Source organism: Dasypus novemcinctus, chromosome Y, assembly GCF_030445035.2.
Source record: "Dasypus novemcinctus isolate mDasNov1 chromosome Y, mDasNov1.1.hap2, whole genome shotgun sequence".
In the NCBI taxonomy this organism is placed as follows: Eukaryota; Metazoa; Chordata; class Mammalia; order Cingulata; family Dasypodidae; genus Dasypus; species Dasypus novemcinctus.
In genome coordinates this window covers 9,788,925-9,933,103 of record NC_092216.1, presented here as the reverse complement: position 1 = coordinate 9,933,103, position 144,179 = coordinate 9,788,925, and the positions used below count along the sequence as shown (strand labels likewise).

Genomic DNA, 144,179 nt, shown 5'->3' with positions numbered 1-144,179 from the left:
CCCCCACCCCCTTCACCCCATTCCTCCCCCCATAACAACAACTTCCTCCATTATCATGAAGGAGAAGAGAAGGGAAAGGGGACAGAAGGGGTGTTGGAGGAAATAATTGCTTTTGTGCTAGAGTAATTTTAGCACAATAGAATGAGTTAGGTCATGTTCCTTCTGTTTCAATTTTTGGAAGAGTTTCAGCAAGATTGGCATTAGTTCTTTTCAGACTTTTTTGTAGAATTCACCTGTGAAGCCATCTGGCCCTGAGCTTTTCTTAGTTGGGAGGTTTTTAATGACTGATTCTATCTCTGTAACAATGATTGGTTTGTTGAGATCATCAATTTCTTCTTTCATCAATATAGGCTGCTTATGTGTTTCTAGGAATTTGTCCATTTCTTCTGAATTATCATTTTTGTTGGAATATAGTTTTTCAAAGTATCCTCTTATGATAGTCTTTATTTCTGTGGGGTCAATGATGATATCTCCTTTCTCATTACTTATTTTGTGTATTTGCATCTTCTCTCTTTCTTTCTTAGTATAGCTAAGAGTTTGTCAATTTTATTGATCTTCTCAAAGAACCAGCTCTTGGTTTTGTTTATCTTTTCAAGTGCTTTCTTGTTTTCTATTTCATTTAGTTCTGCTCTGACCTTCTTTCTTTCTTTCTTTCTTTCTTTCTTTCTTTCTTTCTTTCTTTCTTTCTTTCTTTCTTTCTTTCTTTCTTTCTTTCTTTCTTTCTTTCTTTCTTCTTCCTGTGGGGTTACTTTGTTGTTGTTTTTTCACTAATTCCTCCAAATGTGCAGTTAGTTCTTCAATTTTTGCTCTTTCTTCCTTTTTGATGTATGAATTTATGGCCATAAATTTCCCTCTCTGTACTGCTTTTGCTGCATCCCATAAGTTTATGTATATTGTGCTATCATTATCATTAGTTTCAATGTAGTTATTAATTTCTTTTGAGATTTCCTCTTTGATCCATGGTTTTCTAAGAGTGTGCTGTTTAATTTCCATATCTTGGTGTGAAATCTGGCCTGTGGCCAGCTTCACTCCATTGTGGTCAGAGATATTATCTTGTATAATTTCTATCTTTTTGAATTCATTGAGCCTTTCTTTGTGGCCTAGCATATGGTCTATCTTGGAGAATGATCCATGTGCACTTGAGAAAAATGTATATCCTGCTGTATTCGAGTGTAATGATCTGTATGTGTTTATTAGGTCCACCTCCTCTAATATACTGTTCAGAGTCTTTGTTTCTTTATTGACTCTCTTTTGAGATGTTCTGTCCATAGTTGAGAGTGGTGCATTAAAGTCCCCCACTATAATTGTAGAGGCATCTATTCTTTCACTTAGTTTTTCCAGTGTTTTCCTCATGTTTTAGGAGGCACCCTTGTTAGGAGCATAAATATTTATGATTGTTCATTCTTCTTGAAAGGTTATCCCTTTCACTAATATGTAGTATCCATCTTTGTCTCTCACAATTGTTTTGCATTTAAAGTCGATTTCCCTGATATTAATATAGCTACTCCTGCCTTTTTTTCCCTTTTTTTCCTGTATTGTTTGCTTGTAAGATTGTTTTCCAGCCATTCACTTTCAATCTTCTTGAATCCCTGGGTCTGAGATATGTTTCTTGTAGACAGCATATAGATGGGTCATATTTCCTTATCCAATCTTCCAATCTGAATCTTTTGACAGGTGAGTTTAATCCATCAATGTTCAGTGTTATTACTTTCAAGGAATTATTTATGTTAGCCATATTTAGTTTGGACTTGTGTTTGTCATATTTTGTTTGTTTGTTTCCTTCTCTTTTTGTCTTTATATTTGCTCTTACATTCTCCTCCAACTCTGCCTCTCCTCTTTGTTTGTTTGTTTCCTTCTCTTTTTGTCTTTATATTTGCTCTTACATTCTCCTCCAACTCTGCCTCTCCTCTTTTTTTCTTTCTTCCTGCAGAACTCTCTTTAGTATTTCTTGAAGGGCAGGGTTCTTGTTGGCATACTCTTTTAATTTCTGTTTATCTGTGAATATTTTGAACTCTCCATCATTTACCTATCTCTCTCTCTCTCTCTCTCTCTCTCTCTCTCTCTCTCTCTCTCTCTCTCTCTCTCTTTCTCTCTCTCTCTCTCTCTCTCCTCCCCCCACTCCCCGGTTGTCTGTTCTCTGTGTCTATTTGCTGCATCTTCTTTGTCCTCTTCTGTTATTGTCAGCAGCATGGGAATCTGTGTTTCTTTTTGTTGCATCATCTTGTTGTGTCAGCTCTCTGTGTGTGCAGCACCATTCCTGGGCTGGCTGCACTTTTTTTCATGCAGGGCGGCTCTCCTTATGGGGCACAGTTCTTCGTGTGGGACCCCCCTACATGGGGACACCCCTGCGTGGCACGGCAGTCCTTGCATGCATTAGCACTGCGCATGGGCCGGCTCCACATGGGCCAAGGAGGCCCAGAGTTTGAACCATAGACCTCCCTGTGGTAGACAGATGCCCTAACCACTGGGCCAAGTCCACCGCCTCTCCATCATTTTTGAATGCTAGCTTAGCTGGGTAGAGTACTCTTGGTTGGAAATTTTTTTCTTTTGGTACCTTGACTATATCAAACCACTACCTTCTTGCCTCCATGGTTTCAGATGAAAAATCAGCACTTAATTTTATGGAGCCTCCCTTTTATGTGATGGTTCTCTTTTCTCTTGCTGCTTTTAGAATTTTCTCTTTGTCTTGAGCATTGAATAATTTGACAAGTATATGTCTTGGGGTGGGCCTGTTGGGATTTATGATGTTAGGGGTGTGTTGTGCTTCCTAGACATGTACATCCATCTCTCTCAGCAGATTTGGGAAGTTTTCAGCCATTATTTCCTCCAACACCCCTTCTATCCCCTTTCCCTTCTCTTCTCCTTCTGGGATGCCTATAATACGTATGTTTGTGCATTTTGCATTGTCATTCAGGTCCCTAAGTCCCAACTGGATTTTTCTATCTTTTTATCGATCAATTCTATCTGTTTGATTTCAGATGTATTGTCTTCCACATTGCTAATTCTCTCCTCTACCTCTTCTAATCTGCTGCTATTTGCTGAGAGTGTGTTTTTCATTTCTTGAACTGTGGTGTTCATCACCATCATATCTGTTATCTTTTTGCTTATGTCTGCAATTTTCTCTCCAACTGTTTTCTTCATATTGTTAATCTCTTCCTTTACTTCCTTATGTTGGTCTCTAATATATGTTTTGAAATCTTTAATTACTTGTCTGATGTTCTGCACATCTTCATGGTTTTTACTTTGTTCATTGGATTGGTTTGTAGTTTTTTGTTGCTGTCTGGTCATCATTTTATCTTGAGTTTAATCAGTTCCTTAGCTTCTTTGTCTAGTCTTGGGGATTAATTAATTGTTCATGCATAAGTGTTATGTCTTCTCTTTGTCACTTTGTTCTTCTTACTGTATTTTCTTGTTGCTGGCTAATTTCACTTTGAAGGAAAATATTAGGGCCAGGGAAAACAAAATGAGTAAGAAAAGAAAATGTATAAAGTAGTATTGGTAATAACTGTTAACAGAGCAACAATGTGAGATCTAGGAGAGTGGATATTAGACTCGTAAATTGTGTAGCATTATAGCAGTAAGTAGAGTCCCCAACTGAATATGGGAAGGAATATAATATGAATTAAAAGGCCACTGCTATCATGAGAGAGGGAAAGAGAAAAGAAAGACAGTAATATCAAGAGTGAATGAAAGACAGAAAACAGAACAAAGGTATTAGAAATAAAAGTCAGACAATTTGGGGGCTAAAGAAAGGGAGGTGGAATGTAAGAGAAACAGTAGATGATGGAGGGTAGAAAGATTTAGGGGAAAGGGGATAGTGTAGGTGGCCAAAATCAATACACACAGAAAAGAGGAAATGGAGGATGAGGAAACACAGCAAATGTGAAATGCTCCCTGCAGCACCTATTATATAAAGAAAATAAAATAAAAAAGGAGAAAAAGAGAGAAAAGAAAAAAGAGAAGAGAAAAAGGGGAGGGCAAAGAAAAGGGGCAGAAACAAGCTAGAAAAAGAAAAAGAAAAGAAAACCGTCAATAAAAGAAAAAGGAACTTGGGGGATAAAACAGGAGAAAAGACCAGGAGACAATGCAATATTAGCAACTATGACAAAAACAAAAAACAAAAACAGAACAAACCAGCGTTTCAAACTAGGAATCCTCCTTGCAGTTAAATAATACACTTAGGGATCTGACCTTCCCCCTTTCTCCCTTCCTCACTTCTCTGTCTCCCAGGGCAGCAGGAAAGCTGCCTGAGAGGTCCTGTAGGAGATTCAAGTAGGTCCTTGTTGAACCAACTCAACACAGATGACTGTGACTATTTCCAGCGTGAGAGCACCTATACCTCACCAGAAACCCCAAATATGCTATTGGAAGCTTGGATAGCACTTCCTACAGTCCCTCCCCCTTAGGTGTGCTAGGGGAGGTCTAATTGATTTTCTGACTCCATCTTCTCCCAGACCAAGTTTCCTATCCCAGGACATTTAGGTAAATTGGGTTTTCTCAGCAGATTCGCCTCTTCTTTCTTCCCAGACTCTTCCCAAGTCAGCTGGTACACTCCTCCAAGCTCAAGGAGAGAGGAAAAAAAAGCAACAACAAAAAATGCGGAGGATAGGGTAATCAAGGACCTCAGATAGACCTCAGGGCCGGGTGGATCGGGGATGAGAAGTCCATGATATTGCAGACTCAAAGTGTGTGAGTCTCTGGAGCATGGGCCACCAGGGTTTAGGGGACACAGACCTGGGAACCATGCATCTGGTTAATATGGGACCTGGGAACACCGCAGCACAACAAAGCCTTTAGGGATCCCTGCAACCAGGTCGTCAGCCCTAAGGGAAGAGGTCCTGCCCACAACTTTTGACCTCCATGTCAGAAACCCAAAATTCCACCTCTCACAAGAATCTCTTCTGTCACTGTCTCACCCAATTGACATCCAGACACCTCCTGCCCTGCAAGCTCCTGGAACAGTCTGCTCAGTGTTTGAGAACACCCCCACACAACAAAGCCTTCAGGAATTGCTGCAGCTGAGCCGCCAGCCTCAGAGGGAAGGGTCCCACCCACAACCTCCGTCCTCTGTGCAAGAGACCCAAAATTCTACCTCTTTCAAGAATCTCCTCTGTCACCATTCCACCAAATTGATGTCCAGAACTCCTGCCCTGCAAACACCTGAAACAGCCTGGTCCAGGAGGACTCTGACACTGCTCGCCTGCTTCTTTGCAGGAGAGATTATGAGGTACACTCACTCAGATGCCATCTTGCCCTGCCTCCCCAAATGAGTTTGATCATTGGCTTTTCTATTTTCACAGAAGGCCATTGGACTTTTGATTGAAATCACTTTGACTCTGTACATCATTTTGAATATAATTAACATCTTGACAATATTTAGTTTTAAAATTCATGAATGTTAAATGTCCTTCCATTTATTTAGATCTTCTTTTATTTCTTTTAGCAAAGGATCATGATTTTCCATATATAACATTTTTATATCCTGGTAAGTTTGTTCCTAGATATTTGATTCTTTTATTTACCAATGTAAATGGAATTTATTTTGTTTTTTAATTACTAGTTGTATAGAAACTGTACTGATTGTTGCATGCTGGTCTTGTACTACAAGTTTTCTGAATTAATTTATTAGGTTTACTATGTTTTTGAAGATTTGGGGGGATTTTCTATATACAGGATTATGTCATTAGCAAATGGTGCAAGTTTTACTTTTTTCCTTTTCAATTTATATGCTTGTTATTTCTTTTTCTTGCCTAATCATTCTGCCTAGAATCTTCAGTACAGTGTTGAATACAATGTTGACAGAGGGTATCTTTGTCAGGCTCCAGATCTTAGATGGAAAGCTGGAAAGCTTTCAGTTTTCACCATTAAGAATGATGTCAGAAGTAGTTTTTCATATATGTCCCTTTTCATATGGACACGTTTTCCTTCTTTCCCTATTTCTTCAAGTGGTTTTAATCAAGAAAGAATGCTGGATTTTGTCAAATGCCTTTTCTGCATCAAAAGAGAGGACAACATGTTTTATTTTTCATTTGTTTTGTTAATGTGGTATCTTAAGTCAGTTGGTTTTCTTGTGTTGAACCACCTTGCATACCTGGGATAAAACCTACTTGATCATGGTTTTCAATTCTTTAATGTGCTATTAAATTCAATTTGCCTGTATTTTATTGAGGAATTTTGCACCAACATCCAAAGAAAGAAATTGGTGTATAATTTTTTCTATAATGTTTTACCTGACTTTGATATGAGGGTGATATGGCCCCATATGGTGTTAGGTAGTGTCCCCTCCTTCTCAAATTTTTGGAAGACTATGAGATGAATAGGTGATAATTCTGGTAATGTTTAGTTTAATCCATCTGTGAAAACATCTGGTTCTGGTCTTTTCCTTGTTGAGAGGTTTTTGATGACTGTTTCAAACAACTTAGTTGTAACTTGTCAGTTAAGATCTCTTTTTTCCTATTTCTTTCAGAGTCAGTGTAGGTTGCCCATGTGTTTCTAGGAATTTGTTTATTTCATCTAGGTTGTCTAATTTATTGGCATACATTTGTTCACTATACCCTCTTATGACCCTTTGCTTTTGCGTGGGTCAGTAATAATGACTGCTCTCATTTTTTGTTTTCTTTCTTCAACTCTTCCTGCTTTTTTTTTCTGTCACTCTAGCTAAGGCTTGTCCATTTTTTTAATCTTTTAAGAGAAACTACTTTTGTTTTCTTATTCCTATTAGTTTTTTATTCTCTATTTCATTTATTTCTGCTTTAATCTTTCTTAATTCTTTTCTTCTGCTTGCTTTGGGTTAGTTTGCTGCTATTTTTCTAGTTCTTCCATATGTGTTTTTAGTTTTTATCTTTTAATTCTGTTTTAATGTAAGCAATTAGATCTATAAATTTCCCTCTCAGCTCTGCCTTTGAGCATCCCATAAGTTTTGATATATTGTTATTGTTTTCAATTCTTCCAAAATATTTAATTGTATTCTTTATAACTTCTTCTTTATCCCCTTTATTGTTTGAGTGTTTCACTTAAGTTCTACTTTGCAGATTTTCCCAGCACTTTTCCTCGTATTGATTCCAGCTCATTGCAGAGTGGACAGAGGAGAAACTTCACATGATTTCAATTTTTAAAATTTATTGAGACTTGTTTATTAACAACATGTGCTCTATCCTGGAGAATGATCTATGTGCACTTGAGAAGAATGTGTAAACTGCTGTTTGGAGATGCAATGTTCTGTATATATTATCATATTCTTCAGTTTCTCTTTTTACTTTTTGATCTTCTGTCTATGTCCTGGTTTGAGTTTTTGCAGACCACAGAAAATCCTCTTCTTAAAGAAATTCACTCTTATGCCTGTTAACCCATTATGGCATTTTATTAGATTCAGTTAAGAGATCTTTGATTAGATCATTTTTTATTAGCTCACTTCAATTTAGGGCCTTTCTTAGATTATTGGCTCCAGGGCCAGTCTTAATCTTGTACTGAATTCCTACATAAGCTGAGAGAGGTAGATGAAAAGTGTTATCTTACCCTGTCATGTTAGGGAGGACTTCAGTATTATCTGAAGGTCAGAGTCTGAGAGAGAGCATCCTGAAAGACAAGGACAAGCTATGTGCTTTATTACCCATAGGTGAGTTCAGGGAGAAAGTGGTTCCAGGGGAGAAGGCAGAGACTGGCTACTATTTTGCTCTGTAAGTGAGTTTGTTCTGGCAATTAAAGAGGATGAAATTTCTGTACTATTGTTTAAGGAGATGTTACTACCCTAAGTTTTAGAGAAGGTGGGGCACATTTCTGGGGATTGGGGACTTAGGACACCATTTCACTTTTCTGAAGGGTTGGGATCTATGCTACAAATAATTGAGGAGAATGTGGCCATCACCCTAGTGGTTTTGGAGGTTGAGGCCTAGAGCTCAGCCACCACCCACATGCTTGATGAGCCAAAAAAAATGACTACTGGGTAAGCCCTTGGAATGGGTGAGCCCCCATATAGCCCAAAGAGAAGAATCCATCATTATAGATAGTGAAATCTAATGGAGTATGTCTTACAGGTTTTTGTAACAGCTTGGGACCTATAATTTCTGTTTTCTTTCCAGTTTCTCCCTATGGCAATAATAATATTTACCCTGTGATGTCTCTTCTTTGTATATTGAAAGCAGATAACTTGTTTTCCAAGTTTCACAGGTCTACAACCAGTGGGATATTTTATCTCATTAGACTGCCTGCTTATAAATAATTTTTATGAGATTTTGTTCTTAGCATTGTTACTGAAATGATTTAAGGCTTTTGAAATATTGTAATAGAATGAATATATTTTGCATATGGAAGGAACATATGTTTTTGTAGTTTAGAGGTATAAATTTGCTGGTTTGAGTGTTTGTGGACCACTTAAATTGGTCCATTCCTGTGAGTGTAGAAACCATTGATTGGATTGAAATTTAGTTGGGGGTCTTTGATTGGAGTATTTCAGTGAGGTGTGACCCAAGGTGGATCTCAGCCTTCTTGCTGGAATCTTTTATGAATAAGAAAACCATGCAGAGACCACAGAGAATGAAAGCTGCCATTTTTACCCAGCCATATGAGAGAGGAGTCCAGGATTGTTAGAGGCTCAGAGAGAGAGTATCCCAAAGGCTGAGAGATGAGCCATATGCCTTATGGTCCACAGCTGAGCTCAGGGAGAAAGTGCATATGGAGGACAAGGCAGAGAACAGTTGCCGTTTTTCCTTGCCATGTGGCAGAAGTCCAGGACAACCAAGAGCTGATCTTTGATGAGAAAGCATTTCTTGATGATGCGTTGATTTGGACATTTTCCCAACCTTGGTACTGTAAGATTTTATCCTAATAAATTCCCAATATAAAACTAACCCAAGTAGTATATTAGGTATCCAGCTATTATTGCAGATTCATCTCTCTCTCCCTTTTACCGTGTTTGCTTCATGTACTCTGAGGCACCATCATTAGGTGCACACATATTCATGACTGACTGTTCAAATCTGCTGTCATATGCCACTAGTATATTTTAATCTCCATTTATTATTCCTTTTATTCCTATAATTTCTGTTTCTTTTAAAAATATTCTTTTTTATGCTCTTACATTATCTTCTTAATATCCTTACGCTCTATATCCACCATTTGTTTATTTTTATCTATATTTTCCTTTATCTCCTTGATATTGTTTAGGATATTTGTTTGAACATCTTTTATTAGTTGTTCCAAATTTGGTGTCTCCTATTAAGTTGTAATTTATTCCCTATGAGCCATATTTTCTTCTTTCTAAATACAGATATAATATTTTGCTGTCTGTGCATCTGATTATTCTGTATTATCTCTGAAGGTCAATTTATCCCTCTTTGTTTTGTTGTTGTTGTTGTTTGCCTTTGTGTTAATGCTCTTATGTGATGCTTGTTGCTGCTTATTCTGAACTTTTAGAGTATTCCTTGCTTAAATGTTTAGATTATATCAGTTCTACTGATTCTTGTGTATGTGACACAATTTTTAAGATTGCCTTTTTGTGTGCAATTGTTTTACCTCCAAGAATAAGCTTCCTTTCTTCTATTCCTTCTTCAGGAATATTGATCTTTCATGTTTTGTTTTCCCCCAGCTCCCATTAGTTTTTAAATTCTCTCCCCGACTCAGTGTCTAATTTTTATTATACTTTTCAGTACCTAGCTCCTTCTGCCTTACAACAGTACAGTTATCCTTTTATTTTCTGTGAAACTTTTCTGCCTCTGTTGTCTTCCCTCAAAGTGTATACCTCCTTGGGAAGACAAATGGAGTCAATCTAGAAAGGTCCATTTTGCCTTATGTGTTCCAGCAAACAGAGAACTGATTAGTTAATGCATTTCTTGTCAGTAGTTCTGCTACAGTCTCTTTCCCTAGGGTCACTTTTGTATGTGGTACTCTTCAGTAATTTGAGTTCAGCCCTGGGTCTGTGGGTCTCTGTTCTGGATATCATGGGATTCTAACTTGCTGCTGTGAGTGGCTCTGTGGTATGCATCTATGGCAGGAGGAACCTGGGCTTTGTTGTCTCTGTGTGGCTCTCAAGCTGCATGAGACTAAGTGTCTGGACTGATAGGGGTAGGATGCAAATTTTTTTTTTTTTTTTTTTTTTTTTGCGTTTGTGTGAATCTTTTTTTTAATTGTATTTTTTTGAAGATACATAGATCACAAAAATGTTACATTAAACAATATAAGATGTTCCCATATCCTCCACCCCCTACCCCCCCACTCCTCCCACATCAACCTCTTTCATCAGTGTGGCCCATTCATTGCATTTGGTGAATACATTTTGGAGCACTGCTGTACCACATGGGTAATGGTTTACATTGTAGTTTACACTGTCCCTCAGTCCACCCAGTGGGCCATGGAAGGACATACAATGTCCAGCATCTGTCCCTGCAGTATCATTTAGTACAACTCCAAGTCCCAAAGATGCTCCCACATTAATCTGTTCTTCCCTCTCCCTGTCCTCAGCAACTACCATGGCCACTTTATCCACATCAATGATACAATTACTTCCACTACTACTGGTCACAACAGTTCTATAGTAGAATGCCAGTAAATTCACCCTAATTCCTATTTTATTCCTCCATCCTGTGGACCCTAGGATGGTGATGTCCACTCCACCTCTATGTCAAGACTGATCGACCAGAGGGGTCTTAGAGCCCTCTCTGGTTCATTGGACTTATCCAGGTCAGCTAACAGGGAGGAGAGGATGGTCAACCAGCACATCAGGAAACCAAGAGTGCCTACAGCTGCAAGCAGGACAATTGCATTCATCAACCCCATGAAATCTATCTGTTTTTGATGTTTTATTTCTTATTCCTTGATTCAGTATTTGTGTAGTCATTCTTTACTCTCTGTTGTACCCAGACATCCAACTAGATGAGAGTTGTCATTTTATTATTTATTTCTGAGGGGAGACTTTCCAAGGGATGTCTCAATCATCATGTTGATGATGTCACTCCTAATACTCTGGTTCTTACTTGTGAATTATGTGAGGGATAGGATTTATTTTCAGTAGAGCCCTTAAAAATGTTGGCTGCCTTATAATTATGCATTATTTCTACTGCATATACTCAGTATAGAAATACTCAGTATAGACAGTTAGAAGGGCACCAATTTTTAGAGCCTTCAGGAGAAAACCCCACATTATGATAATGCCCAAATCTATTTACATAAGAAGAACCTAGTATTGCTGGTTTCCAGACCCAGAATGCTTGTCTTTAGGGAAAGAGCTTCACCCTGATGATGTCTCAATTGGACTTTTGTTAGCCTTAAAACAATAAGCTAGTAAATTCCCATTGTTTCAGCCAAAGCATTTCATGGTATTTGCTTGAGCAGCTTAGGAAACTAAAGTGGTGTCCCACAGGTCCTTTAGCTGACTTTCACCATTTCTAATTCTTTTTTTCTTCTCCTCAGTTTGACTCATTCACTAATTCTTCTGCCAGTTCCAGTCTGTTATTGAAATCCTTTTCATTAATTTCCATTTATTGTAGTCTTCAATTTCAATAGTTCTTGCTTTGCTTCCTTTAAAATTGTCTCTTTTCTTAAGTTATTGTATCTTTCTTTTGTTTTTCCCTGATAACCTTTAGTTCTTTCTCTGTAAGTCCCTCCATACTCTTTAACCAGCAATACTTGGTTCCTCTGTCATATGGCCAGGTATAAAGCAGTATCTCCTGGTCTCACCCTACTTCTATGGGTTCCATTGATGTCAAGCCTCTTGCTTCCTGTGGCTTTCTCCTCTTGTCTGTATGAATTTCACTCTGACTATAATGGATTCCAGAAATAAGACTGAAACCCATCCTGATTGAAGTAAACAAGGATTTTGTGGATGATCTTTATGTAAATCTACAGCCTAAAATTTTTTTAACAAAAACATAATCTTTCCCTAAAAAAATATTGAGGGTGAGATTAAGTCATTCTAATAAACAAAAGCAGAGCAAATTCATTAGCCACTAAACCTGTCCTAGAAGTAAGGATAAGGGAAATCTTCAAACTGAAAGGAAAGCATAAAAAAATGTAAAGATTTCTGATAAAGGAAACCATATGGATAATTTTAAGTGTCAATATTACCATATTATATTTTATATGTCCAGTTTTTTAAAATACTTTTAAAATTTTCTTTAAAAAGTGCTTTCAATTACATAAATGTTACATAAAATATATATGGAATTCCCATATACCCCACTTCCTACCCCACACACTTTCCCACATTCACAACTTCCTTCATTAGTGTGGTACATTTGTTACAATTGATAAACACATATTGGAGCATTGCCACTAACTGTGGATTATATTTTACATACAGTTTACACTCTGTCCTACACAATTTTGTAAATTATGACAAAATATATAGTAGCCTGTATCCATCATTGCAACATCATTCAGGACAAATCCAATGACCCCAACGTGCACCACTATTACCCTTGTTTTTCTCTCTCCCTCCCCTCAGAATCTCTGGCGGCCACGCATCCAGACCAGTGATAAATTCTTTTCCATTGCTAGAATCACAATACGTCTCTAGTAGAATGACAATGTCTACTGTAGTACATTATTCATTCCCCAATCCTGAAGATTCTGGCATGGTGATACCTACTCTATCTCTAAGTGAGAGAGGGCTTAGATCCAGTGGGGCAGATGGATGGGACTATCTTACTTGCCGTTACAGACTCTCCCTGTTCCTTGGGATGGTCATTGTCCATCATCACTTCCTTGTTAGTTGTCCTTGATGAGTCCAATGAACTGGAGAATAGGTGTTGCAAGTCTGTTGAGATTTAGGGACCAACTAGCACATTGACAGCTCAAGGATTTAAGTCTCTTGGGCATACACCTATCAAGTCTAGTACTAACTATAGATTCAAACAGAAGGGGCAGAAGAGTCATGTATAGGGAAACCAAAAATGAGTACAAATCTGGCACATTGGGGAACGTAAATTCCAAAGCAGGACCCACTGGCAGAGCTTCAAAGTCCTGAACGGTCTGCTCTGCCTTTAATGTCTGGATGTCTCCAGAGCCCTCAGGAGCCCTGCCACTTGAGGCACTGTTTACCCTGGCAGTCTATGAGATCCTACTGAGACATGCATACATGTAATCTCTAGAATGACCTCCCAACTTGTTTTGAAATCTCTTAGCCATATAAACTCATTCATCTTTACTTTCCCCCCTTTAGCCAAAGTCTTTTTCCAGGTGCATTGCTAGTTGGCACTTGGTAACAATCCCTTGGTGCCAGGGAATATTCTCCAGTTTTAATTTCTTACAAGTTCTAAAATGCAAAGAAAGTGATAAAAAATGCTTTAGGACATTGAGGCATAAATATATAACTTTTAACAACAAAAAGATTAGGAATGGAGGGTATAGGAACAGTGTATTGAATGAAATTGCCAGGTCATATGGTAACTACATGTTTAATGATTCAAGGAAGTTTTTCCCACAGTAGCTATATGATTTTATATTCTCACCAGTAATGTTCACGGGCTCCAGTTTCCTCACATCTGTCCAACACTTGATATTTTTCCATTAAAAATAATCAGTGATCCTAATGAGTATGCAGTGGTAGTTCTGTTTAGGATTTGATTTGCATTTCCCAATAGTTAATGATATTGAACTTTTTCTTTTCATGTACATGTTGACTCTTTGCACATCTTCTACTGAGATAAGTCTATTCAACTCTTTTGCCCTCTTTAAATTCGGTCCTTTACCATTTTGTTCTTGTGTTTAAGAATTCTTTATATATTCTGGAAACTGAATTGTTAACATATAAATAATATGCAACTATTTTCTCCCATTCCTTAGGTTATCTTTGAATTCTCTTAACAATGTCCTTCGAAGCACCAATTTTTAAAAAATCATTATAAACTTTATTTTTAGAATTTTTGATTACAGAAAAGTTATATCAAAAGTGTAGGGGAGGGAAGCAGACTTGGCCCAGTGGGTAGGGCATCTGTCTACTACATGCAAAGTTTGTGGTTCAAACACCAGGCCCCCTTGACCCTTGTGGAGCTGGCCCACATGCAATGCTGATGCGCATAAGGAGTGCCATGCCATGCAGGGTGTCCACCATGTAGGGGAGCCCCACGTGCAAGGAGTGCACCCTGTAAGGAGAGCTGCCCAGCATGAAAGAAAGTGCAGCCTGCCCAGTAATGGCACACATGGAAAGCTGACTCAACAAGATGATGCAACAAAAAGTACAGATTCCCATGCTGCTGACAACAACGGAAGTGGACAAAGAAGAACACTCAGCAAATGGACACAGAGAACAGACAACTGGGGAAGGGAGGGGGTGGAAAGGGGAGAAGGGGAGAGAAATAAATAAAATAAAATAAAAAGTGTAGGGGAGATCATGCAATGATGGATATAGAACATGTTAAATTACACCAAAAATGTATAAAAGTCTATAGGCTAAAATGTAAATCATAATGTAAAACATAAGATAACTAAAAATTTAGAAAATTGTATAATCTAAAATATAAACCATAACATAAACCCAAATGAACTATGTTTGAAAGCTATTGTTTCAATATCTGTACATCAGCTACAGTAAACATAATATGATTATGTAAACAGATCACTGCTGGGGAAGGGACAAATTGTTCACTGTTGGATATGTGGAAGTACTGTATATTGTATATGGGAATTATTGTGATCTTAAACTTTAGTGAAGACAAACTTAATAATTAGGGAAAAAAAAGGGGAAGCAGACTTGCCTCATGGATAGAGTGCCTGCCTACCACATGGGAGGTCCACAGTTCAAACCCAGGATTTCCTTGACCCTTGTGGAGCTGGCCCATGTGCAGTGCTGATGTGAGCAAGAAGTGCTGTGCCACACGTGTCCCCCATGTAGGGAAGCCTCATGTGCAAGGAGTGCACCCCATCAGGAGAGCTGCCCAACACAAAAGAAAGTTCAGCCTGCCCAGGAGTGGCAGCCACACACATGGAGAGTTGACACAGCAAGATGACACAACAAAAAGAGACAGAGATTCCCAGTGCCACTGACAAGAAGAGAAGTGGACACAGAAAAACACACAGCAAATGGACACAGAGAAAAGACCACTGGGTCAGGGAGGTGGGAAGGGGAGAGAAATAAATAAAAATAAATCATAGAGAAAAAGAAAAAAAATAGAAAGGATGAAGACACTGAAGAAGAAATGGAAGAAATTGCCTTGCCACTGTACATACAGAACAATACCTATAGCAGTGATGAAAGACAAAATGGCAAAAAATAAAAGCTTTTTCATTGTTTTATTTTTTGATACCCCAATTTATTTTTCCTTTAATTTTTCTAAATTAGTATGTATTCTATATCTAACCTTTAAACCCATCACTATATTCCATTTTACTGTTAATGGAACCTAGCAATATATTAGGCTACATTTTTTTTTTAAGATTTATTATTTATTTCTCTCTCCCCTACCCAGTTGTCTCCTCTCAGTCTGTTCTTCTATGACTCCTTCTGTCTTTATCAGTGGCACTGGGGTGTTCCTTTTTGTTGTGTCATCTTGTTGTGCCAGCTCTCCACGTGTGTGGTGCCATTCTTGGGCAGGCTGCACTTTCTTTCACACTGGGTGACTCCTTATGGGGTGCACTCCTTGCACATGGGGCTCCTCTATGTGGGGGACACCCCTGCGTGGCACGGCATTCCTTGCATGCATCAGTACTGTGCTTGGGCCAGCTCCATACGGGTCAAGTAGCCCGGGGTTTGAATCACAGACCTCCTATGTGGTAGGTGGATGCCCTATCCATTGGGCTAAGTTAGCTTCCCTAGGCTTCATTTTTGAAGAATTTTTAGACCAACGAGAGGTTCAACTATGGCAACAGAGGAAAACTGGTGTGGGGTGTTATTGATAGGGAACACATGGTTGGGAGGGATTTCTCCAGGGCATGAATATAGGGTACATAAAAGTGTTTGAATATTTACATAGTGGTTACAGTTAAAATGACAAGTGAGGGAGTGTTGAGTTCTTAGCCAGGGAGCTCTATCACATTCCCCAGTGGAACAGGAACAATCCCCCAAGTGCAATGGCAAAGACCAATAAAGATGGATGGTCCAACAATAAACCCTTGATACTGATGGCTCTGAATATGAGCCTGTGTGTCTGAAATATGAACTAGGCCTAGAGCTGAAGGGTGCCTAAGAGTAACCTCCTGAGAGCCTCCGTGTTGCTCAAATGTGGCCAGTCTCAAAGCCAAACTCAGCATGTAAATGTGTTGCCTTCCCCCCAGCATGGGACATCACTCCCAGGGATTAGCCTTCCTGGCACTGAGGGATTACTACCAAGCACCAGCTGATAATCAACTAGAAAAAGTCCTTGAATAAAACAGTCAATTTACACCAGCAGAATATCTCAGCCTACTTGTAATATCAGGTGATAAAAATTGATTTTTGTCCTTGAATAAAAGGGGAAAATGGAAAGGACAAATGAGTTCATAAGGCTATGAGTTTCCAAAAAAGAGTCAAGAAGTCAACAGAGGGGTCACATTTACACATGCTTCAGCAGGGTCCCAGAGACAGTCAAAGTAAATACAACCCCAGGTACTGGATCTCCTGAGGGCTACAGAGACCCATAGGTTCTATGGTCATGGCAGATGATTCTGGAGTTCAGTGCCATGTCAGTTGACCCTATGTTGGAGTTTGTGTTCCTGAGTGTGATGGATTGGACTCAGATGTGACCTTTGTACACATGCTTCTTCTGTCACTTCTACTAGACCTGTGGTTGGTGCTGGGGTTGGTGTAAACTCAGGAGAGCTGAATCTATGGACAATCCAGGTGATAGCCAGGGCCTGAGCCTCAACAGACTTGCAACTCCTACCCTCTGGTTAATTGGACTTACCCCAATCAGTTAACAGAGAGGTGAAGAAGGTCAACCACCATACCAGGGAGCCAAGAGTGTCTAAAACTGCAAGCAGGAGAATTGCATCCATCATCTATGTGGAATCTAAGCACCCTCCTGATGTAGAGGGGGACTGGAAATAACTTTCTCAGGGTCCAGAGGATAGAGTATGGATGAGAGTGGACCTACTGATATTCTGTAATGGAACTATTGTGATTAGTAATAGAAGAAATTGTAGCACTGATGTGGAGAAACTGTCCATGGTAGCTGTTGAGAGTAGGGAAAGGGAAGAAGAGATATGATGTGGGGGCATTTTCAGGACTTGGAGTTGTCCTGGGTGGTACTGCAGGGACAGATGCTGGACTTTGTATATCCTGCCATTTCCCACTGGGTGAACTGGCAGAAAGTGTAAACTACAATGTAAACTATTATAGCCATGTGGTGCAGCAGTGCTTTAAAATGTATTCACCAAATGCATTGAATGCATGATTTTGAAAGAGGTTGTTGATGTGGGAGGAGGCGGGTAAGGGAGGTGAGGGGTATATGGGGACCTCATGTATTTTGAATGTAACATTAACCAAAAAAAAAGAGAGAGAGAAAATAATGAGGTTTAAAAAAATATGTGTAGGAGAATAGGGTGGGTTGGGGTGAAAATAAACCAAATATAAGATAAGTACTATAGAGGCAGGGCAAGATGGTGCCTGAGTGAGTGCACCTCACAGTCTCTCCTGCAAAAAAGTGGCCAAGTGGGGTTGGAGTCTTGCCAGAGTGGGCTGTTTTGGGGATTTGCAAGGCAGGAGGTGTATGGACATCAATTTGGAGAGACAATGACAGAAGTAGTGCTTGCTAAAGGTAGAAGTGTGGGTTACAAGTACAGAGGTCAGAAGATGTGGGAGGTGGGAACCTTACCCCTAGGGCTGGAAGCTGCTGTGTTCCCTGAGAACTGTCGGTTGGGTCCCTGGGCCTGGTGATACCCAGGTGTGTGGTCCTCATGTCCATGTCCCCTAAGCCCCAGTAGCCTGCATTCCATAGACATACATACCCTGAGTTTGCAGTCTCCCATGAGTGCCTGAGTCCGGCACTCCATGAGGTCTGGGATTGCCCTAGCCCTCCAGTTTTGGACTGACTCTGTGAGTGGGAGGGATTTGGTGGGAGGTGCACCAGAGGGGTCAGGCTAGTGTGGGTACAATTTTCTGTTCTCCTCCCCCCCATTTTTTTTTTTTTTGCTCTTGAGCATATGAGCTAGCTTGAGGAGAGCCTGGGAAGAAAGGAGTGGCAAATCTGCTGAGAAAGCCCAATTCACCTAAATACCCTGGGATAGGAACCTTGGTCTGGGAGAAGGTAGAGATAGAAAATCAACTAGCCCTCCTGTAGCTTACCTAAGGAAGAGGGACTGTAGAAGGTGCTTTCCAAGCTTCCAATAGCACACTTGGGGTTCCTGGTGAGGTGTGGGTGCTCTTCCTCTGGAAATTGAGTTACTATTTCCTGTGCAGAGCTGGTTCAACAAGGACCCACCTCAATCTCCTACTGGACTTCTCAGGCAGCTTTCCTGCTGTGCTGGGAGAGAGGGAAGTGAGGAAGGGAGAAAGGAGAATGTCAGATCCCTAAGCATTTTATTTAACTGCAAAGAGGATTCCTTGCTTGAAATTTTGTCTGGTATTTTGTTGGTTAGTCTTCTTGTTTTCCCTTCCTCTTTACCCTCCCCCCCCCCCAAGGCCCCTTTACCTTTCTTTTTTCTTTTTTTCTCTTTTTCTTTTTTTTGCTTGCTTCCCCCCTCCATTTTATCATTTCTCCCCCTTTTCTTGCTTTCTTTCTCTTCTGTTTTGTTCTTTTCATATTAGGTGCTGCAGGGAGCACTTCACATTTGCTGTATTTCTTCATCCTCCATTTCCTCTTTTCTGTGTGTATTGATTTTGGCCACCAACACTATCCCCTTTCCTCTACATCTTTCTATCCTCCATTACTTATTGTTTCACTTACATTACAACTCTCTTTGTTTGGCCCCCAATTTTTCTGACTTTTTATTTCTAATACCTTTGTTCTCTTTTCTGTCTTATATTCACTCCTTTTTTTAAAAGATTTATTTATTTGTATTTATTTCTTCCCCCTTCCCCCTCCCCAGTTGTCTGCTCTCTGTGTCTATTCACTGTGTGTTCTTCTATGACCGCTTCTATCCTTATCAGTGGCACCAGGAATCTATGTTTCTTTTGTTGTTGTTGTTGCATCATCTTGTTGTGTCAGCTCTCTATGTGTGCAGTGCCATTCTTGGGCAGGTTGCACTTTCTTTTGCACTGGGCAGCTCTCTTTATGGGGTGCACTCCTTGTGTGGGGATGTACCTTACATGGGGGACATCCCTGCATGGCAGGACACTCCTTGTGTACATCAGCACTGCACATGGGCCAGGTGCACATAGATCAAGGAAGCCCAGGATTTGAACTGCAGACCTCCCATGTTGTAGGTGGACACACTATCCATTGGGCCAAGTCCACTTCCCTATTCACTCTTAATATTATTGTCCTTTCTTTTCTCTTTCCCTCTCTCCTGGACATACAGGCCTTTAGTTCACACTATATTCCTCCCCATATTCAGTTTATTGTTTCATTATAGATACTCTACTTTCCTTACTGTTACAACTCTACAGAGCTTATATGAGTCTAATATCCATTCTCCTAGATTTCACATAGTTCCTCTGTTAATATTTACTATCAATACTACTATTATTCATTTTCTTTTCTTACTCCTTTTGCTTTCTCTGGCCCTAATATTTTCTTTCAAGTGAACTTAGGCAACAACAAGGAACTAGATTAAGAAGAACAAAGTGACAAAGAGAAGACTTAACATGCATGCAAAAACAACAACTAATTACACCCCAAACTAGACAAAGAAGCTAAGCAACTGATTACCCATCAAGATAAAATGACCAGACAGCAACAAAAAACCAAACCAAGAATCAGGGAAACATACCCCAACCCAATGAACAAATTAAAAACTAGGAAGAAAAGCAGAACATTGGACTAGTAATTAAAGCTCTCAACGCATATATTAAGGACCAATTTGATGAAGTGAAGGAAGAGATTAAGAATATGAAGAAAAGATTTGGAGAGAATACAGAAGAAATTGCAATCATACACAGAAAGACAATGGATATGATGGTGATGAACAGCACAATTCAAGAAATAAAAAATACACTCTCAGCAAATAGCAGATAGAAGAGGCAGAGGAGAGAATTAGTGACATGGAAGACAGTACATCTGAAATCAAACAGATAGAACTGATTGACAAAAAGATACAAAAGATTCCAGCATGGGCTTAGTGACCTGAATGACAATGAACAATGCACAAACATATGCATTATAGGCATCCCAGAAGGAGAAGAGAAAGGAAAGAGAACAAAAGTGGTATTGGAGGAAATAATGACTGAAAACTTCCCAAACCTTTTGAAGGAGATGGATGTTCATGTCCAGGGAGCTCAGTGCACCCAAACAGCATAAATCCCAACAGGCCTACCCCAAGACATATACTTGGCAAATTATCCAATGCTCAAGACAAAGAGAAAATACTAAAAGCAGCAAGAGAAAAGAGAACCATCACATACAAAGAAGGCTCCATAAGATTAAGTGCTGATTTCTCATCTGAAACTATGGAGGAAAGAAGGCAGTGGTATGACTAAAAGAAAAAAAATTCCAACCAAGAATACTCTATCTAGCAAAGTTAGCAATCAAAAATGATGGAGAGCTCAAAATATTCCCAGATAAACAGAAACTAAGAGAGTGTGCCAATAAGAATTCTGCCCTTCAAGAAATAATAGAGGGAGTTCTTCAGGAAGAAAGAAAAAAAAAAAAAACAAGAGAGACACAGTTGGAGTAGAGTATAAGAACAACTATAAAGACAAAAACAGAAAAAGAAAATCAAACAAAATATGACAAACATAAATCCAAAGAAAATATAGCTAATGTAAATAATTCCTTGAAAGTGAGAACACTGAATATCGATGGATTAAACTTACTTATCAAGAGACTCAGACTGGAAGATTGGATAAGGAAATATGACCCATCTATATGCTGTCTACAAGAAACATATCTCAGACCCAGGGATTCAAGAAGATTGAAAGTGAATGGCTGGAAAACAATCTTACAAGCAAGCAATAACAAAAGAAAAAAAAAAAAGGCAGGAGTAGCTATATTAATATCAGGGAAATCGACTTTAAATGCAAAACAATTGTGAGAGACAAAGATGAATACTACATATTAGTGAAAGGGATAATCTTTCAAGAAGAATGAACAATCATAAATATTTATGCTCCTAACAAGGGCGCCTCCAAATACGTGAGGCAAACACTGGAAAAACTAAGTGAAAGAATAGATGCCTCTACAATTATAGTGGGGGACTTTAATGCAACACTCTCAACTTTGGACAGAACATCTCAAAAGAGAATCAATAAAGAAACAAAGACTTTGAATAGTATATTAGAGGAGGTGGACCTAATAACATATATAGAATACATCTGAATACAGCAGGATATACTTTCTTCTCAAGTGCACATGGTCCATTCTCCAAGATAGACTGTTGGAAACTGAGGCACAGTGACCTCTCAAGGAGAGATGTGCTGTCTCCATGCTAGTGCTGTCGCCATGACTACGCTTGCAATCTAAGGAATGCAGTGATTGGAAGTTCCTGGCAAATGGGCTGAAGCTGTTAAAGGCTGAAAGAAAAGATGAGCTCATACCTTTTGTACTGAATGGAACACTTAGACTTTGTACCTTGAGATAAGATTTTTTTCTAAAATACCTTAGACTATAAGTAATGCTGATAGGTAATATGTGTTGCTCCTTAATGTCACATACACTATGTTTGTGCTAGGTCTGTGCTTATTGGCACGTAGGCTATAGTGGTCCTGCTTGTAGACACATACACTGTGGTATATAAAGAGCCCCTTGTAATCAATAAAGTCATCTGATGAGCTTGAGGCTTCAATGCTCTTGGAACCCCTGATCCCAATCTCTCTTTGTTTTTCATTCCCGATACCCTTCAGGTCTGTCAACTCCAACAACTGGAGCCCAACGTGGGGCCCAAAGTAGTCACTGTAGCAGAGATTCTTCCATGGTCATATCAGGAACATGGGAAACAGGAAACCTTCCTGAAAGGTTGAGATGTCCAACGTAGAGTGATCCAGGTTAGAAAATACAGTTAAGAATTTTAATCAATTTTGTTTCTGGTAGCATCAGCATATGGGAAATCAACCGGGACATCTGGAAGAATATTCACAGGTACTGAAAAGTCTTTTAAAAACTATCAGAGTCGCAGAGAAAACTGCAGATTTAATTGAACTTTTTGCTCTAGTACAAAAACACTGTTACTGGTTTCAGCCAGAAGGAAAGAATCTTTTAAATCTTAAACAGTGGAAACAGGTAATGAAGGCATTACGTAGAGCATACCAAAAAGGAGAGAATATACCATGGTCGGAGTGGGCTTTAGGGCAACAGATTGCAGTTGCATTACATCCACTGCAATTGGAGGAAGAGAAGGAAGAAATTACCATCTTTTCCAGGGAGTCCCAATTGGGTCGGGAAACCGTTTTGTGGGCTTAGCTCAGTGCCCTCAGACAAACAACATGAGCCTGGCCAATCAATATCTGGTCAGCAATGGTCAACAACATGCACTCCAGTTTCAGAATTAAGAGCTGCTATAAGAGGCAGTGCTACAGTAGATCTTTCTTCTACTGAAACTAAATTAATAACACCTAGCATGGGTATTTAAACTATATCTACTGGAGTAAAAGGGCCTTTGCCTAATGCCGCCATTGGTCTTATTACAGGAAGAAGTAGTTTGACTATGAAAGGATTACTGGTAAAATTGGAATTATTGATAGTGACTTTAAGGAAGAAATAAAAGTAATGGTGCAAGCTGTCAGTCAAATGTAGATCACTGCCAGACAAAGGATTGCTCAATTATTATTGCTTCCATATCACAAACCTGCATCCCTTCCTTTTCAAAGGAAGGGAGGATTTGGTTCTACAGGAGAAAGAATTTATTTGCAAACTTTTGTAGGTGATGAAAAGCCAGAAATTACAATTACTATAAATGGAAAAGTGTTTTTTGTTTGGTAGATACTGGTGCTGATGTGTCTATTATTGCTAAATGATATTGGCCTCAATCTTGGACATTACAAAAGGTGCCCACTGTATTTACAGGGATTGGCACAATGACAGATGTTTATCAGAGTACTGCTATATTTGATGTTTTGAGGCCAGATGGACAAAAGTCTACCTTACAACCTTATGTGGCAGATGTAGGAATTAACTTATGGGGATGTGATTTACTTGGTCAGTGGGGAGCTTTTATCCATATCCCTACTTTATCTGAACAAGCAAAGTCTCTATATATGGATATGCAATATAATACTAGAAAAAAGGGAGACCACAGAGGACTTGGATATAACTCAGGTCTACAGGATTCTGATCTGCAGGAAAATTTACCATAGAGGCCATTGAATGGAAGGGCAACCCAATGCCTATAACATGGTTAACTGATACCCCAGTTTGGCTGATCAGTGTCCCCTCACAATTGAAAAACTTAATGCCCTTCATATTCTTGTAAAGGAAAAATTAGCTCAAGAACATATTGAGCCTTCTAAAAGTCCTTGGAATTCTCCTATCTTTGTAATTCGGAAAAAATCAGGAAAGTGGAGACTATTAACTGATTTAAGAGCTATAAATAAGGTTATGAGCTCTATGGGTGCATTACAACCTGGGGCACCACAGCCTTCTATGATTCCCAGAGATTGGCCTTTAATTAATATAGACTTAAAGGATTTTTTTTTAACATTCCATTACATCCTTCTGACAAGGAAAAGTTTGCATTTTCAGTACCCTCTATAAATAATCAAGCACCTATGCAAAGATATCAATGGTGTGTGTTGTCTCAAGGTATGATGAACAGTCCCACTATATGTCAATTATTTGTACATCAACCCTTAGAACAATTGAGAGTAAAATTTCCAAAAGCAATGATTATTCATTATATGGATGATATATTGTTTGCTCATGCTTCTAATGACAAACAACAACAGTTATTTCAGTATGCTGAACAAATTTTTCCTGAGTATGGCTTGCAAATTGCCCCTGAAAAAATTCAAAGTAATGCACCATATTGTTATTTGGGCATGAAATTGACTATTGGACGTATTACACCACAAAAGGTGCAAATATGCTGAGACAAGTTAAATACTTTAAATGATTTCCAAAAATTGTTAGGAGATATCAATTGGATTTGGCCAACATTAGGAATCCCTAACTGTATATTAACTCATTTATTTTAAACACTCACAGGAGATTCAGATTTGTCTAGTCCTTGAACATTGTCAGCAGAAGCAGAAAAGGAATTGGCATTGATAGAGGATCAGATTTCTTGAGGACAATTAATACAAATAGACCGTGACAGATCTGTTGATTTAATTATTTTCTCAACCCCTCAATCTCCTATGGCTCTATTTTGACAAAAAGGTATATTGGAATGGATTTTTTTTTTACCTAATAATAAACAAGAGATTGCAAACATATCTTCAAAAAATTATTTTTATTTTCGCAAAAGGACATGTGAGATTATTGCAATTAAAAGGTCTGACCCAGATAGAATTATTTGTGATTTATCTCAACAAGAGATTCAACATTTATATATAACCAATCCTCAATGGGAAATTGCTATCAGTGCTTTTCAGGGCATTATTGATAATTATTATCCAACATCTAAATTACTAACCTTCTTATGGAGAACTGCTTGGATTTTACCAAAAATAGTGAAAACTATTCCTATTGAAAATGCACACACGGTGTTTACTGATGGTAGCATTAATGGGAAAGCAGCATATGTTACATCTTAGGAAGTACAGGTTTGGCAGACTCCATATTCGTCTGTTCAATGCACAGAACTCTCAGCTATTATTAAGGTTTTACAAATGTTTCAGGAGCCCTTAAATATTGTCTCTGATTCTGAATATGTGTGTTTAACTGTGGCTCATATTGAAACAGCTCATATTTTTTTCTGATGAATTATCTCAACTTTTTGCCGGTCTTCAAACTCTCATTAGGCAAAGACGTCAGCCTATATATATTACCCATATTCAGTCTCATTCCTCACTCCTGGTCCTTTGGCTACACAAAATGCTCAAGCTGATCAGTTAGTGGGATGTTTGCAGGATGCAAGTAAATATCATACATTAACTCATATCAATACCAAGGGACTTAGACATAAATTTTCTCAATTAACAAAACATCAAGCTCAAGAAATTATTTGTACCTGTCTCACCTGTGGACCCTTAACTACAGTGCATTTTCAGGCTGGGACTAATCCCAGAGGCTTAGCCCCTAATCAACTGTGGCAGATGGATGTTACTCACATACCATGATTTGGTAAATTACAATATGTTCATGTCTGTATTGATACTTATTCTCATTTTATGTGGGCTACTGCACAAAGTGGTGAATGTTTTCATCATGTTCGTTCCCATTTGTGGTCTGCTTTTGCTGTGATGGGATGCCGCTCAAAAATTAAAACTGACAATGGTCCTTCTTATACCAGTAAGTCTTTCCTTGCATTTTGTACTACATATGGTATTGAACATACTATGGGTATTCCTTACAAACATACAGGACAAGCCATAGTTGAATGCAGCCATTATACCCTAAAAAATATGTTTTGAAAACAAAAAGGGGGAGATGATGGTATTATAACACCAAAAGATCAATTGGCAAAATCTTTATTTACTTTAGATTATCTTAATGTTTATAATTCATTAACACCTGCGGAATGTCACTTTGGAAAATGTAAAACATCTATAGTGAATGCAGGAAATGAAGATCAGCCAATATTCTGGAAAGATATTTTAAGCAATGAATGGAAAAAAGGCAGGATCAAAGTATGAGGGCGAGGTTATGCTCTTGTCATTTCAGAAAATGGAGAACAAATTTGGTTACCTGCAGAGGATTAAACCCCGGAATGAAGAGATGTGGTCTCCTACAAATTCTGATGATGGTGACTGTAAGTAATAAGGAAGCTACAGGTAATTATACCTACTGGGTTTATATACCTAACCCCCCACTGCTAAGAGTATTAACCTGGAAAGATCCATTGTTTCCTATTTGTCTGAATAAGACTAATATATTTACTGGGCCAATTGATGATAGGTTACCAATTAAGCCCCAGGAGGAAGGACAAAAAAATCTACAATCTCATATTGCCTTTTGACTATTGGCCTCTATGCATTGGTAACCAACCTTCTTGCATGTATGTTCAGAATTGGACTGTGATCATTTTTACAAATAACCATACTAAGTCATTAGTAACACTATTTCCTTCTTATAATTATGTAACAGTTAAAAGCTCCAATTATAACTGTTTGCAAAGAGAGACTGAAAGTAAAGTAGGATGGCAGAAATGTCATATGGGAAGAGGATCTGTTGTTTTTAATGATTCCTATGGAATAGTGTGGGAGAGTGCCCCAATGGGGAGTCCCTCTCCATATAATCGCAGATTCATTTGGTATGGTTTGAATAGTAAAGGACAGCAAATTAGTAATATGCAATATCCATTTCATGAATCCTTAAATCATGATGAAAAGATGATCTTTACTAAAAATAATAGTGATTGGACGTATATAGGAAAATGGATACCTACTCCATGGTGTAATGTTACATCTCTACATATTCAAAGGAACTTATGGAAAGTTTTTCTAGGAATAGCTATAGAATGGATTGGGAATAATAGTAAGTATGGTCAGTATCTGCATTTAGATCAAATTCATCATTTTCAATCATGTGTAAGAGACCCTTATATGTTTGTGTGTTTGTGGGTTAACTATAACCGAGAATGCTCTATTTTATAAAAGTGGAGCCTTGCATATCTGTCTGTCTGAGAACATTTTACAGAGTGGAGATCTCATTACATTGGCTCAGAGGCAGTGGGGAGTGTGGATTCCAGAGCGACTGAACCGAATTTGGCAATCATCACCTGAGAGTCAACTGCTGTTCCATATGGCTCAAGAAATCCTGAAGCGCTCGAAGCAATTTGTGGGACTGCTGATACTGGCATATTAGGACTGATTGGTGTCATTACAGCTGCTGCTACAGCCACTGTGGCATTGCATAAGACTGTGCAAACTCAACAATACATGCATGATTGGCATAAGAATGCTAGTGACTTATGACATAGTCAAGAACATATTGATGAAGAACTAAACAGTAGAGTTAGTGACCTTGAATCGGCAGTTTCACATCTTGGAGATCAAGTATATAACTTAAATCTACTTAGAGGATTGAGATGTGATTGGAATGAAAGTAACTTTTGTATTACTCCACTTGCTTACAATAATTCTATGTCTGACTGGGAAAAAATTAAAAATCATTTGATAGGTCATAAAGATAATATATCAATAGAAATAGAAGAATTACAGAAAAAGATATTAGAAATGTCTCTTAATCAGATTAATGTAGCTGATGGTGAGGATATCTTTAATGATTTGATTTCTCATTTCAATAAGTTTAATCCATTAAATCGGTGGAAATTACAGCATTTCCTGTCAGCTTTAGGAATAGGGTTAATCATATTCTGTTGCTCATGTTTCTCACCTGTGCTGGACAGTGCTTTCAAAGAAAATTGCAAAGCGTAACAGCCATGGGACATGTGAATAGTCTGGTGCTAGGAAAAGCACTTCAATAATTTCCCCAGTCAGAGAGCTTGGCCGGTAGTCTCTCAGAGGAGGTAAGGCTCTCAGAGGAGGGCAACCTAAGATAGCACAGTCACCTCGACTAAAACAAAAAGGGGGAAATATTGGAAACTGAGGCACAATGGCCTCTCAAGGAGAGATGTGCTGTCTCCATGCTAGTGCTGTCTTCATGACTACGCTTGGAACCTAAGGAATGCAGTGATTGGGAGTTCCCAGCAAATGGGCTAAAGCTGTTAAAGCCTGAAAGAAAAGATGAGCTCATACCTTTTGTAATGAATAGAACACTTAGACTTTGCACCTTGAGATAAGTTTTTTTTCTAAAATACCTTAGATACTTTAGACTATAGGTAATGCTGATGGTTAATACGAGTTGCTCCTTAATGTCACATACACTATGTTTGTGCTAGGTCTGTGCTTATTGGCACGTAGGCTATAGTGGTCCTGCTTGTAGACACATACACTGTGGTATATAAAGAGCCCCTTGTAATCAATAAAGTCATCTGATGAGCTTGAGGCTTCAATGCTCTTGGAACCCCTGATCCCAATCTCTGTTTTTCATTCCCAATACCCTTCGGGTCCATCGATTCCAATAATAGACCATATTCTGGGCCACAAAGAAAGGTTCAATGAATTCAGAAAGATCAAAATCATACAAAATAATTTTCTGGCTACAGTGGAATGAAGCTGGAAATCTGCAAGTGCCAGATGCCAAGATTTGACACCAAGATTTGGAAGGGGAACAATACACTCTTAGAAAACAGTGGGTCAAGGAGGAAATCGCAAAAGAAATTAATAACTACCTCGAAACTAATGAAAATGATAACACAACATACCAAAACTTGTGGGATGCAGCAAAAGCAGTAGTGACAGGGAAATTTATAGCCATAAATTCATACATCAAAAAAGAAGAAAGAGCTAAAATTGAAGAATTAACTGCACATTTGGAGGAATTAGTAAAAAAAACAACAAGCTAACCCCAAAGGAAGAAGGAAGAAAAATAAAGATCAGAGCAGAACTTAATAGAAAACAAGAAAGCACTTGAAAAGATAAACAAAACCAAGAGCTGGTTCTTTGAGAAGATCAATGAAATTGACAAACACTTAGCTCTACTAAGAAGGAAAAAAGAGAAGATACAAATACACAAAATAAGTAATGAGAAAGGAGATATCATCACTGACCCCACAGAAATAAAGACTATCATAAGAGGATACTTTGAAAGACTATATTCCAACAAAAATGACAATTCAGAGGAAATGGACAAATTCCTAGAAACACATAAGCAGCCTATATTGATGAAAGAAGAAATTGATGATCTCAACAAACCAATCACAGGTAAAGAGATAGAATCAGATACTAAAAAACAGCCCAGTTATTAAAAACCTGGCCCAGGGCCAGACAGCTTCACAGGTGAATTCTACCAAACATTTCAGAAATAACTAACACCAATCTTGCAGAAACTCTTCCAAAAAATTGAAACAGAAGGAACATTGCCTAACTCATTCTATTATGCCAAAATTACTCTAACACAAAGCCAAACAAAGACATCACAAGAAAGGATAATTATAGACCCATCTCTCTAATGAACCTAGATGTGAAAATCCTCCACAAAATACTTGCTAATCCTATTTAACAACACACTAAACACATTATACACCATGACCAAGTGGGATTCATTCCTGGTATGCAAGGATGGTTCAATATAAGAAAATTAATGTAATACACCATATAAACAGGTGTAAGTAAAAAAAAAATCACATGACCATATCTATAGATGCAACAAAAGCATTTGACAAAATACAGTACCCTTTCTTGATAAAAACTCTGCAAAGACAGGAATAGAAGGAAACTTTTTGAACATGATAAAGAGTATATATGAAAAACCCACAGCTAACATCATTTACAATGGTGAAATCCTAAAATCTTTCCCTCTCTGATCAGGAAGAAGACAAGGATGATGCCCACTATCACCACTCCTATTTAACACAGTCTTAGAAGTACTTGCTTGAGCACTGAGACAAGAACCAGATATAAAAGGCATCCAAATAGGAAAGGAAGAAGTCAAAATTTCACTATTTGCATATGATATGATACTACACATAGAAAACCCTGAGAAGTCTACAAGAAAGCTTCTAGAATTCATAAATGAGTTCTGTAAGGTCACAGTTATCAGATCAATGCACAAAATTCAGTAGCATTTCTATACACCAATAATGAGCAATCTCAGGAGGAAATCAGGAATCAAATACCATTCACAATAGTAAATAAAAAATCAAATACCTTGGAATAAATTTAAATAAAGATGTAAAAGACTTATGCACAGAAAACTACACAACACTGTTCAAGGAAATCAAAGAAGACCTAAATAAATGGAAGAATATTTCCTATTCATGGATAGGAAGACTAAATATTATTAAGATGTCATCCTACCAAAACTGATCTACACATTCAATGCAATCCCAATAAAAATCTACACAGCCATCTTTAAGGAACTAGAAAAATAACTATGAAATTTATTTGGAAAGGAAAGAGGCCCCGAATAGCCAAAGACATATTGAAAGGGAAAAAGGAAATTGGAGGAATCACACTACCTGACTTCAAAACATACTACAAAGCTACAATAGTGAAAACAGCATGTTATTGGTTCACAGCTAGATACACTGACTAATGGAACCAAATTGAGAGTTCTGATATAGATCCTCATATAAACAGCCATATGGTATTTGACAAGGCCACCAAACCCTCTCAACTAGGAGAGAATGGCCTCTTCAACAAATGGTGCCTGGAGAACTGGATATCCATATGTAAAAGAATGAAAGAGGATTACCAACTCACATCTTATACAAATATCAACTCAAGATGGATCAAAGACCTAAATATAAGAGCCAGAAGCATAAAGACCTTGGAAAGCAATGTAGGGAAGCAGCTACAGGACCTTGTAATAGGAAAAGGTTTCATGAACTTCAAACTAAAAGCACTAGGTGCAAAAGAACAAATAGATAAATGGACTTCCTCAAAATTAAAACCTTCTGAACCATGAAGGAGTTTGTCAAGAAAGTGAAAAGAGAACCTATACAATGGGAGAAAACATTTGGTAACCATATATCTGATAGGAGACTTATATCTTGCATATATAAAGAATTCCTATATCTGAAAAATAGAAAGACAAACATCCCATTTAAAAAATGGGAAAAAGATTTGAACAGACACTTCTCCAAAGAAGATATACAAAAGACTAAAAAACACGTGAAAAAATGCTCAAAATCCTTAGCTATTAGGGAAATGCAAATCAAAACAACAATGAAATATCACTTACTCCCATAAGACCGGCAGCTATTGAAAAATCAGAAGATTACAATTGCTGGGGGGAGGGGGGGCGGGGGGTTGTGGAGGAATGGGTACACTTATCCACTGCTGGTGGGAATGCAGAAAGATCCAGCCATTCTGGAAGACAGTTTGGCAGTTTCTCAAAAAACTAGGTATAGATTTGCCATATAACCCAGAAATTCCACTGCTGGGTATATATCCAGTAGAACTGAAAACAAGGACACAAACCAATATATGCACACCAATGTTCATAGCAGCACTATTCACTATTGCCAAAAGTTGGAATTAACCCAAATGCCCATCAACAGGTGAATGGATAAATAAAATGTGGTATATACATACAATGGAATACTACTCAGCTTTAAGAATGAATACAGTACGAACACACGTGATAACATGGATGAATCTTGGAGAACCTTATGTTGAGTGAAGCAACCCAGACATGGAAAGATATATACTACCTGACCTCTCTGATGGGAAATAAGTAAATCAAGCTGTCTCAGAGAGCTAGAGGTTGGATGATAAACTTCAAGGAAGTTGGGGTTAAAGGAAGGTTGCGAGCGGACACCTACATGGGTGAAATCTGTGATAAGCTGGAGATAAATATTTGTACAGGGAAGGGATAAAATGCGGACATAGCGATATATTTGGTTGGGGCTTTTGGGGCTTGTGGGGCTAGGCAAGGGAGGATGGCTGAAATGGCCCTACAAATTGGGCGGGAGCAAGGGGGAAACATTTGAACATAGGAGATTGTGCGGTGCGTGGTTGAAATTATAATGTAGAGAAAATTCTCTAGAAAATATAATATGGAAGGTTACCTGTGTAAGATGTTTAAGGGCACATCTGACACAGGGCAAGTTTCTAGCGAGGGTGTGAGTGCTCATTTTATCATAGTGGGTTATATCATTGCATGGAGACCCACACAACCTGGGGAGGACCAATGTTCTCAGAGGGAATTGTATCTCTCGAGAGGATTGTTGGCTCCCAAAGGGTTAGGACAGTTGAGCATGTCAAGCCCTCAACATTGTTGCAAGTGTCTCTGAATATGATTCAAGTAATGAAGATTGATTGTCACTGTGGGCCCTGAGGGGAGGGGGAAACAAATGTTGAATAGATGGAATCAGTGTAACTGTGGGGCAATGGAACTATTCCACGAATCATACAATGATGGATATAAGACATTTTAAATTATATAAAAATATATATAAAAGTCTGTAGGCTAAAATGTAAATCATAACGTAAAACATTAGATAACTAAAAATTAAGAAAATTGTATGGTCTAAAATATAAACCATAACGTAAACCCAAATGGAACCATGTTTGAAAGCTATTGTTTCAAGATCTGTACATCAGGTGCAGTAAATATAATATGAACATGTGAAAAGATCATTGCTGGGGAAGGGACAAAGGATTTGATGTTGGATATATAGGAAAACCAAATATTGTATATGTGAATTACTGTGATTTAAACTTATGTGAAGACAAACTTAATAATTAGAAAAAATAAGAAAGGATGTAGACACTGAGAAAGAAATAGAAGAAATTACCTTGCCACTGTACATACAGGGCAACACCTATAGTAGTGATGAAAGGTAAAATGTCAGAAACAAAGCTTTCTAATTTTTTCATTTTTTGATATCCCAATTTATTTTTTCTTTATTTAATTTTTCTAAATTATTATGTATTCTATATCTAACTTTTAAACCTATCACTATATTCCATTTTACCATTAATGGAACCTGTTAATACATTAGGCTTCCTTTTTAAAGAGTTTTGGACTACAGAGAGGTTCAACTATGGCATGGAGGAACATTGGAGTGGGGTTTTATTGATAGGGGACACATATTGAGAGGGAGTTCTCAAGGGCATGTATACAGGGTACATAATAATGTTTGGATATTTTCATAGTGGTTTCAGTTAAAAATGACAACTGAGAGAGTGCTGAGTTCCTAACCAGGGGTTCTCTATCACATTCCCCAATGGAACAGCAACAACCTCCCAAGTGCAATGGCAAAGACCAATAAAGATGGATGGTCCAACAATGAATCCTTGATACTGATAGTTATGAATATGAGCCTGTGTGCCTGAAATATGAACTAGATGAACTGAAGGGTGCCTAAGAGTTACCTCCTGAGAGCCTCCGTGTTGCTCAAATGCAGCCACTCTCTAAGCCAAACTCAGCATATAAATGCATTATCTTCCTCCCAGCATGGGACATCACTCCCAGGGATGAGCCTCCCTGGCACTGAGAGATTACTACCAAGCACCAGCTGATGATGTAACTAGACCCACAGGTTGTATGGTCATGGCAGATGGCTCTGAAGTTCAGTGCCATGTCAGCTGGCCCTACTTTGGAGTTTATGTTTCTGTGTGATGGAGCTGGACTTGGAGTTGTTGGTGGTGCTTCAGGGACACATGCTTGACACTGTGTGTCCTGCCATGACCCACTGGGTGGGCTGGGGGAGAGTGTAGATTACAATGTAGACCACTGTCCATGTGGTGCAGCAGTGCTCCAAAATGTATTCACCAGATGCCGTGCCAAGATGAGGGAAAAGGTTGTTGATGTGGGAGAAGTGGGGTAGGAGGATTGGGGGTTGTTGGAGATTTGGACCCAAAGGGTATTGGCAATGAAAGAAAGATAAAAAGGAGAATGAAAGAAAGAGAAAGAAAAAGAAAGAAAGAGAGAAAGAGTGAAAAAGAAAAAAGAAAGAAAAAAAGGAAGAAAGAAAAAAGAAACGAAGAAAGAGAAAGGAAGAACAAGAGAGCTGGGATCAGGGGGTCTGTGAGTAGAGACGCAGCAGACAACTTTATTGTTTACAAGGGCCTCTCTATATACCCCAGTCTATGTGACCACGAGCAGTAGCATTACTAAGGAACCAAAAAAATCTTATCTCAAAGTACAAAGTCTAAGTGTTCTAGTTACTACAAAAGGTATGTGCTCATCTTTTCTTTCAGTCTTTAACAGCTTCATCCCATTTGCCAGGAACTCTTAATTACTGCATTCCTTAGGTCGCCAGCATAGCCATGGAGACAGCACGGGCTCTCTCCTTGTGAGACCACTGTGCCTCAGTTTCCAAAAGGGGGGTATAAGGGAATCCCATATTTTTTGAACGTAACATTTAAAAGAAAATTTTAAAAAAAGATGAGTATAATTAGTAGTAAAATTTTGACAATATTCTTAATCTGTCACAAATGTCTCATGACTATTCAAGGTTTTAGCTGAGGTTTGATGTATGGGACCCCTGTATAATGTTATGCTAGTTTGCTTTGTAAGCCCACAGTTTTTACTGTACACTTATTCTTTATGTATGTTCATATATAAATGATATAAAATAATAATAGGGTGCATTGGGAAAAATACTTTGTTTAGTAGTAATATTTTTACAATGCTGTTTAATCATCAGCTTAAAATGTTTAACAATAATGCAAGGTATTGGTGGTAGGGTGAGTTATGACGGTCCTGTATGACTATATGTGGATGTTTTGTAAGTTCACAATAGTAAGTTCATAACTATTACTATACACTTATTTTTTATATATGTTTATGTGTGAATGTATACTTCAAAAATTTTTAAAAAATGAAAAAAAGAAGTGAGAACATAAGGAATATTAGAGATAACTTCTACTAACAGTTTAATAAATACTCCTCCAGATTAAAAAAAAAATAGTGTAGGTGATTTGTATATTATCCCCACTGATCTACATTCATATTTCCCCCTTTTATTAACATCTTTCATTAGAATGGTTCATTCGGTACATTTGGTAAACCAAATTGAAGCACTGCTACAAATCGAGTTCTATAGTTTATGGTGTACAGTTTTATAGGCTTTGACAAATGTATAAATGTTGTATATCTATCATTGCATTATCATACAGCACAATTCCAAAGCCCTAAAAATGTCTTCTGCTCCACCTATTCATCCCTGCCCTTTCCCTCTGAACCTCTAGTAATCACTCTCTTTATATCAATGTTACAAGTTCTTCCATTACCATAGGATGATATCTACAATAATAATAAATCTACATTGGTCCATGGTTATACCCTTATGTTTTTTCACTACTCAGTCATGACGAAAATTTGGAATAATGTCTCTCATGACTACTTTGGATACAGAGTGGGCTTAGATATTGTGGGGCAGATGGAACAAACTGTTTTGCTTTCAGTTGTAGATTCTCCCTGTTTTTTGGAGATGGGGTTTATATATCATCATTTTGTTAGTTGTCCTGGGCAAGTCTGAAGAACTGGAGAGTAGTTGTTGGCCACAAATTTCTGAGTTTCAGGGCTCAACTGGTGTATGAACAGCCCAAAGATTTAAGTCTCTGAAACATATATTTGACAGGTACAGTGATAATTATAGGTTCAAATAAAAGGTAGAAGAATCTTGAGTAAGGAATTTCTAAATTAGTATTTCTCTGTGATAATGGGGAAATTATTTTATATCCCAAATAGGGACTGCTGAAGGGATATTGGTTTCATGCAGCTATGTGGCTTGCCTGCATGTTCACATGTCCCTAGCACCTTTAGGAGTATTTTTGTTTGAGACTAGTGAGGTTAGTGAAATCTTCCTGAGACTTGTATAATTGCAACCTCTGGAATGACTTTCTAGCTAACTTTGAAATCTCTTAGCCATAAAAAAAAAAATCCCCTTTATTTAATGCTTCTGCCTTTTGGTCAAGGTTTATTTCCAAATGCATTGCTGGTTGGTACTTGGTAATAATCCCTTCGTGCCATTGAATTTTGTCACATGTTGGGGAGAAGGTATTGAGAAACTTCATTATTTTGCAGGGTGTATTCAGTTGTCCTAGTATTAGTTGTTGAAGAGATTATTCTCTACTGCAATTAAGGTACTTAGTCTCCTTGTCAAAAATCAATTGGTTATAGATGTATGGATTCATTTCTTGTCTCTCAATTTTGTCATTGGTTTATAGGGCCATGCTATGTCAGTATTACACTGTTTTGAGTACTGTAGTTTTTCAGTAAAATTGACCTCAGGAATTGTGAGTGCTCCAAATTTATTCTTTTCAAGATTATTTTGATTATTCAGGGTCACTTGCAATTGTTTATGAATTTTAGGGTTTCCATTTTTTTCAAAAAAGGGCCATTAGGATTTTTTGTTTAGTAATAATAAAGTTTTTAAATAGAAGTTTTAGTTTTACAGAAAAATTACACCAAAATAGAAGAGAATTCCCATATAACTCCCAAACGCACACACAGTTTTCCATATTATTATATCTTAGCTTATTGTGGTACATTTTTTACAATCGAGGAACAAATACTGAAGCATTTTCACTAACCAAATCTATAGTTTGTGTTACATATTACACTTCGTGCTGTACAGTTTTAGGTTTTGGCAAATATATAATGACAACCATCATTACAGTAAAATACAGAACAATTTCAATGCCTTAAAAATGCCATGTATTCCAACTATTCATCCCTTTCTCTTCCTTCTGAACCCCTGGCAACCACTATCTTTGCATCAATGTAACAAGTTCTTCCGTTAACATAACATAATAAGTACGATAGCAAATATTTCTCCCTTACCTTTGTTTATTCTTCCATCTTGAGGTTTTAGGGGTGATGTCCACTTCAGACTGAGAGAGACTTAGATAATTGGGGCAGAAGGAAGGAATTGTTTTGTTTGCAGTTTAGATACTCCTGTCTTTGTGATGGGACTTGTCCATCATCAAAATTTTGTCTGTTTTCCAGGAAAAGCATGAAGAACTGAAGAGTAGAAGTTGGTCACAAGTCCTCTGGCATTCAGGGTTCAACCAGCATATGAGCAATCCAAAAATTTTAGTTTCTGAGAGCTATCTAATGGATATATTGAAAACCATAAGGGCCATTATTATTTTAATAGGTTTAGCATTGAATATGGGCATCACTTTGGGGATTATTGTCATTTTAGCAGTGTAAATCTTTTAATCGATGAACACAGGATGTATTCCCATAAATTTATGTCTTTATTTCATCATTGTTCTGTAATTTTCAGTGTATATGTCTTAGTTACATTTTCCTAAGTATTTTATTTTTTGAAGCTATCAAATTTTTTTTTGTAATTCCTTTTCTGGATTGTTTCTTACAAATGCCTTTTAAATTGTTATCTTTTACTTTGCTTCTTTACTGAATTTTTATGGATAACAGGATTTTCTTATGTAAGATCATTTCGTATGTAAATAGATATGGTTTTACATCTTCTTGTCCAATTTGGGTTCATTTTATATCTTTTACATGCAATTCCTCTGACTAGAACTTCCTGTCCAATGCTGAATAAATTGGTAAGAGCCTGAAACATTGCCTTTTCCCTGATAATGAATGGGGGCAAATTTCAGTTTCACTACTGAGAATTATGTTACCTCTGGGTTTCAAAAAAATATCCTAAATCTGGTTGAGGAAATTCCTTTCTATTTTCTGGATTGTTGTGTGTTTTTATCATGAGAATCATGAAAAGATGTTAGATTTTGCCAAATGCTTTTATCTTCCTTGCATTTGTGTAAATAACATTTGATCATATTGCATGATACTTTTAATTTGCTACTAGATACAGCTGAGGATTTTTCATATATAATAATAGGCTTATTTTCTGTAGAATTACTGATTTTTCCAAAGAACCTACTTTCAGTTTCACAAATTTTCTGTATTGTTTTCCTAGTCTCTATTTCACTTACCTTCTATTCAATTTTTAAAATATCCTTTCTTCTCCTAGCATTCAGTTTAATTTATTTCTCTTTTTCTAGACTAAAGTCTAGGCATAAAGTTAGGTTGTTGATTTCAGATCTCTTAAAAAATACGGACATTTACAACTATAAATTTCCCTCTGAACAGTGGTTTTGCTGGGTCTAAAATTTGGTGTCCTGAGTTTTCATTTTATTAATCTCAAAATATTTTCTAAATTCCCATGTAGTTTCTTCTTTGACACACAGGCTATTTAAAAGTGTGTGGTTTAATTTCCACATTCTTGTGAATGTTCCAGTTTTCCTCATTTTATTGATTTCTAGTTTTATTCCATTGTTGTTAAAGAAGATACTGTGTTCAATTTCAACATTTTAAAATCTGTTGACTCTTGTTGGATGACCTAATTTGTGTCCTATCCTGGATACTTTTCCAGGAATTGATGAATTTCTAGAAAAATTTCTTCTGTTCCTGGGTGGAGTATCCTAGATGTCTTTACATCTAGTTCTCTTATGGCATTGTTAAAAGCCTCTATTTCCCATTCAACTTCTGTCTAGATGTTCTTTCTCTTACTGCACATGAGTCCTGAAGTTTTCAACTCATATCGTAGAACTATTTTTCCTTTCAGCCTCACAACTTCATTTCATATATTTGGATTATTTTAGGTGCATGTATGTTTACAGTGATCATATATCCTTATGGATTGATTTTATTATGAAGATATAATGTCTCCTTTGTCTGTTGTGAGCAAAATGTTTTAAATTATTTATTTTGTCCAATATTAGTATAGCCAATTTAGCTTGCCTTTTCATTTACTGTCTCAATGGAGTGTCTTTTTTCATCCTTTCTCTTTTAAATTGTAGTGTCTTTGGATCTAATACAATTTATTAGTAACCCTATGTAGTTGGATCATGGTTTTTTAAATCCAGTTTGCTAATCTTTGCCTTTTAATATGAGATTTTAGTCAATTTACACATTGATATTTGTTTTACCTATGGTTTATTTATTTTTGTTCCTTCCCTCCTCCAGTACTATCTTTCTTTGTTTTAATTGATTTTATAGTGTACAATTTTATTCTTTCTTTATATTTCTATATTTTTAGTTATGTTAATAGTAGTATACTAGAAAATATAGCTAACATCTCAAACATATACAATTTTAATATCAAATTAATATTACTAAAGATTCAATGGTATACAAAAATCTTCTGAGTGGCATTTTATTTTCCCACTGATATTGTTATTGTCACAGATTATATCTTTATACATTTTGTGTCCATTAATATAGATTCATAATTAATGTTCTTTGATCTTTTAAATCATAAAGGAAAAAGAAAGATTATAAACCTTTCATTATTTTTCCAAATGATCATAATACTGGTTTTTATAATTATCTATTCAGTTGCTTATCAGTGTTCTTTATTTCTTAAGATGACTGTGAAATAAAGTGTACTTTCATATCATCCCAAAGGATTCAAATTAGTATTTCTGAAAAGCATTCCTACTAGTGGCAAACTACCTTCGCTTTTATTTACTTAAGAAAGTTTTTGTCTCCATTTTTTTCTTGATTTATTGAGAAAAATAATTGCTTTGATAAAAAAAAGTAGCACATATTCTTTATATAATACGAAACAGCCTTAAGAGGAAAGCAAAAATCACTGCCTATTCTGTTAATCATTTCAATTATTTTAGTGTTCTGTTTTCTAGTTTGTCTTCTGTGCATTTCCACTTGTTTACATGCCACAGTTTTATAATATTGTTTCCTTATGATTGTTTCCAAATGATTAAAACTGAAAATCTTAGCACCTCATAAGAAGTTTCTTGAAACTTCAGCAAAAGTCATAGGACTGTTTTCCATAACTTAGACAATTTTTGGTATTTCCATTTGACCTGCTCAGTGTTCTGAACTTTGATATATTTTCTTTTTTCAACAAATTAGTTCATATTGGTTGAGACTGCCTGCATTTCCTCCTGTGATGATTATTTCTCTTTCTTTGGCTTTTATTAATTTTTTTTTTTTTTTGTTAGAAATGTTGTAGGTTTACAGAAATACCATGCATAAAAATTAAAGTACAGTGTTCCCACATACCACCCAATTATGGACATTTTGCATTAGTTTGGCACCTTTGTTATAATTAATGAAAGAGTATTTTAATAATTGTACTAGTAACTTATTATTAATTGTAACTGTTAATTGAATTAACTACTAATTTTCCATCATTTACAATTCACTGTGTGTACAATCTTGTTTTTCTTTTAGTTTTTATTCTAGTAACATGCATATAATCTAGAATTACCCCCCTTTAACCATGTTCACTTATATAATTCAGTGGTGTTAATTACATTCATAATGTTTGGTTACCATCACCACCATTACCAAAACTTTACAATCAACCCAAATAGAAATTCTGTAAAATTTAAGCATTAACTACCCATCTCCTGAATTTTTTAGTTAAATTATATCATTCTTACAGGAATACACATAAACAATAAGTGTATAGTAAAGATTGCTAACTTACAAAATAAACATACATAACATCACACAGGGGTCTCATACATCACACCTCCACCAACTCTGCATTGGTGTGAAACATTTGTTACAAACCAAGCAAGAGCATCATCAAAATATTACTACCAACTGTATTCCTTATCTTACATTTGGTGTATTTTTCCCCCAACCCATACTATTTTTTTTTAAATGTATTTTTGTTATAGTTATTGTGAACTTGCAAAACAATCATACAGGATGTGTGGATTTCTCATACAACTCCACACCCTGGTGGAACACTTGTTACAGATTATGAAATAATATCATCCAACTATTACCATCAGTCATGGTCCATAGCATACATACATTTGGCATACTTTTTCCATACATCTCCATTATCAACACAGTACAGCTTGGTATTGATGCAAGAATATTATATTATTGCTATTAACCACAGTCTAAAGGTCACACCAATTGTATTCTTCCCATGTTTCTCCATTACCTATCACCCTGCAATAGTGATGTACATCTGCTCTAGCTCACAGAAGGACTCTCTTGTGGTTAAGGTACACCCTTAACCCACAATTCTCAACTGTCTCTGGGTTCACTGTGTTATTCAATCTCTAGATTATTCTTTAGCTTCCCCATAGTACCTATTTTTACTTCCCCAGAGTACCTTTTTCAGTCACAATCCCATTTATAAACCAGTTGTTACTCATTATAATGTGTTACTATCAACTCTATCCATCTCCACACTTTTACAGTCATGTTAATTAAAACTTCTATGCACATTAAGCATCCATAGTTCTTCTCAACCCTCCTCTTATCTCCTTATAACCTATACTTCAGGCTTTAATTCCATGTGTTTATCATTTGTATTTAGTTCATATTAATGAGACCATGAAATATTTGTCCTTTTGTGTCTGGCTTCACTGAGTATAATGTCTTCAAGACATTTCTTTTCTTCTTATTGATTTCTTTTCTTCTTATGGCAGCATAGTATCCCATCATACATAAATACCACATTCTGTTTATCCATTCATTGGTGAATGGACACCTGGGTTGTTTCCATCTTTTGCCAACTGTGGACAATGCCACTATGAGCATTGGTGTGCAGATGTTTGTTTGTGTCATAGTTTTTAGTTCGTCAGGATATATTCCTAGTAGAGGAATTCCTGAATCATATGGCAGTTGTATATTCAGCTTTCTGAAGAACCACCAAACTGTATTCCACAGGGGCTGCACCATTTTACATTTCCACCAACAGTGAAGAAGTGTTCCAATTTTTCCACATCTCTCCAGCACTTATTGTTGTCAGTTTTTAAAATAATGGCCATTCTATGTGGTGTTAGATGATATTTTATTGTTGTTTTCATTTGCATTTCCCTAATAGCTAGTGATATGGAACATTTTTTCATGTGCTCTTGGCTATTTGTATTTCGTCTTTGGAGAAACATCTATTTAAATCTTTTTCCCATTTTTAAATTGGATTGCTTGCTCTTTTATTGTTGAGTTATATGATCTCTTTATATAGAATGGAAATCAAACCCTTATTGGATAAGTGTTTTCCAAATATTTTCTCCCATTAACTGGGCTGCCTTTTAACCTTCTTGATGAAGTCCTTTGAATCACAGAAATGTTTAAATTTGAGGAGGTCCCATTTACTCATGTTTTCTTTTTTGCTTGTGCTTTTGGTGTAAGGTTTAAGAATCCACCACTTACCACCAGGTCTTGAAGATGTTTCCCTTCATTTTCTTTTAGGAAATTTATTGTGTTTCCTTTTATATTTAAGTCTTTGATCCATTTTGTGTTAATTTTTGTATAAAGTGTGAGTCTTCTTTTGGCTATGCATATACAGTTCTCCCGACACCATTTGTTGAATAAACTCTTCTGCCCCAACTGGGAGGGTTTGACAGGCTTGTCAAAAATCACTTGGCCATAGATGTGAGGGTCTGCCTCTGAACCATCAATTTGGTTCCATTGGTCTATGTGTCTACCTTTATGTCAATACCATGCTGTTTTTAACACTGTGGCTAGGTAATATGAATTAAAGTCTGGAAGTGAGAGTCCTCCAACTTCACTTTTCCTTTTTAAGATGTTTCTCGCTATTATTGGCCTCTTACCATTTCAGATAAATTTGATAATTGTGTTTTCCATTTGCTTAAAAAATGCTGGTGGAATTTTTATTGGGATTGCAATAATTTCAATAGAATTGGCATCTTAATGATATTGAGTCTTCCAATCCATGAACATGGAATGTTCTTCCAATTATTTAGATCTTTTTAAATTTCTTTTAGCAATGCATTATAGTTTTCTGAATACAAGTGCTTTGATTCCTTGGTTAAGTTTATTCCTAAATATATGATTCTTTTAGTTGCTATTGTAAATGGAATTTTTTTTCCATCACTTCCTCCTCAGATTGTGCATTATTACTGTGTAGAAACACCACTGATTTTTGCATATTGATCTTGTATCCTGACACTCTACTGAAATCATTTATTAGCTCTAGCAGCTTTGTTGTAGGTTTTTTGGGATTTTCCAGATATACAATCATATTATCTATGAATAGTGAAAGTTTTAATTCTTCCTTTCCAATTTGGATGCCTTTTGTTTCTTTCTCTTGCCTGATTGCTCTAGCTAGAACCTCTAGCACTATATTGAACAACAGTGGTGATAGAGGGCATCCTTGTCTTGACCCTGATCTCAAAGAGAAAGATTTTACGTTTTCACCACTGAATAAAATGTTAGCTGTGGGTTTTTCATATACGGCCTTTATCATGTTGAGAAAATTTCCTTCAATTCCTATTTTTTGTAGTATTTTTATCAAGAAAGGATGCTGTATTTTGTCAAAAGCCTTTTCTGCATCAATTGATAAAATCACGTGGTTTTTCTTCTTTGGTTTATTAATGTGGTGTATTATGCTGATTGATTTTCTTGAGTTGAACCAGTCTTGCATGCCTGGTATAAAACCCACTTGACAATGATGGATAATTCTTTTAATGTGTTGTTGGATTCGATTAGCAAGTATTTTATTGAGGATTTTTGCATCTGTATTAATTAGAGAAATGGGTCTGTAATTTTCTTTTTTTGTAATATCTTTATCTGGCTTTGGTAGTCAGGTGATATTGGCTTCATAGAATGTGTTTGGAAGCATTCCTTCTTGTTGAATTTTTTGGAAGAGCTTGAGTAAGATTGGTATTAAATCTTTGAATGCTTGGTAGAACTCACCTGTGAAACCATCTGGTCCTGGGCTTTTCATTTTGGGGAGCTGTTTGATGACTGTTTCAATCTCTTTCCTTGTGATCAGTTTCGTGAGCACTTCTATTTCTTCTAGTGTCAGTATAGGTTGTTTGTACATTCCTAGGAATTTTTCCATTTCATCTACATTGTCTAGTTTTTTGAAGCATAAAGTTGTTCATGGTATCTCTTATAAACTCCCTATTTCTATGGGGTCAGTAGTAAGGTTACCCTTTTTATCTTTTACTTCATTTATTTGCATCTTCTCTCTTTTTCTCTTAGTCATTCTAGCTAAGGGTTTGTCAATTTTGTTAGTCTTCTCAATGAACCAACTTTTGGTTTTGTTCATTTTCTCTATTTTTTTTCTCAATTTCATTTATTTCTGCTCTGATCTTTGCTGTTTCATTCCTTCTACTTGCTTTAGGATTAGTTTGCTGTTCTTTTTCTAGTTCCTCCAGCTGTGTAGTTAGGTCATTGATTTTAGCTCTTTCATCTTTTTTAATGTAAGCATGGAGGGCTATAAATTTTCCTCTCAGCAGTGCCTTCACAGCATTTCATAGGTTCTGATATGTTGTATTCTCATTGTCATTCATCTTGAGATATTTATTGACTTCTCTTAAAATTTCTTCTTTGACCCACTTATTATTTAATAATGTGTTGTTTAATCTCCACATATATGTGGATTTTCCCTTTATTTGCCACTTGTTGATTTCCAGCTTTGCTCCATTATGATCAGAGGAAGTGATTTGTATAATTCCAATTTTGTTGAGCTTATTGAGATCTGCTTTCTGTCCCAACATATAGTCTATCTTGGAGAAAGATCCATGAGTACTTGAAAAGAATGTATACCCTGCTTTTTTGGGGTGCAATATTCTGTATATGTCTATGAGGTTTCATCCATTTATCATATTATTCAAGCTGTTCCTTTATTGATCTTCTGTCCAGAAGTTCTATCCAATGCTGAGAGTGGTGTATTGAAGTCTCCAACTATTATTGTGGAGATGTCTATTTCTCCCTTCAGTTTTGCCAGTGTTTACCTCATGTATCTTGGGGTATCCTGGTTAGGTGCATATATATTTATGATTGTTATTTTCCTGGCGAATCATCACTTTTATTATAATGTAATGTCCTTCATTTCTGTAATAACAGTTTTGCTTTTAAAGTCTGTATCATCTGATATAAGTATAGCTACACCAGTTTGTTTATTTTTTTTTTATTTTTATTTTTTATTTTGCTACTGCATGCTTGGAATATCTTTCCAATGTTTCACTTTCAATTTATTGGTATACTTGGGTCTAAGGTGAGTCATGAGGGGTAGGGACAAAGCTGTAGCCATGTATAATAATTCCAGCTGGTGACAAGACTGTTTGTAGCCCCCCAGAGACACTGATGAAGATTCACACCCCTTCCTCCCCTATGTTAGGCAGGGATGGAGCTACCTTTGGTCAGCAATCTTTGCTGTGTGGGTCTAAAATGACCATAGTTGTTCAGGTAAACTGATGTATTACCAGACCCTCTCCCATTGGAGTGGGAATGACCCTCTTGAGTGCCCAGCAGTCTAATCTGTGTGGGCCATATATGCCTGCAGTTGCCCTGAGAGGCTTAGGGAGTATTGTCCCTTCTGCCCTTTAAGAGATAGGAACAGAACCACAAATGCTCAACTGTTCAGTCCTGTAGGCTGAAATTACCTACTGTTGCCCAGAGAGGCTGAGGAAGCACCAGCTCCCTCCTATCTTACTGGGTGGTAGGGGTGGTTCTATGGGTGCCCAACAGTTCATTCCCTTTAGAATGAGAATACCTGCCATTGCCTGGAGAGATTGAGGAAACATCAGCCCTCTTCTATCCTCTTAAGACATGGAGTTGGATCCACAGGTACCTGACAGTTCAGTCCCTGTTGGCTGAAATACCCACCGTTGTCCAGAGAGGCTGTGGAGACACCAAACCCCTCCTATCCTATTGGGGATGGGGGTGGATTCATAGGCATCCAATAGACCGGTCCATGCAGGTTGAAGTTCTGCTGTAGCCCAAAAAGGCTGTGGAAAGACCATCCCCCTTCTTTCTTATTGGGGAGTGAGGGTATGTCCACAAGTACCCACCAGACCAGGCTGTGTGAGCCAAAATCACCTGTAGTTACCCAAACAGGCTGGGCACAGACAGTCCATCTCTTGTCCTGTTGAGAATGGAGGTGGAGCTACAGGTGCCCAACAGTCAGGCTTGCACAGCCTGAAACTGTTGCCCTGAGAGTTTGAGGCAACACCAGCCCCCTCCTATCCTGTGGGGGAACAGAGGTGGAGATTGGCTCAAAGGCACTCAACAAATCTGTTTGGCCTTAAAACTCCTGCCATTGCCTGGAGAGGCCGAGGATACCCAGCTCCTCTCCTATTCTCTTGGGTTGCAAGGATGCGGACTCAGGTGTCTGACTATTGAGCCTCTTCCAGCAGAGAGCACTTGCAATTGCCTGGAGAGGTTGGTACAGGTCCTGCCAGCTACCTCTCTGCTGGAGATGGGGCTGGAGCCTAGGCTAGGGCTGCAGTCTGATCTTAATGCCCATCCCTAACTTCACTAAATTTCAGTCAGCCAAGCTCTCCTTCATGTCGGGGGTGGAGTCAAGATGGCAGCTACAGGATTCTTTACCACTTGGACAGACTCAGACCCTAGCTGGCCCTAGGATTATACTTTAGCCAGCCAAGTCCACTAATCAGTAGCTGAGGTCAGTGGACATTTTCTCTTCCTCCACCATTTATGGGAAATGGAGGTTTTAACTCCAGCCACAGAATAGCTCCTGAGGCAGCTTGTACCCCTGGAGTAAGATGGGCACTGGCCTCTGTGGAGTGGCTTGTAGCTTCCCAGAGAGGTCATGCAGGTCCCCCCATCTTCCTCCCTGCTGGAGGTGGGACTGGGCTTTAGTCTAGACCTGCAACCCAACCTGGGTGGAAAGAAGCCGGTCCCTTTAAGCCCTATGAGCTTCAGTCAGTGTTGCTTCCCCTCATGCCTGGGGCAGACTCAGGATGGCAGCCTCCAGCTTTGCTCTGATCTGGACAGGCTCAAAGTTTAGTTGTTCCTAGGATTCTACTTCAGCCTGCTGAATCCACTAATCAGTAGCTGGAGTTGGTGCCACACCATGTATTCCTCCCATTTTTGTTGGGGGAAATGGAACTTCCAACCCCAACCATGCAATAGCTCCCAAAGCAGCTTGCACACCACAGACACAGATTTCCCTGGTGTGGAGTGCTCTACTCACAATTCCTCTGTGAAGGTGGGTATTCTCCTCCTTTCACACTCTCAAGGATGTTTTGCAGGATACTCCTATGTTCTCCTGGATCCTCCAAAGGTGCTTTAGGTAGCTCTGGGTGACCACCAACCACCTTCTCATGAGCTAACTACAGGAGCTCCTTTCTCTGATGCCACCTTGGCTTCACCCCCCATCTCCTTCATTTTTTTTTTTTTTTAAGATTTATTTATTTAATTTCCCCCCTCCCCTGGTTGTCTGTTCTTGGTGTCTATTTGCTGCGTCTTGTTTCTTGTCCTTTGCTGCGTCTTGTTTCTTTGTCCGCTTCTGTTGTTGTCAGCGGCACGGGAAGTGTGAGTGGCGCCATTCCTGGGCAGGCTGCTCTTTCTTTTCACGCTGGGCAGCTTTCCTCATGGGTGCACTCCTTGCGCGTGGGGCTCCCCCACACAGGGGACACCCTTGCGTGGCACGGCACTCCTTGCGCGCATCAGTGCTGCGCATGGCCAGCTCCACACGGGTCAAGGAGGCCCGGGGTTTGAACCGCGGACCTCCCATATGGTAGACGGATGCCCTAACCACTGGGCCAAAGTCCGTTTCCCCTCCTTCATTTTTAAAGCACAGTTATGCTGATTATAGAATTTAACATCATTTTAGGTTGTTAAATATATATAGCACTATCTTTAGGTATCCATGGTTTCTGATGAGATGTTGGCTGTTATTGGAGAGTTTGTATGTTTTCAGTTGCTTCAGTCTTGCTAATTCTTATCTTCGAGTTTTAACAAATTTTCTGCTATCCATTTCAGAGTAAATCTTGTGTTTATTTGATATGAAGTTATTTTGAGCTCCTTGAATCTGTAAACTGTCTTCCATCAAATCTGAGAATTTTCTAGTCATTATTTCTTCATATTTTCTTTCTGTAGGTTTGTGTATATAGTAGTTTAGAATTATGCACCTAGGAAAACAAGTTCTTAAATTTAATCTGTTCCTGTTGTTGTTAACTCTTATTATAGGATCTTTTGATGAGGTTATTTTAGGTCACATTGGGCCTAACTCAATCAGGATAGTTCTTTTTTTCTTCTTCAAAGTAGAGGCAACTGACATGGCCCTGAATTCCAGAGCCATCTGCTATGATGACATAAGCTGTGGGTCTTGGCAGCTCTCAGGAGAACCAGCACCTTGGTTTCCATCTACCTTGGCTATCTCTGGTAATCTTCTTAGGCATGCATAAGCATCACCCCTCTGATGACCTCCCAAATCTTTTTTGGAGACTCATAGCCATATGAACTCATTTGTCCTTTACATTTCCCCTTTCATCTGAAGTCAAAGAGCAATTTTTAACACCTGATATTATGAGTAAGCTGAGATATTATTCTGGTCTGAGTTGACCCTTTTTTTTTTTTTTAATTAATTAATTTATTTATTTTTATTGACTTTGTAATAATATTACATTAAAAATATATATGTGAGGTCCCATTCAACCCCACCCCCCCCACCCCCCTCTCCCCCCCCAACAACACTCGTTCCCATCATCATGACACATCCATTGGATTTGGTAAGTACATCTTTGGGCACCTCTGCACCTCATAGACAATGGTTCACATCATGGCCCATACTCTCCTCCATTCCATCCAGTGGGCCCTGTGAGGATTTACAATGTCCGGTGATTACCTCTGAAGCACCATCCAGGGCAGCTCCATGTCCCAAAGACGCCTCCACCTCTCATCTCTTCCTGCCTTTCCCCATACCCATCGTCCACCATGTCCACTTTTCCCAATCCAATGCCACCTCTTCTATGTGGACATTGGATTGGTTGTGTCCATTGCACCTCTATGTCAAGAGGAGGCTCAGATTCCACATGGATGCTGGATGCAATCCTCCCATTTTCAGTTGTAATCACTCTAGGCTCCATGGTGTGGTGGTTGTCCTTCTTCAACTCCATCTTAGCTGAGTGTGGTAAGTCCAATAGATCAGATTGTAGGTGCTGGAGTCTGTTGAGGCTCAGGACCTGGCTATCACATTGTCAGTCCAGAGATTCAAATCCCCTAAATATATCTTAAACCCCAACATTAACTGCACTTCCAGCACATTAGCGTGAAAGTCTTATGAAGGGAGATCCCATCTGAGTCCAGATTCATCACACATAAACACCATTTCCAAAGAGGGGCCATCTGACCTGGTAGTTAACCCCATCGGCCATGACCATATGAGTTGACCCTTTTAATCAAGGTCTTTTTCTAGTTACATCATCAGCTGGTGCTGATCTTTGCTATTTCTTTCTTCTTTGCTATTTCTTTCTTTCTTCTTTCTTTGGGGTTACTGTGCTGTTGTTTTTTTCCTATTTCCTCTAAGTGTGAAATTATGTCTTCAATTTTAGCTCTTTCTTCTATGATGTATGAACTTATAGCTATAAATTTCCCTGTCAGTACTGCTTTTGCTGCATCCCATAAGTTTTGATATGTTGTGTTATCATTTTCATTAGTTTCAAGGCAGTTATTAATTTCTTTTGAGATTTCCTCCTTGACCCAGTGGTTTTCTAAGAGTGTGTTGTTTAACTTCGAAATCTTGGTGACAAATCTGGGTCTCTGGTCCTTGCAGATTTCCAGCTTCATTTCACTGTGGTCAGAGAAATTATTTTGTATGATGTCAGTCTTTCTGAATTCATTGAGACTTTTTCTGTGGCCTAGCATGTGGTCTATCTTGGAGAATGATCCATGTGCACTTGAAAAGAATGTACATCCTGCTGTATTTGGGTGTAATGTTCTGTATATGTCTATTAGGTCCAGCTCCTCTAATATATTGTTCAAATTCTTTGTTTCTTTATTAATCCTCTTTTGAGATGTTCTGTCCAAAGTTGATAGTGGTGTATTAAACTCCCCCACTGTAATTTTAGAGACATCTATTCCTTCACTCAGTTTTTCCAGTGTTTGCCTCATATTTGGAGGCACCCTTGTTAGGAGCATGAATGTTCATGATTGTTCTTTCTTCTTGAAAGATTATCCCTTTCTGTAATATGTAGTGTCTATTTTTGTCTCTCTCAGTTGTTTTGCATTTAAAGTCTATTTTGTCTGATATTAACATAGCTACTCCTGCCCTTTTTTTGATTATTGTTTGCTTGTAAGATTGTTTTCCAGTCATTTACTTTCAGTCTCCTTGAATCCCTGGGTCTAAGATTTGTTTCTTATAGACAGCATATAAATGGGTCATATTTCCTTATCCAGTCTTCCAATCTGAATCTCTTGACATGTGAGTTCAATTCATTGACATTCAGTGTTATTACTTTCAAGGAATTACTTATATTAGCCATATTTTCTTTGGATTTGTGTTTGTCATATTTTGTTTGATTTGGTATCTCTAGTTTTGTCTTTTTTAATTGTTCTTACACTCTCCTCCCACTGAGCCTCTCTTGTTGTTGTTGTTGTTGTTGTTGTTTTTCTTCCTGCAGAACTCCCTTTAGTATTTCTTGAAGGGCAGGATTCTGTTAGTTTCTGTTTATTTGTGAATATTTTGAACTCTCCATCATTTTTGAATCCTAACTTTGTTGCATAGAATATTCTTGGTTGGAAAATTTTTTCTTTAATATCTTGAGTACATCATACCACTGTCTTCTTTCCTCCAGGGCTTCAGATGCAAAATTAGCACCTACTTTTATGTGGCCCCCTTTGTATGTGATGGTTCTCTTTTCGCTTGCTGCTTTTATTTTATTTTCTCTTTGTCTTGAGCATTGAATAATTTGACAAGTATATATCTTGGGGTAGACCTGTTGGGATTTATGCTATTTAGGGTGTGTTGTGCTTCCTGTACATGTATATCTGTCTCTCTCTATACATGTGGGCAGTTTTCAGCCATTATTTCCTCCAGCACCCCTTCTGTCCCCTTTCTCTTTTCTTCTCCCTCTGGGATGCCTATAATGCTTATGTTTGCATGTTTTGCATTGTCATTCATGTCTGTAACTCCCAGCGGGAGGAAACATATTACCGGATAATTTATTTTAAGGAGACTGAATTACTTTTTCATCATGAAAAGTGATAGGGCGGATGTAGGACCCTGCTACAGATAACCACGAACCCACACTCCAGTTACAAGTCAGCTTCCCACCCAGTCCAGTTACCATAACCTGGAATACTGGGTGCATTCTTGTTGAAGTTCTGATAACGTGTTCGCCTTAATCGTTGTTTAGTTGCTACATCACTTATTCTCACGAAGAATGGTACCTTGCACAGCATTTAATTGGGGGAATGTCGATGTCTCCGAATAAAATTTGTATGCTTCGTGCCACTAAACCATTTTAGGTGACATGCAACTGGTTTGGATCTTTAAAGACAACTTTAAATATATCAAAAGTAAGTTCCCATATTGTGAATTGCCACATATCTTGTTACCTTTTTGGATTATTACAAGAATGACAATTTCTTAGCAACGTCACAAATTTAGGGCACATTCTATGCTGCTTATGGAATGTCCTCTTCCCCATGTTCCAATTCAAGATGGTGTTGAGATTATTAGTACCGGATTTGAATTTTACTTGAAATGACACCAAAAACGCTTAAAATAGTTAAAAACAAACAAACAAACAAAACTACTACCTAGGTTTTACTTGCATTTCCTTTATAGAAACAGTATCCTTTTTGCTGTTGAGATGACCATTTGAATTACAAGAAGCATTCCTTAACAATTAAACATATAAACTAACCACATATTGATTTACATATTCTAAATAAATGTGGTGTAAACAATATAAAGTACAGAATACTTAAGAATTCAGCACTCTAGCTGTACATGCTGCTTCTTGCTGTTTTAAAAAGACTCCCTGAATATGTCTCTTAATTCTTTCATATTCTTTTTCATAATATTCTTTCATAATATTACATTATTTCAGTTCTTTATTTTGTGACTTTTATGAAATTATGAGAGATGATGCTTAATAATATGTCTTTATTAGGAAATACATGTATTTATTGGATCTTTTCTGGTTATTGTTTTAATTTTTTTATTTTGTTTAAAATATGCTAGCATTAGCTGAAAACTAAAGCAGCCTTACTATGAAAAATGGCAAGTCTCCTCTTTAACTCAAATGTAACTAAAGCAATTGATGACTAGTCTGTTTTTCTTGCATATAGACAGTGTGGAATATATAGCAGGAGTACAAAATAGTTAGCTTGCAAGAGTTTCATTATTTTTTCTTCAAAATTTGGATTCCCAGTTACTTTTTTTTTTCTGCCTATAAACTTTCCAAACTAAAGTGAAGCAGAATGGGGAAAGAGGTTTGCTTATTGTCAGAAGATTTTTGTAGGAGAATTTCTTGCTATTTTTATCGACTTGGAAATACAAATGGCTACTAATGGCCATTAGTATTTTTCCCACCCGCAGAAATCATTTCTATTAAAAATGTAATCTTAACTTTAACTATTGAAACAAAGTTTTGCATGTAATCTTGTTTTTTTAATCATGGAATCTTTTTTTAAAAATTTTATCTTAACAGATGCGGTTCATGTTGCCTTTTAGTCATCAGGGAAAGCTTCATCTGCAGAAATGGTATGTCCCTCTATCAGACAGAGAGAAGAAAAAGATTATAAGAGAACTTGCTCAGGCTATTTTAGCACATAAACCTAAGATGTGCAGCTTTCTTGAGTGGTGAGATCTGACGATTGTTTACAAAAGGTATAATTTTTATTTATTGGAAAATTAAAATAGAATAAAAATAAAGAAATGGATTCAGGTGAAGCTTTTTCTGTTTAAAGTAGTTGCTCTTTTGGACTGATTGGTTATACAGGCTGAAATGGTAAAAGAAGGCAAGAAGTTTTAAACTCAACAATTAATCATGCTTAATCATCTTTTTGGAAAAACTCAATGAAACAACTTCTTTGCCATAGTAAATAGGATGTTTTAAATTATCCTTCACTAATTTGTAATGTAATGACCGATATTTGACATGCCTTTTATCTGATTTTAGAATCTGATTCTCTTATGAACACACCTTGGTTGCTGAGACTTTTTCAGTCTTAAGAGTTCTTTAAACACCCTTATGTACACACATATTTTAGAAGTTCCAGACCACTGCAATAAAGCAAGTCACACAATTTTTTTAGTCCCCAGTGTGTATAAAAGTTATGTTTATATTATACTGTAGTCCATTAAATGTTTGGTGGCATTATATCTAAAAAGACAATGTACAAACAATTAAAATGTGACAGAGAAGAAGGTATGCAATAGCTTCAGTGATTCAGTTATGTTTCTTTTTTTTTTTTTTTTTAGAAATTTTTTTTTTTTTTAAAGATTTATTTATTTGTTTAATTCCCCCCCTCCCCTGGTTGTTCTTGGTGTCTATTTGCTGCGTCTTGTTTCTTTGTCAGCTTCTATTGTCGTCAGCGGCACGGGAAGTGTGGGCGGCGCCATTCCTCGGCAGGCTGCTCTTTCTTTTCACGCTGGGCGGCTCTCCTCACGGGCGCACTCCTTGCACGTGGGGCTCCCCCACGCGGGGGACACCCTTGCCTGGCACGGCACTCCTTGCGCGCATCAGCACTGCGCATGGCCAGCTCCACACGGGTCAAGGAGGCCCGGGGTTTGAACCGCGGACCTCCCATATGGTAGACGGACGCCCTAACCACTGGGCCAAAGTCCGTTTCCCCAGTTATGTTTCTTGATCTGGTTGCTAATGCATAGATGGGTTTCTTAGAAAATTCATCAAAATGTACACATTATCAGTGTACATTTATGACTTTGTACATTTATGACTTTGTACATTAAAACACATTGACCACAGGCTGATGGTGTCTTCTAAAATCTTAAATTGGGGTGTTCATTTTCTTCTTTGTTTAACTGTGGTTGGAATTAATCACACAGTATATTTTGTTTTAACTAAGTAAACTTGAGAAGAACCTGGGTCATTTCTATTTTAAAATATCCATAGAAAGGAATCTGAAAAAAAGAATAGCAAAGTATAAGTAACTGTTGTTAAGTGGTTTGATTGAGTGATTTCTTTTTCTTTGTGCTTGCCTGTATTTTTCAAAATTTCTCTTATGTGCCTTTATTGCAATTGTACTCTAGGAAAAAATAATCTGCACTTTTTTAAAAGAAGTAAACTTCTGCATGCATGGGATCTTTCACAAAACTAAATGAAAATACATTTAGAAAACAAGTATAAGGAACTTTGTTTTCCATATTTTTGTTTTGTAACAGGTATGCTAGTCTTTATTTTTGCTTTGACGTTGGGGACCTGGACAGTGAACTGATTACCCTGGAAATAATTCATTGTTATGTGGAATTACTTGACAAATATTTTAGTAGTGTGAGTAGTATTTTGTTTTAAGAAATTGAATTCCATAGTTTATTTTTAAGATCTTTTCTATGAAAAATTTATTATTGGTGATTTGGGGGGATTAGAACTATTTACAAGGTACTTTGTGAAAACAAAGGAATGAATGTCTTTCTTGTCTTTGTGCCTATTCAGTTAACTGCCAGAATTTCTTGGCCCTATAGATTTACTCTGTAGTTAAGGTGTTGAGGGTAAGGTGTAAAAGAATGCTAAAAAGGAGTTTGATTGCAAATATTATTATCCTGGAAGTGCTTATTTAGAATTTAAATTTCTTTAATAGTTATAATCACATGTTTAGAGAGCAGTCTTTTTTGGAAGAAAATTGTCTATATTGAGTGCCTTGCATTGTCATGAGATGTTTGTTACAAATTATTAAAGATTATTGACAAAATCTTACACTAATCGTAGTCCTTATCTTATATTTGGTGTGTTTCCCCCCCAACCCACCTATTATTATTTTTTAAATATAAATTTTTTATGAGAGATGTTGTAAACTTATAAAACAATCATGCACATGTGTGGGATTCCCAAACAATACCCCTCCATCAGCAAAGCACAATGTGGTGTGTCATTTGCTACAGATAAAATAATATCATCTGATTTTTACAATGTCCATAGCATACATTTGGCTCACATTTTCCATACTGCCTCAGTATCAACACAGTACATATTTCACATAGATGCAAGAATATTATATTATTACTACTAACCACAGTTCATAGGTTACTCCAGCTGTAGTTTTCCCATGCTTCTCCACATTCCCAACACCCAGCAGTAATGATATACATTTGCTCTAGCTCACAAAGGACAATATCTATCTGTACCATCAACCACAATTCTCACCTACCTCGTTTTATTGTGCTATCCAGTTCCTAGATTATTCTCAAGCATTCTGTTAATTGGCATTTATATAACTAGACTACCATTTTAGTCACATCCCCATTTATAAACTAGTTACTCACTGTGTCTTACCATCTACTCTATACATTTCCACACTTTTACAGTTCTACATACATTAAACATCAGTAGTCCCCGCAGTCTTCTTATCTCCTTTAAGAATCCACAACCTACTACCTAGTCTTGAAGATATTTTCCAATAATTTCTTTTAAAAGTTTTATGGTTCTTGCTTTTATTTTTATTTTTTGATCCATTTTGAATTAATTTTTGGATATGGTGTGAGATAGTGGTCCTCTTTCCTTCTTTCAGCTATGGATGTCCAATTCTTTCAGCACCATTTGTTGAATGGATTGTTCTGCCCAAGCTCTGTGAGTTTGACAGTCTAGTCAAAAATCACTTGACCATACCTGTGAAGGCCTGTTTCTGAAGCATCACTTTGGCTCCATTGGTCTATTGTGTCTGGCTTTAGGTCAGTACCATGCTGTTTTCACCACTATATGTAAGTGTTATGATTTAAAGTCTGGAGATGGGGGTTCGCTTCTCCTTTTTATGATATTTCTGCTATTCAGGACTCCTTACCATTCCAAATAAATTTAATGATCGTGTTTTCAAGTTTTTCTTCAATGCTGGTGAATTTTTATTGGACTTGCATTAAATCTGTATATCAATGTCAATATAATTGACATCTTAATGATATTTAGTCTTCCAATCCATGAGCATGGAATGTTCTTCCAGTTATTTAAGACTCTGTTGATTTATTTTAACATTGAGTTGCAGTTTTCTGAATACAAGTGCTTTACACATTGATTTAGTTTATCCTTGACTATTTGAGTTTTATCTGTCATATTTTATTTTCAACAATCTTTTGACACTTTTAGTTACTTTTATTGATATAACCTGTATTTCTAGACCCTCTTCTAGGCCCCTCTCTCCTGTCTTTTCTTTTCAGGCTTTAGTATTTTCTGAATACTATTTTGAGTACACCCTTTAGTCTTTTCTGAAAATCTGGTCTCTTGCTTAGAAATTCTTTCATTTTCTGTTTACCTGTTAATATTCTAACTTTGCCCTCATTTTTGAGGTATAAGATTCTTGGCTGGAAGTTCTCTTGTATATCTTAACTATATCAGACCGACAGTCTTCTTGCCTCCATGGTTTCTGGTGAGAAGTCAGCACTTAATCTTTTTGGATATCCCTTATATGTTATACTTTGCTTTTCTCTGGCTGCTCTCAGAATTCTCTTTATCTTGTCTTTGGCATTTGACATTCTGATGAATATGTGATTTGGAGTTGGTCTGTTTGGATTTTTTTGGATGGGAGTACATTGTGCTTCTTGGAGGGATATCTATGTCCTTCAGTAGGGTTGGGATATTTTCTACCATCATTTTCAAATATTCCTTCTGCCTCTTTTCCTTTCTCTTCTCATCCTGGGACAACCATGACATGTATGTTTGCATGCCTTTTACTGTAATTTAGTTCCCTGAGACCTTGTTCAATTTTTTCCATTGTTTTCTTCATCTGTTCTTTTGTATGTTCACTCTCAGAGGCCATTTCTCCAAGCTTACCAATCCTTTCTTCTGCCTCCTCAAATCTGCTATTCTATGATTCCAGAGTTTTTTAAAAGTTTCATTTATTGCACCTTTCATTCCCATAAGTTTCTATTTTTCTATGTATGCTTTCAGATTATTTGTGCTCATCCAATGTCTTCTTAAGAGCCTTGCTTTCTTTAGCCACCATTGAATTTATTGAGATTTGTTTGAACGTCTATAGTTAGTTGTCTCAACTCTTTGATGTAATCTGGAGGCTTATCTTATTCCTTTAACTGGGCCATAGCTTCCTGTTTCTTGGTGTGGATTGTAATATTTTGTTGGTGTCTTCACATCTGGCTTACTATTTTTTCTCTGGATGTAGTTTTTCTCTTTAGTTTAGGGCTTCCTATCCTTTCTCCCTTGCTGGTTTGTTTTTATTTTTATATTTTTAAGATTTATTCTTATTTATTTCTCTTCCCTTCCTCCCCATCCCAGTTGTCTGTTCTCTGTGTCTATTTGCTGCGTGCTCTTTTTGTCCGCTTCTGTTGTTGTCAGCGGCATGGGAATCTGTGTCTCTCTTTTTTTTTAAAGATTTTTTAAAATTTATTTCTGTCCCCTCCCCCTCCCTCACTCCCCCTCCTCCCCCGTTGTCTGTTCTGTGTCTATTTGCTGCATCTTCTTTGTCCGCTTCTGTTGTTGTGAGTGGCACAGGAGTCTGTGTTTCTTTTTATTGCGTCATCTTGTTGTGTCAGCTCTCGGTGTGTGTGACACCATTCCTGGGCAGGCTGCACTTTCTTTCGTGCTGGGCAGCTCTCCTTATAGGGCGCACTCCTTGTGCATGGGGCTCCCCTATGTGGGGAACCCCTGTGTGGCAGGGCACTCATTGCGTGCATCAGCACTGTGATGGACCAGCTCCACACGGGTCAAGGAGGCCCCAGGGTTTGAACCGCGGACCTCCCATGTGGTAGACGGATGCCCTATCCACTGGACCAGTCCGCTTCCCTCCCTTGCTGGTTTGTGCAGTAGGAGGCAAGCATGTAGTTGGTGCTGTAAGCTGTGGAGGCTCAAGCTGTCCTCATTGCTCCAGGGACCAATGAAGCTTCTTCCAACTTTCTCCTTTACCATGGTTAGGGACAGAGTCACAGCCGTGTGGAATAATCCAAGTGCAGGCCTAGACAGTAGTTGCCCAGAGAGACTGATGAAGCTTCACATCCCTTTCTCACCTGCCTGGGTGGGGATGGAGCTGCAGGTGTGAGCAGCAGTGTATGCAGTGCAGGTCCAAGAAACTGGTTCCTGCTGACACTGAGTTTCAGTCAGCTCCGCTTCCCCTCAGGTTGGGGGTGGTCAAAATGGCAGCTACTGGGCTGTTTCTGACTTGTGCTGGTTCACACCCCAGCTGTTCCCAGGGTTATATCTTAGCTAGCCAAATCTGCCAATCAGTAGCCAAAATCAACAGCCAACCATCTCCTCCTCCCATTTCTGAGAAATGGAACTTCCAATTCCAGCCACAGAATAGCTTCTGGGGCAGCTTGTGTGGCCAGAGTAGGATAATCACTTGCCTCCACAGCTTGGTTGGTAATTTCCTGGAGAGGCTGGTGCAGGTCCCTGCAGCTTCCTCCTGCTGGAGATGGCACTAGGGCCTAGGCTAGAGCTGCAATATGATCTAGATGGAAAGAAGCTGGTTCCCACCAGCACTGTGATTTTCAGTCTGCCCTGCTTCCCCTGGTGCCAGGTGCGGGGTTAAGATGGCAGCTTCTGGGAAAATGACTTGGCCCAGTGGTTAGGGCGTCCGTCTACCACATGGGAGGTCCACGGTTCAAATCCTGGGCCTCCTTGACCCGTGTGGAGCTGGCCCATGCGCAGTACTGATGCACGCAAGGAGTGCCGCGCCACGCAGGGGTGTCCCCGCGTAGGGGAGCCCCATGCGCAAGGAGTGCACCCGTGAGGAGAGCCGCCCAGTGTGAAAGAAAGTGCAGCCTGCCCAGGGATGGCGCTGCCCACACTTCCCATGCCGCTGACGACAATAGAAGCGGACAATAGAAGTGGACAAAGAAACAAGACGCAGCAGACAGACACAGCAGACGACCAGGGGAGGGGGGGAATTAAATAAATCTTTAAAAAAAAAAAAGATGGCAGCTTCTGACCTCTTTCTGATGTGGACAGTCTCAAACTTTAGCTGTTCTCAGGATTATACTATAGCCCACTGAATGTACTCATCAGTAGCTGTAATTGGTGCCCAACTGTCTCTTCCTCCCTGGTTTTGAGGAAGTGAAGCTTTCAATTTTAGCCACGGAACAGGTCCCCAGGCAGTTTGTGCCTCCGGTGGAGGATGGGCACTGGCCTCTGGGGCATGGAGTACTCTTTTTATGAATCTTCTTTCCAGTGGGCAGTCTCCTCTTCCTATTCCTTCAAAGATGTTGCAGGATGCTCTTCTGGTCTCCTGAAGCCCACAAACAGGTGCTTGAGCTAGCTCCAGAGAGCTCTGGGTGTTTACTAACACAGTGTTTACAGTCAGCAGGAGCTGACTCTAGGAGCTCCTTACTCTCTTGCCATCTTGCTCTAATAATGTATTTTTTAAAATCTGGAGAGTAATGTTCAGAGTATTGCTATCTTCTTGTGCCTGAATTTTTTAAAAATGCTACTGGAATTCCTATTGATTTTATAATATAAATATACTGTTTACAGCATATTATTTAAGCACCTAGGGCATAAAAAGTTATTCCAGATTCATATTTATGGGTGTAAATGTATCTCCCTATTAAAGTATTTTAAAAACATTGTCTCTTTTTGTGAAGTAATATTTTTAAAACATTTTGTTGGGAAAAAGGCATAGGGTGACTTGATGATTGTCCCATATAAAATTTCCCTTATAGCCTCTCCCCACCCTTGTTTTAATCTTAATTTTTTTATCTTATTAATTACATTTTCTTGCCTTTAGAAGAGAGCTTTGAACATATTTGTTATCTGTAGCTTCTTTTACAATGTTTTGTTCACAAGCCAAAGTATAGCCTTTCTGAGTATATTAAGAGAGTTTATATATAGTGAACTAGGTGAACCATATTTCATAATTTATACATTCTGGTTTTGAGGAGGCCAAAGGTTGTAGGTTCATTCTGACTACCTTATATCCTCATGGGCCACACTTTGTATTTCAGCTTCGGGAGTTTGTTGTGATTTTAGTCTAGAAATAGGTTTTGAAGACAAGAGAGGTGGTGGGGGTGGGTAAGGAGGATTAGAAAAACCTTGCAAGCTGCTGATCTCAGGGCATTCCCTTGCATTTTCTTCTGGCGAGATAGAATTACTCTCTTCAGGCAGGGTTTGGAACACAGTTTCCTCAGGGCAGACTGGAGGCTCAGCAGTGCATGCTGTAGTTTGACTGGTACATGCCTCAGGACTGGGAGGAGGTCCAGACTCCCTGGGGCAGGCCAGAGGCTGGGCAGGAAGGCTTCAATTTGGCTGGTACCCACCTCAGGGTTGGAAGCTGTTTCAGCCTCCCTGGGGCAGAATGGAGGCTTGATGATACATGTTTGACAAGGTGTGGTCTGGACAGGGCAGGTCTTGGCAGGCTTATTTGGTAACATCTCAGCAGAATGTCTGCATCAATATCATCATCATCCCATAAGTCTCCATCCCAATTCCCTGGATTCCACTCTTTTCCAATCAATGCCTTCGCTTTAACTGCAGAAACCCTGCAGGGTTGAGATTTTAGTTTTCTTTGTAACTCTGCTACTTGTACAATGAGAGTCTAAGTTTGGTTCTCAGATATTTTGAGCCTGTGGCCACAGGAGACAAGATTTTTCTTTCAGAGCACACATAGACACTTTTGCATCATCCATTTGGTGTTTAAGTTTCAAATGAGAAGTCTGTAACTTATCTCTTTCGTTTGTAACCATATCCAGAGTATTTAGGAGGAGCCAGCCAATATCATTACACCTTTTGACGCCACAAAACTCTGTAAGTTGTTGAAAACACTCTCACCCGGACCCTTGCTTCTTATAAGCATGGAAGTAGGGGAACCCAGTGATGGCATTTTATCTCAAGTGCCAATTTGCATCATGGACTGTTAGCAGCCTCTTTGTTATTAGAAAGGGAGTCATCAGTACCCTGGAGTCCAATTAGGGTAGAAAGACAATTTCAAAAGTCCCAGACATCCCATGTTTAAGACTCTGTTCTTCAAGAACCACTCCCGGTACCCAAGCCTATTTGTCAGGGTTCTCTAGGAATCAACAAGAGATATCTGTCAATAGTATACAATTCTAGAAGAGTCTCTCACAAATCTTTGGGGATGCACAAGTCCAGGTTCCACAGGCAGGCTGCAACCAGGGGCTGCAATGAATGTCCAGTGAAGGATCTTGGCAAGTTCTGGGAGATGCTGGCTGTCCAACGACAAGTCGGGAAATTCTCAATGCTGGAATCACCTCCCCTTTTAAGGCATTCAACTGATTGTGTGAAGCGTCACTCACTGCTGATGGCAATCTCCCTGATTGATGTAATTATAACCAGCTATCTATGATTTACTCCTGCAGTAAAGTTAATGGTGACTAAAGTCCATAAATGCCCTTGTATTACAGATAGCCCAGTGCCTGCTTGATCAAACAGCTGGGCACAGTTACCTGGCCAAGATGACACAATAGGCTAACTATCAGAAGCATTTAGTCTTATTGAGGACCCATTGCATGTGATGCTTTGTTTTTCTCTTGCTGGTTTCAGAAATCTCTTATCTCTGATATTTCTCATTCTGAATATTAGGTGTCTCAGAGTAGGTCTATTTGGATTTGTTCTTTTGTGATTTGTTGTCCTTAGATATTGATATTTACATCTTACAGGAGGGTTGGGAAGTTTTTGGTCATTATTTCCTCAAAATTTTTTTCCCAACTTTTCCAGTCTCTTCTTCTGGGACACTTATAATGTGTATCTGTGTTTTGCTTTGTCATTCAATTCTCTGAGATCCTGTTCCATTTTTTTCCATTCTTTTCTTCTGTGTTTTCAAGATCACATGCCTCCAATTCACTTATTCTGTGCTTATCCAATTCCAATCTATTATATGCTTCTAATATACTTTTGACCTCATCTATTGTATTTTATTCCCATAAACTTTGTCTTCTTTGCAAGTTTTTGTTCTTTAGGCAACCTAATGTCCTTTATCTGTCTAGTCATATTTTTCAACTTCTAAATTGATTTAGCATGTTTCTGTAAGCCTCATTGATTAGTTGCCTTAAATTCTGTCTTGTCAGGATTTTTCATTTGATCCTTTGGCTGGGCCACAAATTCCTGTTTCTTAGTATGGCTTGTAACTTTTGCTAATATCCAAGTATCTGATTATATTCATGAATTTACTCTGATGGTCAATATCTTTCCCTTGCTAGTGGTTTTGTTTCATGGCTCTTCTTTGATTTTTGATTCAACGTACTCTAAATCTTTAAGATTTCCCAGCTCATGTTATCAAAATAGGGCCAGCAACCACTAATGCAACACAGACCAGTTCCAAGAGTTCTTGGACATGACACTCTCCAAAAAGGTTTTTTCCTTTTTGCAGTTTTCCAGCTGGCCAGCAGATGGCATTCCCACAGAGAAGTCTCTTTCAACTTCCACTTGCTGTTGATTCTGCTCTGACCAGAACTGATATTCAAAATGGGTCTACTAGTCAAACTTGCCAAGAAGAAAACAATCTCTGCCCTCTGTGGCATACTCCCTCTTCCACTGGGTGAAAAATATTAATTTCACTCCCAGTTGGCCACAATGAGCCATGGGTTTTACCCAGGTTGTTCTCCTACAAGGTGAGGGATGGGTGCTATTCCCGTCTGCTGATGCTGATTGCTGTTTTTGCTTAGGTCTCTTTGTCTTTCTCTCCCTTTGCTTCCTGGCAATGAGAGGTACTTTCCTAGTGTGCAGACCCCCAAACTAAGTAAAACCTTAAAGTAGAAGTGCACAGAAAACAAAATCATGAAGAATGATGGGAATTTAGGTCCCCCTCCCATTTTATGGAAAGAGTGTGAATTTTAACACTTTGAAAACTACATGTCTTGTATATATTTCAGTAGTAGAGTAGCAGATATCATAAATTGCTACTGAGTTTACATGAGTTTGACTTTTTTTTTTTTTGGTTATATAACAACTGTGGCTAGCATATTGGTAGATAATCAGAAATTTAATGTGATAAAAATATCCTTCATTAGTTTTAGGTATTTTATTCCTTAACCACCACTAAATAACCATAAGATGTTACTAGTTGAATGCACATAACAGTGAATCTTAAAAAACATTTTTTCTTTGCTTTTATTCTCTTATACAAGTATATCCTTCAACATAAATTTTTTCATATTCTCAAGTTACCCTTGTTTCTTTTTAATCAGTATCACATTTTTCCCTTCACAGGAAGCTGAAACGCCAGTGTTCTTGAAGAAATTGGAATAACATAACTTCTGTCCTTTGTTGATCTCTTGTGGCATTTCACATTTACGATGTTCACTGCTCTCTTGTATGTTTTAATTAATGGTGTAGGTTTTTTCAGTGTTATTGTTTGCTAAGTTGTTACATGTAGGTGTGTACAGAAATATATTTTTTTTAAAGGAGAACTTTGGTTAAATAAGGGATAAAATAAGGTATTTAAATATGAAGAATGATGCAGAAAACAGATACCTTTTCTGGATTTTAAAGTGCCAGTTTCTTAATTAGATTAGGTGTATGTATGAAATTGACAGTCGTGTAAAGTAAAAGTAAGGCAGTATATGTTACTGCATTTGACAGACAAGACTGTTAAATTATAATATGAAACCTGGTTATATGAAGCATTTTGGTATGTAAGAGAATACAGGGAAATGGTGTCACACATAAACGAATGAAAACTTAAGATTCTTTCATAATAGTGGACATTTTTTTCAAGGGAAATGCGTGACTGCCAAGATGATTCTTTGTGGTCATAATCACTTAAATGGGTGGTTTTGATGCTCCAAAATAAAATGGAATGTAAATTTATCAGAAATTTGATAGTATCCTGACAGAAAATGGGCTGCTCCCAACAAACTATAATATAAAACAGTATTTTTTAATGAGTGCTTCTTTTAGCTGTTTGGTATTGCCAAGTATATCCTGTTTCCTTCCATTTAGAAGATAGGCCAACTTTATGGTAACTTCTTCCCTTATCAGAAGTCTCTTTTTTAAAGACAACTTTTGTATAAAAGTTGAATTGAATGTAGTAAATTGGCATTGAGACCCTGTACTTTAAAAGCTATATAATAATAAACTATCACTTCAGTATACATGTTTGCAGATACCTCAGCATTTATCTTATACACAGGCTCATTTCCAGAACACTGCAATAGGGCAAATATCACAATATAGTGAGTCACATGAAATTTTTTGGTTTCCCATTGCATATAAAAGTTATGTTTACACTGCACTGTAGTCTGTTATGTGCAATAGCATTCTGCCCAAAGAAACAATACATGTATCTTACTTTACTGCTGAAATAATAGTAACTATCATCTGAGTCATAATCTTCTTGTTGGAGTAGGGTATTGCATCAGTGAAGGCTGCTGAGGCTGGTAGTTGCTGACAGAGGGTTGTGGCAGTTTCTTAAAATAAGGCAATGAAATTTGCCACCTTGACTTTTCCTTTCATGAAAGATTTCTCTGCAGCATATGATGCTCTTTAACAGCATTTTACCCACAGTAGAACTCTTTTCAAAATTAGAGTTCACACTCCAAACCCTGCCACTGATTTATCAACTGTGACATTTTGGTATTATCTATGAATTACAAAAAGAGGTACTGGATTATGTTTGTAAACTGGTCTGTTCCTCTGGGCATATTAGATTGTATTAGCCTCAGAGGTTTCACTTTTACTTTATTAAATCAAGATTAGGGCTTTTTTCTTGACCACGTCATTAGGGTGATTTGGTTTAAATCCCCGCCTACAGTTAGCCTACAGTTGTGAGCTATATAAACAAATGCCCAAAGACAGGGAAGTAATCACACAGAGAACATAAGAGAGTTGAGTTTTTGACACTGGAACCCCAGGGAGGCCCAAGGCATTCACCTGATAGTCTACAGCTGGCTTTGTGCAGAAAGCAGAGCAGCTCAGCCCAGAAAGAGATGAGCACTGGGAAGAGAAAAGAGATCCCAGCCGACAGCTGAGATTAGAAGCTGGGACCACAGAACCTTAAGAAACAGGAGGCTCAACCCTCACAGACATCACCTGCCATCTTGCATCAACATATGACAAGAGATTTTGGGTTTCTTATGGGACCTTGAGTTGGACTCTTTAGCATCTGGTAACTATAAGCTTCTACCCCAAATAACCTTTATAAAAGCCAACAGAATTCTACTTTGTATCAGCACCCTTTGGCTAATAAATCAACTAAGTTGATGTAATATTCTAAATCCTTTGCTGTCATTTCAACAATGTTCACAACATCCTCACCAGTAGATTCTATCTTGAGAGAGACTACTTTCTTTGTTCATCCCTAAGAAGCAAATATGAGCTTGTAGCAATGTAGTCACATTTTCAGTTTCCAATTCTAATTGTAGTTCTCTTGCTATTTCTCCCACACCTGCAGTTATTTCTCCTACTGAAGTCTTGAACTCCCAAAATATAAAGTATTGGAATCAACTTCTTCCTAACTCCTGAATTTCTTAAAGAATAACTCCTGAAGTTACTTCTTGATCCATGGGTTCAAGAATGGATGTTGTGGTATGAACATCATCAATCTCATACATCTGTATCAGAGCTCCGGGATGATCATGTGCATTGTCAATAAGCAGTCATATTTCAAAGGATTTTTTTTTCTTTCTGAGCAGTAGGTCTCAACAGTGGACTTGAAATACTCAGAAAACCATGTTGTAAACAGATATGCTGTCAGATCTGTGTTGTTCCATGTATAGTGCACAGGCATAGATTTTCCATAATTATTAAGGCCTTAGAATTTTCAGATTGGTAAATTAGCATTGACTTTCAACTAGAAGTCACAGCTGCATAAGCCCCTAGCAAGAGTCAGCCTGTCCTTTAAAGTTTTGAAGTCATGTAATTGTCTCGCCAGCTGTAATTGTCCTAGATAGAAATTCCATCTTCTTCAAATAAAAGGCTGTTCCATCTACACTGAAAATCTGTTGCTTAGTATAGCCACTTTGATCAGTTATCTAAGCAAGATCTTACAGATAACTTGCTGTACCTTTAACATCAGCATGTTACTTCAATTTCAACTTTCATAATATGGATATGGCTTCTATAAGCCTTATGAACCAACCTCTGTTACCTTCACAGTTCACCTAAACATCTTCCTTATCCCTCTCTACCTTCAGAGAATTGAAGAGAATTAGGGCTTTGCTCTGGATTTAGATTAAGTGAATGTTGTGGCTGGTTTGGTCTTATAGTCAGACCACTAAAACTCTCCATATATCAGCAATAAGTCTGTTTCAGATGATCTCTCGTGTGTTCACTGGAGTAATATTTCTAATTTCCCTCAAGAACTTTTCCTTTGCGTTCACAATTTGGCTGAGTAGCATAAGATGCCTAGCTTTCAGCTTATCTTGGCTTTTAGCATGCTTTCCTTACTAAGCTTAACCATCTTCAGCTTTTGATTCAAAGTGAGAGGCATGTGACTCTTCCTCTTTCTGGAACACTTAGAGGCCATTATAGGGTTATTAATTGGCCTAATTTCAATATTGTGGGTCTTAGGGAAACGGGAGGCCTGAAGAGATGGAAGAACAACTGGGTTCTAGGAGCAGTCAGAAAACATATACATTTATCATTTAAGTTTACTGTTGTATATGGGCACAGTTCAATGAGATTTCAAAAACAATTACAATAGTAATGTCAAAGACCACTTGTCTCAGATCACCAAAACAAATAATAAAATAATAAGTCTGCAATACTATGACAATACCAAACATGACAATCACAAAATGAACATATGCTGTCAGAAACTTGTGACCCATAGAGTTGCTTCAGGATTGTCACAACCTTTGATTAAAAAAAGCATTACCTTCAAGTGTAACAAAGAGCAAAAAAAAGGTATACCTGTGAATTTATTTAATTACCCATAGTTTACAATTTCACTTGTTATGTGCTAGACTCTGCTGTGATGTTGACCAGTATCTGATCATGTGATCAGTCTCATAACATGAGAACTAATGCGGTTTTGGCTCTTCTCTTCTGAATGAATAACTCAGATTATTCTACATTTTCAAAGAGAACTTCCTTACTCCCCAGTTGTTTTTCCCTATGAACTGTAGGTGCTACCACACTCACTGTGTATTTACAGGGATTATGCTGCCTAATAGTATGGAAATAAAAATAAAAACATATGTAAAAATGATTGTTAAACTACCAACTCATATTTAAGGAAGAAAAGAACTATCATCAGATTAAGTTGTTACATCTATTAAAAAAGGAACCTGTAGTATTAACACAGCATCTGTGTTGTATTTTGAGAAGTACTGGGAAAAAGAAACTGAACACAGTGACCATTATTCGGAATCAGTCAAGGCAGAAGGTTAACTACAGACATGTTTAATACATTTTTTCTTTTTTTAGGTTCAATAATTTTTAAGGTGAATCAGGCAGTTAGAACCTAAAATTGAAATGAAATATATCTGGGTCACATAGCTTTTTTTTTTTTTTTTTTTTTTTACAGATTAAGGATTCTCATATCCTTGATGGAATTTCTTACTTTTTCTACTTATTTTTGTTAACTTTTCATGTTGTACAACTTTATTTCTCAAGTCATCAAATGCCATATACTCTGAAATTCATGATCCTATGTATATCAGTAAATAGAACATTACTAGACAATAAAGCACATAAAAACCATGTAAAAAGGGCTTAGATGAAATAAATACTGTTTGATATTCAATTCAACAATACATAATCTTAACTTTGTAAATAAAAGTGCAGACACCAATGGGAAAAGAAAAATACTAAAGCAATGCCTCAGGGTTCACTGGTAATCTTTAAGGGTGAGGAATGCAAGTAAATTTTATATCATTTAGAATTTTTTTCTATTTTTTAAAATGTTACATTCAAAAAATATAAGAGGTTTCCATGTACCCCTCACCTCCCTCACCCCACTCCTCCCACATCAACAACCTCTTTCATCATTGTGGCACATTCATTGCATTTGGTGAATACATTTCTGAGCACCGCTGCACCACATGGATAGTGGTTTACACTGTAGTTTACACTCTCCCCCAGTCCACCCAGTGTGCCATGGCAGGACATACAATGTCCAGCATCTGTCCCTGCAGTACCACCCAGGACAATTCCAAGTCCTGAAAATGTACCACATCATATTTCCTCTTCCTTCTCCCTACCTCAGCAGCTACTGTGGCCACTTTTTCCACATCAATGTACAATTTCTTCCATCACTAAACACAATAGTTCCATAGTAGAATATCAGTAAGTGCATTCTAATCCATACTCTATTCCTCCATCCTGTGGACCCTGGGATGGAACAGGGAGGTGAAGGTCAACCACCACACCAGGGAGCCAAGAGTGCCTACAACTGCAAGCATATCCATCATCCATGTGGAATCTAAGACCCCTCTTGATATAGAGGTAGAGCGGATGTAAACATTTAGAATTTTTTTATCCTAAATCTCTGATTATCAAAAAGTATTTCTAAAAAGAATTCTAGTATGTGATTCAGCCAGTTTTACTAATAAATACGAGTTATACAGGTATTAAGCAGCCATAATAAGATACACATTTATTTAAGAACAAAATAGATTTATTTGGATTTGGGACTCTGAACATTTCTCTCTCTACTACCTGATTTCCTCCTGCCATGGCTCCTAGATCTAGAAGAACTATGGCTCCGGCTCCTGCAGCTCTGGCTTTGCTTCCTTTCCCTTTTTCTTTCTCTATTTCGTGAACTATAACTTTTTGATGTGTGTTTCTGAGATTTCTTACCCCGGTAACTGCTTTTCCTTTTCCTCTCAGACCCCCCATTTCTTCTGTAGGAATGATCCAAACTAGGACTTCTTCTCCTTGACCTACCATAGTATTTGTCATGGTGGCCCACCCTATCTCTCCTATCTGAATTCTTACTAAATTGGGAGCTAATCCGATCTGGAGACAGGTATATGTCTCTATTAGCTTTCCAAAATTCATTGTTGGGATTTCTGAATACATGAAGAAAGTTGCAGTGTTTTCCTCTTGGACATTGTTGTATTTCAAATAAACCTGTAATGGAATAGTAATGAAATTGTTATAACTATGTATTCTGAAAACAGATTTATCCTTTTTGAAGAAGGTACATCTCTGATGTTTGAATGTGTTTAAACTATTTTAATGTATATTATTTTAAAAGGGCCTTCATAAATTTATTTTTCAGTTTTGTTTCTCAGAATTTCAAAAATACTCAAATGCTGTAATTAATAAATGGCACTCTTGAGTTGTAACAAATCAGAAGTTTAATTAACCAATATCCAATATACCCCAAAGAATATTATGGTTCAGAGAAATGAACAAAAATAGGGAACATATTTTCATTTCTATATCACTTATTGCAAAATTTAGATCTTAACAACACTGAAAAATCAGTTCAAAAAGGCCCTATGGTAGCATGCTTTGAGGGTCCATTGATGGAGGTACAGAACTACTGGTAAAAGAGAGGTCTGATTATAGGTGAGGGATTCTGTACTTTTGCTAATACTTTAAGATGATGATGATAAATACAGGTCTAAAGTTTTAAATTTACCAAGTGATTTAATATGAAAGATTCTCATCAAGAGAGAAATCTATCTGAAACACTTTGAGATTTGGGGAATTTAAAAAATATTTTAAAGCAGTAAATTTCCAAAAGTATGTAAACAGTTAAGAAAACTTCCCTATTCACACTATATTTAAAAACTAACTCAAAATAGATCATAGACCTAAATGGAAGAAACTATGAAACTCTTAGTAATATAAATAAATCTTTGTTAAATTGAATTAGTGATGGTATCTTAAATGTGGCACACAAAGCACAAGTGAAAAAATATATAAACTGGCGTCATAAAAATTTAAAAAAAAACATGCTTCAAAGCATATCATCTAGAAAGTGAAGTGATAACTCACATAATGAAGGTACTTACAGATCATGTACAGATCATGATAAGGGATTTGTATCTATAATATATAAAGAATTCAAAATTCAATACTAAGATAACCCAATTAAAAATGAGTAATGGATATTGCAATGGATAAACATTTTTTGAATAAAAATAAAAAATGCCTGAAAAGCACATGAAAAGATGTTCAATATTATTGGCCATTAGGAAAATACTCACTAGGATAGTTATCTTTTTAAAAAAGAAAAATAATTGGCAAAGGAATGAAGAAGCTGGTATACAGCTGCTGGTAGAAATAAATAGAAATAAAATGGTGCAGTTGCTTTAGAAATCAGTTAGGCAGTATGTCACAAAATTAAACATAAAACTATTGTATGACCCTGCAATCCACTCCAAAGCATGCACCCAACAAAAATATCCATGTAAAAATTTGTGCAAGAATGTTCACAGTAGGATTATACTTAATAGCCAAAGATGGAAACAAACCAAATATCCATTAACCAATGAATAGAAAAATAAAATACGGTATATCCAAAGAATGGAATAGTATTCAACTATAAAAAGGAATTAAGTACTAGCATATGATAAAACATGGATGAATCTTAACTACAATTGCTCAGTGAAATAAGCCAGATATGAAAAACATTTTAGGATTATACTCATACAATACCAGAAGAGACAAATTAATAGGAATATTAAATGGATTAATGGTTGTGAAGGGACGAATAGAGGGGAATGATTATTCACTGCAATTACTGGGTATAGTATTTCCTTTAAGGTGATGAAGACATTCTAAAATTAAATAGTAGACATAATTACATAACTGAATATACTTAAAACCACTAATTGTATGCTAATTTTAAAATGGCAGATTTTGGGATAAGTGAATTGTATATCAATATTGTCATTATAGAAAAAAATGAAATAGTTTCCCACCTTGGGGGAATCAAAATCATACTCAGAAGCACCTCCTTGAAATCACACTGGATTCCCAGGATTGACAAACCTTTATGAAGAAAATAGTTCTATTTCTTTTATATCATGTGCCTTTAAACTTAAGCTGCAATAGTTGTTTGTTTTTCTTCTGAGCAATGAATTCTGAAATCTTTTTGTTTTTCTTTATTAAATTGTTTTAAAATGGCAGCATCTATGAAGATTACTAAAAGCTTTGTATTTTATATACTTGTCATTAGAGGTTTTAAAATAAAAAGCAAATTCCTTTAAGGATTCATCTGGGATTATTAAAAAATAGTTTGACTAAGCTCTTCTGAATGAAAAAATCTGTATGGGCCTTAAAACTGTTGGCTACTCATGGGTAGGACAGACTACTCACGATTGATTTGGGATGCCACTGTGTGATTGTCAATCAGACCAAATATACTCTCAGCCATTCTTCAACTACACCAATCTCTATGTACCAAAGTATGCACTTCATGCAAGGTGGAAAACACGGTAAATAATGGTTTGGATGGCAACAATTACAGAAGTGTCATTAGGAATAAAGATGGAAAGAAAAAAAATACCTAAAGTTATTAAAACCAAAGAAGAGAAAGCACCTTGCAAACTGTTGTAGAGAATTACACATTTTATAAAGAGACTTCTTGGGCTTCTTGTGTGTAGAGTCAGAGCCTAAGGCTAAAGATCATAAGATTGGAATGCTCACTCCACCTCCATCACCAATGCAGTATGATCCACAGTGTCTGCCACAGACCTAAAAGGTAATGTTCTTTATGTAATAATCTCTGCTCACCCACTACATGAAACAAAAGCTATACCTAGGACTTTTTGATTGTTTTTTAATCCCTCTAAAGGATTGTTTTCCCCTAAGAATGCCCTTTCATCTAGTAGAACAATTAGGAGAAATCGCCATGTGTATTTTACCACAAATTGCCATTTTCCATCTCGTCACTGGGCAGAATTCACATTGAAGCTGTCGTCCTGCATACCATCGTCCATTAAACAGAGAAAAGGCTGCTTGGCATTCTTTTTCCCTTTAGATCAAAAGTCAAGCATGCACTTTACAACCACTTTCTAAAATGCAGATTAAACCTATTATTAACCCTTTGTTAGTTTACTGTAGGACTAAGAAATATCACTTTTTTGCACTATCTAGGGAGACTTAAGAGTTTGAAAATTCTTTCAAGGTTAGATTGGACCTTTGAAAATACATAAATGTTATTCCATTGTTAGTGCTTTTTACTCCTTTGCCAGGATTGCAGTTCTTATTACTATGGTTAATCTATTAGCCATGGAGCAGCAGAGGAAACAGCAAAACAAGCAGAATATGTCAACTGCTCTCTTAGTTGGTCAAATGGACAATAATATTATTTTGGGCTTTACTTTCAGGCTGTTACTTTTATTTCTATGTTCTCTATTCTAGTTAAGTATTTGCAGCTTTGCATTTTAATTATTAAATTTATATAATTAACAATATTACAAAAGATTAAAAGCCATAAAACTTTACAAATAATGAAATGTGAATGTATTCTTTTCAAATCCCTTGTATACTTCTAGATCAGATCTTAATATTTACAGTTTTTAAAAAGTCATGCATAGGAAAGCTATATACTCTTAAAAAATCCAAGAAGTCAAAACAAACAAAATACCATAATGTGACAAAAACATCAGTATGTTTATGTCAAGAATACTTACGATTGATATTGAACATACACATTGCCCCTAAGATGAGGTTCAAAGTTGCAGCTGACCTAAGGAGAAATGAAGCATTCTATCATAAAAAACTAAAACCATTTCATCATTAAATGCAGTTTGTCCACAATAACATTACCAAAAATACTATGAATAAATGATTTCTAAACAGAGATACTTTCTACTATTGTGTCTATTAAAAGCATATGTCAGCACACAGCAGTTCTGCAGTCTCTAATTTCTAATCCTTTGAGCCAGATTAATTTTTTCTTATGTATAAGATAAATCAGCTCATGTACAGCCTACTGAAATTTAACACTAATATTTTTGATTTTTGACTGAGAAATTTTTAGTAAAATATTAAATATACAGTTGAAACTCTTCTATCCTCTTCTCTATCACATAGGAAGTACTACCCTGAGGTTGGGTGTATCCTTTGCATTCCAAACACAAATATACATATACATATTCATACATTTATCTATACAGATGCAAACATATAAATTTATACACAAGGATATAATACATGTACGTATTCCATAAAATAAACATATTATACATATACACTTAAATATAAATTGGTATATATGGATAGACATATATATAATGCTACACAACCAACATTGCTCTAAGTTTTAAACTTTAAAATAGTATTTAATCCACACTCTTATTTTAGAACTTAATAACAAAAGTTAACAACCCATTTTAACTACCGTATGCTGAACACATCAAATTATAAAATTTATTTATCCATTCCTCTAATGTGTTTCTAAGGTATTTCCCATGTTTAATCCACTGTAGTGCTGCAATAGTATCCTCTGTGGAATCCTGTATGCATAAACAGCACTCTCAGGGCAGACTTGGAGGTTACAGCATCTTCAACTTCCCAAAGTAATGAAAGGTTGCTCACAAAATAGTTTTACTGTTACTCACTTATCGTCCCCCACTCTTGGTATTAACAGAAATTAGGATTTTTTTTCCTGATAGGTCTAAAATAACATTTTACTTTAATGTGTGCTGCTCCTATTATTGTGAGGTTGGACATTTCACAATTTGCCTTCAAAAATAAAGAAACAACAGATTTGTATTTATATAATGGTATAAATGGATCTTCAAACATCCATAGTAAAGTTTACTTATTATACTTAAATCTAAAATTTTATAAATTTGTTTCTGAATATTTTTCTTATAGCACCCAGAAAGGGACAAAGTCAATCCTGAATGGCAATTTATAACTCCATACTTAAAAGGAGTGTACAAAGTTTCGGGAGTCAGTATGAGCTGTGAAAGGGACCTCATGGAATGCTGCCAAAGGAAACATCATGTAATTTTCCATGATAAATTCAATGTGTTCAAATTTTTTCTATTAAAAACTTAGTCCAATTATAACTTCCAGTCTGATGAGTATAAACTTAGTCATTCACCATGTAGCTGATATACTTCCAAACAAAAGCAAAAATTATGTCATGGTTAGTTGGAAGTCCATTATACATAACTGTAATTTCTAACCAATCTGCAGATTTGAAGTAGCTTTTCTGTTACTATTTCTAAGAAGCAGTATAAATTTAGGGTTTCTAGGACAGAAAAAAACTAACTAAAGCCAATGTTATCCCTTTGTGTGTGAGGAAATGTTTTTAGATGTCAAATTGCCTATCCAGGAACATACCAAGAGTCAAACCACACTGCCTACTACTTTAGCCAGTGCTCTTAACGTGGAACTATGTGTATGTGTGTAAGATACTAGACACTTCTGCTTGAGTCTGTACTAGTTGTGTTGAGAGATTGCAAGGACAGTAAGGACTCACAACAGAAACAGGAGGCAAGGGGAAAAGGAAAATTTGAAATCATTAGCCTTGACTCTCATGAAAGTCACAGGTTAGCAGCTGCCCCGTTTCTTTATTGTTCCAACTCTCCATTGTCATTTCAGACTAGCAGAAAATATTCACAGCTTGGATCCAATTGCTTTTCAAATTATGTGACATTTTCCCTGCCCTAATATGATAAAGTCATTCAGGTTAGGAACTGATCAAAGTACAACAAAGTAGGAAGCTTCATGACATTAGGATCCAACTAATGGGTCTTGGAAGCAGCAGGTATTACATCTGCCTTTACCCTTGCTATAAAGACTATTTTAAAATAGTTATATATAATTCGAATACCACTCCTTCACCTACGATGCAGCATCACAAACAATGATTCTAGAGAGATGTTTGATATTAAAAGTATTCAATTAGTAAAAACCATTTTTAAAAAGGAATGAAGATTTAAGTTCCTGTGTAGCTACAAAAGAAATGACACAAAACAATTAGTGTTACACTGCAGCTAGATGGCAGACTCACTACCAAGGAAGGAGATAGTGCATTTGCCATTGGATTGCAGTATCTAAGTGAAGGCTTAGAAAACTACTTGCAGAGGACTTTTTAGAAAGAATTTATACACTGGAAAAAGTTGGACCACTAAGGAATAAATGAGATCCTGTCCAATCTAAACCTAGGACTCAAAAAATATCAGGATATTAGATGTTTATGATTTCATCTAGTAATTATACTGTATTGGTAATAAGGAGGATGGGAAAGGGAAAAGGAAGGAGCAATATTTACTAAATGCCTGGGTGCCAGCCTCCAGGCCATATCATAGACCTTGGTGCTCTCATTTAAGACTTCAGTGCAAAGTGAACCGATCCCCTTCTTCATACGTGTGCCCACCTTGAACTGAATCACTTTCCCCACGTTCTTGAACTCGGGGAGCACATCCTCATAGAACTCGAGAAACTGCTGGTAGATTTCCTCCTCACTGTACTCCAGGCTGGCATCGGGGTCATAGTCATCCCGTCTGCACTGCTCCATTCCAAATGTCGTAAACATGTGTTTGATAAGAAGGGTGGGACTGGAGGCTGGGAAATTATGTTTACGTGAACACCTGCAGATGAAGAAAACCTTAAATTCAATAGTTTAATAATTCAAAATCAAACAAAAAAGTTTGCCATTCACTTTGAAATACTCAAGTAATCTAATTGTTTTGACTTAATTATAAGACTCAAACATCAAATTTCAACACTTAAGAAACTTTTAAAATTGATCAAAATATTGTTTCTCATTAAAGTCTAAAGTTGGAAATTTTATTGGTTTTATGGTCTTAGGATAAACCTTAATAATGAATAATCTGTACCTGTAAATTTATGTGAAGAGATGGTGTTAAATTTCATAACTACGAATTTCACAGAATTTTATCTCATCTCATGACTTTTAACAATGAAAATACCTGATCCTTTTAAACATTTTTATAGTTTTAATGATGAAATTTCATATATTTATGAAAATATTAAGTAATGTTCATAAATAAACCAACCTGACAACTGGCAGTATTTACTTGAAATGGTTCTCAGGGAAATGTTTTGAAATCATAGCAGACATTCCCTATTTCCATAAGTACTTGCCTGAAGCTGTTTAGGACATACCCTCTTCACTTATTTATATATAACAGAAGGAAATCCCTAATGAGATTACCACAAGTGTTAAAAATAGAGGGCATGTTAAAGATATATCATAAACAAGGAATCATGTAGCGGATAATCTTTTTTTTTTAAAGATTTTTATTTTTATTTATTTCTCTCCCCTTCCCCTCTGTTGTCTGCTCTGTGTCCATTTGCTGGGTGTTTTTCTGCGTCCGCTTCGTTGTCAGGCAGCACTGGAAAACTGTCTCTTTTTGTTCCATCAACTTGCTGCGTCAGCTCTCCATGTGTGCGGTGCCACTCCTGGGCAGGCTGTGCTTTTTTTCACATGGGTTGGCTCTCCTTGTATATGGGGCACTCCTACATAGGGGTGCTCCTGCATGGCACGGCACTCCTTGAGCGAGGCAGCACTGCACATGGGCAGTGGGCCCTGGGTATCAAAACCTGGACTCTCCAGATGGTAGGGGGATCTCTATCAGTTGAGCCACGTCTGCTTACCTGGTGAATCTTAAATGCAATTTGGTTCAACTACTTATACAAATATGTACTTCTATTGAGTCTCAGTTGTCTTTCACAAAAGTAATTCACTGTGCTTTTTTTTTTTGAGTGCTATTTTTACATCAACCATTTTTGATGAGATTAAACACACTATAGAAAACAAAAGGTAAAAAAGAAAATAATGTCTCTCCTTTTGATAGTTCCCAGGACCTCAAGAGGTGCCTCTTACAATTAACCAAATCCCTGTGAATCCTTTTGGAGATACTCTGGGCACATACAATCCCAGGTATAAAATATAAAAGGAGTTACATATTCTACATAGTGGCTCTCAATCCTAGGGGGATATTAAAAACAGTGGAGACATTTCAAATACAAGGATATCCAAGACTTAAATATTCTCATTTAGTTGATTCAGAACTTGGATACAGCCTTTTAAGACTTTTCAGACGACCTTAATTTGCACACCAGGTTCAATATTGTTTTTAGGAAATGTAAAAAAGTTGGAGAACTTAAATTGAAATAAGAGGGGCTTAATTTTAAAGAAGGAAAAAACTGCATGGCTTGGATAATTTTATAAATAAAACACAAGAGACAGTTTTCATTAAATACATATGAACTCATCTATTCATCTATCTAATAGAACTCATCTATTTTCTAGAATTAAACTGACATTAAGATTATGGTTAAAGCTGTCTCAGAGAGCTAGAGACTGGATGATAGGCTTAAAAGAAGTTGGTGGGGGGGAGGAAGGTTGCAAGCTGACGCCTACATGGGTGAAATCTATAAGCTGGAGGTGAGTATTTGTACAGGGAAGGGATAAGATGGGGACACAGGAGTAACTTTGGGTGGGCTTTGCGGGTTTGAGGGCGGTTAGGGTTGGGAGGATGGGTCAGATGGCCCAAGGAATTGTGGGGAGGGCTGGGGGGAAAAGTTGAACAAAGGAGATTTTCAGATATGTGGTGAAACTATAATGTTGAGAAAACTCTTTAGAAAATATAATAAGGAAGGATTATCTGTTAAGGTCCTTAAGGGGGGACATCTGGCATAGGGGCAGGCTTCTAGCGAGTGTGTGAGAACTCATTTTGTCATAGTGTGTTGTATCATTGGGTGGAGACCCATAAAATGAGTGTGAAAGTATACCCACATCCTGAGATGTGATGCTCTCAGAGAGAATTGTGTCTCTTGAGAGAATTGGTAGCTCCCAACGAGGTAGGGCAGTCTAGTATGACAAGCCCTCAGCACTGCTGCAAGTATTTGTGAATCTGATCCTTCAAGTAGTGATTGATTGTCACTGTGGTCCCTGAGGGGAGGGAGAGAAAGGTACAGAATAGATGGAAGGAGGGTAACTGGGAAGCAGGGTAATGGAAATGCTCCACAAGATCATGCAATGAAGGATATAAGACATGTTAAATTACACCAAAAATGTATAAAAGTATATAGGCTAAAATGTAAACCACAATGTAAAACATACGGTAAGTAAAACTTGAGAAAACTGTACAGTCTAAAAATATAAACCATAATGTAAACCAAAATGGAACCATGTTTGATAGTTATTTTTCAATATCTGTACTTCAGCTGTAGCAAACATAACATGAACATGTAAAAAGTCATTGCTGGGAAAGAGGAAAAGGGTTTCATGTTGGATATATGGGAGTCCCATATGGTGTTTGTGAATTACTGTGATCTAAAACTTTTTTGTGGGCTAAGTTAAAAATTAGAAAAAAAATAAAAGAAAGGATGTAGACACTGAGGAAGAAATGAAAGAAATTGCCTTGCCACTGTATATACAGGGCAATACCAATTACAGTGAAGAAAGGCAAAACGTGAAAAACAAAGGTTATAATATTTTTCATTTTTTAATATCTCTATGTTTATTTTACTTTTTCTAAATTAGTATGTATTCCATTTCTAATCTTTAAACCCATCATTATATTTCATTTTCCTATTAAATGAATTTGGCAACATATTAGGCTTCATTTTTGAAGAAATTTTGTACCACAGAGAGGTTCAACTATGGCAGGGCAGGAACACTAGTGTGGGTTATTATTAAAGAGGGACACATGGTTGGGAGGGAGTTTTCCAGGGCATGTCTATAGGGTACACAAAAATGTTCAGATATATGTTAGGTATTTTCATAGTTACAGTTACAAATGACAACTGAGGGAGTGCTGAGTTCCTAGCCAGGGGAGCTCTGTCACATTCCCCAATGGAACAGCAACAATTCCCCAAGTGCAAAGGCAAAGACCAATGAAGAAGGATGGTGCAATGATGAGCCTTTGATACTGATGACTATGCTTAGGAGCCTGTGTGCCTGAAATATGAACTAGGCCTAGAGCTACAGGGTGCCTAAATGTTACTTCCTGAGAGCCTCCATGTTGCTCAACTGTGGCCACTCTCTAAGTCAAACTCAATGTAGATGCATTACCTTCCCCTCAGCGTGGGACATGACTCCTGGGGATGAGCCTCCCTGGTGCAAAAAGATTACTACCAATCACTAACTGGTGATGCAACTAGAAAGAGACTTTGAATAAAAGGGTCAGCTCAGACCAGCGGAGTATCTCAGTCTACATGTAGGATCATGTGTTAAAAACTGTTTTCAACCTTGAATAAAAAGGGGAAAGGGCAAAGACAAATGAATTTATATGGCTAAGAGTCTTCAAAAATGGAGTCAGGAGGTAATCAGAGGGGTTGCTTTTACACATGGCTCAGCAGGACTCCAGAGACAGCCAAAGTAGATACAACCTTAGGTACTGGTTCTCCTGAGGGCTACAGAGATCCACAAGTTCTATAGTCAGAGCAGATGGCTCTGGAGTTTACTGCCATGTCAGTGGGCCCTTCTTTGGAGTTTGTTTTCCTGAATGTGACAGAGTTGGACTCAGATGTGACAGTTCTACACATGCCTCTTCTGTCACTTTTATTGAACCTGTGGTTAGCGCTAGGGTTGGTGTATACTCAGGAGACGTGAATCTCTTGACTATCCATATGCCAACTGGGCCCTGAGCCTCAGCAGAGTTGCAACTCCTACTTTCTGGTTCATTGGACTTACCCCGGTCAGCTAACAGGGAGGTGAAGATGGTTAACCATACCAGGGAACCAAGAGGGCCTACAACTGCATGCAGGAGAACTGCATCCATCATCCATGTGAAAACTAAGCCCCCTCTCGATATAGAGGTAGAGTGGACATCACCATTCCAGGTTCCACAGGATGGAGGAATAAAATATAGATTAGAATGGACTTAATGATATTCTACTATAGGACTCTTGTGACTAGTAATGGAAGAAACTGTAGCACTAATGTTGAGAAAGCAGCCATAGTAGTTGCTGAGGGCAGGCAGAGCGAAGAAGAGATGTGATGTGGGGGCATTTTTGGGTCTTGAAGTTGTCCTCAATGATATTGCAGGGACAGATGCTGGGCATTATATATCCTGCCATAACCCCTGAATGTACTGGAGGAGGGTGTAAACTACAATGTGAACTATTATCCATGTGGTGCAGCAGTGCTCCAAATGCAATGAATATGCCATAACGATGAAAGAGGTTGTTGATGTGGGAGGAGTGGGGTGGTGGGGCCTGGGGGTATATGGGAACCTTTCATATGTTTTGAATGTAACATATTTTGTGATTTATGTATCTTCAAAAAAATATGATTAAAAAAATTGATGGGGTGGGGGCACAGGGTATATGGGAACCTCTTATGTTTTTTAAGGTAATGTTTTGTGTGATCTATTAATTTGAAAAAAAGATTAAAAAAAAAGTAAGATACTCTTTCTAGTGCCAATTAGCACCTCAAGTAGTATGAATGAAAATTTAGTGTTAGGTGTGACAGAACATTTATCTCATATTTTTTAAGGTAACATTTTTTGTTACCAATGGATCTTCAAAAAAAAAAAACAATGGGGGTGGGGAGTAGGGTATACGGGAACCTCCTATGTTTTTTAATGTAACGTTTCGTGTGATCCATTAACTTTGAAAAAAGATAATTAAAAATAAACTCACTTAAAAAAAAAGATTATGATTAGATGTCTTCTTCCGTAGATTTCATCACAAATGGATTCCTTGACCATTCTGAATTATTTACCTACTGAGTAGTGCAATTATAAATGAGCCCAATTATAAAAATCACAAGTGCTTGGTATATGTGTTTTAATATATAGTAAGTGAATGTGTATCAACACAATTTCCACATAAATATCTCATTTCCAAAACACTGATCCAAAATGGGAACAAGAAGAAATGTCTCAGAGAACAACAGGAAAAATAACAGCAATATAACAGCAAACGTGTATAGTACTGGGTGCCAGGCACTTGACTACATGCCTGGTATGCATTCACCCATTTCATCTGCACTGCTCTCTTTTAAGGGTGGTATTATTTTTAATCTCCATTTTTACAGATGAGGGAACTAAGGCACAGAAAACGTAAGTAAGTTATGCAAAGTTATACCTGCTAAAGTCAGTTCTTTAAGCCAGGGGTCTTTTCCTGAGTCTGAGCAAAATGATGACTAAAAATGGTAAAGTAAAGTACTTCAGCTTGCTCTGATTCTGTGCTTCACCAGATAGCCCTTTAGGCAGGAAATTTTTTAAAAGCCTATTTTAGCACAAAGAGTTTGGCAATTAAAAAATAAAGTCAGGCTGTTCTGGTCTCTTGAAGTAGCAGAAATACATAATCTCCCCATCCAAGTTTCCCAACAAGGACTAAGACTATAACAGGAAGAAGACAGAAAGTAAAATGTCTTCAAAAACTGTGGAATACAAGAGAAGCACCCTTCATAGAAGTTGACTAAGCCCACCATAGATAGGGGAAAAGAAGAATCCAATCATTTGAGAGTCTGAAAAAACAGTAAGAATGCAACAGATTATCATGAACATTTCAAGTTGAATGTAAAGCCTCACAAAAACGGAAATTAAAAACCTCATGGTTCTAGTTCACTCAATTCTGACATGGTAAAAACAAAATTAGTTACCTCTCTCCAAATCTGCATGCTCCTGTTTTATTGTAGAATGGACAATTAGTTCGATCTTTCTCCATTATTCTTACATCCATGGGTGGTTCTGGGTTTTGCCAAGAGGTATCATTTTCTAACTGTGGAAAATAACAACAACTTAATTGGTAGCACAAAAATCCATGAAAATTTAAACGTTTAAAAATATATTAAAATAATAAAATGTTTTTGTCAAAAATAAACATTGATTCATTTACCAGCATATATTATACATTTAAGTTAAAAAACACAATCAAGACAATATAAAAACAATTATTCTTATAAGTGAGCTCTATTTCTATCTTGGTATCCAGACATTTTCCATTATCAGGCATCACTACTGCTACCAAGAGCAGTCACAAAGATCTCTTCTGTCCATTCATTCTGAAAATCCTATAAGGACTTATTAGGGTCAGCCACTGAATGAAATATAAATTAATCTGAATCAAGTTAAATAGTTCATTTGGGGGTAATAGTATGAGTTATTGCTCACAAACACTTTAGGGACTATAAACAGTCATGGGGTAATTCAGTATCATATTTCTGTTCAACAATACACTTTTCTTGTTGTTTTATACATGCCCGATCCTTAAGTAATTCTAAGTATCCAGAAGTAATCTAACAAGACTAACATTACTGAATATATAGTTTTTAAAGAAATGTTTATTGGCTTCAAATTCTTAATGAAAGATTTTGAAAATACCTCATTTTCAGCCTGATCCAACATCTTCTGCAAAGCTTCCTACAAATGGTGTAAGCATAGAACTAATGAAAATTGTGAAATAAGGCGCATCAGGTTTCTCTGTTTAAGAAAAAACACTTAAAGTATTTTCCTCTATTAGTTTTAGTAAGCAGTAAGCAACATTTAGTATAATTGGGCATATAAACCATATTCTAGTTTTTAAGATGAGCCTTAATAGTGACTCTTATAAAAATGCAATGCTATTACTACACATATGAACACGGTAGCAACTAGGGTTTATGAGAAATATCAAACTTTTAAAAAGACTTCCTAAGTCTGTCATATGCAAGGAAATTTCTACCTAATGGCCATTTATAAAATGTTTTAAATTATGTTCAATAGACTTCTCTTCCTACCTGCTTAATTGATAACTCTACTTGGTCTTGTACTTGATAACTATCTGCTAATTTTTAACTTATTTTGCATAAAACAGAACTATTCTCTCCAATTTCCCCTACCCTAAACCTAAATGCCCCAACTCAGTAAATGACATGCAAACTAAACTAGTAAGAATATGACTTAAATCTTTTTCCATTTTCCTCCGCATCCCTCCATTCATTCTATCAGTTAAGGTCCTGCTGGCTGTTGTTCAACATTCCCCAAATCTATGTCTTTATCTTTATTAAGCCAGGGGGGGCAAACAGAGAGGGCAGTTGAATAGTGGAAGCCCAGGGTGGAGGGGAGCCATGGGCAACAGAGCAGGCTAGCTGGCACCCAGCTGGCTCTGGGGAATAGAGCCAGGGAGATAATAATGTGGGTGGACTGGCCACAGCCGACTCTGAGAGAGAGGAAAGCCAGTAGCCAGTCAAGTGTATGTGTGCCGGTGCACAGCTGGTTCCAGAGGAGAGGGGAACTGCAGGGCAATCAAATGTGTGTGCCAAGAAGCGGACTTGGCCCAACGGATACAGTGTCTACCACATGGGAGGTCCGCAGTTCAAATCCCGGGCCTCCTTGATCCGTGTGCAGCTGGCCCATGCGCAGTGCTGATGCACACAAGGTGTGCCGTGCCACGCAGGGGTCTCCCCCAGGTAGGTAAGCCCCATGCACAAGAAGTGCGCCCCATAACGAGAGCCACCCAGGGCGAAAGAAAGCACAGCCTGCCCAAGAATGGTGCCGCACACACTGGAGAGCTGACACAACAAGATGACGCAATAAAAAGAAACACAGATTCCTGGTGCCACTGGTAAGGATAGAAGTGGTCACAAAACATACTGTGAATGGACACAGAGAACAGAGGGGGCAAGAAATAAATAAACTAATCTTTAAAAAAAAATGTGTGTGTGCCATTGTCCAGCTTGCTCATGGCGGGAGGGGTGCCATGGGGCAACTGTGCATGGGCTGACACCAGCTGGCTCCTGGAGAGGGGCAATCTGGCCCACAAGGGAACCTAGACACCCTAGAGAGAGTTTGGGGTTTTATTTTCTTTCTTTATCCAGGTACCTGTGAAGGTTACTGATCAGTGGGCACAAACACCTGGAGAGGAGCTGAGTTGACTGTTGGTGGTGAAAGCCTGTTTAATTTTTTTCTTCTTTATATTTTCTTTATTTTTTTTCATTGTTGTCCTTCATCCCTTTTTTCTTTTTTCCCCCTTTCTGCCGCCTTCAGTTTTGTGTTTACTTCTTTCTTTTCAGTCTCATTTTTTTCCTGATCTTTTTGTTGTGTTTTTTTTAGTTCCTTTTTTTATTGTTTTTCCCATCTTTCATTTCATTTTCCCCCCTTTTTGTTTTTTTCCATTCTTTCCTTCTTTTATATATATATTCATAAAAGGGATAATCTACCAAGAAGAAAGAAAAATCATAAATATGCACATAACAAGGATGCCTCAAAATATATGAGGCAAGTACTGGCAAACCTAAGAGAGAAATAGACATCTCTACCATCACAGTGGGGAATGTCAAGTCAACACGATTGTCATTACACACAACATTTCAACAGAGGACCAATAAAAATACAGAGTTCTTGAATAATACATTAGACATATACCAAACAATTAAACCCCAAAACAGCAGCTATACATTCTTCTGAGTGCATAATGGATTACTCTCCTGAACAGACCACGTGCTACGTCACAGAACAAGTCCTAACAAATTTAGAAGGACTAATTTATACAAAGCAACTTTTCTGACCACAACAGTATGAAGCTGGAAATCAAAAAGGGAAGGAGAACTGGAATAGGTATGAATACATGGAAGTTAAACAACATGCTCTTAAACAATCAGCAGGTCAAGGAGGAAACTGCAAGAGAAATCAGTAACTACCTCAAAGCAAATGAAATTTATAATACAACATATCAAAACCTATAGGATTCATGGAGTTTATTTCCATGTATTTTGAATCTGGGCTGGACCTGTATCTTGGTTTGACCAATAGAATGCAGAGGAAGTGATACTATGTGACTTCAGAGCCTAGTCCTTAAGATGCCTTGCAGTTTCTGTTGTCACCATTTGGGTGAAGTCACTTGAGAAAGAAGCTTGGGCTAGACTGTTGAATGGTGAGAGAACATGTGTAGAGCGAGACCCAGCTAGCCCCCTAGCCATTCTGCTCACCTCAGCTAAGGACCAGACATACTAATGATGCCATCTTAGTGTTCCAGTCCTAGTCAGACTTATAGCTGAGTGCACCTAGGTATTAATACGTGGCCCCACTTAAACATCAAGTAGAGCAAAGGAACAGCCTGGCCAAATCCATCCCACTCATACAGAGTCATTAGAAATAATACATGCTATTTTTAGCCACTGAGGTTTAGGGTGATTTGTTATCTGCAGCAGAAAAGTGAAACACTTCGACAACACATAAAAATCTGAAACTATCACACAAAAACAGGAAAGTTTTGACTTCTTTTTGTGAAAATGCTAGATCTATATAGCTCATTTGGACTTTAGGAAGAATCTGAAACTTCTGCTGACAACCTACAGAGAAGATCTGAGGGGAAGGGCTCGATCTGTTCCCATGACCTTTCTTGGAAAGAAATGATGGGAGTTGGAGGCTCCAATCTAACTCCAACATCTTCCCCAAGGTAGCTTCACTGGATAGGTCATTAATCAGCAAGTATGTGTAACTTCTGGACAGAGAAGAATTCTCACAGGAATTTTGCAAACAAAATGCTTGTTTTCCCCTTGTTGAAATACATAAAATTTATCTTGTGGGAAAATAAAAACAAACCAAAAAATTATGGGATACACCAAAAGCAGTTTTGTGAGAGAAAAAATAGCTGTAAGTGCCTGTATTAAAAAGAACTAAAATCAAAGACCTAACTGTACACTTGGAAGAACTAGAAAAAGAACAAAGTAATTCCCAAGTAAATAGAAGGAAAGGTATAACAAAGAAAAGAGGAGAATTAAATGAAATTGAGCACTTAAAAGAACAGAAAGAATTATCACAACCAAAAGCTGTTTTATGAGAATATTATTAAAACTGATAAATCCTTAGCTAAAGTAACAAAGAAAATAAGGGAGAAGATACAAATAAATAAAATCAGCAATGAGGGAAGGGGCATTACCACTGATCACACAGAAATAAAGAGGATACTCTGAAAAACTGCATGCCAATACCTTGGACAACTGAGAAGGAACAGATTAATTTCTAAAAACACATGAGCAACCAACACTGAAGAAAAAAGAAAGAGAAGAACTCAACAGTCCAGTCAAAAGTAGTGACAATGAATAAGTCATCAAAATCCTTTCAAAAAAAAGCCTAAGACCAAGATGAATAGGTGAATTCTACCATTCATTCCAGAAAGAACTAATATAAACCTGCTCAAACTTTTTAAAAAAATTGAAGAGGAGAGAACATTACCTAACTCATTCCATGATGCCAACATTATCCTAATATAATTGCTACATAAGGATGGAAAATTCAATAGTGTTTCCATACACCAATACGGAGCAGTTTGAGGAGGAAATGGAGAAATAAATTCCATTCATAGTAACAATTAAAAGAATCAAATTTCTAGGAAGAAACAAAGTATGTAAAGGATTTATATACAGAAAATGACACAACATTGCTAAAAGAAATCAAAGAAGATCTAAATATAGGGAGAATATCCCATGTTCATGAAATAGGTGACAAAATATCATTAAGATGTCAGTTGTACCCAGACTAATTTACAAAATCGATCAAAATAAAGGTTTCAACAGCATTTTTTTTTTCAAGAAATGGAAAAGCCAGTTGTCAAATTTATTTGGAAGGGTAAGAAACTGTGAATAGCCAAACATGTCTTGAAAATGAAAAATGAAATTGGAAGAATCACACTACCTGACTTACAAGCATACTACAAAACTAGAGTGTCAAAACTGCATGGTATTGGCACAATGATAGACATACTGAGCAATGGAAGCAAACTGAGAGTTCTGATAAAGACCAACACATATACAGTTAATTGGTAATCGACAAGGCCACCAAGCCCACTCGAGTGGGACAGAACAGTCTCTTCAGCTATTCAGTGGAAGAACTGAATATCCATATTCAAAAGAAAGAAAGATCATCATCTCAAGCACTACAAAAAAATTAATTTAAAATGGAACAAAGACCAAAAATGAGAGCCAAGACAATTAAGCTCCTAGAAGATAGTGTAGGGAAGCATCTACCAGATCTTGTGGTAGGAAATGGTTTCATGAACTTTATACCCAACGTATAAACCAACCACAACAACAGCAGCAAAAGGAAAAAAAAAACAGGAAAGAAAAAACAAATGGACCTTCTCAAAATTAAAAACTTGCATCAAGAAAGTAAAAAGGCATTTTCTTAATGGGGGAAAATATTTGGGAACTATTTATCTGATAAGGGCCTAATAGCATATATAAAGAAATTTTACATCCTAAAATTAAGAAGACAACCCATTTAAAACTGGACAAGAGATGTGAATAGACACTTTCCAAAGAGAAAATATAAATGGCTAAAAAACACATAAAAAGATGCTCAACATTACTAGCTATTAGGGAAATGCAAATCAAAATCAAAATGAAATATCATATTATACTTATGAGCCTGGGTCCCATTAAAAAAAAGTGTTGGAGAGGCTATTGGAGAGGATGTGGATGAATTGGAACTCTCATTCATTGCTGATGAGAATGTGGAATGGCAGAGCCACTGTGGAAAATGGTTTGATAGTTTATTAGGAAGCTAACTATAGAATAATATTAGTAGGTATATACCCGGAATAATATAGTAGAAATATACCTGGAAGAATTGAGAGCATCAACACAGATAGATGCATACCAATGTACATAATGGCATTATTCACAACTGCCAAAATATGAAAGCAACCCAGGTATCCAGCAACAGATAAATGAATACACAAAATGTGGTGTATACATATGATGGGTTATTACTCAGCTATAAGAAGATATGAAGTATTGACACATGAAACTACATGGATGAACCTCAAGGAACTTATGTTGACTGAAGTCAGTCATTAAAGGACAAATATTGCATGCTCTTACTGGTATGATCTAAGGATATTGAGCATACTCACAGATGAGAATCTGGAAGACTGATTGTAAGGAGATAGAAAGGGAGTAGAATTGGTGAGCTGATGCTCAATCTGGGCAGAATCTATGATAAAGGCAATCAATGGTGGTGGGTTGGGTACTGGATGGAGTTCATGATGGGGCAGTTATGTAAGTGTGGTCAACAGCATTGGGCTGTGACTGTGCACGGGGTTGTGGGGTATTTGAATTGTCTTTGGTGTTGGGGGAAGGACTGGAGGGTGGAAAAACAGAATGTGTGGCTTGGTGAATTCTGAGGATGCCAAGATTGAAAATACTATTGTGGGAATTTTCTTTCAGGATCTCTGCCAGGGGGGCATCTCTGGTGCAGCATGGGGGGAAGGGGGATGTCTAGGGAGGTGGCACTTGGGGTAAGCCAGAATGGGATATGTTTGTGTTGTCAAGGGTGTTTTCTCAGTGGTGGAGAGCCACACAGTTGCCAACAAATCTTAAATGCCCATTCTGTGTAGTGCTATTATTTTCTCAAATAGAGTATCAAATAAAATAAATCAGGTCAAAGTACCAACCTTCAACACTAATGCTTGAACTTACGGTGCTTATTCCTATAAAATGGAAACTTAGCCTAATAATTAATGCCTAGGAGTTACATCCTGGAAACCTAAAATGTTGCCTCTTTCTAAGCCAAACTCAGTAAATAAAACTCACTACCTTCCCTTTAACGTGGGACATGATTCCTAGGGATAAGCCTCCCTGGCACAGAGGGATTACAATTTAGTGCCAACCAGCTATGCATCTGGAAAAAGACCTTGACCAAAAGGGGGAAACATTAAATCCAAAGGAGTTTTTATAGCTAAGAGATTTCAGAGAAGTCAGGAAGTCTATTCCAGAGGTTGTACTTATATGCAGTTCTCAGGCAGATTTCACTAACTGCCACAGAAAACAAAGCTTCAAACAAAAGTAATCCCAAGGGCTCTGGGATCTTCTGAACATTACAGGCAAGGCACAGACCCCATGAAATCAGTACCCAATCAGTGGGCATTATTTTGGGAGATATGCTAATCTATTTCCCCAAAATTAGAGAGTTAAATTCATTTATAATTTCCCTTCTCATGATTCTTCTACCCCTTTTATTTGAAACTATAATTATTACTACAGTCATTAAATATATGTCTCAGAGACTTAAATCTTTAGTCTGTTCATATGCTGGTTGAGCCCTGAATCTCAGCAGAGCTGTGGCTAATACCTACTCTCCAGTCCTCAGCACAAATAACAAAATGATAGTGATGGACAAATCCCATCCCGCAAAACAGAAAGTATCTACAACTGCAAATAAAATAGTTCCTTCCATCTTCCCAAAAATATCTAAGGCACCTCTTAATCTGAAGCAGAGTGAACAACATCCCAAACTCCTCAAGACTGAGGAATGAACAAACTTAAGCAGGGAGGGCAACCATGGACCAAACTAGATTTATTATTATTGCAGTTACAGTGGGTGGTAACAGAAGAACTTGTAACATTGATATAAAGATGGGGGTTACCAGAGGTTCTCAGGGTAGAGGAAGTACTACACAGGGCATTTTTGTGCCTTTGGAGTAGTTCTGTTTGATAATGCAATGATGGATACAGGCCATTATACAGTTAGCAAAATCTATGAAACTGTACAGTACTAAGTGCAAATCATAAAGTAAATTTAAGCTACGGACTTTGGTTAGTAGTAATGTTTCAAGACTGGTTCATCAATTTTAACAAATGTACCCACAAATGTAAGACATTACAAATAGGGGAAAACATGGTAGAGGAGAGGGAGTGGGTTATATGGGAATTTCCTACACTTTCCATATGATTTTTCTGTAATCTAAAAATTCTCTGAAAATAAAGATTATTTTTAAAAAAAAGCGTCAAACAATTTTTTGGCCCTACCCTTAAAATATAGCATAATCTTACCTCACAAGGAAAATATTGCTCAAATTAGAATGTCAAAAGTTTGCACTGAAATTAACTGATTATCAGTGATCTGGGACACAATAAAAAATGATTGTGAAAGTTGTTTCTTCTCCATAATGACTAAAATTTAACCAAATGCATTTTTTCCTATTATAAGTTAATTCATACAGTAATATTATAAAAAAGATATATGCGGTTGAATACGTAAAGATAATTTATAATATCTTTGAAATTAATGCACTATTAAGGGAGAGCAGCAAAATATTCCAAGTCAATATTTAAAAGAGAATCCTGGAAGAGTAATATTATTCAAGATTTTTTAAAAAAAGGCGTTTCTGTTAGCCACAATTGCCTTCAGTAGCCCAATTTGGAAAGGCAAGATTTACTGACAAAAAAAAAAAAAATCCTAAATCCTGAATATTTGAGACTTTAATCACTCTAAATTGTTATTGTATCATAAGCAGTTAACTCTCTTGTGAATTAAATCAATGTGATAACTATACAAAAAGTTATTCTCTAAATAAACCAATCAATACAGGCCTTAAAATAGTACCATTTCCTATAGAAGGATAAATAATGTAAAGGAGGGGTCAGCTACCTATTCCTATAAATTAAGATTTACTGGCACATAGCCACACACACCATATACTTAATACCTATGGATGTTTCTGAGCTACAGCTGCAGAAATGAATGCTGGCGACAGACTTTGGACTACAAAGCCAAAAATATTATTTACTATATTTAATAACAGCCGGAAAAAGCTTGCCAACCTTATATCAACGATCAACTGGGTCAAGTTAAAGAAAGACCTTAATTCAAGGCAGTTTAAGCTTCCATTTACAGACCCAAAGTAGAGCACCATATGTCCAAAGTAAAAAAAAATTTTTTTTTAAAGTCTGCTTTCAAGCAGAACAAATACACCTCACATGCTGATATATTATTCATCAAGCACATCACACTCCATGTCAACACTTTATGAGGATAGTGTGTTTATCCCCCTACTACAGGAATCACCTCTCTTTCTCTCTTCTCCTGTAGTTTCTGCTCCTCCTGTTCTTTTTCTCTTTTCTGCTGTTCTTCCCATTCTTCCCTTAACTTTTTCTTTAAAAGAAAACAGAAAGAAAGGTAATTTTTTTCCTATTTACCTCAACATTTAAAATATGAGGGAATGAATGAAAAGAATAAATTTTAAAAAAATTAAAAATACTTTGATAAAAGGGCAGTATCAGTTATTTTAAGTTCAATACATGCAACTCTTACTAAGGAAATGTCATTTTGAATTTTAAGTAGCACTAACTTTTGGTATCTTATTAATTAGTTAATAGGTTAATTAATTTAATAAATACAGCACCTCTAGATCTTCCTGCCGTTTTCTAGCCGCCTCTTCCTTTTCCTTCTTTATTCTGAATTCTTCTTGTGCCTTTTGCTCTCTTAGCAACCATTCCTCATGTAATTTTTGCCTATCGATATAATGATATAATAAAAAGAGAAACACATATGCACACACATCTACACATTACTGCAAAATAATACATGAGAATGATTAAAATAAAATAACATTAAGAAATGTTTTCTTTAAAGCAATTAAGTGAGATAATTATGGGGCATACGAAAGCCAGAAGAAAGGTATAGAAATTTTGGAAAAGTACATCTCAGCGTCTTCCAAGAAGATAACTTAAAACCACTACTTCTACTTTTCATTTGTGTTTATCTGTGGTATCGTTCACATTAAAAAAACAATGCTGGGACTTTCCTGTTAGCAATGTTTACATGCCATTAAAGACTCAAAAATCTCAGACTTCCCCTCTGTGCAGTTAAGGCATCTCCATGGTTTGAGCTCAAATGCCTAAATTGTTGAAAGAAGGAAAATAAAATTACATTGTGATCATGTTCGAGATCAGCTGGGAAAGTCTTCCTTTAGCATCAGCTAATAAAAGGACTTGCTTAGACTCTGGAAGAAACAGAGATTAGAGAAGTACTCCACAAAAGCTGATTCAAAGAAAAAGGAGGATAAGCTACAAGAATAAGTAAAATATTTCTGTCCTGGACCTGCCACTCAGTCCCTTGCAGCTTAGGAGTCATAAAGACGCAGAGGCCAGTGTCCCTTCAAGTATGGACAAAAACTATAGAGCCACTCACAGCATCAAGTAAGAATCTGACACATTTGATGGCACAGGGACGTATCCTGATCTCTGCCTTCTCCTCATGAATTATTGTATTCCAAAGCTCATCTGAGAGCAACCAAAGTGCTTGTCCTTTATATTGGGGTGATGGCCATACTTTTCCCAATCTCTGGGGGACAGTCACAATCCCCTTAGTACAGTGAAGTGATGGCAAAATCCTGCCTTATCTCTGGCATACAGGCCTAACACCCTCAGAGAAGTGGAGTGGCAACCTAACTCTCCCCCAACTATGGGGAACAGGTCCACCTACCCTCAGAACAGTGGCACAGTAACTTAACACTCCCCATCCACCAGGGTATGTGTTCGACCCTCTCTAAAGCCTGGGACAGCCAACCTCTCCTTGAACAACAGGCTGGAAGATTTACTCTATTCAAATTATGGGGCAAACTCACCCTTTCTGCCCACATGGGTGGGGTCCCTCTCCTGGCCTAAGAAGATGTCCAAAGTCCAGATCTCAGCTTCCACAGTTTTCCACTCAAATCTGTTTTTTCCTTCACTCTCTGCTCCCTGTTCCTTTTAAATCCAGGTTGACAGTGGTTTTGTTCATACAGACTTTACAAACAACTCGAGAGTTTTGCATGTTGTTCACAGGGGTCCATGCTTTCAGGATAACTGTTATTTCCAATCCTGACTTACAAGTTCCAAATTTAAGTCCTCACATGGAGCACTATCCTTTGTGGGCTTGTTTTCCAGAAGCTTGTTATTTCCCAAATCATCAATCTCTGATTTCTTTGTGCCCAGCAGCAATTCAGTTCTCAGTTCTCTCTCTCCTCTCACATTTTAATATAAGCTGCAAAGAGAAGTCAGGCTGCATTTTCCACATTTACTTGGAAATCTTCTCAGCTAAATGACTCTTTGTTTTCAAATTCTGCCTTCCTTTTAACGTCAGGAGTCAATTTTTCCAAGTTCTTCACCACTTTAAAACAAATCACCTTTCCTCCAGTTTCCAATAATAATCTCATTTCTGTCTAAGGTTTTATCAAAAGCTTCTTCAGCATCCATGTTTTTACCAACAGTCTCTTCAAAGCAATGTTATGTCGTTTTTATCAAGCACCTCACAATTCCTCCAAAAAATAACCCTTACCCATTTATAAAGCTATCCCAATATTTTTGGTAATTCTGAGCAGTAGATATCTCACTCTTGGTACCAATTTCTGTTTTAGTTTGTCAAAAGGCTGCCGATGCAAAGTATCAGAAATGGGTTATATTTTAAAAAGGGGGGTTTATTTGGGGTAAAGGCTTATAGTCCCAAGGCTGTGAAATGTCCAAATCAGGGCATGATCAAAGGCGCTTTCTCACTAGAACTGGCTACTATTGATCCTGTTTTCTGGCCACATGGCAAAGCAAGATGGCTACCCATTGCAGCCAAGGTCTCTGCCTTCCTTTCTGGACCTCTGCTATGGGCAACCAGGCATAGGGCTTATCTCTTTCCAGGCTTCCTCTATTAGTCTCAGCTGCTCTGCTTTCTTCCCAATTTCAGCTGCAAGCTATTAGGCATACATCTCATCTCTTCCTAGCCCTCAGCCCTAAAGCCTCTTGGGGGCTTCTCTCCTTGCTACGGCAAAACTGGAGTCCTTCCTCTCACATTGGAGAATTAAATATGGCAGCTTTCTTTTCCTGTGTGTCTCTCTGTTGTCTCTACTTATATCAGCTCCGGTAAGGGTGCCAAAATGCAACCTGAGTCATGACTCATGGCAGAATTCTAATCAAAACCCTATATTGCTCTTATCAAGTAATATATTTGGAGACCCCCTCAACTGGATTTAATACAATCAAAGGGTATCAAAACCACAGGAATAGATAAGTTTAAGAACATAATCTTTTTCTTTTAGGGATTCATAAAATAACTTCAAACTCTCACACCCACCTTCTCTGAATTGACCCCATCTGGCTTCCTGGGGTGGAATACCCTATTGGGAGATAAACTGCTGGCAGAAAAGCCAAAAAGGAAAAGGGAGGGTGATGGAAGTAAATGGAAGAACTGCCAAATGATAGTAGGGGTCCAGAACTGAAAAGTGTACGGAAACGGGCCACTGAGAGAGGGGGCCAATTTAAAAAAATTGTACCAACTGGGGAGAAAATCCTGGAAGAAACAAACAACATAACAAAATCCCCAAGGGAAAAAAAAAAAATCCCAGAGAAGGAAAAAAGGAAAAGCAGTTTACTCTGGAGATGTAACATTTGAAAGACTGCTCCAAATTGCAAACTTAAAAATTGTACCAATTATCCAGGGTAATAATAAGATAAAGAGCCGGAAAAAAAAAAAAAAACTAAATAAAATCAGGGTGACCATATAAAGATCAATTAAAAGTTGGACTAAGCACCAAAGAAGAGCTTGAACACAAAGTCAATGAACAACAAAACTCTGGAAGAGGATGAAACTGACCTCCAGAAATACCTCATCAAGGTAATCAGATGCTTTCACATATGCAAAAATTAAAAGCCATAATAAGAAACAGGAAAATATGGCTCAGTTAAGGAACAAATTAAATCTTCAGGTGTAAGAGGGAATGCAGCATTAATACATAAGATAACATGGATAAATCTTGAAGACCTTATATTGAGTAAGCCAGGCACTGAAGGACAAATATCACATGACCTCTCTGATATGAATTAAGCAAATTGAGCAGACTCACAGAGCTACAGTCTGGAAGACAGGTTTATACAAGACAGAAAGGGAATAGAGGGGTGTGAGCAAATGCCCATATTGGCAAATTCTCTACGGTGGTAGGCAGTAGTTGTGCAGTGGATGGGCATGACAGTGGTATAGTGATGCTTTTGTATTCAGTGGTGCTGGTGTGTGAGGGGGATAGGATGTGGGGGTTGAGTTGGGCTATCCATCGAACTGGGGGCGGAGTTGGAGGAAGGGGCAGGTGAATTCCGGGATTTGCAGTTAAACTACAAAGTACGGCATGTTCTTTTGCCAAAGATGGTAGGGGAGCTTACTGGTGTATGGTTTTAGAAGAGGTGGGGGGCACTAATGGACAAGGCAAACCTGAGAGAGCCTTCTTCAGAATGTGTAAAAGATTATCTTGTGATAGTGTGTTATATCAGTGGTTAGAGACCCTCACAATAAACAAAAAAATATTAAACTCCCATCCTGGGAAACTGTGTCATGTTCTCAATTAAAAGGATCCCTCGAGAATACAGGAGTGCTTAACCAAAGAAAATAGAACGATATGTCAAACCCTCAATATTATTGCAAATAAGGATGAATTTTATTCAAAAGTGAAACTGAATGGTTACCATAGCCGAGCTGAAGGAGGAAAGAACAGAATAGATGGAAAACAGTGAATTTTTAGGGCATTAGAATTGTTCTACATGATCATTAAATAAAAGATATAGGCCACTTTAAATATTTCAAAATTTTAAAAAGGTTAAGGTCCTAAATGTAAATCATAATGTAAACCATTAACCATGGTTAGCAGCGATGCTTCAATATTTGAACATCACCTGTATCTTCCTTATGAAAAATATTATTAACAGGGGAGAAGGGAAAAGAGGATGGCATTGGGTATAAGGGTATCCCCTATAATCCTTACATGACTTCTGTAATCTAAAGCTTCTTTAAAGATAAAATGAAAAAAAAATAAGACACTGGGGGAATATTCAGAAGAAACTGCCACTGTACATACAAGACAACAGATCATACAGTAATAAAAAACATATCAAATTTTTTTCATTTTTTATTACAAATTTTAAAAATATTTTTTGTATTTTAATTGTTATTTTTAAAACTATCATTATTTCATTTTCTTATGAATATTATTTTGGTTATTTTTGGCCTCACTTTTGGAGAGGTTTTGTATCATAGAAGGGTCTATGTGGCAGGGGAGGATAATTGGTACAGGGTGTAAGGGATCGGTGGAGCATGGGAGGGGTTTCGCCTGGGGCATATTCTAAGACATATGAATGTGTTCAAGTGCTCAGTGGACAAGGTCTCAGTGGATATCCACACAATAACCAAAAGAATACTGAATTCCCATTCTGGGGAGCTCTGCTACATACTCTAAGACAGCAACAATCCCACTAGTACAGGGGCGATGCCTAGTGAAAGTGGATGGACCATTGCAACTGGCCGTTTATATTGATGATCATACTTCTGAACCTTTTCTTTTGATTTGAAACTTAGCCTAGTATATGTTGCTTAAGGATTACCTCCTTAGGGCCTCCTTGTTGCTTAAATATAGACTCTCTAAGCCAAACTCAGCATTTAAACACCACTACCTTCCCTCCAGAGTGGAACATGGCTCCCAGGGATGAGCTTCCCAGGCACCAAGGGATTATCATCAAGTGCCAATTAGCAATGCACCTAGGAAAAAAATTTTGACCAAAAGAGGGGAGGGGTAAATATAAATGAGGTTTTTCAGTGGGAGGTCATTTCAGAGGTAATGCTTATTCATGTCTCAGCAGGATCTCACTGCCACAGAAAACAGTGCCTCAAATAGTGGGGCTCCTAAGGGCTCAAGAGACATCCACACACTATAGGCATGGCAGATAGCTCAGGAGGTTAGTGCTGTGCCAGTGGGCCTTATTTTGGAATTTACATTCCCCAGTGGACACAGTTGGACTCATTTGTGATTTCCCTACACATGGCTCTTCTGCCCCTTCTATCTGAACCTATAGTTAGTAGGGTATATGTCTTAGAGTTCATAGGTGTTATGTCCAAGAGACTTAAATCGTTTGTCATTCCATGTGCCAGTTGGGCCCTGAAGCTCAAGAGAGTTGGAACATCTACTCTCCAGTTCATTGGACTCATTCGGAACAACTAACAAGGAGATGATGATGGACAATGACCATCCATCTGCCTAATGGGGTGTCTAAGCCCCTCTCAATTAGAGGCAGAGTGGGTATTACTATTCCCAAATCCTCAAGATTGGGGAATGAACAATGAACTAAAGCAGACTTATTATTATTCTACTATAACTTATTATTTTTCTAGCAATGGAAGAACTTTTGTCTTTGTTGTAGAGAGAGCCACCACCTGAGGTTCTGAGGGAAGGGAGAAGGAAAAATAGGTGTATTATAGGAGCTTTTTCAGAAGATCAGAATTGTCCTACATGATGTTGCAGTTATGGATAAAGGTCATTACATATTTACCACAACTTACAAAATTGTGAAGGACAGAACGATATCCATGGTTAGTTGCAATGCTTCAATATGTGTTCATCAATTGTAACTAATGAAGGATGTTGTCAATGTGGAAAGGTGTGGGATGAGGAGGGAGTGAGGCAAATAGGAATCCCCTATTTTTTTTACATAACATTTATGTACTCTAAAGTACCCTGAAAATATTTTTTTACCTAAAAAAAATGAAAAATAGAAGAGGAACAAGGAAGAAAAAGTAATAAAAAAAAGTTAAATAAATCCCATATATCAATTCAATAAGATGAAGAAAAATATGGATATAAAGAGCCAAAGGATATTAGGAAGACAAGGTGTGAGCATAAAGAATAATTTGAAAATATAAAAAGAAACATAAGAGAAATTAGGGTGATAAAAGGTACAATAGAGATTAAAACATACTAGAGGCATACACAGCAGACTGAAGAAGGCAGGAGAAAGGATCAATGAACTAAAAGACAGGGCAAGAGACATTATACAGTCAGAAGAACAGAAAAAAATTTGAGCAATATCCCAGGCACTTGGTGACAACCTGAAGCATACAAACATACATGTCATGGGTTGTCCAAGAAGGAGAAGAGAAGGGAGAAGGGGCAGAAAGAATGAAGAAATAATGGTCAAAAATTTCCCAGTTCTTATGAAAGACATAGATATGTCAAAGAATCTCAAACACATATAGAATAAATCCTGATAGACCTCCTCTAAGACATATATTCAGAATATCAAATGCCAAAGATAGAGAATTCTCAATGCAAGAGAAAAGTGTTTTGTTGCATATAGGAGAATCCACAATAAGACTGTGCTGATTTCTCATTCCGAAACCATGGAGGTGAGAAGGCAGTTTTACAATATAATTAAGTTGTTAAACAGAAAATATACCAGTCAAAAATTTTTATCCAGAAAAATTGGCCTCCAAAAATAAGAGTAGGCTTAAAAAAGTCACAGAAAAATACAAACTGAGAGAGACTGTCAACAAATTACCTGCTCGAGAAGAATTTCTGAGTTCTGCACATTAAAAGGAAAAGACAGAAGAGAGTGGCCTGGAGCAGTATGAAGAAAAGATTATCAGTAAGGGTAACTAAAAGAGTAAATGTAAAAACCAAATACTACTGTATCCTCAGTATATTATTCTATAATTGCTTTAAGAGTCAGAATAGACTTGAACAAGAAAAAGCATATGTCCTAACAATGGAGACACAAAATAAAAAGTGGCAAAGAGGAACAAAAGCAACACCATAAAGAAGGGAAACAGGAATATGTTAGCAGAGAACATGTAAGTTCTGAAGATAAATTGGTCTCTTTTTAAATTAGTAGATAATATATATATATGTTTAATATAAATTCCACAGTAATTACAAATAAAGTACTTTAAAAATATACGAAATCAGATAAAGTTAATGTATCACAAAAAAAGTTAATGTATCACAAAAAAAGTTAATGATAAAGTTAATGTATCACAAAAGATCAACTATATAGAAAAAGGTTGCAATAAAAGAAAAGGGAGAGGAAAGAAAGACAAATAAAACCAAAGGACAGAGAAGAACACACAGCGAACGGATAGAGAGAACAGACTGGGTGGGGGGGCAGGATACCGGCAGGGAAGAGGAAAAAAGAAATTAAAAAATTAATTAATTAATTAAAAAAAAATCCACTAGGAAGACTAAGGACAGAAAATAGAAAGTATTGGCAAGGATGTGGAAAAATTGAACCCTCTTACATTGCTATTAAGGCTGTAAAACAGAGCAGCCACTGTGGGAAAGTTTGGCAATACTTCAAAAAATTAAGCAGCATTACCATATATATGACCTAGCAATTCTACTCCTAGGTATATATTCAAGAGAATCAAAGAACATATTCACACAAAACTTGTGCCTTAATGCTTAAGGCAGCATTATTCACAATGGCCAAAAACTGGAAATAACCCAGAAGTCATCAACTGATGAATGGGTAAACAGAATGTGGCATATCCATACAATGGAATACTATTTGGCCATAAGGCACAAAATACTGATACATGGGACAACATGGATGAATCTTGAAAACATTATTCTAAGTTAAAGAAGCCAGTCTAAAGGACCACTTAATATACGGTCCCATTTGTATGATATGTCCAGAGTTGGCAAATCCTTAAAAAAAAAAAACACAAAGGATAAAATGGCTGAAATAATGCTTTTTCAGTAATAATACTGAATGTTAATGGATTAAAAATCCCAATTAAAAGACACAAGAAACAGATTGGCAGATTGGATAAAAAAGCATGATCTAAGTGTATACTCTTTACAAGAAACTCAGCTTACAACAACCAAAACACAAAGAGATTGAAAGTGAAGGGGCAGGAAAAGATATACAAACAGTAACCAAAGAAACAGTTGGGTAGCTTTGTAAATTCTGACAAAAATACTTTATGTCAAAAGCTTTTAAGAAAGACAAAGCAGGATACTATCTATTATAAAAGGGGCAACACAGCAAAAAGATAAATCAATCATAAATATTTGAGTGTCCCAAAATATAAGAGGCAAACACAGGCAAAACTGAAAAAAAAGACATCTCGAAGTAATAGTTGGAGACTAATAAAACACTCTCATCAAAAGATAGGACATACAGACAGAATTACAATAATGAAATAGAGGATTTGAATAATTTATAATAAATTATCTACACTTCACCATCGTATACAGAACACTGCACCCCAAAACAGCAGGGTATACATTCTCCTCAAGTGCACAAGGATCATTTTCCAGTGTAGAACACATCTTGGATCACAAAAAAAGTCTCAATAAATTTACAAAGATTGAGATTATGCAAAACTTCTATGATCATAATGGAACAAAAGTAGAAATCAGTATCAGGAAATCAACAAAAATATGAATGTTAAAAATCCATACATCATACATAAAAAGTGGGTCAAAGAAGATATTGCAAGGAAATCAGTAAATATCTTGAAATGAATGAAAACTAGAATACAATATGGAACACAACAGAATATATAGGATGAAGTGAAGGCAGTGCTGAAAGGAAATTTTATAGCTCTGAACACTGACATTAAAAAAGACAAAAGAGCTAAACCAAAGATCTAATTTCACACCTGAAAGAACTAGAATAAGAACAGCAAACTAACCCCCAAAACAAGTAGAAATAAATGAAATTTAGCATTTTTTTAAAAAGGAAAAAGAAATAATTAACCAAATAAAGTTAGTTGTTTGAAGAGGCCAAGAAAACTGATGAACCTTTAGCTAGATTAATAACGGGAATAACAGCATTATTCACAATTGCTAAAAGATGGAAGTAACCCAAATGTCCCTCTGTCAATGACTAAACAAAATGTTCTATTAACATATAATGGAATATTATTCAGCCATAAAAAGGAATGAAGTCCTGATGCTTGCGACAACTCTGATGAATCTAGAGAACATTAGGCTGAGTGAAATTGGAAGACAAAAATGAAACTGTGGTTTGATCTCACTAAGAGAAACTAATTACATATAAGCAAACTCACAGAGTTAGAATCTAGAATACAGGTTATTAGTGGATACACTGAGAGTAGAGAAGGGGGGACATGATGCTTCATTTATATAGTATTTCTGTTTAGGTTGATTGTGAGGTTTTCAAAATGGAAGCCAGTGGTAGCAGCACAGTATTTGAGTATAATTAACAGTACTGAATTATATATGTCAATGTGGTTAAAAGGGGAAATGTCAGATTGTATGTGTTACTAGATTAAAAATTAGAACATGAAACAGAACTGTATAATATAGTGAACCCTATTGTAAGGGGTTGATAGTACAGGTATGACAATGTTTTCAATGAGTTATAACAAATGTACAACACTAATTACATGTTAATAATACGGTGGCATGTGGGAAAAAGATATGTCTAACATAAACGATGCACAAGAGGTAATAATACTATTTAATATTCTTTTACCAATTGTAATAAAGGTATCACATTACTGCAAAGTGCCAACAATAGGATAGTTCTTGGGGAAGATTATTGTTTACATGATTTTTCTGTAAACTCAGATCCCTAATAAAAAATAAATAGTTCTTTACATCATATCAAACATACCATCTTCATAACAGGCATCTTTATTATAAGCAAGAATAATGAGTTATTACAGCACCTCCCACATACTACCACTGTATAAGTAATTTACATTTATCATGTCATTTAATCTTCACAGTTCAGTGAGATAAGTACTATGAGTTTATCTTCATATTAAAGATAAGGAAACTGAAGTTTTGAGAGATTAAGAAATTTTAACACAGTTGTACTTTATGTAAATAACAGATAAGTGGCATGAATGTTTATATACACTCAGACTAGCTGAATTAGACTTGATGTTCTCCAATGTTTGTTTATTTTTCAGACCGCTGAAAAATACTAAAAGAGAAAAATAGCACAAAATATTTTCATCCTCCTGAGATGGGAAAAGCCATGCAAACAATTATAAGTCAGTCATTAAGGATAACAAATAAAAAATGATACATCACATATATGACAGAATAAGAATTGATATCCTTAATCCAGTAACAGCATCTCTTATAAAACAATAAGAGATACAACCCCAAGAAAATGCTGTGACACTTAATTTACAAATTAGTATTAAAGTTTATAGACGCTCAACATTACCAAATAAGAAATACACTTTTGAAAAGTAGAATATAAATTTTTACCTCAGAAATTTTAAAAATGGACAACACCTAGAGTAAATGGACTCACAGGGAAATGGGCATCTTTCTTCATGGCTGAAGAGCTGCAAATTGGAATGCCCTCTATGCACAACCATTGACAAAGTACATGCACCTACCCTTTGAACCCAGAAATTTCATTTTTAGGCATTTCCTTAGGGAGTAATCAAATAATTTCAAAGGATAAATAAGAATGAAGGCTCAGCCAAGATTTTATGTAATAGTAAAAGTATTATAATTATGAATGCCTATCAAAGTGAAACTAAAATTATGAATATTTTATGAATAAAGACTATTTTGTGTTACACTCACACAGTGGACATTATAGCATCATTAAAATGGTTGAATTAGGGAGCAGATATGGCTCAAGCACTTTGGCTCCCTCATGGGAGGTCACAGGTTTGGTTCCTGGTGCCTCCTAAAAAAGATGAGCAAGACAGTGAACTGACATGATGGGCTGGCATGGCGAGCTGATGCAACAAGCTGATGCAACAAGATGACATAAAGAGAGACACAACAAGCAGAGAGTGGATGTGACTCAGCAATTGGGCACCTACCTCCCCCATGGGAGGTCCCAAGTTCAATTTCCAGTGCCTCCTACAAGAAGATGAACAGACACAGACAGCACACAATGGACACAGAGAATTGACAATGAGCACAAATAAAGTGGGGGATGTGTGTGAAATAAATAAATCTTAAAAAATAAATGGTTAAATTAGATCTCTGCATTGATAGTGAAAGATACTATTTATGTATTTAGCAAAACATTAAATATTTTTACATTATAACTACATATTTATATAAGTATTATGTATTTATCTAAAAAAAGCCACCTATAGAAAAAAATATGTATAACCATCTCATTATACCAAGGTATCATATATTTACATAAACGTCTTACTTTCTTAATAGTAGTCATCTATGGGTGTGTTCAGTTTACTCAAGTCCCTTCCATTTTTCTACTTACTATTTATCTAAGGAGTTTTTATTCGATTTTTCACGAAAACATTTTCTAATCTGCCAAAAACAGTGAGAAATAGATGCACTGTATTTTATAAGGTGTATTTTGTGAAAGTTTAAAATAAAATACAATCATGTTTAAGTGTTTAAATCAGTGCTGACCTCTCTGCTTCTAACCGCATTTCTTCCTCTATTTGTTCTTCAATAACAGTATTGTCTTCCTCCTCCTGTGAGAGTCCTGTGGGAATTTAAATATTTCATTAAATTGATTGCTGCAGAAGTTTAGTCAAAATTCAGGGAAAGAAATACATGAAATCATTAATCTTCCATGTATATTTCCTAAGAACACGGATATTGACTAATGTAAATACCTTACATAAAGTTATCAAGTTCAAGAAATTTAACATTGATATGAAACTTACAGTTGATAGTCCAAATTTTTCTAATGTCCCAGTCTGTTCTCCTCCATTTTTAGGTCCTGTCCAGGATCATGTATTATATTTAATAGTCATTATTCCATTTTTTGTTTTTCTTTAGAAGTTATAGGTTTATACGAAAATCCAAGCAGATAAGAGTTTCCATATACAGCACCCCACACACCGTTTTTACTGTTAACATTTTGCATTAGTGCTGTATCTTTATTACAATTAGTGAAACCATATTCTTACAATTATATTAACTATAAGCCATAGTCTACTTTAGAGTTCTTTCTGCATTGCAGTTCTATAGTTTACTGTTTTGTTTTGTTTTTTCTATTTCTATTCATTCTGCTATCACACATGTAAATCTTAAATTTCCCATTTTATCCACTTTTGGTTTTACAATTCAGTGGCATTAATTATACTCATAATTTTGTGCCAACAACATTCTTTTTAGGTGCCCTTTTCATTTTTAAATGAGGAAAAAATCAATATGATTATCTCATCTTCTCCATTCTGCAGCAGACTACTGAGTGGCATTAATCACATTCACAATGTTGTACTCCCACCAGAATCCATTACCCATAATGTTCCCATCAACAATAACAAACCCTATACCCATTATGCATTAGTTCTCCATTTGCTTCCCACACCCCACACCCACACTAGGTAACATGCACTCTCATGTCTCAGTAAGTTTACATATTTTATTTATTTTATATAGTGACTTATTTCACTCAACATGTCTTCAAGGTTCATCCATAAAATGGCATACTTGGTACATGATTACTTTTTAAGTTTGAATACTATTCCATTGTAAATATATATCACACTTTGTTTATTCATTCATCAGCTGATGGACTACTTCATTTTTTTGGCTATTGTGAATAATGCTGCTATAAACATATGTGCACAGATTTCTGTCCAAGTCCTTGCTTTCAATTCTTTTGGCGCTGGTAGTCTAATGGCTGCAAAGGGCAGGCCATGATGTGATGCCACTGGCAATATGAACAGTTTTCCATATTCCAAAGGACATACTCCCTGGGCCCTATCCCAAGATCCCAGAACAATGGGCTGCCACCACCAAGAAATATAAGCAAGTGAAAAACTATAAGCTTTACATGACACAGGATATGGGAAATGGTGACTACTCAAAGGCCCATCGTTTCTCACAGCAGGAGAGGGATCCATGGTATGACTGGGAGACCACTCAGATCTGAGGTTGAAGTGGGGTGAACAGCTATACTGTGACTTAGACATGTATATCTGGAACAATGTGGATACATTCCCCATGCCTGTTTCTTGGAATGTCATCTGTAAGCAGCTTTTTGATTTTGTGGCCTTCATAGTATTCATGTTCTCATTGGGGGAGATTTACCCTAGCTACCAGCCAGTGGGACAAAAGCAGTATCCTTAAAATAATCTGTACCTGGAATGAGCCAGTGGTTCAATATGAGTTCTGAGGAAGCTTTCTTGGCTTTCATGCCCTCTAACTAGGACTCCTTCATTCCTAGAGATTTAACCTTAATAAAACCCCTAGTAAAACTTAGCACTGTAGTTAAAAATGAAATAAAATAAAATAAAGAAGTTCCCTAGAATGGAATTGCTGGGCCATAAGTTAGTTCTATGTTCAATTTGTTGAGAAACTGCAAAAGTTTTCCTCAGCTGCTTCCCTATTTTATATTCCCATCAACAATGTACGAGGGTTCCTATTCTCCATATCCTCTCCAATACTTGTTTTCCATAATTTTACTAATAGTGATCCAGGAGCCATGAGATATCTCACGTGGTTTTATAATCATTTGAATTTCCTTTATTGTCAATGAAGCATCATTTCAGGTGCTAAGTATCCACAGTTATATATATTTGGGGGAAAACATTTAATGGGCTTTGCCCATTTTTTTTTTTTTTTTTTTTTTTGGTTGGGTTCTATTTCTTTGGTTGAGTTGCAGCAGTTTTTTTTTTTTTTTTAATATTATGAACACTAACTTGCTTATTAGAGACAGCAATTATTTTATTCCCTTCTCTAGGCTGTCTTTTCATTTTCTTGATTTTATTCTTTGATCTACAAAAGTTTTATATTTTGATTTAGGCAATATTTTCTATTTTTTTCTTTTGGAGGAACATTTAAGAAATCACTACCAAATCCAAGATCATAAGGGTTTTCCTTTATGCTTTCTTCTAAGAGTTTTATGGACTTAGCTCTTATGTTTAGGGTATTTATCCCTTAAAGCTAGTTTTTGTTTTTGTTATGAGGTACAGGTCCAAATGTACCCAGTTTTCTCAGCATTATTTTTGAGGAGAACATTCCTTCCCTCATATATGTACCTGGTAACCTTGTATAAAATCAGCTGGTTGGAAATGTTAGAGTTTATGTCTGAACTTTCTACTCCATTCCACTGATCTATATGTCTATCTTCACATACGACCACATTGTTTTGATAATGATGACTATGTGGTTCTGAAATCAGAAATGTGATACCTCAAACTTTATTTTTCTTCTGCAATGTTAATTGGGCTATTTGGGGCCCCCCTACATTTACATATGAATTTGAGCATCAGCTTTTCCATTTCTGCAAAAAACGCTGGTGGTACTTTGCAGTGAACCTATAGTCGCTTTAGGTAGTTGACGTGTTAACTATATTAAGTCTTCCTATCCATGAGCAGAGAATGTCTTGCCACTTATTTAGGTCTTCCTCAATTCCTTTCAGCAATAATTTTTAGTTTTAAGGTACACGTCCTTCACATCTTTGTTAAATTTATTCCTAAGTTATTTTATACTTTCAGATGCTACTGTGAATGTTTTTTTTTTTTTTTTCAGGTTTCTATTTGTAAATGTTCTTTACTGATGAATAGAAACACAACTGATTTTCACAGGTTAATCTTACAGCCAGTAACCCTGCTGAATTTGTTTACTATCTCAGCAGTTTTCTTGTGAGTTATTTAGGAGTATATATGAGATGGATCTCGTCATCTGTGAACAAACAGATTTATTTCTTCCTTTCCAATTTGGACTGCTTTTATTTTTTTCCTCACTGATAGCTCTGACTAGAACTTCCACTGCCAATGTTGAATAACAGTGGTGAGAGCAGACATCCTTGTCCTGTTTCTGGTACCAAGGAAAAGGCTTTCAGTGTCTCACTATTGAGTATGTTAGCTGTAGATTTTCTGTATATGCTTGTAGTCATTTTCAGGTTTTCATGATTGTTTTTATGATGAAAGTATATCAGATTTTGTCAAATGCCTTTTCTGCATTGAGATAATGTGATTTCTTTTCTTTCGTTCTACTTATGAAGAATCTTATACTTATTATATTGAAGCAAATTTATATTACTAGGATAAATCTCTGTTGGAGATAGTGTACAATATTTTATTATGCTGTTCGCCTCAAATGTCTAACATTTTGCTGAGGATAGTTTCCTTTTATTGTGATTTCTTTATCTGCATTTGGTATAAGAGCAATGCTAAGCCACACAAAATGAGTTAAAAAGAGTTAACTTTCATTATTGGAAGTCCGAGAAGGATTTTGTTGATTCTTCTATGAATATTTAGTAGAGTTCACAAATGAAGCCATCTGTACTGGACTTTACTGGGAAGTATTTGACTATTGATTCAATCAGTTTACTTGCTATTGGTCTGTTGAAATATAAATAGATTTTTGAATCAGTTTAGAAATTTTGCATTTTCTCTAGATTCTCTCATTTATTGACATAAATTTGTTCAGAGTATTGTTATAATCCTTTTCATTACTGCAACACCAGCAGTTATGTCCCCATTTTCATTTTAAATTTCAGTAATTTGCATATTCTCTGTCTTTTCACCTGCTAAGTGTTGCGTTTTTATTGATCTTTTCAAATAATCAAGTTTTGGTATCACTGATTTTCTCTAGTGTTTTCCTATTCTTTAGTTCATTGATCTCCAATCTAATCTTTGTTGTTGTCACCCTTTTATTAATTTTAGATTCATTTTGCTCTTCTTTTTCTAGTACCTTCAGATTTGGGTCCTTTTTCTTTTTAATATAAGCATTCTCATTATTATAAATTTATAGTATTATCATAAACCTCTGAGTACTGATATTGCTGCATGCCATAAGTTTGGTATGTTGTGAATTCATTTTCATTCATTTCAAGATATTTCCTAATTTTCTTGGTGATTTCTTCTTTAACCTGTTGATTTGTTTATGACGGTCTTGTGCTATTACCACTATTTGTGAACTGCCCGGTTGTCTTTGTGTTACTGATTTTTAGTGTCATTCCATTGTGACAATGAAGATGTTTCTTACGATTCAAATCTTTTAAAGTATATTGAGACTTGTTTTCTGGCCATGTGTCCATTCCTAGAATGATCTAAATACACTTGTGTATTCTGTATTCTGCTGTTGTTGGGTAGAATGGTTGGTAGAAGTCCATGAGGTACACTTATAGTATTGTTCAAGTCCTGTTTTCTTACTGATCTTTTCCCTAGATGTTCTATCCATTTCTGAAAGTGGGTATTAAAGTTTCTAATATTGCAGAAATGTCTAATTTTCCCTTCAATTCTATCAATGTTTGTTTCATGTGTTTTGGTCATATATCCTTACAATGTTATATTATCTTGGTGGAATGACTCTTTTATTATGATCCAGTATCTTCTTTGTATCATGTAAAAGATTCTGACAGTCTATTTTGTCCAACATTAATTATATAATCACCTTAGTTCTCTTTTGGTTACAATTTGCATGAATTTTTTTTTTTCCATCCTTATCACTCTCAAACATTTTGTTGTGCCTTATAAAGAGAATACAGTTGGATCATATTGTTTACCTGCTCTGGATATCTGTCTTTATAGAGGGTATGATCCATTTACATCCAAAACAAGGCAGAACTTACTTCACCCATTTTTCTGCTTTTTTCTTGTATGTATTAAACCTTTTGTCTTTCACTTCCTTTGTTTATATTTGATCTTTTGTGGTGCCACAGATTGATCACCCCAAAAGTACAGTTTGGTTCTTTCTTAAATTTTCTAGTTTTTCCTTTTGTCATGCATTGTTTTCCTGATTTAATTCAATTCTTTAACCATGTTTTCCTTTAACTCAATATCTTTGTTTCAGACAGTTGCCTTAATACCTTTGATTAGGTGTTCCAGTATCTATGCTCCCTTTCTTGTTTTATTTTGTTCCTTTGAATGGACTATTTCTTCCTGTTTCTTTGTATGTCTTATGATCTTTTGTTAAATATTTGCTAATTCAGAGTGAGAAGATCTCTTACCTTGGATTTTGGTGAAGAGTGGCATAATGTTGCAGATATTCTTGAAAGTTTTGTGCAATCTAAACTGAACCTTCAGAACATTCTGTGATGAACTGATAAGTTCTTCTCTGGTCTTTATGAATGTGTGCCCTGCCCCAGATACATGATGTAGGTTTCAGAAATTTTGTAGTTTGCAACTGGTCTCCTTCAAGAAAGAGGTTCTCTCCAACTTCTCTTGGGGCTTTGTTCTGAGCTCCCTGTTATAATTATAGTGTGTTGTTGTTTTCCCTCTCTAACAACTGCAGTCTGCTCAGCTCTGCTCTCAGGCTCTGGTTTAACATTTTACTGCAGAGTGCATCACAGTGTCCACTCTGCACTTCCCTGGGCCAGCTCCCCTTCGCCATGCTACTTTTCCGCCCCTGGTCATATCCAAGTTAGAAGACCCAGATCTCTGTCTGCAGTCAATCTTAAAGTTAAAACTTAAGTTAAACTGGGGCTGAAGTACAAAGACACCAATGTTTTCTTTAGGTGGATCAGTAATCAGGCTGCAGGGACTCACAATGCAATGTGCGTGGGCTGCCCAGTCACTGCCACAGGTCAGTGAGACCTGAGACCCTAGGGATTCAGAGCAGAGTGCATGCATGGGCCACCAACAGGCTGTCACAGATTGTTTAAGTCCCATGGGCACACACTTGAATATGTGCAGGCCACCAGTAAACTTGTCCTGTGATTGTACTACCATTTTTAAGATAACTTTCCCCCTGGTTTCAGCATTCACTAGTAGTCCTCTAGACTCAAGTATCTTCAAGAATTTTGAGAAAGCTGATCCTGCCAATTTTTCATAAGTGGGAACATTCACCGGCACTTCTTAATGGTATCATCTTCCCCTCCTGCTCTGTAGTGTTTGTGATAAAGAAAGTAATCTGACACAATTCACAAGAACCGAATCAGATGTATCCATAATATAAGATAACTGACTTTAGTTTTTCAAAATAACCAGTCTTGCTTTAAGAAATTTAAATATGGCATATATAGATTATCTCAAGTAGAATTGTTTATTTACATACATGAGAGTTTGAAACTGAGGTTCTAGAGAAGAATGTATTTAATTTTAGGAATGCTGGTTAAAGTAATTAGGCAGGAAAAAATCATGATATCTGCAAACAAGCTGCACACCACTGAAAACAAATGTATCTATGTAAGGAGGCAGAAAGTAAGAAAAATGTTAAATCCTAACAAGTTCAAGTGAAGGATTCATGGATATGGTGTACCTTTTTTTAAAAATGTTCTATACATTGGAACATTTTCAAAATCACATTAAAAACAATTTTTCATACATTAAAAACGTATATCTTTTCCTTTTAAAAATTTAAATCTGAGAAAAAAAAACAAAAAAATACTGAAAGTGGAGATAAGAGAGAAGTGAAAAACTGAACTTAAGAAAAGCAACAGAAGATCTTCATAACTAGCAGATATTAGATTTAATGGAAAAGATTGTGTCTGTTATACAGATTGAAAAGAAACTCAATATATATATAATTTTATTATTAGATAAGTCCTCACATTCAGATAATTAAAAATACTTGTGTATGTAAAGAGTCTTCCAGAGAACAGGGCTCAGAAGATATGAATTAGACTTACTTACAGAGCTATGTCCAGAGACTAGGTATTATGTGGACAAAGCTGATAACCTGAAAGTATGTATTTGACTGACTCACTCAATTTACTACTCTTATCGTTAACCAAATTTGCGCAATTCACAGAGGTGATCTATCAGTTCTTAGGGAGTATCATTTTCACTATTTATAGAATCAAGTATATTTAAGACACACATATATTAACTATATCTAGTTGTATTATACCTGTAACCATTTAAAATAAAAACAGAATCTTTCTGTAGTTTTACAAATTTCATCTTTCATCTTACATTACCTTAATTTTGATAAAGGAGTTCATATCAGGTTACCTCAAGTAGTACTGGGTGGCAAAGAAGCTACCTGTATGAGAGGTCTATATTTCACAAATTTCTACCCATCATTAGTCATCACACTCTGATAGCAATGCTCTCTATAGTCCAGCATTCTGGGTAACACTTGCCCATCCACTGTGTGCTACAATAAAGGGACAGCAGTATTTTCAACCCACAGTATTCATGAATTGCCACTGAATGAACAACTGTGAGAGTCAGAGTGAACAAAACTTGCAACAAGAAATCCAAAGACAGGTGCCATTAGCTACAAAATTTTGAGCAGATGGTGATTTATTTCTTTCACATAATCTGCCAGGGAATATAATCCACCTAATTTTTCATCAAGATTCAACCAGAATGTACTTGGCAAAGATAAAGAGGAAAAAAGCCAACAGATTATACATACCAGCTACTGGAGAATTTAAAATAGGAAATTTACAAGAGGAAGAGGTTTAAAAAAAAAAAAAGGATATGTAAGAAGTTTGTAGGTGAAAATTTTAGGAGTGAAAAAAATACATCAAAGGCATAAATAATTCTAACTATCCTGTTTTTCCTTACGCTATCCAAAATGCTTTGTCCTGACTCTAGTGAACCAGTTTTCAATTCATAACAGTGAGATGCAAGCAAAGATTATCTATAAGTGCACTGCCCTATCCATCTCAAATATACCATATATGGATACTAATGGTAAATGAAAACTTTATGGCTGTGTTTCTTTCAGGGTCAAAGAGTCCTGGTTAGCTGACATCATAGTCTCTCAACTTTAAGAACTGTCTAGGATAATTTAATAATCATGGTTACAGGACAACAACCTTACAACCCAGTAATGCTCTGTGATTTCAATGCCCCCATATGCATTTATAACGACGTTAACCCAGGCAGTACAAATTTCATTGTATTAAACCAGCAAATTTATTACATAAAAGTTAGGTGACTCATGTGATGGTCAAATTAAAGTTCCACAGAAGTTTCAATAGAAAAAGTACAGTGAATATTCATAGGGAAAGAGTAATAGATCCATTCCAAACTCTCGAGAACCTCCCAACAGCAATGAGTTCATATTCAGAGAGTGAAAGTCTGTTAAACATATCTAAAATTACATTAATGTAAGTTTGAATTTCAATGGATGTGTAATTTCATTTGTTTTGTGTGTGTGTTTTGAAATACCTGACTGTAGGTTGAACCTAGGAATTCATACAAGGGAAGCCAGTGCTAAATCAGTGATCCACATTGGCTCCTCTGAGATTTTTTTTTTTTACTGTTGTTTATTTGCTTGTTGTTTGTTTTTTAGGAGACATCAGGAAGAACTTGGAGCTTCCTGTGTGGAAAGCAGGTGATCAACCACTTGAGCCACATTCACTCCCCTCATTTGGATTTATATTTGTAAATGTATTTTTTTAAAGTTTCAAAACTCATAAATTGTTTATATCTAAACAAAAATAATAATGATTTGAGTCAACAAAGGGGATCTTACATTATTCAAGTTTTAGAAAAGCTTGCAAAATGTCTAATTAAAACGCCCGACCCCTGATAACTTTACAAAGAGAAACATTCACTTAATATTTATTACGTGCAAGGCAGTACTAACGGTTTAATTCATGATGTCTACACCTCTAATCCATACACTTCACAAACACGCATACTTAACAGAAGATGCCCTCGCCCCCTTTGGTACGTTAACATGATTTCCTACACAGTTCTAACATAACTTTGTTAGGCAGCAGGCGCTGATTCTTCATTACATACTTGGTTTTTTTGCGGTCCCGGAGCTTCAAATTTGGACGAGACTGGGAAGGCAATTTAATACACAAAGAACAGTATGAGGCAATTTAATACACAAAGAACAGTATGAGAAGTCCACTACCTGAGTCTCTGAGTCGAGCGAGTTCCTGCCGACGTTTCTTTCGTTTCTCTTTCTTTAGAGCGACCCTGTACTTTTTGTGATTGTAAGATCTAGAGAGAAACACACCGGCGTCGGTGGCCGAATCTGCTGCGTTGCCCAACATCCTCTCCCCTTTGCGCCAGATGAGAGGATATCCCTAGGCTGTTCGGGAGTGAAATCTAGTTTACCGTGTTTTAACGACAGGCATCTACCGTCACCTCTTCCTTCCACGCTCAGATCACAGGTATTCACCACCCCTGCACCTACTGCCCCCTTCGCTTTCCTCACCCCACGGACGCCGTTAAGTTCCGAGCACGCTCACGGGAAGAGCTCGCACTGCCGCAGTGGCTCGATAACCTGGCCCGGCTTCCCTTTGCTTCTTCCCTGTACATCCTCAGACCACTTGGCCCCCTCCTCTCGCCAGTTCACCGGGCCCCCAGCCCAGCTTACCTTTGTTTCTCGGGAAACAGCCGCCTTCCGGGGGCCGACATCTTGCCAGCTCGCCACGCCCCCAGAGGCGGTCGGAAGAGGCGGGGCTAAGGGTGGGAGACTGGGACAGCCCAGCGCGCTGGCGTAGAGTCGCGCAACCCCAAGAGAGCAGATCTGCTTGCGTCTGGAAGGGGTCCTGGGAGGAGCCCTGGGAGGGGGTCTGGGCGGGGCCAGTGGCTGGGTGAGAAGCTGCGGAGGGCGAATTGACTTCCGCAGCCTTTCTCAAATACGTGTCTCCTTCCCAAAAGACCTCTAGTTCTCCCACCGCACTGCAAGTAATACTTCAACACTTCCCCAGTGTTGACTCGTCTACCCACGCCATAGTGGGTGCGTTGTGGCCAGTTTATAACCATGCTTTACCCCTTTTTCTCCTCATGCATCCGCGAAAATTCACCCGAATCAAAGCTGCTCGCTTGCTCCCCAGTTTCAAACACAAACCTCCTACACCTCAGGACACCTCCAGACTCCACCTTATTCCCCAGCGGTACCTAGCAGTGCCGCGGAGTTCTCCAGACTCTGCTACGTCAGGGACTCTTCCTATTACCTCACGGTGCTCCTGGCTTCCCTCCCCTCTGTCTGTGTTTTTACTTATCTGGGCCTTTGACACAGCTCCAGACTCCACAACTTCACTGACACCTACGGACTTAATGGGAGAAGAGTCGCAGAGGTGTAACTACTGCCCACAAGGAGATTACAATCTAAAGACGGAGAAGGACGTAGATAGGTAATATAGTTTGATAATGCAAGGAAATTTGGTTGGCATAGTCTGCCTGGGGAGGGGTTTCTGATACCTGAGCAGAGATTTGAAGACCCAGTTACCCAAACTGAAAAGGGTCAGAGTGGACTTGTAACAGATCCGCATAAGTAAAGGCACAAGGAGGTAAAACACAGGTGTAACTGTAAGCATACTAATTCCAATAAGAGCACTAGTCTTATCTAGTTCTGAAGCCGTTTAGTAATATAGGGAATCAATAGATGAATCTGGAACCAGGCAGAGAGTCCATGTGAACATCAATAACTCCCAGATGGCTGCTGGAAGACACCCATCCTCAAGATTCTGCCACTTGGAAGAAGACTTCCTACGGAAGCCAGGAGAAGCCCTGGATATTCCCCAAGGACTTTATCATTGGGCTCTCCTGGGAGACTGATGAGAGAAATAAGCAATCAAAATGGTAGGCAGATGGAACCCCTCTCTACTATTAGCAAAGGAGTGGGATAATCAACAGTTCAGAAAGGCAGGTAAGGGCTTGAGCTCATTCTCTCCTGTGCTCTCTTGCCTGTGTACCTTTCCTGTCTTCAGCACACCATTCTCAACCTTTTTCCTCAGCCATGTGGCCATGCAAGTAAAACTTGGGCATTTATGACTTAAAATGGGGAATTATAGTCTGTAAAGCAGCCCTCTTTATCCCTTTTCTCTCCCTTCCTCTCTACCTGGAACCCTGATCTGTTATTTTCTCCCATTTCTCTTCCCTACCTACTTGAATAAATTACTGGCTTAACTTACCTGATATGCTCCTGAAATTCATTTCTCCAGCATAGTCAAAGAACTTGAACAAAACCCAGTAACATATTAAAAAACGAAGCTGGATAGTAAGATAAGGAATCAATAGATGAATCTGGAACCTAGCAGAGAGTCCACACAAACATCAATAACCCCGAAGATGGCTGCTGGAAGACCCCCCCATCCCCAAGATTCTGCCAGTCAGAAAAAGACTTCCTCTGGAAGCCAGGAGAAGCCCCAGTTATTCCCCAAAGACTTTATCATTGGGCTCTCCTGGGAGACTGATAAGAGAAATAAGCAATCAAAATGGTAAGCAGGTGGAACTCCTCCCCTGCCATTAGCAAATTGGTGGGATAATCATCAGTTCAAAAATGGTGCCAGGCTTGAGTTCTCTCTTGTGCTCTCTTGCCTCTGGACCCTGACTCTGGTTGCCTTCTCCCCCTACTTCGATCACTACACAAGTAAACCTGAGGATTTATAACCTGTAATGGGGAATTGTAGCCTGTGAAGCAGCCCTCTTTCTCCCATTTCTCTTCCTTCACTACCTTAATAAATTACTGGCCTACCTTACCCAATATGCTATTGAAATTCATTTCTGCAGCATGGTCAAAGAACCTAGATAAAATCCAGTAACTGTGCCACAAAGGAGAAACACATCTTTCAATCTGAAGGTGATTTATTGTGAGTGCACTAGCAAGGAACTGGGGGAATTACCCCCAAAACAGTTCAAAGAGAGACTGGGAGCTATGGTTTTCATAGGCAAAGGAGAGGAGTAAAGTAGAAGAAAAACAAGGGATGTTTTGTTTTCAAGGGTCTTGTTAGGAGAGTACATGCAATTTCTCAGTCCTGAATTGTCTGAAGCACATCAAACTTGTCCTTGGTTTTAACAGCTATAAACCACAACTTAGCCAACAGCTCAAAGATATCAAGCTTTTTTGTCTGTGAGGAAAGTTACAGATGTATTAAGTCATAAGGTGCTCTCACACTCTCTTGTCTGGTTTTGCTTTGAGATGTTATCTTATTCCTATAAGCAAAACTGAAACAGTCTGGTTAATATCCTTCAGGAAGTAAGTGCAATTAGATGAATAGAAAACCAGCTCATTTGGGGGAAGGGTATTAGAAGATCCAGAGCTGATTAAAAGAAGAAATTTTAACAAATATATTTTCTAGCTATCAGTGGGAAAAGCAGAAATTTCACAATCAAATATAATGTGCATCTGAAGAATATCAAGGAATAGAGAGTAGAGGGGGAATGGGACTAGGTTTGGAAGAAGCTTGTGTGCTGTGTTAGGAAGCTCTAATTATGTTTGGTAGGTGTTGGAGAAAAATGGCACTGACTAGGACACGGAGACTAATTGACTATGGACAAAGAAAGATTTATTGAGAGGCTCTCTCAACAGAGGGGGTCTAAAGAACAGAATTCAGCCCCCCCACCAGCATGTTGGGGGTCTGAAGAGAGACTTCAGCCCACTCCTGGAAGGGGGAGATTTGCATTTATACAGAACTTTCCTAGGTGGGGAAATGGTAGTGGGAGGGCGTTGAGGGTCTGACTGAAGTACAGAGGCCAATGGAAAGCCTTTAGAAGTGAGATTTTCCTGATAGTGACTAGAAAATAGTGGGTTAGGGAGTTATGGTTTCTTGGCATGCTGCAGGAGCAGATGTTTCTTTGTTTTGTAGGAATTTTATCTCCCTCTGATATGTTGGTGGGGAAGGTTTCCATTGCCCTTTACTCCCGTCTCTGTGTGGTTTCTTTATTTAACCTGTGGGGAAGTGCCATGCCCTTGGACATGTAGGCTTATGGGGGATGGCGTTAGCCTTTCCCCAGTGCATATCAGGGGAAAATGAGCTACAGCTTAGTAATTATTGCAAACCTCTAACAGTAGGCAATAGGGAAACCAATGGAAACTTTTATGAAAAGGCTTGGTGTGATCATATCTGCACTTCACATAAACTACTCTGGAATACAGTATAGAGGACTGAAATTAAGCTAGGGTATTACAATAACCCATGTGCAAGGTGATGAGGAATTAAACTGTGGTAATGAGATAGCATTGAGAAAGTAAAAACCAGCCCTTCTTGTACAAACAAAAAAGGTCAGGGAAAAGGTCTATTGAAATTGTTTTTCCCAAGAACACATTACAGCTGAAAAATGACTAATAATCCTATCTCTTGAATAATTGAATAGTATTTCTAGCAAGAATTGTTTCACTGTCCTCGAAAAGAAAAAATTCTGAGATATGTAATTACTTAGCTGCCCCTGCTTCCTCTAGGCCCTCCTAAAAATATTCTACAGAAGTCCAAACGGTGCATAAGCCTGAACTTCCTCCCTCTTAATGAGACAGTTGGAACAACACATCTACTCCTTTCACCTCCAAGCTGACCTTCTCCAGCTCACTGGATCAGTGACTGGGAACATAGGTTTTGGTGTCTGATGGATTGGGGGATTCAAATGTTGACTCTACAATCCTGAGTAAATTTCTTTAATGTCCAGTCCAGTATTTAAACACAGTTCATGTCCTTGCCATATAAAAATTAAAGAAAACACTAAATCAAATCCTATTACCTGATACATCAGGTGCAGCTTTCAAAAGAATCAGATTCAGATAGGTAGACATTTTTGAATTGTCAGACAATGAATCTGAAATAACTATGATTAATGTATTTATGTTTTAAAGGGAAAAGTAGATAAAATGCAAAAATTAGATGGCTAATATAAGCAGAGAAGTGGAAATCATATGAAAGAATCATACATAAATGCTAGAACTCAAAAACACTAAAAGAAAGGAAGGATATCTTTGAGGCACTCTTAAGTAAACTGAACATGGCCAAGCAAAGAATCCATGAGTTTGAGGTCAGTAAATAAAAACTTCCCATATGTAAATATAAAGATAAAAAGAATGGAAAAAGAACCAGACAAGAAAGTCCAAGAACTGTGGAACAGTTGGAAAAGATGTGCCACAAATGTAGAGGGTTAAAATAAGGAGAAAAATATCAAGTAAAGGAAATAAAAGAAATTTTAAGTAATGATGGCTTACAATTTTCCAAAAGTAATGACAGACATAAAGCCATTGAACTTAGATACTCAGAGAATACAAACAGGAAAAATATTTGAAATCTATACTGAGGCATTTGATATTCAAACAGCAGAAAATAAAAGACCAAGATAAAGTTTGAGAGAAACCAGACACTAAAAAGCACCTGCACAGAAACAAGGATAAACATTATATCAGAATTCTTTGAGGATACCATGCAAGCAGGAAGAAAATAGAGTGAAATACTTAAATGTTGAAAGAAAAACCCAACAACCTAGAATTCTGTATCCAGCAAAATTGGCCTTAAAAAGTGAAGGAGAAATACTTTCTCACACAAAGTTTAGCAAGAGTAGCTCTGCCTTAAAGAAATGCTAAAATATATTCTTCAGAGATAAGAGAATGTGAGAAACTCACATCTACCTAAAGAAAGGAAGAGAACTAAAAAAGAAGTAATTGAAGGTAAAGTAATATCTATTACATTTCTTATTCTATGATGGTTAAGTTCATGTGTAAACTAGGCTAGGTTATGGAATCCAATTGTATGGCCAAGTAAGCAATGGACTGATTATTACTGTGGGGAATTTTTTTTTTATTACATTCAGAAAATATGAGGTCCCCATATACCCCCCACTCTCCTCACCCCACTCCTCCCCCCATAGCAACATTCTCCTCCATCATCATGAGACATTCATTGCATTTGGTGACTACATCTCTGAGCACCGCTGCACCTCATGGTCAATGGTCCACATCATAGTCCACACTCTCCCCCATTCCATCTAGTGGGCCGTGGGAGGACATACAGTGTCTGGTAATTGTCCCTGCAGCACCACCCAGGACAACTCCAAGTCCCGAAAACGCCTCCACATCTCATCTCTTCCTCCCATTCCCCACACCCAGCAGCCACCATGGCCACTCTCTCCACACCAATGCCACATTTTCTTTCATTACTAATCACAATAGTTCATGAATAGAATATCAGTAAGTCCACTCTAATCCCTATTCTATTCCTCCATCCTGTGGACCTTGGATTGGTTGTGTCCACTCCACATCTATTTCAAGAGGGGGCTTAGATTCCACATGGATGCTGGATGCAATCCTCTTGCTTTCAGTTGTAGCCACTCTTGGCTCCATGGTGTGGTGGTTGACATCTTCAACTCCATGTTAGCTGAGTGAGGTAAGTCCAATAAACCAGAGTGTAGGAGCTGACGTCTGTTGAGGCTTAGGGCCCTGGCTATCATATTGTTAGTCCAGAGATTCAAATCCCCTAGATATATCTTAAACCTCAGCACCAACTACAATTCTGGTCAACGTAACAGGAGAGGCTTGTGAAAAAAGATCACATCTGAGTCCAGCTCCATTACTGTGGGGATATTTAATGGATTTAAATAATCAATAAGTTGATTGCATTGATGGCTGATTACATCTATGAACAACTGATGAGATTGCCTTCAATAATGAGAAATCTCATCGAATCAGTGAAGATTTTAAGAGGAGTGATAAGTTCAGCAGTCAGAATGTGTATCTTCATTTCAGTCAGCCAGCTTTTTCTGGGGAATTTATAAAAAACACTCATCACAGTTCTCAGATATCAGCCTGCCCAATGAAATTTGGACTTGCCCATCCCCAGAGTCACCTGAGTAAACTTATTTAATAAATCTCATTATATATAATATATATATATGTACACATAAGTATATATAGAGAGAGACAGAGACAGAAAAAATGACTGTAAGACTTAATACAGGGACTGGTTCATGAGAAACAGAATCTTAAGGAAGAGATTTCTGAATCGGTTCTAGGATATTTGGAATTGAACCTTTAGTTTGATTAGATTCTGTGATGGTTAGGCAAATGGGTCAAGTAATTGTGCCCAGTTGTTTGGTCAAGGAAACACTGGGCTAATTGTAATACAAGGGAACTTCACGGACTTTAAACAACAGTAAATTGATTGCATAGATGGCTGATTACATCTACAAACAGCTGAGGTGAGGGCCATCAGTTATAAATGATGCTTCATCCAAAGAGTTGAATCCCTTAAAAGGGGAAGTGATTTCAACATTCAGAGAGAGAATTCCCATCTCTAAATTGTACAGCCTGTATCTCCTGGGGATCACATCTAGAACCTTCATTGCAGGCCCTGGTTTGTAGCCTGCCTATGGACTTGCACATTGCCATGGTTACATGAGACAATTCTATATTTTACATATATCTTCTGTCAGTTATTTTTCCCCAGGGAGCCCTGACTTACACAGCTTGGTACTGGGTGTTTCTCTTGAGAAACAGAATCATGAAGTGTAACTTCTGAGTTGATTTTCAGATTTTTGCAATTGTTTCTCTATTAGATTCAAGGGCACTAATGACTCTGTTTCCAGTAATAAAGGGGCTACTAACAGTCCATGGTATGATTTTGGCACTAGAGATGTGCAAAATGTCACCACTGGATAGAACTATTTCTGTGCTTTTAAGAGGCAAGGATCTAGACGAGAGTGTTTGTAATAGATTAATGGAGATTTGTAGAGTTAAATATATAATGATATGTTTGCTGGCTGTTCTGAATGTGCTGGGTACAGTTATAAAAGAGAGAGATGAATTAAAGTTTTCAACTTTGCAATTTAAGGGCCATATGAATGATGTGAAAATTTCTATGTGTTCTCCAAAAGAAAATCTTGTTTTGTGCATCCACAGTCTTGAGGTCTCTGAAAACTGGGCTCAGAATCTCATTTTATAACTAGCAGATTTATAAAAGAAACTAAAATACCAAGCTTACAAGTTGTCTGTTAAAGTTAGGGCATTGATTGGAAAAAAGTAGAATCCTGAAGGTTGGAATGGAGACATATAGGTTAATGATGATAGTGATAGGGACATTGAAATCCTAAATTATGGTGAAACTTTGCCAGAAAAACCTGAAATGGTTTCCCTGAGACCACACAATGTCAAGCTTCCATCATCCAAACTCTCTGCCCTTGAGGAAGGTACCATGCAACATCAAGCCTGCACTCCCCAATCTCCAGCCTGCCCCAAGGAAAGCTGATCTCCTTGACCCTTAGGAGAAAGCCATGCAATATAAAGTCTACATCACACAACCTCCAGCCTGCCCTAAGGAGTCTGACATCCAACTCCCACTAGAAGAGGTTATTCCTGTCTAACCAGATGAAACTTCAAGGGAATGCCCTGAAGAAATTGGCTTGCATCAACTTGTAATCCTTTCCCTTATCCACCCCATCACCCCTCTTCTTTTCCAGACCTGTAGCTAGACTAAAATAACATCAAGCCCCCAAAGGTGAAGTACAAAGTAGAACCAATGCGGTATGCCATTGGTATATTGCTGGCCTTGCCAGCTGAAAGCAAACTGTTTCTGTTGGTCCTTCCTAAAAGCAATTGAGAAAAAGCATTTGCCACATCAATAGCCTCATAACAGGTACAAAGGGATTTGTTGATTTGTCCAAACAATGATACTACATCTGGAACAGCAGCTGCTGTTGAAGTCATCACCTGGTTAAGTTTACAATAATCTACTGTCATCCATCTGTTTTCTGAACTGACCAAATAGGAAAGTTGAATAGGGATGTAGTAGTAATCACCACCCCTGAATCCTTCAAGTCCTTGATGAAGGAATCAGAAGGGAAAAGAATCCTTCCCCGCTGTCAGCTGTTTCAAGGGAAAAGTGAGTGGGAGTTGGGGGCTTTTCTTTAGTGAATTTGGCCAGCAGAGCCTGCTTTGAATTTCTGCTCTGAAAACTCAGCACAGGAACACAGGAAATTCCAGACTGAAACACCTCTGATGAGTACCATCTGATGGCCTGTTTGGAAATTGCATGGACAAAAACTGTCTTCTGTTCTATGATATCCTAATTCCTAGCAGAGAATCTGTGCCTTACTAGTGGGTCCCTGGACAAATTTGGATAATTTAAGACAGACAGTTTTAAAGACTTTGAGTAAGTTTAACCAAATACCAAAGAGGAGCTGTGGGGGAAAAAAAGTAAAAGAGAGAAATTGGCCATCAGAGTAAATTCACCAACACACTCAAGTGCATAGACATCAGCAAATACAAGCCATACTAGGAAACAGGAAGAGATGGCCAACTAAAAGAACAAGCCAAATATCCTGAAAAGATACAAGATTTAACACAATCAATGATAATAGCACAACTCTCCTAAATCACTTCAAAATATTTAAAGAAAATATAATTAAAGAAATGAAGGATATTAAGAATATACTGGGTGAGCATAAAGAATAATTTGAAAGCCTGTAAAGAAAAGTATCTGACCTCATGTGAAAGACATGATGAATGAAGTTGAAAATACATTAGAGGCACATAAAAGCATATTTGAAATGCTTGAAGACAGAATGAGCAACTTCAAAGACAGAGTATATGAACCAGAAAAGACAGGAGAACAGAAAGAGAGGAGAATGGAAAAAATGAATAGTCTCAAGGAATTGAAAAACAGTGTGAAATGCACAAACACTTGCATTAGTGGTGTCCCATAAGGAGAGGAGAATGGAAAAGGGGAAGAAGAATATTTGAGGAAATGATGACCAAAAACTTCCCAACCCTTATGAAAGACAAATATCAATATCCAAGAAGAACAACACACCCTCAATGGAATAAATCCAAATTGACCTACTCTAAGACACTCACTATTCCAAATGTCAGATATCAGAGATGAAGAGAGAATTCTGAAAGGTGCAAGAGAAAAGCAAAGCATCACATACACAGAATACTCAAGAAGATGAAGTGACAACCTCTCATCAGAAACCATAAAGGCAAGTAGTGGTATGATGTATTTAAGGTACTGAAAGGGAAAAACTGCCAGACAAAAATTCTGTATATAGCAAAACTGTCCTTCAAAAATGAGGGTGAGTTCAAAGTCTTCACAGACAAACAAAAACTGATAGAATATGTTACCAAAAAGTCAGAATTACAAGAGATACTAAAGTGATTGCTGCAGACAGAAAGGAAAAGACAAGAGCAAGAGATTTGGAGAAGGGTTTAGGAGTGAAGATTATTAGGAAGGGTAAACTATAGGGGATGAAGACAACAGAAAGATATGACAACAGAGAGCAGAAAGACAAAATGGATGAAATAAATAATGCCTTTATAGTAACAAGATTGGATGTTAATGGATTGAACTCCCCAATCAAAAGACACAGACTGATAGAATAGTAAAAAAAAAAAAAAAAAAAAGGAGCCATCTATGTGTTGTCTACTTCAGTCACAAGGACACAACTAGGTTAAAGTGAAAGGTTGGAAAAGGTATTCCATGCAAATGGTAACCAAAAAAGTGCTGGAGTAGTGATATAGGACAAAATAGATTTCAAATGCAAAACTGTTATAAGGGATGAAGAAGGTTATTATATATTAATAAAAGGAGCAATTCAGCAAGAAGAAACTATACTAAATATTTTGACACCTAAACTGAGTGCCCCAAGATACATGAGGCACACACTGGCAAAACTGAAAGGAGAAATAGATGTCTCTACAATAATAGTTGAAGACTTCAATACATCACTCTTGGTATTGGATAGAACATCTGGACATAGGATAAAGAAACAGAACTTGAATAATGTGATAAATGAATTACATCTATAAAGCATTGCACCCCAAAATAGCAGGATATACTTTCATGTCAAATGCTCATGGATCCTTTTCTAAGGTAGATCATATGTTGGGACACAAGACATGTCTCAATAAATTGAAGACTGAAATCATGCAAACTACTTTCTCTGATCATAACAAAATGAAGCTGGATACCAAAATGGATGGAAAAAAGGGGAAATTAATAAACATATGGAGATTAAGCAACACTCTTAAAAAATCAGTGGTTCAAAGAAAAATTGCAAGAGAATCCAACAAATGTCTTGAGATGAATGAAAATGAAAAAACAATATATCAAAACCTCTGGGACACTGCAAATCAGTGCTGACAGGACAATTTATAGCCCTCAATGCTTACATTAAAAAAGAAGTTGAAAATCTAAGTGCACAGCTGAAGAAAGTAGAACAACAACAAACTAATCCCAAATGAAGCTAGAGAAAGAAATAATACAGATAAGAGAAGAAATACATGAAACTGAGAGTAAAAAAATAGAATGAACCAACCCAAAAATATGTTTTTTGAGAAGATCAACAAAATTGACAACGCTTAGCAAGACCCATAAAGAAAAATAGAAAGAAGTTCAAATAAATAAAGTAAAAAATGAGAGGGGGCACATTACCACTGACTACATGGAAATAATAGATCATCAGAGGATTCTATGAATGACTATATGAAAAAAAAATGTAGATGAGATGAACAAATTCCTAGAAACAAATGACACACCCACAACCTGATGAAAAATGGGCAAAATTCTTGAAAAGACAATTGTCCAAAGAGGAAATACAAATGACAAAGAAATACATTAAAAAATGTTCAACATCTCTAGTGATTAGGAAATAGAAATCATAACTAAATGTGATATCATTTCACAACTTTTTGTGTGAAATGATAATAGTTTAATAGTTGTGACTAGCAACTATTAAAAAGTTGGAAAACTGTAAATGTTGGAAAGGATGTGGAGCAATCAGAACACTTATTCCATGTTGGTGGGAATGTAGAATGGTAGAACCACTGTGGAGGACTGCTTGGCAGCTCCTAAGGAAATTGCGTACCTGCCATGTGACTTGGAAATACCATACCAGGAATATATTCAGGAAAACTGAGAGCAGAGACATGAACAGACATCTACTCACCAATGGTCATAGTGGCGTTATTCATGAAACAACGCAGGTGTCCATCAACTGGAGAATGAATAAACAAACTGTGTGTACACACAATAAAATGTTACACAGTCATAAGTCATGAAGTGTATGACAACATGGGTGAACCAAGCCAGACACAAATGCACAAATACTGTATAATTGTTCTATGATGAACTAAATACTGTGTAAACTCATGGAGCTAATGATCAGAATATAGGTCATCAGAAATTAGAATGAGGTTAGAGAATGGAAAGATAAAGTTTAATCTGTGCAGAATTGGCAAAAATGTTTGTTAATCTTTGGAAATGAATAGAAATTGAGAAAGTATATCATGGTATTCTAACTATCATTGCTATTGTATGCATATGACAGTGGTTGAAAGGGAAAGTCTATGGTCATGTATATTAATAGAAGGAAAGCTAAAAACTGTAACATGGCACTGTATGTGACAGTAAAACCTCATGTAAAAATGAATGTGGGTGATATTGCATATATGACTGTTTTTACAAAATATAAATACAAGTACACTAGAGAAAGGGAAAAAGAATAACAGCTATGTACAGCTGGAGAAGTATAGAGAAGTATAGAGAAATGGAGAGGCAGCCGATGAGATTCCCAATTGGAAAAACAGTCCCAGGCAGAGCATCCTCTCCTGGGTGAGACTTCAACCAGCAGTCAAAAGGAGACTTCCCTGCCTCATAAAGGATCAAATGTTGTGTTTTCCTCCAATTTGGTGTCTGTACATATTTTCATTCTTCCCTATATCTTTAATTGATTACTTTCTTTTGTGATTGCTTAATTGTTATAATCATTTGATATAACCTGAAATGCATTTAATTGAATAAAGCTGCTTTTATATAGCATTTAAAGTTTCTGCCTTTTCCTTAGCAAAACATTTTGGCATAGTCAGTAGGAGGATGCCTTTGTTTAACCATGTGTGCTTGGCTCCAATTTTGATAAACCTATAGTTTAGTCCTATAGTCCATCCTGGATGGGAGGATCCCCCTTTTTCTAGTTTGGCTATGGAAAATTGCAAAACATTCAGGATTGTGTGAGGGTGGGAAATATAGGCAGGATTCAGGTACAATTACATTATCAGAATGCCTCTGATGTGACCATGGGTTAGTGAGTTCTCATTCTCAGGTAATGGAGGGAGCAGAGATGATGTTGCTGTGGGCTGATAGAATTAAATTGCTGGAGGAGTTGAGAAACTTAGCAATGTTAATGTTTTCTGTTTGTTTGTTTGTTTTTTTCCATACTAATTCTAATTGGGTCTGGATAGCCAAATTGATGAAATTAGTGCTAATAAAATTTCATAACTTGTGAACTGGGCAACTCTATAAAGTAAGAGAAAAGTAATATGCCAGCAGTTTTTGTAAACCTGTAAGTAAAAAGAGATCATAAAACTGAATGCCCATAATGCTGTGTAACTGTAGAAAAGTTTGAATGGGATGTTACTTTAACAATCTTTTAATTTTTAGTCACTTTTTATTTTGATCAGAATTTTTATAAATGTTTTAAAAGGAACTTTCAGTTTTGAGTCAATAGCTTTATCCTGAACTTCAGCTTAAATGTACTCCTAAAGGTAATGATCCAAAATACATGTATTAAATGTCTGTCTGAAGAAACTGCTAAATTAGAGTTTAACTGCATTTATACTGCTCAAATATTTTTAACTGTAGCTGATTACTAATAAAAGTGTTTCCAAAAACAAGCCTGAATATTATAGGCAACATGGATTCCAGACGAGATCTTAAAAGCAGTAAAATCAGAAATGTGAAATGATGGAAGTCTTGAAGAAAACCATACCAAAGGAGTAAGAAGTATGAGTCAAATTATAAGCTTTATGTTTCTGTTATTGTGTCTCAACTCTTTTTATGTTTGTTCAGTGTAAGTGTATAATTTAATACCTCCAAATGGTGATATTAAATTGATTATTGCAAACTCTTAAAAGAGCTCCATTCAAATGACCAAAGGAAAAAACCTATTTTTACCTAAATTGAAATAAATAGTTTCTTTTTTCTTCACAGAAAGGGATGAGGAAGGTCAAACTTAAATGAATATTATTCCTGGAAACTTAACAATGGTTTGGCATAATAGTAGGTAAAAGTATAATGTTGCTAATCATGGCTTTAATTATATATTTTTTTAAAATGCTATGTGCTTTAACTTTGAATCCTATGACCTTGAAATACTTGCATTATTTCTTACTTTTATGATACTATTGTCACACACCCCTCTTATAAAGGACCATTGTGATAGCATTTGGTCCACCCAAATAATTCAGTATAATCTCCCCATCTCCAGATACCTAATTTAATCTGCAAAATCCCTTTTGTCATTCTGGGATTTGGATATGGACATTTTTGAGGTGCCATTTTTAAACCTACCACATTATACAAAGTCAATTGCTTTCCTATATGCCAGCAATGCAAAACTGGAATTTGAAATAAAAAATGTAACACCATCTACAATGGCACAAAAAAAGAAATAATGAAGTATAAATATGTACAGGATCTCTAAGCAGATAATTATAAAACTCTAATGAAGGAAACCAAAGAAGATCTAAATAAATGGAGATACCTTCCGTGTTCATGTATTAGAACATCTACAATTTCAAAAATGTCAATTCTACCAGAACTCTTCTATAGATTTTGTGAAATTTCAGTAAAAATTCTAACAAGCTCTTTTGTGGATGTGTATAAACTGATTCTAACATTTAAATGTCTTTTTCTTAAAATCTCAGAAGAAAAAATGCTGTGTGTCACAGAAACAGTCTCTTTGCCTGGAAATCAAAAGGCAAATGCTTTGGCTCATATTCATCTGATTTGCCTCACCTATGCTAAAGAAGCAGCTTTATGGTTGCAAAAAGAGAGTGGCCATTGAGGACGACAGGGGTGGTGCATAACAGTAAATTACCACAAGTTATAAAAACACCAATGCTGTATGCAGCAACCCCAAATATTGCTAGTTTGTTGCAAGAAATAATATCCAGTTATGTCACTATCCTGTGTTTTAAAACTTGGTAAGTCTTTCTTTAATATCTTCTTAGGCAAGTTAAGCCAGCCTGCATACACGTTCACGTGAAAAGGCCAACTGTGGATTTTGTAGTGCTTGCCTAAGGCTGTGTGCATAACCCAATCATCTGTCCTGGCCTGGAGGCAAAAGAATCTAGCTGCATGAAAGCAACCTGTGAATGTAACCCTATTGATGATATTATGTTAACCAGTAATTGTTTTCTCATAATTAAAAGAAGCATCATAGACAATGGTATCTTATCTTAGGAACCTAGGTTGGGCAAACAGTTGGGAAAGCTACAAAGTCCAGGCTGTCTATCAAATTTTTAAATGTCATTTAGGTGAATATAACAAAGACTACGCCCTCTGCTGTAATTGATAGAGTATAATGTTTTCTCATATTAATCAGTGTTTGTAATATTATTGGAATACCAAAAATCCTTTATCCCTCATTTAGCTCAAATGTTAAAATCATTGGATGTATTAATAATAATAATAATAAAAAAGGATGTGCATGGAAATAAGAAACTCTGCAAGCAGGCTGCTTTTAAAATAATGACACAAGCTTAAGCAATAAGGAAGGGCAAACCCTGACCAACCTGTAAATTGGATGTGGCGAGCACCAATATTGATTTTGGCTGGAGTTTGTGGCAGAGGTAATAATCTAAAAAAAAAAAAAAACAAAAACCAACCTAACCCTTAGGTTCTAGTTACAATTGTGGGAAGGAGCCAAAGTACAATATGTTCCTTTAGGAAAGCAACTATGCACCACCCCTATCCAGGGGTGGATTGCAGATACTAAATACAAGACTGGAACAATGAACTGTTGTGGGTTAACTTCTGTGAGAAAAAGATCTCTGGAAGAACATCGGGGATGCCTGCCTGTCCTGTCTCTGCCTGCTTCTTTAACATCTCTCTTGGGACTGCTGAGGCAGATGCCCTTGTAAAAGATTAGATGCCATGTTTCCCCCTAATTTGGTGAGTGTTTGTATATACTTTTATTCTTTTCTATATCTCTAAGTAATTATTTTCTACTGTGATTACCCAATTATTATAATCAGTTGATATAACCTATAACACATTTAATTGAATAGAGCTGCTTTTAAATAGCATTTAGAGTTTCTGCTTTTTCCTTAGCAAATCACTATCTATGACCTGGTTAGAAAAGCTGGGGAGAGAGTTTTTTTGGTCATTTAGGGATGAATATACTAGAGAATTTAGGAAGCCACATGCATGCCTGGAAAAGAACCTATGCCCACAGAACACCTGAGAAGGACTTATGTTTTCATCACTGATGGTCTCTAGGCTCAATGTAAGCAGGAAGTGAAGGCCAAAGTGAAACTGTAATTGGCATGGTTAAGTTGTAAATGATCTCAGCATAGTGACATTCTGCAATGTCTGGAAGAACAGAAAACCACTGAGAAAGGGAGAATCTGATTTTCAGAGTTACCACATTATATTTGAATAACAAATATAACAAAACATCACAAGTATATAAAGAAAAGTGTATCCTGGAAGGAAAAAAGAGACATTTACAGAAATTTTCCTTGAGGAAGTCTGATATTTGTACTGTAATGACTTTAAAATAATTGTCTTAAATATACTCAAAGAGCTAAGGAAGGGAAGCGGATTTGGTTCAAGTGATAAGACCTCTGCCTCCCATGTAGGAGGACCTGTATTGGGTCCCTGGGGCCTCTTGGTGAAAAAGAAGAGAAAACATACCTGTGCAGTGAGCCAGTGCCTACGTGGTGAGCCAAGTGCCCACATGGTAAGCTGAGTGCTCACATGGTGAGCTGAGTACCCATGTGGGTACCCATGTAGTGAGCTGAGTCCCTACATAGTGAGCCAAGTACCCATGTGAGTGCCCATTTGGTAAGTCAAGTGCCAACTTGGAGAGTTGAATGCCTCTGCAAGTGCCTGTGTGGCAAGCTGAGTGCCCATGTTAGTGCCCATGTGGTGAGCCAGTGCCTGCATGGCAAGCCAGTGTCCATGTGGTGAGCTGAGTGTCCATGTGAGTGACCACATGGTGAGCTAAATGCCCATGTGGTGAGCCAAGTGCCCACATACTGCTTGTATGGTGAGCCGAATGCCCATGTGGCAAACCAAGTGTCTGAGTGGTGAGCCAGTGCCTATGCAAGTGAGTCATTCAACAATTTGATGACACAACAAAAGAGAGATGAAGGGGACAGTCAAGGTGAAGCACAGCAGAGACCAGGAACCAATGTAGTGCAATTGATAGGGAACCTCTCTCCACATCAGAGGTCCCCAGGATCAAATCCTGGTGAATCCTAGAGGAGGAAGATGAGAAGAGAAGACAAAAAGAGAAATAGATATAGAAGATCACACAATAAATGGTTACAGACAGCAAAAACAGCAGGGCAGGAAGGGGGGAGAGGAAGAAAGAAATTAAAATAAAAGAGCTAAGGAAAAACAAGGACCATGAACTAAAGAAATCAGGAAAGGGATATATAAAAATGAGAATATCAATAAATGTGTAAAATTTATTTTTTAGAACACTGAACAGATTCTAGAGATTAAAAATTAATGAACTGAAATTAAAAATCCACTAGAGAGACTACAGAATGTAAACAGGCAGAGGAAATAATCAATGATGTGAGGACAGGATAGTTGAAATTACCCAATCTGACAGCTAGAAGGAAAAAAGAATGAGGAAACTTGGCAGAGTCTAAGGGACCATTGGGACATTAGGCATATGAACATACACACCTTATGTGAGTCCTAAAGGAGAACACAGGAGAAAAAGGAGTAGAAAAAATTATGAAGAAAATTACAGAAATTGATGAAAGACATGCATCTATACATCTAAGAAACTTAACAACTTTGAGCAGGGAAAATTAAAAAAGATCAACACTGAACAAAATTATAGCCATATTGTAAAAAGCCAAGCAAAGAGAAAATTTTGGAAGTAGCAAGAGAGAAGTGATTTAATGTATACAGCGTCCTCAATAAGGTTAACTGCTGGATTCTCATCAGAAACCATGGAAAACCAGAAGTAATGGGGTGAAATATTTAAAGTACTGAAAAACAAAACTGCCCGTAATTAGTCTACAAGCAGCAAACTATAATGAAAGAGTGAAAGAGAAGTTAAAACATTTTCATTAAAATTGAAACTAAGGGAGCTTGTTAGAAGTAGACCTGTGTACCAGAAACAATGGAGTTCTTCAGGTTGAAAAAAGGACATTGGGCAGAAATTCAAAGTCATATGGAAAAATTATGAACACTGGTGAAGGTAGCAATATGGGTAAATATATAAGCCAGTATTATTAGCATTTTATCTATGTGACTTAAAGGGGTCATAAAATAATAATTACATACATGCCTTAATGGAGACATAAATGTATAAAGATATGATATTGGCAGTATTGTGAGATGATGGCAGAACACAGTGCTCCAGAACTTAGTTCTTCCACTGGAACAACAGTTAAACAGGCAGGAACTGTCTGAAACAAAGTATTTTGAAACTCCAGAGTCAGAAGATTACTGTACACCATCCATAGAAGAGTAGGAGGAAAAGGCTGATAAATTAACTTTAAGTTGCTTTCTCTATTTGGTATCTACTGGCATTCATATCACACTCCCATGGCAGTCCACTGTGGAGTACAGCCTCTGGCTAGCCCTGATGGTGACAAAGTGACAGAAATCCTCTTTGTGATGACCAGGGGTTGGCACAGCCAATCACTGAACATGCTCTTCATTAGTGATTTTGGGTAATTGACAGCTTGGCTCTGAAGACAGACGTTTCAACCCACCGATGACAAAGGCAATGTGACCATTGTTTCAACCTTCCCTAAACAAAGTCAGTGGCAGAAGAACATTTAAGATGCTATACTTGCAGGAAGCAGACTTGGCCCAGTGGTTAGGGCATCAGTCTACCACATGGGAAGTCTGTGGTTCAAACACCCGGCCTCCTTGGCCCGTGTGGAGCTGGCCCATGTGCAGTGCTGATGTGTGCAAGGAGTTCTGTGCCACGCAGGGGTGTCCCCACATGGGAAAGCCCCATGCCCAAGGAGTGCACCCCATAAGGAAAGGCGCCCAGCGCGAAAGAAAGTTCAGCCTGCCCAGGAATGACGCTGCACACACGGAGAGCTGACACAACAAGTTGACACCACAAAAAGAGACACAGATTCCCATGCTTCTGACAACAACAGAAGAGGACAAAAAAGAACACACAGTGAATAGACACAGAGAACAGACAACTGGAGCAGGGGGAAGGGGAAATAAATAAAATAAATAAATCTTTAAAAAAAAAAAAGATGCTATACTTCCTTAGTACCAATGGGGACAGCTGGTTGAAAGCTGCATTTACTGGGAAACCCATGAAAACTCAATTTTGGGGGACCCATGGAAGAATTGCAGCCTTTCTAATTGCTTCCACAGAACAATTTGTAGCTGGTCTGCACCATGTTTTGCCTAAGAAAGACTGACTTAAGAAAGTCCTTATTGGTGTATCACTTCTCCCAGAATTTGCCCTCCATGCAAAAGCAACTGGAGACAGTGAAAGATTAAGAAATGATAGACTCATACTGTCTGGAGTTAAAGCATCAACTACCTGGGAGAAGGAAGTCTGTCTCCTGAGAAACAGATGTTGATAACCAGACTCCTGTAAACAAGGAACTCCAATACAAGCAACAAGAAAAAGCCCAAGATAAGACACATGTCCAGAAAGACAAAACCCTGCCCACTACTAATGTGTTGGGCAGACCTGTCTGATAGAAGGACTGAAGCTTAGAAAAAAAAATTCTGTCTTACCACTAGCTACTTACAATATCAAGAAACAGATGCTTCTGGGAATAATTCTCAATAGATATTAAAAAAATTCAAAAGTACAGCATGTAAAAGACAAACAGGAAATCATGGTACATCACCACCCCCTCCAAAATAATAAGAATCCAGAAAACATCAAAGAAGAAGACCAGAATCTGGACATACTGACAAAGCTTTAAAAATAATCAAATGCCCAAGGAGATTAAGGAAAATACAGAGAAAGAACCAAAGGATATCAAGAAAACAATGAATAAGCAATATTAGATCCTTAGTAAGGAGAAAGAAAATTTTAAAAGGATTGAAAGAGAGCTACTGGAGTTGAAGATCACTGTGCTGGTCAGCCAAAGGGGTGCTGATGCAAAGTACCAGAAGTCTTTTGGCTTTTATAAAGGGTTTTTATTTGGGGTAAGATCTTATAGTCACAAGACCCTAAGGAGTCCAACTCAAGGTTGCTTACTCTCCAAAGTTGTTACCACATTTTGAAGGAAGATTATGGGCAATTTCTGCCTTCCTTCCTTCTTCCTTTTAAAATTCCCTGGGTCCAACTTCTCTCAGGTGTAGGATGGCATAGGGATCATCTCTCAGGGCTTCCTAAATCAGTCTGGCACAGGGCTAATTTCTTCTCCCAGCTTCTCACCTGCTCAGTTGCAAACTATCAGGTGAATGGCTCATCTTTCCTGAGGGCTCCGGGATCAAAATCGACAAAACTTTTCCCTCCTCTTTGTCTATGGAGTTCTCTCTTTTCCTGTGTGCCATTCAAGTGAGGGTCCATTTATATTAGCCCTTCAAGGGGGTTGGAACTTAACCTGAGTCATGCCTTACATTTGTGGTCGAATCAAGAGCCCTAAATTGATTTGGTCAAATAAACTTAAAGCCTTCAGGTTTAATACAATGAAAGAGTGTCACATTCAGAGGAACAGACGAGTGTACAAATATAATACTTCCATTTTTGGGGATTCATAAGTAATCTAAAATTGCCACAATAAAAATAACTGAAAAGAAAAATTCCCAGGAGGGTTTCAAGAAGGGATTGGAGCTGACAGAAGAAATAAGCAAATCAAAGACAGCAAATTGAAATGAGTCAGGCTGAAGAGCAGAAATAAAAAAAATATTTTAAAAAGCAAAAGTAGTCTAAGAAACTTCTGAGACACCATCAAATATAACAGTATATGAATTATGAGAAGAAAGAAAGAAAGGGGCAAATATTCAAAGTAATGATGACAAAACATTCCAGATTTATAAAAAAGATGTAAATATGAACAACCCAAGAAGCCCATAGAATACCAAGCAGGATATAAATCAAGGAAAATATACCTTATATAGTGATCACATTACTGAATGCAAAAAATTATGAAAGGTGCAATGTAATATTAATATGTTATGTACAAGGGGGTACCAACTAGATTGATGCTTTCTCATCGGAAAGAAGGCAGTGGATGGAAATACTTAAGAGAAATGAAGGAAAACAACTGAAAGCCAAGAGTCTTATACCTGGCAAAATTCTCTTTCAAACACTTGAGGAGAGATTAAGACATTCTCAGATAAACAAAAGCTGAGGAAGTTCATCCACAAGATGAGCCCTACAACCAATGCTAAAGGGAGTTCTTCAAACTGAAAGAAGGTGATAGTAGATAGTGAATCAAAGCATAAATCAATAAAGACCTGAAGAAAGGTAACCATTTGAATAAGGATCAATGCCCATATTATTTTATTGTATTGTTTGATGGTTTGAAGCCATTTAAACCCCAGAATATTATGTTCTTAATTTTAACCCATTTCTGCAGGTGTAGACACATTGTGGGTGTTGATCCATTGTAAATAGGATCTTTTGGTGAGTAAGATTTAAGATAAAACTCACTCACTCAAGAAGATTCTTACTGGAATTCTTTGTAAGAGAATAAAATTCAGAAAAAGAGAAAGAAAGGCACAGAAGCAAAGTGCTGAAAGCAACAAAACCTGGAATAGAAGGGAGAGCTCAGCAGATGCCATCAGGAATCCAGGATTGCTGATAGCTGGTTATTGTGGAGAAAGCACTACCTGATGATCCCTTGATTTGGACTTTTTCTCTGCCTCAAACTGTAAGCATATATTCTAATAAATCCCCATTGTTAAAAGCTGGCCCAAATCATGGTGTCTTCATTCTGCCAGCCTAGCAAAATAAAGCATTTGTTGGTAGGTAACTATACTTCTTACTTTCTACAGGTTCTAAAATGCAATTGAATAAAAAATGATTATAAATTTCTTATTTTGTGCATACGATGGACAAAGAGGTAAGCGGTAATAAGTACAAATAAAAGATTGGTAAATAAAGAAATATAGGAAAATTTATATGTATATTGAAGTGGTTAGTATAAATGAAATATGATTTAATATATTTAGGATGTTAACTTTTAACCTCATGATAACCACAAGGAAGAGAGATGAAAAATGTATAGAAAATTGAAGGTACTCAGTATGGTTCACAAAATGTAAAATAGATATAAAAGAAGGAATTAATGGAAAAATTGAGGGACAAAAAAGTATTAGACTTACAAAGGCCAATAGCAAAAATGGCAGAAGTCCTGAATTATCAGTAGTTATTTTAAGGTATATAGATTAAGTAAGGCAGGCAAATGGTGTAGATTAGGAAGAATGGATTAAAAAGTCAAAAGAGGGAGGGCGGGGCAAGGTGGTGGCTGAGTGAGCTTACCTGATAATATCTCCTGCAAAGAAGCAGCAGGGCAGCGTTGGCGGCTCTTCTGTACCAGGCTGTTTCAGGATTTTTGCAGGACAGGAGGTATCTGGACATCGATTTGGTGGGAAGGTAACAGAGAAAATAGGTCTATAAAATATACACGGAGGTCCCGGCTGTGTGCAGAAAGCTCCCTCCTTGGGTGGGCGCTGCCACAGCAGTTTTTTTTTTTTGGAGGCTCTGCAGTACTGGGGAATTCATAAGCCCTGAGCGGCCTATTGGGGGGTTAATAGGACAGGAGGCGCTTGCAGACTGATTTGGGAAGACAAACTGGAGTTTTATTGCGAAGCGGGGGAATTTTTGATTGCGGACACAAACAATAGCGCTTCCGCTTAGAGCCCCGCCCCACCACAAACCCGGCTGCTGATCTACAGCAGACTTAAATTGATCGCAATAAAGAGACACCACCAGGGTCTAGCAGGGTGGGAGACGTTTGGAAGCTGATTAGGGGAATGTTTTGTGAAGCGTGGGAATTTCGGGTTTGGACTCTGTTATTAGCGTTTCCAGCTGAAGCCCCACCCCCGGGCCTGGCTATTGATCTGCGTCATTAAATTGACTGCAGCCTAGAGGCGCCCCCAGGTGGCCATTCCAGGGGATCACAGGGTGGGAGGGGTCCTGAAGTCAATTGGTGATACATCCACAGAATAGACCCCAGTGAGTGAGTGAATTGTGGGGTACAGAACACAGGATAGAGTTTGCGGATGTGATCTCCCCCATAGGGCTGGCACCCAGCTGAAGGGATCCCTGAAGGCTGTGATGCACTGCGGTGCTCCCAGGCTCCCTGTTAACCGGACTTGAGGTTGCCAGGTCTGAGTCCCCTAAACCCTGGTGGCCCACACCGCAGAGACTCACACCTCTTGAGTCTTCAATATCTCAGACTTTCCATCCCTGAATCCATCAAGCCCTGAGGTCCATCTGAGGTCCTTAAATGTCCTAGCCCTCAATGTTTGCGTTTTTTCTTTTGTTTTGCTTTTATTCTAATTTATTATTTATTTATTTTTTTAATGTTCTGATTGCTAACATTGCATTATCCCCTAGTCTTTTCTCCAAGTGTATCCCCCAAAGTCTTTTTTTTTCCCAGTTATTTAGGTATTTTTTTTTTGTTATTAGTATTGTGGCTGTGGTGGTTGGTATATGTCTTTTCTCTCTTTTCCCTATCTGTTCCCGCCCTTTACCCACCCCCTTTTTCTTTCTTCCTTATTTCTCTTTTTTTTTTCTCTCTCTCTCTCTTGTCCCTCGTCTTCTTATTTTATTTTATCTTAACTATACAATAGATGCTGCAGGGCACACCTCACATTTGCTGGGTTTCCTCATCCTCCACTGCCTCATTTCTGTGTGAATAGATTTTGGCTATCTACACTATCCCCTTTCCCCTACATCTTGATAGCCTCCGTCATCTACTTTCTCTCCTATATTCCACCTCCCTTTCCTTGATCCACAAAGTGTCTAACTCTTAATTTCTAATACCTTTGTTTTGTTTTCTGTCTGTTATCCACTCTTGAAACTATTGCCTTTCTTTTCTCTTTCCCTCTCTCACGAAAACAATAGCTTTTTAATTTATACCATAGACCTCCCATATTCAGTCGACTACCTCACTATAGGTACTCTACCTACTGCTATAACTCTACACAATTTACATGAATCTAACATCCATCCTCCCAGATCTCATATTGTTGCTCTGTTAACATATAACACCAATAATACTTTACACTTTTTCCTTGCTTACACATTTGCCTTTCCCCAGCACTAATACTTTCCTTTAAAGTGAACTCAACCAGCAATAAGAAATTAGAATAAGAAGAACAAAGTGACAAAGAGAAGATATAACACTTACACAAAAACAACAGCTAATTAATCTCCAAGACTAGACAAAGAAGCTAAGGAACTGATTAAACCCGTCAAGATAAAATAATGACCAGGCAGCAACAAACATCTACAAACCAAACCAGTGATCAGGAAAACATGGCTGAATCCAATGAACAAACTAAAAATCAGGAAGGGGAGCAGAACTTTGCACAAGCAATGAAAGATCTCAGAACATTTATCACTGACAAATTTAATGAGGTAAAGAAAGAGGTTAATAACATGAAGACAACACTTGGAGGGGAAATTGCAGACATACACAAAAAGATAACAGATATGATGGGAATGAACACCACAGTTCAAGAAATCAAAAATACACTTGCAGCAAATATCAGCAGACTAGAAGAGGCAGAGCAGAGAATTAGTGATGTGGAAGACAGTGCATTGGAAATCAAACAGATAGTAATATTGGTCTATAAAAAGATAGAAAAAATCCAGCTAGGACTTAGGGACCTGAATGACAATGCAAAACGCTCAAACATATGTATTATAGGCATTCCAAAAGGAGAAGAGAAGGGAAAGGGGTCAGAAGGAGTGTTGCAGGAAATAATGGCTGAAAACTTCCCAAATCTACTGAAAGAGACAGATGTACATATCCAAGAAACACAGCGCACCCCACTGGTCATAAACCCCAACAGGCCCACCCCAAGACATATACTTGTCAAATTATCCAATGCTCGAGACAAAGAGAAAATTCTAAAAGCAGCAAGAGAAAAGAAAACCATCACATACAAAGGAAGCTCATAAGATTAAGTGCTGATTTCTCATCTGAAACCATGGAGGCAAGAAGGCAGTGGTATGAAGTAGTCAAGGTACTAGAAGAAAAAAATTTCCAACCAAGAATACTCTATCCAGCAAAACTAGCATTCAAAAATGATGGAGAGTTCAAAATATTCACAGATAAACAGAAACTGAAAGAGTACGCCAACAAGAAACCTCCCCTTCAAGAAATCCTAAAGGGAGTTCTGCAGGAAGAAAGGAAAAAACAGGACAGGCACAGTTGGAGGAGAGTGTAAGAGCAACAAAAAAGACAAAAAGAGAAGGGGGAAAAAAGCAAACAAAATATGACAAACAAAACTCCAATCAAAATATGGCTAACACAAATAATTCCTTAAAAGTAATAACACTGAATGTCAATGGATTAAACTCACCTACCAAAAGATTCAGACTGGGACATTGGATATGAAAATATGACCCATCTATATGCTGTCTACAAGAGACACATCTTAGACCCAGAGACTCATGGAGGTTGAAAGTGAATGGTCGGAAAACAATCATACAAGCAAACAATAACCAAAAAAAGGCAGGAGTAGCTATATTAATATCAGACAAAATAGACTTTATATGTGAAACAATTGTGAGAGACAAAGAAGGATACTAAATTTTAGTGAAAGGGACAATCTGTCAAGAAGATCGAAGAATCATAAATATTTATGCTCCTAACAAGGGCGCCTCTAGTGAGGCAAACGCTGGAAAAACTAAGTGAAAAAATAGATGCATCTACAGTTATAGTGGGGGATTTTAATACACCACTATCAATTCTTGACAGAACATTTCAAAAGAGAATCATTAAAGAAACAATACATTTGAGCAGTATATTAGAGGAGCTGGATCTAATAGACATGTATAGATTATTACACCCAAACACAGAAGGATATACATTTTTCTCAAGCACACATGGATCATTCTCCAAGATAGACCATATGCTAGGTCACTAAGAAAGGCTTAATGAATTCAGAAAGATCAAAATCTTTATATGATATATGCAAAACTATATCTCTGACCACAGTGGAGTGAAGCTGGAAATTGGCAAGGGACAGAGGCCCAGATTTCACACCATGATTTGGAAATTAAACAGCACACTCTTAGAAAAACAGAGGGTCAAAGAGGAAATCTCAAAAGAAATCAATGACTACCTTGAAACAAATGATAATGATAACACAACATACCAAAATTTATGGGATGCAGCAAAAGCGGTAATGAGAGGGAAATCTATAGCCATAAATTCATATATCAAAAAAGAAGAAATAGCAAAAATTGAAGAACTAACTGCACATTTGAAGGAATTACAAAAACAACAATAAAGTAACCCAACAGGAAGAAGAAGGAAGGAAATAACAAAGATAAGAGCAAAACTAAATCAAATAGAAAATAAGAAAGCACTTGAAAAGATAAACAAGACCAAGAGCTGGTTTTTTGGGAAGATCAACAAAATTGACAAACCTTTAGTGAGACTAACAAAGAAAAAAAGAGAGAAGATGCAAATACACAAAATAAGAAATGAGAAAGGTGATATCACCACTGACCCCACAGAAATAAAGACTAGCATAAGGGGATACTTTGAAAAACTATATTCCAACAAAAATGACAATTCAGAGGAAATGGACAAATTCCTAGAAACGCATAAGCAGCCCATATTGACAAAAGAAGAAACTGATGATCTAAACAAAACAATCACAAGCAAAGAGATAGAATCAGTCATTAAAAACCTCCCAACTAAGAAGAGCCCAGGGCCAGATGGCTTCACAGGTGAATTCTACAAAACATTCTGGAAAGAACTAATACCAATCCTGCTGAAACTATTCCAAAAAATCAAAACAGAAGGAACATTGCCTAACTCCTTCTATGATGCCAACATTACCCTACTACCAAAGCCAAAGAAAGACACCGCAAGAAAGGAAAATTACAGACCAATTTCTCTAATGAACCTAGATGCAAAAATACTTAACAAAATACTTGCTAATCATATTCAACAACACATTAAACAAATTATACACCAGGACCAAGTGGGCTTTGTTCCAGGTATGCAAGAATGTTTCAACATAAGAAAATCAATCAACATAATAAATCATATAGACAGATTGAAGGAAAAAAATGACATGATTATATCTATAGATACAGAAAAAACATTTGACAAAATACAGCACCCTTTCTTGATAAAAACACTCCAAAAGATCGGAATACAAGGAAATTTTTTGAACTTGATAAAGAGTGTATATGAAAAACCTACAGCCAACATTGTTTACAATAGAGAAATCGTAAAATCCTTCCCTCTAAACTCAGGAACAAGACAAGGATGCCCATTGTCTCCCCTTCTATTTAACATTGTCTTAGAAGCACTGAGGCAAGAACCAGACATAAAAGGCATTCAAATTGGAAAGGAAGAAGTCAAAATTTCATTATTTGCAGATGACATGATCCTATACATAGAAAACTCTAAGAGACCTACAACAAAGCTTCTAGAACTCATAAATGAGTTTAGTAAAGTCTCAGGTTATAAGATCAATGCACAAAAATCAGTAGCATTTCTGTAGACTAATAATTAGCAAGATCAGGAGGAAATCAAGAAACAAATACCATTCACAATAGTAAATAAAAAAATCAAATACTTAGGAATAAATTTAACTAAAGAGGTAAAAAACTTATACACTGAAAACTATACAAGACAGTTCAAGGAAATCAAAGAAGACCTAAATAAATGGAAGAATATTCCTTGTTCATGGATAGGAAGACTGAATATTATTAAGATGTCTATTCTACCAAAACTGATCTATACATTGAATGCAATCCCAATAAAAATCAACCCAGCCTTCTTTAAGGAACTAGAAAAACTAACTATGAAATTTATTTGGAAAGGAAAGAGGCCCCAAATAGCCAAAGACATATTGAAAAAGAAAAATGAAATTGGAGGAATCATACTTCCTGACTTCAAAACATAGTACAAAGCTACAGTAGTGAAAACAGCATGGTATTGGCATAAGGAGAAACACACAGACCAATGGAATCGAATTGAAAGTTCTGATATAGAACCTCATATATATAGCCATATAATATTCGATAAAGCCACCAAACCCTTTCAACTGGGAGAGAATAGCCTCTTCAACAAATGGTGCCTGGAGAACTGGATATCCATATGTAGAAGAATGAAAGAGGATTACCACCTCACACCTTATACAAAGATCAACTCAAGATGGATCAAAGACCTAAATATAAGAGCCAAGACCATAAAGACCTTGGAAAGCAGTGTAGGGAAACATCTACAGGACCTTGTAATAGGAAATGGCTTCATGAACATCACACCAAAAGCACGAGCAGCAAAAGAACAAATAGATAAATGGGACTTCCTCAAAATTAAAGCCTTCTGCACCTGAAAGGAATTTGCCAAGAAAGTAAAAAGGGATCCTACAGAATGGGAGAAAATATTTGGCAACCATATATCTGATAAGAGACTTATAACTTGCATATATAAAGAACTCCCATACCTTGAAGATAAAAAGATAAACAACCCATTTAAAAAATGGGAAAAAGATTTAAACAGACACTTCTCTAAAGAAGAATTACAAATGGCTAAAAAGCACCTGAAAAAATGCTCTGAATCATTAGCTATCAGGGAAACGCAAATCAAAACTACAATGAGATACCATCTTACTCCCATAAGATTGGCAGCTATGAAAAAAACAGAAGAATAGAAATGCTGGAGAGGATGTGAAGAAATGGGAACACTCATCCACTGCTGGTGGGAATGCAGAAGGATCCAACCATTCTGGAGGACATGTTGGGGGTTTCTCAAAAAATTAACCATAGATTTGCCATATGAACCAGCAATACCACTGCTGGGTATATACCCAGCAGAACTGAAAACAAGGACAGAAACCTATATATGTACACCAATGTTCATAACAGCATTGTTCACTATCGCCAAAAGTTGGAATCAACCCAAATGCCCATTAATAGATGAGTGGATCAATAAAATGTGGTATATACACACAATGGAATACTACTTGGCTGTAGGAATAAATACACTACAAACTCACGTGATAACATGGATGAATCTTGAGAACCTTATGTTGAGTGAAGCAACCCAGGTATTGAAGGACAAATACTACATGACCGCAATGATATGAAATAAGCAAGCTGCCTCAGAGAGCTAGAGACTGGAAAATAGGCTTACAGGAAATCGGAGGGTGGAGGAAGAATGTGAGCCGACGTCTGCAGGGGTGGAATCTATGATGAGCTGGCTGTAAGTATGAGCACAAAGAAGAGATTAAATGGGGGCAAGGGGTTGCCTTTGGGTGGGGTTTTGTGGGTTTGAGGGGGGCTGGTGATGGGCAGATGGGTAATATTGCCCAAAAAATTGGGGGGAGGGAGGGGCAACATATGAACATAGGAGAGTGTCAGGTGTTGGTTGAGAGTAAAATGCTGAGAAAATCGTATCAAAATATAATTAGGAGGGTTACCTGTTTAGGATGCTCGGAGGGGATGGTCTGACGCGGGATGGACTCCTGGGGAATGTCTGAATTCTCATTTTGCCAGGGTGGGTTGTACCATTGGGTAGAGACCCAAGTAGTGAGAGTGGGGGTGGACCCACATCCTGGGGAGGACTAATGCCATCAAATAGAGGGAACTGTATCTCTTGAGAGAAAGATGGCTCCCAGGGCATTAGGGCAGTTGAGCAAGTCAGGCCCTGAACAGTGTTGCAAGTATCTCTGGATGTGGCTCCTCTGGCAATGGAGATTGGCTGTCACTGTGGGCCCCAAGGGGAGGGTAAAATGGATGTTGAATGGATGGAACCAAGGTAAATGTGAGGGCAAGAGATAGTTTTGTGAGAGTACACGAGGATGAATATAAAACATGTACTATTGCACCAAAAACATATAGGGGATGACAGACTAATAATGTAAACCATAATGTAAAACATAGGATAAATAAAAAATTTAGAAAATTGTATATCCTAAAGTATGGACCACATTGTAAGCACAGATGCCACCTTGTTTGAAAGCTTTTGTTTCAGAGTCTATACATCAGTTTCAGTAAATATGATATGAATAAGTTAAAAGATTATTGCTGTGGAAGGGAAAAGGTTTTATGGTGGATGTGTGGGAGTACTGTATATTGTTTACATGAATTACAGTGATCTAAGAATCTTGTGAAGAGAAGCCCAATAATTAGGAAAAAAGAAAAGAAAAAGATAGGATGTAGAATTTTTCCAAATCAATACGTACTCTAGATCTAATCTTTAAACTCATCGCTATATTCCATTTTACTAGTAAAGGAACCTGACGTTATATTGGGATTCGCTTTACAGGAAGTTTTGGATCACAGAGTGATTCAACAATGGCGGTGGAGGAATGCTGGTATGGGATGTTATTGACAGGCTATATATGGTTGACAGGGAGTTATACAGGGCATATGTCCAGGGTGCATGGTAATGTTTGGATATACTCATAGTGGAAACAATTAAAAACAACAGCTAGGGGGGGGTACTGGGTTCCTGGCCAGGTGTGCTCTGTCGTGGGCTCTAGGGGAGCAGTGGCAGTCCCCCAGGTGCAACGGTAAGAACCAGGAAGGAATGAGGGTACAACAGTGGGCTCCTGATAATAATGACTATGCTTGTGAGCCTATACCCTGAAATAAGAACAAGGCCTAGAGCAGCATTGTGCCTGGGAGTTTCCTCCTGACAGCCTTCATGTTACTCAAATGTGGCCAGTCTCGAAGCCAAACTCAGCATGTAGATGCAGTGCATTCCCCCCAGTGTGGGACATGACACCCAGGGATGAGCCTCCCTGGCACTGAGGGATCACTACCAAATACCAGCTGAAGATGCAACTAGAAAATGACCTTGAATTAAAGGTTCAACGCGGATCAGCAGAATATCCCTGTCTACATATAATAACAGGAGTTTAAAATGCTGTTTGACCTAATGTAAGGGGGAAATGGAAAGGAGAAATGAGTTTATATGGCTATGAGTCTCTAAAAAAGAGTCTGGAGGTTGTCAGAAGGATTGCCCTTATGCACACCTGAGCAGAGTCTCAGAGACAGATAAAGTAGATACAACCCCAGGTATTGGTTCTTTTGAGGGCTAAAGAGACCCACGGGTTCTATGGTCATGGCAGATGGGGTTCACTGCCATGTCAGTTGGCCCTTCTTTGGAGCTGGTGTTTCTGCATGATGGAATTGGACTCAGATGGGATCTCTTTTCACAAGACTTTCATGCTACTTTACTGGAATAGTAGTTGGTGTTGGGGTTTAAGATATATTTAGGGGATTTGAATCTCTGGACTGACAATATGATAGCCACACCCTGAACCTCAACAGATTTCAACTCCTACACTCTGATTTATTGGACCTACCCCACTCAGCTAACATGGAGTTGAATAATGTCAACCACCACACCATGGAGCCTAGAGTGCCTACAACTGAAAGCAGGAGGATTGCATCCAGTATCCATGTGAAATCTAAGCCCCCTCTTGACATAGATGTGCAATGGACCCAACCAATCCAATGTCCACAGAGAAAATGTGGCATTGGTGTAGGAAAAGTGGCCATGGTGGCTGCTGGGTGCAGGGAATGGGAGATAGAGATGAGATGTGGAGGCGTTTTCAGGACTTGGAGTTGTCCTGGGTGGTGCTTCACGGACAATTACCAGACATTGTAGTTCCCCCCAGGGCCCACTGGATGGAACGTTGGAGAGTGTGGGCTATGATGTGGACCATTAACTATGAGGTTTAGTGATGCCCAGAGATGTACTTACCAAATGCAATGGATGTGTCATGATGATGGAAGAGAGTGTTGCTGTGGGGGGAGTGGGGGGTGGGAGGGGTGGGGTTGAATGGGACTTCATATTTTTTGAATGTAATATTTTTTTAAAAAATGAATTAAAAAAAAAGTCAAAAGATTCACCTTAAATTCAAAGATACAGATAGGTTGAAAGTGAAAGGCTGAAAAAAATATATATCATGCAAATAATAACCAAAAGAGACCTGGAATAGCTATACAAACATAAGATAAAATAGTCTTTCAGTAAAAAACAGTTACAGGAACAAAGATAGTTATTATATACAGATAAAGGGCACAACTTAACAAGAGGATATATACACAGTTAATAGTAAAGCCCCAAAATATATGAAACAAATACTGACATGTAAGTATGTAAAAACTGATGTCTCTACATTAGTATCAGGATGTTTTAAGCAGAATTTCAATAATACATCAATAATAGATCAATAAGGAAACACATGAATTCAATGGCATGCTAAATCAATTAAACTGAATGGAAATAATTATATAGAACACCCCCCCAAAAACACAGGATACAAATTATTCTCAACTGCACATGGATCACTCTCTTGCAGAGACTGCATGTTAGGTCACAAAACAAATCTTAAAAATTGAAAAAAAAAAGAAATCATACAATGGATACTTAGAACATAACAAAATGAAGCTATAAATGAATAATGGAGAGAAACAAAAAATACAAAAATGTGTGGAAATCAAACCACATAATCTTAAAACACCAGTGGACTGAAGAGGAAATCAGAAGCAAAATTTGGAAATATCTTGGGGTGGAAATGAAAATACAATATACCCAAACTTTTGCACAGCAGTAAAGACAGGGCTGAAAGGAAAATGTGAAACCCTAAATGCTTATTATTACAAAAGAAGAAAGACTTCAAATAAAAGCTCTAACCTCAAAACTGGAAGAACTAGAGAAAGAAGAGTAACCTAACCCAAACTAAGCAAAGGTAAGGAACTAACAAACATTAAAGAAGAGGTAAATGAAAGAAAAAACAATACAATGAACAAAACCAAAATTT

At 37.3% G+C, this 144,179-nt stretch overlaps 1 protein-coding gene across 3 annotated transcripts; it reads right to left on the bottom strand.

Moving 5' to 3' along the window:
- Positions 1 to 66,711: 66,711 nt before the first annotated feature.
- On the bottom strand, positions 66,712 to 111,962 carry LOC139438387 (U2 small nuclear ribonucleoprotein auxiliary factor 35 kDa subunit-related protein 2-like). 3 transcript variants are annotated; one of them, XM_071213505.1, is made up of 11 exons: positions 111,881 to 111,948; positions 111,413 to 111,501; positions 102,098 to 102,173; positions 90,332 to 90,440; positions 89,995 to 90,081; positions 81,550 to 81,588; positions 80,829 to 80,947; positions 74,622 to 74,835; positions 71,920 to 71,975; positions 71,149 to 71,258; positions 67,922 to 68,398 (listed from the first exon to the last, which is right to left on the bottom strand). In XM_071213505.1, exons 1-11 carry the CDS (start codon positions 111,919 to 111,921, stop codon positions 67,944 to 67,946), a joined length of 1,395 nt encoding a protein of 464 aa, XP_071069606.1. In that variant the 5' UTR covers positions 111,922 to 111,948; the 3' UTR covers positions 67,922 to 67,943. The 3 variants fall into 3 exon arrangements, with proteins under 3 accessions (XP_071069607.1, XP_071069606.1, XP_071069605.1); XM_071213504.1 differs by having other exon boundaries at positions 111,413 to 111,592; positions 111,881 to 111,945; XM_071213506.1 differs by lacking the exon at positions 71,149 to 71,258 and having other exon boundaries at positions 66,712 to 68,398; positions 111,413 to 111,592; positions 111,881 to 111,962.
- Between the last annotated feature and the right edge of the window lie 32,217 nt (positions 111,963 to 144,179).

Coding starts and splice junctions, on each gene's coding strand:
- LOC139438387 (XM_071213504.1), bottom strand. CDS start 111,554: ATGTTGGGCAACGCAGCAGATTCGGCCACCGACGCCGGTGTGTTTCTC. Junction 81,589..89,994: donor AGGAGAAGAGAGAAAGAGAG/GTGATTCCTGTA, acceptor CACCATTTGTAG/GAAGCTTTGCAGAAGATGTT. Junction 74,836..80,828: donor GCATGCAGATTTGGAGAGAG/GTAACTAATTTT, acceptor CTTCATCTGCAG/GTGTTCACGTAAACATAATT.